The 140,170-nt window shown below is 51.9% G+C and overlaps 3 protein-coding genes across 16 annotated transcripts in view; 2 read left to right on the forward strand and 1 right to left on the reverse strand.

The window, feature by feature from the left end:
• The first annotated feature begins 15,346 nt into the window (after positions 1-15,346).
• Positions 15,347-70,323, forward strand: TMEM184B (transmembrane protein 184B). 7 transcript variants are annotated; one of them, XR_652843.3, is made up of 10 exons: positions 15,347-15,496; positions 42,316-42,565; positions 44,194-44,359; positions 59,237-59,327; positions 59,821-59,896; positions 63,078-63,169; positions 64,359-64,528; positions 64,976-65,170; positions 65,389-66,978; positions 67,906-68,000. XR_652843.3 is itself a non-coding variant. In XM_021921551.2 (10 exons), the coding sequence occupies exons 2-10, from the start codon at positions 42,374-42,376 to the stop codon at positions 68,145-68,147; spliced, it is 1,245 nt and encodes a 414-aa protein (XP_021777243.1). In that variant the 5' UTR covers positions 15,347-15,496; positions 42,316-42,373; the 3' UTR covers positions 68,148-70,323. The 7 variants fall into 7 exon arrangements, 6 of the variants coding, with proteins under 6 accessions (XP_021777243.1, XP_003905580.1, XP_009215537.1 ...); XM_021921551.2 differs by having other exon boundaries at positions 66,958-66,978; positions 67,906-70,323; XM_009217274.4 differs by lacking the exon at positions 67,906-68,000 and adding an exon at positions 43,442-43,542 and having other exon boundaries at positions 15,353-15,496; positions 66,958-67,894.
• Positions 70,324-72,869: 2,546 nt separating this feature from the next.
• On the reverse strand, positions 72,870-87,398 carry MAFF (MAF bZIP transcription factor F). Of its 3 annotated transcripts, none has more exons than XM_009217270.3 (3): positions 87,072-87,342; positions 75,496-75,562; positions 72,870-74,969 (listed from the first exon to the last, which is right to left on the reverse strand). In XM_009217270.3, exons 2-3 carry the CDS (start codon positions 75,529-75,531, stop codon positions 74,511-74,513), a joined length of 495 nt encoding a protein of 164 aa, XP_009215534.1. In that variant the 5' UTR covers positions 75,532-75,562; positions 87,072-87,342; the 3' UTR covers positions 72,870-74,510. The 3 variants fall into 3 exon arrangements, with proteins under 3 accessions (XP_009215534.1, XP_017800799.1, XP_003905583.1); XM_017945310.3 differs by lacking the exon at positions 87,072-87,342 and adding an exon at positions 75,681-76,177; XM_003905534.3 differs by having other exon boundaries at positions 72,873-74,969; positions 87,068-87,398.
• A 21,884-nt stretch (positions 87,399-109,282) lies between these two features.
• PLA2G6 (phospholipase A2 group VI) overlaps positions 109,283-140,170 on the forward strand; it is a 73,113-nt gene continuing 42,225 nt past the window's right edge. For 3 of the 6 annotated variants that reach the window (XM_021921544.2, XM_021921546.2, XM_021921548.1), the window contains exons 1-2: positions 109,283-109,456; positions 122,062-122,315. In XM_021921544.2, the coding sequence (XP_021777236.1) occupies positions 122,107-122,315 (209 nt within the window). In that variant the 5' untranslated portion in view covers positions 109,283-109,456; positions 122,062-122,106. Of the gene's footprint in view, positions 109,575-115,962; positions 116,080-122,061; positions 122,316-140,170 lie in introns of those variants that run through there. The other 3 variants (XM_021921545.2, XM_021921547.2, XM_003905530.5) reach the window with 2 other exon arrangements.

Below are 140,170 nucleotides of genomic sequence, written 5' to 3' on the forward strand. Positions count from 1 at the left end.
ACCATGCCTGGCTAATTTTTGTATTTTTTTGTAGAGATGAGGTCTCACTATGTTGCCCAGGCTGGTCTTGAACTCCTGGGCTCAAGCAATCCTCCCACCTCAGTCTCTGAAAGTGCTGGGTTTACAGGCATAAGCCATTGTGCCTACCCTATTTCATCAATTGTAATAATAAGCTAATGCTTCTCCTCCTCCTCTTTTTTGGTTTACTTTTTGGATATGAAGGTGTTTACATACATGAAAGTCAAGCTGTCTAAAAAGCTATAATTGGGCCAGGCGCGGTGGCTCCAGCCTGTAATCCCAGCACTTTGGGAGGCCGAGGCGGGCGGATCACGAGGTCAGGAGATCGAGACCATCATAGCTAACACGGTGAAACCCCGTCTCTACTAAAAAATACAAAAAACTAGCCGGGCGAGGTGGCGGGCGCCTGTAGTCCCAGCTACTCGGGAGGCTGAGGCAGGAGAATGGTGTAAACCCGGGAGGCGGAGCTTGCAATGAGCTGAGATCTGGCCACTGCACTCCAGCCTGGGCGGCAGAGCGAGACTCCGTCTCAAAAAAAAAAAAAAAAAAAAAAGCTATTATCTGAGAATCCCTCCCGCCCTGCTGCTCTGCCCCATTTCTACCCATCATGCTTCTTCCTGCACTTCTTACTCAGAGGGTTAATGTTTGGGAGTGGGCAGTGGCTGACAGCCTCTAAGGAAGTGACATTAATGTATCAACCATACAGTTTATTAAGTACGCCAAATAATCACAAGGAAATTTTGCCCCTACCAGAGGGGCAAACAGGCACCTGCTGAGTTCTTTTCATTCGTGCCACAAAAAACATTTGCTAACTGGGCTTGTGCCAGGTACTAGGCTGGAGGTGGTGCAGGCGTGGAGGGTTGGGAGCACAGGATTGACATCCTGGGGGCTTTGGGCAGATCTCAGTTTCCTCCTCTGTAATGTTGGGGTGATGATGCCTGTTTCTGAGGGTTGCCAGAATTCAGCGAGACCTCAGATGAACACAAGGGCTGAGTTCATTGAGGGCTCACCTGTGCCAGGCCATTTCCAACCCTTTGCTCCCAACAAGTCTGTGAGGTTAGTGTATTATGTTCCTTATTTTATTTTATTTTATTTTTTGAGATGGAGTTTCGCTCTTGTTGCCCAGACTGGAGTGCAGTGGCACAATCTCGGCTCACTGCAACCTCTGCCTCCCGGATTCAAGCGATTCTCCTGTCTCAGCCTCCCGAGTAGCTGGGATTACAGGCATGCGCCACCATGCCCGGCTAATTTTGTACTTTTAGTAGAGACGGGGTTTCTCCATGTTGGTCAGGCTGGTCTCGAACCCCTGACCTCAGGTGATCCACCCACCTCAGCCTCCCAAAGTGCTGGGATTATAGGTGTGAGCCACCGCACCTGGCCACGTGATCCCTATTTTATAGATGAGGACCCTGAGGCACAGAAAAGATGTCCGGCTCCGCAGCCCACGCTGCTAACATTGACTCCATAGTCCCAGGTACCTTGTAAGCGCTCTGTTACGATAACTCCTTGTTTCAAACATGAAGTGTGAATCTTAGCTTCCAGGGACTCATGGGCTAGTCAGGGGAAGGACTCAGAGTAGCAAGTGGTTCACCCCAATCTAGAATCCAGTGTGAGAGGCCTAGTGTGAACTAAGGGCAAAGGAGGGCGGGAATGTGTCTGATACCATCAAGGAAGGTGTTTCAAAGGTACTCAGCCTGAGCCTTGAGATATGAGTGGGATTTTGCTGGGGAAAGTCATTCCCAGCAGAGGCAACAGCATGTGCAAAGGCCAAAAGAGGTAGGAACTAGCATGAGATACTCAGGGAGGTTCAAACAGGGAGTGGGAGGGAGACAAGTCACAGTGGCTGAGGCTGGAGAAGTCTAATCCTGCAGAAGCAGACTTGCATCCAGAAAACTCCCACTCCCTAGCTGCAAGCTCTGGGCCTTCTTGAGCCCTGATTTCCTAATCTGTGAAATGGGGAGAATTGTCTGCACAGAAGCCATTATGCCCCCTTAGCCTGACCCCTTCTGGGCCCACTCGCCTGACTTCCATCGGGCAGCACCTGGACCTTGAGGAGCCTCTGCTGGGGGAGGGGCACGATGGAAGTTAACTTGGGGAATGTGAATCTGGCGACAGTGGGCAGGGAGATTGGAGAACAGAGAAAGGAGGCAGGAAGAAGGCTTAGGAAGCTGAGGTCACAACCCAGGCATGAGGTGTCCGGGAGGCCAGGATGACTGAACTGCTTCAGAATAAGATCTGTTCTTTTTTTTTTTTTAGACAGAGTCTCGCTCTGTCGCCCAGGCTGGGGTGCAGTGGCTCGATCTCGGCTCACTGCAAGCTCCGCCTCCCGGGTTCACGCCATTCTCCTGCCTCAGCCTCCTGAGTAGCTGGGACTACAGGCTCCCGCCACCGTGCCCTGCTAATTTTTTTTTTTTTTTTTTGTATTTTTAGTAGAGACTGGGTTTTACTGTGGTCTCGATCTCCTGACCTCGTGATCTGTCCGCCTTGGCCTCCCAAAGTGCTGGGATTACAGGTGTGAGCCACCACAGCCGGCATTGAGTGTACGTTTTTCTATTGTGTAGTCCTGCCTGGATGAAGATGTAGGTGCTTGTCAATATTCCAGCACATCCCCTTATGCCCCTTCCCTTCCACACTCCGCTCCCCCATACACACACAGGTATCCACTCCTCTAAGTTCTATCACAGGTTATGGGGGGAGTGAGAAGGGAAGCTTGTAGCTCAAGAGATAGAAAGAGGAAGGCCTGAACTGGGACGCTCTCATGGGCTTGGCTGGTGGGAGGAGGTTATTGTGAGGTCAAAAAGGTCTGCAAGTGTTTTGGAGGCCACAGAACCCTTGAGCAGGGGGTGTCCACGACTAGACAGCAAAAGATTCTGAAAAGGAAGGAGGGGAGGGACCAGGGAGACTTTGACCCGGGACAAAAGAAGGGGCTGGGTTTCCTCTGCGCTTGGTCTCGTCACCTCCCCTCTGTTTTTTATTCCCTTCAAAAGGTCGTGGTGGCTTCCGCCTGTAATCCCAGCACTTTGGGAGGCCAAGGCGGGCGGATCACAAGGTCAGGAGATTGAGACCATGGTGAAACCCCGTCTCTACTAAAAATACAGAAATTAGCTGGGCATGGTGGTGTGTGCCTGTAATCCCAGCTACTCAGGAGGCTGAGGCAGGAGAATCGCTTGAACCAGGGAGTTGGAGATTGCAGTGAACTGAGATCACTGCACTCCAGCCTGGCAACAGAGCAATACTCCGTCTCAAAAATAAAAAGAAGAAAATACAAGCTCCTGAAGTCACTGGCCTGCCCCCTTCTAGGGGGTAGCATCCCTTTCCATTCACTGCCTTCCCACTTCCTACCTTTGGTGCCCTCACCCCAGGGTTTCCTAAAGGAGAATGGATCAGGCAGACCCCTGAAGCAGCTCCAACGGAAGCCCCTTTAGTGCAGTATTATTTGTATTTATTTATTTGAGACAGGGTCTTGCTCTGCTGCCCAGGCTGGAGTGCAATGACAGGATCACAGCTCACTATAACCTCCACCTCCCAGGCTCCAATGATCTAGCTAGGGCCACGGGCAAGCACCACCATGCCTGGATAATCTTTTTTTTTTTTTGGTAGAGACAGAGTTCTCTCTATGTTGCCCAGGCTGGTCTCAAACTCCTGGGCTCAACCCATCCTCCAGCCTCAGCCTCCTAAAGTGTCTGGATTACAGGCGTGAGCCACTGCGCTCGGTCAGCAGTGCAAAGTGTTATAGCAAAGTGAAATATTCTCTCTCCCCTCCTCTCCTCCCTCCTCTCATCTCTGCTTTATTTCAGAAACAGCTGTGGAAACAGTTATGGCTGAGAATGCTCAGTCCCCATGGCCTCTTTCCCAGAGCCTACAGCACAAGCGCCCACAGGAACACAACCGGTCATTGGAGAAGTCCACACATTCCAAGCTCTGACCTCACTCTGCCCAATTACCAGACATCCATAATTTGTTCTCAAAGCAGCCTTCTCCAGGGTCTGCCTGTTTCCGGCCTGCATGTGGGCCAGGGAGGGAGAAACGCCAAGGTGCAGGATAAAGGTTGCCATGAAGCCACCTTTTTCTCCTTCTCCTCCCTCTGGCCCCTTCTTCTTTCACCCTAGCCTTGGGCACCAACGGCAGCTCTCTATCCTTTCAAGTGGCCCATGTGAAGCGGTGTCCCGTAGCCTACTGAGGTTCAGGGAAGGTGCACATCGAGGGCTTGACATCACCAAGGTTGCCCGTGCAGGAGAGGCTGATGGGATGAGCAGAGGGCTCAGCCCTGAAGCTGTGGGAGGAGCACTGCCCCTTTAAGAAGGCCAACCTCACACCTGTAATCCCAGCACTTTGGGAGGCCGAGGTGGGCAGATTACCTGAGGTCAGGAGTTAGACACCAGCCTGGCCAACATGGTGAAACCCTGTCTCTACTAAAAATACAAAAATTAGGTGGACGTGGTGGCACACACCTGTAGTTCCAGCTACTTAGAAGGCTGAGACAGGAGAATTGCTTGAACCCAGGAGGCAGAGGTTGCAGTGAGCTGAGATTGCGCCACTGCACTCCAGCCTGGGTGACAGAGCAAGGTTGCATCTCAAAAAAAAAAAAAAAAAAAAAAAAGGCCCACCTGGGGCAAAGGATGCCTACAGATAGTAACCTGGGCTCCTCCAGGGCCCTTGAAGAATGTCTTCTCAAGTAATTATGCCTCCCAAGGCCTTTCATCCCAGCATCTTGAAAGCACGTAGTGTAATTAACTTTGAAGTCACCCTATGCAGGTTTACCAAGGGCAGGCCTGAGACCTGATGAGTCACTGCAGCTCTGCCACTCAGGCAGAGCCTGTTGCAGCTTCCCTGAGAAAATCCAGGACCTTGCTGGGGGCGGTGGCTCACGCCAGTAATCCCAGCACTTTGGGAGACTGAGGTGGGCAGATCATGAGGTCATGAGTTTGAGACCAGCCTGGTCAACACAGTGAAATCCCGTCTCTACTGAAAATATAAAAATCAGCTGGGCATGGTGGTGCGTGCCTGTAGTCCCAGCTACTTGGGAGGCTGAGGCAAGAGAATCACTTGAACCTGGGAGGCAGAAGTTGCAGTGAGCTGGGATTGTGTCATTGCACTCCAGCCTGGGCCAGCCTCCCCAGCTCCCTGTATGCCCCTGACCCAAAGGTGGACCTCCCTTTCCTGATGGCATGTCCTGGACAGGTGACTACATCCTGGGATTTTGTAAAGAATCTGAAACATCTTCCTGGTGATTCCAGGAAAACTGATAGGAAATCCTTCTCTTTGGCCTGTTTTTGTTTGCTTGTTTGTTGGCTACGTAAGTTTGAAGTGGGACTCATCTCACCAATGATGGAGTCACAGGTCATGTGTGCAACTGAGAGAGATAGAGAAAGGAAGCTTCCTCTCTCTTGTGTCTCCTACTCAGGCTCCTTACACAGCAATCTGTGAATCACCACCAGCTGCATCCCTGATTCACTCACACACACACATCCCAGGTAGCGCACCCACTAGGAATGGCCTTGTTCTGCTTGCTGATGGCCATTGATATCCTGAATGTCACCACCCCAACAAGAAGGGCTGCATGAAGTTGGAAGCATTTTCTGTTGCTGGCTGATTTCCACCAAGGGGGTGCTGGCATGGGTTCCCATGTTCATTTAAGAAACAGGCTGCACAGGTGTGACCTTGGTCAAGTAACATTGCCTCTCTGTGCCTCAGTTTCCTCATCTGCCAGGTGGCACTCACAAGATCTTGGTTTACATTGCCTGCCACATAATGAATGCTCAATGAATAGCAGCAGTGATGAAGATGATGAAGGACACTCATCATCTTCCTGCGTGTCAGGAAGAACACTCATCCCCTGTGTGTAAGGTTCTGGGAACAAAAGGATGATTAAGATCCAGTCCCTTTTGCCCTCTGTTTGTGTGAGCACCCGTTCTCCTGACTTCCAGAAATTTCTTGTATGTTGAAAATCACACACAAGTCTGGGCCCGGTGGCTCACACCTGTAATCCCAGCACTTTGGGAGGCCAAGGTGGGTGGATCAGAAGGTCAGGAGTTCAAGACCAGCCTGACCAATACAGTGAAACCCCATCTCTACTAAAAATGCAAAAATTAGACAGGCGTGGTGGCAGGCACCTGTAGTCCCAGCTACTAGGGAAGCTGAGACAGGAGAATACCCTGAACCCAGGAGGCAGAGGTTGCGGTGAGCTGAGATCATGCCACTGCACTCCAGCCTGGGTGACAGAGCAAGACTCTGTCTCAAAAAAATAAAAATGGGCCGGGAACGGTGGCTCATGCCCATAATCCCAGCACTTTGGGAGGCCGAGATGGGCGGATCACGAGGTCAGGAGATCGAGACTATCCTGGCTAACACAGTGAAACCCGTTCTCTACTAAAAATACAAAAATTAGCCGGGCGTTGTGGCGGGCGCCTGTAGTCGCAGCTACATGGGAGGCTGAGGCAGGAGAATGGCATGAACCCAGGAGGCGGGGCTTGCAGTGAGTGGAGATCGCGCCACTGCACTCCAGCCTGGGCGACAGAGCAAGACTCTGTCTCAAAAAAAAAAAAAAAACCAAAATAAAAAAATTAAAAAATAAAAATGAAAACAAACAAATACATAAATAAAATCACATATAAATATTTGCATTAATGGCTGGGAGCGGTAGCTCATGCCTGTAATCCCAGCACTTTGGGAGGCTGGGGCAGGTAGATCACTTGAAGTCAGGAGTTCGAGACCAGCTTGGCCAACATGGTGAAACCCGTCTTTTCTAAAAAAAAAAAATTAGCTGGCTGAGTGCAGTGGCTCACGCCTGTAATCCCAGCACTTTGGAAAGTCAAGTCGGGCGGATCGCAAGGTCAAGAGTTCGAGACCAGCCTCACCAACACCTAGAAACCCTGTCTCTACTAAAAATACAAAAATTAGCTGGGTGTGGTGGCACGTGTCTGTAATCCCAGCTACTCAGGAGGCTGAGGCAGGAGAATTGCTTAAATCCGGGAGGCAGAGGTTGAAGTGAGCTGAGATCCCACCACTGCACTCCAGCCTGGGCGACAGAGTGAGACTTCATCTCAAAACAAACAAACAAACGAAAACTTAGTCAGGCATGGTGGCGCGTGCCTATAGTCCCAGCTACTTGGGAGGCTGAGGCGGGAGAATTGCTTGAACCCAGGAGGCGGAGGTTGCAGTGAGCCGAGATTGCACCACTGCACTCCAGCCTGGGCCACAGAGTGAGACTCTGTCCTCCCCCACCAAAAAAAAAAAGATGGAGTCTCACTCTGTGGTCCAGGCTGGAGTGCAGTGGTGTGATCTTGGTTCACTGCAACCTCCGCCTCCCGGGTTCAAGAAATTCTCCCACCTCAGCCTCCCGGGTAGCTGGGATTACAGGTGCCCGCCACCACGCCTGGCTAATTTTTGTATTTTTAGTAAAGACGGGTTTTACCATGTTGGTCAGGATGGTCTCGATTTCTTGACCTCGTGATCTGTCTGCCTTGGCTCCCAAAGTGCTACGATTACAGGTTGTGAGCCACTGTGCCCGGCCAAGACTCTGTCTTAAAAAAAAAAAAAGAATTGCATTAGTGAGGCATCCAGTATGCATTATTCTGCATGATATATTTTTTTTCCCACTTGGTGACAGGGAGAATGAAAGTTTATCAGGGACCTGAAGAAAGGGTAGGAATTAACTAGGAGAAAGAAAGGGATGGAGACAGCAGTGAGAAAGAGTGTGTTTTAGGTGATGGGAACAGCAGCATCAAGGCTGTGATACTAGACACCACATGGCTGTTGGAAATACAATCATTGGTGACAGTGTGAGGGGCAGATTTGCTTAAAAACTGACGCACTGGCCAGGCACAGTGGCTCATGCCTCTAATCTTAGCACTTTGAGAGGTCAAAGCAGGAGTATCACTTGAGGCCAGGAGTTTGAAAACAGCCTAGCCAACAAAGCAAGACCCTGTCTCTAAATAAATAAATAAATAAATAATAAGGAAAGAAAAGAAAAAAACTAGTTGGGCCTGGTGGTATGTACCTGTAGTCTCAGCTACTCAGGAGGCCAAGGCAGGAGGATTGTGTGTGCCCAAGAGTTCAAGGTTTCAGTGAGCCATGATCATGCCACTAAACTCCAGCCTGGGCGACAGAGAGAAAGAGAGAGACCCCGTTTCAAAAAAAAAAACAAAAAATCAACAACAACAACAGAACTGGCCTTTTGGGCCTGTTTCTATTTTCTTTTCTTTTTTTTTTTTTTGAGGCGGAGTCTTGCTCTGCCGCCCAGGCTGGAGTACAGTGGCCGGATCTCAGCTCACTGCAAGCTCCGCCTCCCGGGTTCACTCCATTCTCCTGCCTCAGCCTCCCGAGTAGCTGGGACTACAGGCGCCTGCCACCTCGCCCGGCTAGTTTTTTGTATTTTTAGTAGAGACGGGGTTTCACCGTGTTAGCCAGGATGGTCTCGATCTCCTGACCTCGTGATCCGCCCATCTCGGCCTCCCAAAGTGCTGGGATTACAGGCTTGAGCCACCGCGCCCGGCCCTGTTTCTATTTTCACTTCTACACAGCAATTTCGGATTTTTTGGCCGGGTGCAGTGACTCAAACCTGTAATCCCAGCACTTTGAGAGGCCGAGGTGGGCAGATCACGAGGTCAGGAGTTTGAGACCAGCCTGGCCAACATGGTGAAATCCCATCTCTATTAAAAACACAAAAATTAGCCGGGAGTGGTGGTGGGCGCCTGTAATCCCAGCTACTCAGGAGGCTGAGGCAGGAGAATCGCTTGAAACCGAAAGGCGGGCCGGGCGCGGTGGCTCAAGCCTGTAATCCCAGCACTTTGGGAGGCTGAGACGGGCGGATCACGAGGTCAGGAGATCGAGACCATCCTGGCTGACACGGTGAAACCCCGTCTCTACTAAAAAAATACAAAAAACTAGCCGGGCGAGGTGGCAGGCGCCTGTAGTCCCAGCTACTCGGGAGGCTGAGGCAGGAGAATGGCGTGAACCCAGGAGGCGGAGCTTGCAGTGAGCTGAGATCCGGCCACTGCATTCCAGCCTGGGCGGCAGAGCGAGACTCCGTCTCAAAAAAAAAAAAAAAAAAAAAAAAAAGAAACCGAAAGGCGGAGTTTGCAGTGAGCCAAGATCGTACCACTGCACTCCAGCCTGGGCAAAAAGAGCGAAACTCTGTCTCAAAAAAAAAAAAAAAAAAAAAGGAAAGAAAGAAATTGCGGCTTATTGAGGCTTACAAGATTTGCCCAGAATCTCACAGCCTGTCAGTGGTGGAGCTGGGATTTGACCAGGCCATTGACGATTGCACAGGCTAAAGGCCTCCAAAGAGCCACCCTATGCTGATGGCTCTGTCCTAGGTCCTTCCATCTCTGCTCTGGGTGAGGTCACATCTCAGCCCTGTCCCTGATCTTCCTTCTGGATGACCCTTGGAGAGCCACTTAAAATCCCAGAGAGGCAGAACATCTGAGTTTTTGTTGTTTTTTTTTTTCCCCCAGCACTCTTTCCCAGTTTTTCTGGTCATGGAACCTCATTTTTCTTTAGGTACTCATGCCTCCTTTCCAGTACATTTGGTTCTGAAGGGGCTGACTCCACCCACTGGCTCCAGGGTGGGGCTGTGATCCAGGCCTGGCCAATTGATGCCCTGCATTTCCTGGCTACAATGATTGGCTCAGAGATGGGACTCAAGCTGGGCCAATCAGAGGTGACTGTGGGACATATCTTGGAATTCTTGGGAAAAAGATGCTCTCTCTGCCACTGGGGAGAAAAGGCCACATGGGAATGGGGCCAACACACACACAAACACACATACACACAGCAAGAGACGGAGAGAAATAGCATCCCAGTGACACTGTGTGAGGTCTCAAATCCAGCTCTGCTTTGAATTTCTTAATTAAGTAAACCCATAAATTCCCCTTTTTTAGTTCGTTATTTTATTTTTGAGACAGCGTTTTGCTCTTGTTGCCCCGGCTGCATTGCAATGGCGCGATCTTGGCTCACTGCAACCTCTGCCTCCCGGGTTCAAGCGATTCTCCTGCCTCAGCCTCCTAAATAGCTGGGATTACAGGCATACATCACTACACCCAGCTAATTTTGTATTTTTAGTAGAGATGGGGTTTCACTGTGTTGGCCAGGCTGGTCTCAAACTCCTGACCTCAAGTGATCTGCCCACCTTGTCCTCCCAAAGTGCTGGGATTACAAGTGTGAGCCTTAAACAACATTTTTTTTTCTTTCTGAAAACATAACATGCTTTTTGAAACACTTTTTGGAAAATACAGAGAAGCAAAAATGAAAATAAAATTAAAAGAAGAAGATAGCCCAATGTTCATAATCTTACCACTTAGAACAATCTACTATTGGCATTTTGTTATATTTCCTTCCAATCTTTTCTATTATTATTTTTTAAGACCAGTCAAGTGAAACAGTGGGAGTGGAGAAGGAACAAAGCCAATCTTTCTTTCTTTTTTTTTTTTTTTTGAGACAGAGTCTTGCTGTGTCGCCCAGGCTGGAGTGCAGTGGCCGGATCTCAGCTCACTGCAAGCTCCGCCTCCCGGGTTCATGCCATTCTCCTGCCTCAGCCTCCAGAGTAGCTGGGACTACAGGCGCCCACCACCTCGCCCGGCTAGGTTTTTGTATTTTTTTAGTAGAGACGGGGTTTCACCGTGTTAGCCAGGTTGGACTCGATCTCCTGACCTCGTGATCCGCCCGTCTCGGCCTCCCAAAGTGCTGGGATTACAGGCTTGAGCCACCGCACCCGGCCCTCTTTTCTTTTTTCTATTGAGACAGAGTTTCGCTCTTATTGCCCAGGCCGGAATGAAGTGGTGTGATCTCAGCTCACTGCAACCTCTGCCTCGCAGGTTCAAGTGATTGTCCTGCTTCAGCCTCCCAAGTAGCTGGGATTACAGGCATGTGCCACCATGCCCAGCTAATTTTGTATTTTTAGTAGAGATGGGGGTTTAACCATGTTGGTCAGGCTGGTCTGGAATTCCTGACCTCAAGTGATCCACCCGCCTCGGCCTCCCAAAGTGTTGGGATTAAAGGCGTGAGCCACCCAGCCCAGCCAAAGCCAATCTTTCTCCTAAGCATTTTTTTTTTTTACAGCATTCAGAAAGGCTATCATATAAGTTTGTAACTGCGTTTTTCACTGAATAAGGAAATGATTAGTAATGTGTCGAGAGACTACATTAATATCTATACAATATGCCATTCGTGGCATGGATCTACACAATTTACTTAACCATTCTTCAATGACTTTCAGGTTATTTCCAATTTTTTGTTAGGGAGAAACTAATTAAAACAGAATTTGGAGGATAGAGAGGGAGGTGGGATCAAGAAGGAACCATGCCAGGCACGGTGGCTCACGCCTGTAATCTCAGCACTTTGGGAGGCCAAGGCAGGCGGATCATGAGTTCAAGAGATAGAGACCTTCCTGGCCAACATGGTGAAACCCCATCTCTACTAAAAATACAAAAATTAGCTGGGCCTGGTGGTGCGCGCCTGTAGTCCCAGCTATTCAGGAAGCTGGGGCAGGCAAATTGCTTGAATCTGGGAGGTGGAGGTTGCAGTGAGCCAAGATCGTGCCACTGCACTCCAGCCTGGTGACAGAGCGAGACTACATCTCAAAAAAAAAAAAAAAAAAAAAGGTGATATCTGATTTGGTCCTTGAAGGGAGAGTAGGAGTAGCTGTTTGCTGAGTTGCATTGAAAAGGGTGGATCTGGGCATTGAGAAAAGTATTCTTTCTTCATTAGCCTGTGGGCAGGGGGAAAGGTGATTCTAGGGGTCTGGGAAACCATTATAATTGTCCAGAAGTTAAGGCAGACTGAACCAGGGCAGTGGAGGGGAAAGGGGACAAATTTAAGTGGAATCTTTGAGCCTGATTAGAAAGAATAGTCCAGGCATGCTGAGCACATCTGCAATCCCAACACTTTGGAAGGCAGAGGCATAAGGATTGCTTGAGGCCAGGAGTTCAAGACCCTGTCGTTATAAAAACATTAAAAACAAAAAATTAGGCCAGGCGCGGTGGCTCACGCCTGTAATCCTAGCACTTGGGGAGACTGAGGCGGGCAGATTGCCTGAGCTCAGGAGTTCGAGAGTACCCTGGGCAACATGGTGAAACTCCGACTCTGCTAAAAAACAAACAAACAAACAAAAAACACCCCCCAAAAATTAGCTGGTCGTAGTGGCGCGTGCCTGTAATCCCAGCTACTCCGGAGGCTGAGGCAGGAGAATTGCTTGAACCTGGGAGGTTGCAGTGAGTCGAGATTGCACTACTGCATTCCAGCCTGGGCAACAGAGCAAGACTCTGTCAATAAATAAATAAATAAATAGAAAATTAGCCGAGTGTGATGGTATGCCCATGTAGCCCTAGCTACTTGGGAGGCCGAGGTGGAGGATCACTTGAGCCCAGGAGTTTGAGGCTGCAGTGAACTATGATCAAAGCACTGCACCCCAGCCTGGGTGAGAGAGCAAAACCCTGTCTCTTAAAAGAAAGAATGGGTAGTTGCCTGGAGGAGGGGTGGGAAGGAAGATAGCAAGGGAGGTGTTTATCTTCATTTTGGAAAGCCTGAATAAAGGTCTTGAGAGGGCTTTTTTCCTCCCACAGGGAGCACCCACTAGGGCCCCAAATACCACCTGCTGGCCTGCCATATCACTCAGACCAGGTGACTTTCTGTCTTTGAGCCCCTTCCTGGCAACCAAGCCTAAAAATACCCACCACCTGCCTCTGCCCCCCCACCCGCCAGCCTGGGGCCTCTGTAAGTGGAGACCCAAGAGTGCCCCTAAGCAGAAACCAAGACCCTGAAGTGAAAGCCCTGGAGGGGAAGTGTAAGGTAGATAGTGTCTGGTCTTTAAGTGTTCTGTACTAGCATTGCAGATGTGGTGGTTAGTGTGTAGGGAGGGAGAGCTGGGAAGTCATAAACGAGTCATTACAATGCAATTGATAAGCCTTGCTCTCGTTAGGACAGCCCCAGGCATGTCCTACCTGGGGCTGGGGAGGAATTGTTCTATAGGATTTTGCTATTACGGGATCTCTGGTCATGTTATACCTACTTTTTGGGGCATGTTCTCTATGCCAGACCCTGTACTAAGTATTGGGATTACATCAGAAAACAAAACGGATACTTGGGAGGCACAGGCGAGAGAATCCCTTGAACCCAGGAGGTTGAGGCTGCAGTGAGCCGAAACTGAGCCACTGCATTCCAGCCTGGGTGACAGAGTGAGACTCCATCTCAAACAACAACAATAAAAAGCCAAAAAGTATGAAAATCTTTGTCCTCAGAATTTACTGGCCAGGCAAGCGGTGGCTCACACCCATAATCTCAGCACTTTGAGTGGTCGAGACGGGTGATCGCTTTGAGCCCAGGAGTTCAAGATCAGCCCTGGCAACACAGCGAAAACCCATCTCTACGAAAAAATACAAAAATTAGCCGGGTATGGTGGCACATGCCTATTATCCCAGCTAATCAGGAGGCTGAGGTGGGAGGATCACTTGAGCCTGAGTGGCGGAGGTTACAGTAACCTGAGATTGTGCCACTGCACTCCAGCCTGGGTGAGAGTGAGACTGTCTCAAAAACAAAAACAAAAACAAAAAAACAAAAACCAAAAATCGTATGTTCTACTAGAAGAAGACACACAGGGAAATAGGCAAACTATATAATATGATAGAAATGAAGTGACAGGGAAAGTAGGGCTTGGTAACGGGAAATACAGAGTGCATGCGAGGGGTCTGGTAGTTTTACTAGGGTGCTCAGGGCAGGCCTCACTGAGTGGAGGACATTTGAGCAAGCCCTTGAAGAAGGTGATGGAGCAATCATTCTGGTGTCTGGGGAAACAGCGATCACAGCAGAGGGAACAGCTAGTGCGGGGGGCTCGGGGCTGAGTGAGCTCAGCTTGTTCTAGGAACAGCAAGGGGTCAGTGTGGAAGGAAAGGGTAAGAGATGAATGAGGTCAGGAATACCCAGGAGAGTAGAATGTCAGATTAAGCATTTGTAAGGACTTGTAAGGCTTTTACTTAAAGCGAAATAGAGAGCCAATGGACGGTTTTGAGGAAAAAAGTGCCATGTTTTGACTTAGATTTTATTTCATTTTTTGAGACAGATTCTCATTTTGTCACCCAGGTTGGAGTGCAGTGGCATGATCTTGGCTCACCACAACCCAGCCTCCACCTCCCAGGTTCAAGCAGTTGTCATGCCTCAGCCTCCCGAGTAGCTGGGACTACAGGCATGCACCACTACACCCAGCTAATTTTTGTATTTTTAGCAGAGATTAGGTTTCACCATGTTGGCCAGGCTGGTCTCTAACTCCTGGACTTAAATGATCCACCCGACCTCACAAAGTGCTGGGATTACAGGCGTGAGCCACCGTGTCTGGCAGATTTTAAAAGAATCTCCCTCAGCCCTGAATTGATAGGGTGGATCAGAGGGCCGGGTTGGAACAAGGGAGATGGGTTAGCAGAACTTTGCAATAATCCTGTGCAGATACTGGACCAGGGTGGTAGCACTGGAGGTGGAGTGGCACACGTCAGAGTCTAGATCTATTTTGCTGGCCTCCTGCCTGCCTTACTGGGTAGCGGGCAGAAGCGGGGCATTCACAGCTGACTCTGAGTTCTGGCCTGGGGACTGGAAGGATGGAATTGTCAACAGCTGATGAAGGCAAGGCTGAGAGGGAGCAGGGTTGTGTGTGTGGAAGTGCAGTTGGCTCAGCTGCAGACACGTTGACTTTGAGATGCCTGCTGGACCTCCAAGAAAGAAGTGTTGAGCAGACAGTTCAGGGGAGGAGTCTGGAGACACCAATACATTTGGGGATCTTGAGCACATCAATGCCAGAACATAATTGCATTTTATCTGGTTCAATTAACCTAGGTGATGTCTGGACCTAGCAAACAGAAATGGGCTAGGCGGCTTGAACCCTGTCTGACGACTTTTGCTAGTTCGGCAGCCTAGAGCCAGATGGGGCAAGAAAGAATCGCTGCTAAGTGGGGTAGGAAGAAAAAGCCTCTTTCAGTGCTTTGCAATTTCATCTGGCCTAATTGCACACAACACTCGGTCCACGTTCATTCCACAATTCCACACGCATCCTTCACTCAACAAATAGCCATTGTATTTCGTTTCATCTTCAAAACAGGCTCAAATGGAGGAAATTAGGGTTAAGAGAAGTGAAGCACCAGCGAGGGTCAGGGACAGAGATCGCAGCCCAGAAAGTTCTTGAGGTTGGAGGCCAGTAGTAGTTGGTTTTGTAAGTGGCAGGAGAATGCGGGTCGCGCCCCAACCCGCGGGGCGGACGGCTGGGGTTCGGGGCGCGGCCCCTTTAAGGTCCAGGCAGTGATCTCAGCCGCGTTCGCCGCCCCGCCCTCCCCGGCGGCGAGCCCAGTGCGCATGCGCGCCGCGGCAGCACACCACTGGGCCCGGGACGCGCCGGCGGTGGCGGAGACTCCAGGGCTGCGGCGCCTACCGCCCGCCCCGCTCGCAGAGCCCGGCCGCCGCGCGTCGTCCGCACACGCCGCCACCGCCATGGGCTCCTGAGGTATCCTGTCTGGCCGGTCTCGCCCGGGAGCCCCAAGGGGGAACTGCGACTCCCAAGCGCGGGGGGCTGCTTGTTTCGGAGAGGCCCGCGCGAGGGACGCCCGGCTTCGGCCGCCGGCGCCCGGGCGGGGAGGGCACTAAGGAGGCCGGCGCGGCCGCGGAGGGAGGGGGCATCTGTCTCCCAACCCGTGCCTCCCCTCCTCCCCGCGAGGTCGCCCGTGGGTGTGCCCTCTCCCTTTCCACGCCAACGTGGCGGGGGCAGCGCCTGGAGTGTAATCGGACCTGCCCGGGGGGTGGCCCCGGGAGAGGGAGGCGGATGGACAGGCGCTTTGCAAGAGGGATTGTGTGCTCCTGGGTGGGTGTGCTGGCGCCTGGCACGGCCGAGTGAGTGGGGGAGGCGTCCGTGACCTGTGCGGGTGGCAGTGACCTGGGAGGGTGGTCGGCGGGGGGCCTTCGGGGCTGCGTCGTGAGTGGAGGGTGTACACGCCCGGCACACAGATCCTCAGGTTTGGAAGGCGATCTACTGGGACCTGGGGCTCGAAAGATGTTTGCCTCCAACTGGGACCAGCCGAAGACTGGTTTTGGGTGTCTGTATCCTTCCCGTGGATTGTACATTTCCTTCCCGGGCACACCCTTGGTACCTCGCTTGGATCCACTTACCTCCAGTGCTGGGTGGCTCCAGGCCAAAGCAAGGCAGTTAGGCTGGGGGTTGGGCATGGATTCCCAATACATATCCCCTCTGGGGGTGTTGTGTAAGGCCAGATATTTTACTCCTCCCTCCCTTCCAGGGCATTTTGGGGCAAAGCAGGTGTTTGCATGCCTGATACCTGTGGTGAGGTGAAGGCCATGTATTATTTATCTGACTGCTGGTGCTTTTGTAAGGAAAGAAGCAGCAATCTGTGCCCTGGAGGCCCTGCGCTGCAGAGTCAGCCAGGCAAACAAGCTCACCTGCACCTGCAGAGGCAGCGCACGTCTCAGAGGTGTGACTTCGTTGACAGGTTATGCCTACAGTGTCCCTTTGCATCTCCTTATTCAGCTTCCTTGGTAGGATCCCTAGGCTCTGCACCTCGGAACCTTGTCTAGGGTGCTGTGCGTATCAGAGTTGGGACCTGGGACGCTGGGGTGAGAGGGCCCCAGCAGCCAGGTATGTGTGCGCACCTGGAATTGATGCCCAAGCTATCAAGGAGCTCTCAAGCGTGGGGGAATCAGACTTGGAAACAGGTGATCACAGTGATGTGAAAAATACCAAACAAAGGAGTAGAAGGAGTACAGGGGCAGGTTTAGTGCCCAGGAAGGAGGATCGTGGCCACAGGAGACTCTCTCATAAGGAGACAGACGGTTGTGCTGAAGCCTGAAGGATGACTGGCGTTCATCTGAGGCTTTTGTGCTTTCCACGTATATTTTCCTGTGTTAATTTGCACAGCAGCTGTGTGAGTAAGGAACGGTTGTTGTCACTATTTGTGGATGTGGTAAACTGAGGCCCAGAGGGAATTCATGACGCTCTTCTCCATGATCCGTGGCAAGCCTGGATCCTTGAACCAGGAACTCTCTCTTGCTGCCAGATCTTATCTTGCAACTTACTGAGCATCTATGTGCCAGGCACTGTGCTGGGGCATAGCAGTGTGATGGTCAGTGGGACCTGGTGCCTGCCTTCTAGGGGCTCCCGGTCTGCTGGGAAGATGGACACTGATTTAGTGACCCCAGTCCAGATACGAGGCTCCAGTAGCTAGTGTGGGTGGAGAAGGCGCTGTGAATTACCCCAAAAGCCTTCGTGCAGTGGATTCTGGATGTCTTATTTGTTGCACCCACGGTGGTGGTGGGTTATGCAAGGAGCCCCTTCTGAATTTCTCCAACCAAGTGGAAAGAAGAGCTTCGAGGCAGAAGGGTGAGTGAGCCACTTGTCCTAGTTCATTCCTGTTGGCCGAGTTCTGTGAGCTGGGGCTTCTGTCCGGAGGTCGTTTTCTCCCTCTCTGTCTTAGAGGTTTTGCTCCTGGTCTCTGGCTGGCCTGCCCAGTCTCTCACCCCGAGAAGGGCTCAGTGCTATTTCCAGTCCCTGCTGTGCTCATTTCTCTCTGTAAATTCCCTGGAGTGGAAACAGCCCCGGCAAGGCAGGGTACAGCCTTGTATTGTTTTGAAACCGAGTCACAGCTCTGGGCCTGTAGACTGCGGATTTGGTGTGGGAGTTCTGGGAGGCCAATAGCTGGGCCCCTGGGAGAGCTCTGTGTGGGGTCTGCCCCAGGCGCTGCAGCCCCAGGGAGTAAGCACTCACGGAGGACCATGCTGCCCTGCACTGTGCTGGGAGCAGCCCTCTAAAAGGTGGTTGGCAGAGGGAGCCCGATGTGTAACAAATATGTGCAAGACAGTGCCCTACTTGTGGTGGAAACAGAGGGCCCTAAAGGGGCCCAGAGGACAATAGGAACAACAGTCCGTTTATTGAGCACTTACTGTGTGCCAGGCACAGTTCAAAGCGCTTTCATGAATTACTGTATTTAATTTTCCTGCCACCCAATGAGATGGGGGCCGTCACTGTCTGCATTTTGTAGGGGAGGCAGCAGAGGGTGGAACAGCTGAGTTTTGAACGAGTAGGTCTGACCTCAGAGCCCATGCTCCTCCCCTGTAACCCTGGGGTGCTGGAAGTCGTCTTGGCCCTGAAGGATGAGGGGTGCTCGACCTGTGAAGGAGAAGGAGGACATTCCAGTTAGAGGGAACTCCGGGCAGATGTGGAGGTCTGAGCTGCCTCACCTCTCAGACGCGGAGGATTGAACTACTTGTGGCTGTGTTGGGTCTGTGTCTTTGGAGGCCCCGCCAAGGAGTTTGAACTCGATCCTGATGTAGTCAACAGGGAGGCCTTGAAAGTTTCTGGAGGCCGGGCGCGGTGGCTCAAGCCTGTAATCCCAGCACTTTGGGAGGCCGAGACGGGCGGATCACGAGGTCAGGAGATCGAGACCATCCTGGCCGACACGGTGAAACCCCGTCTCTACTAAAAAATACAGAAAACTAGCCGGGCGAGGTGGCGGGCGCCTGTAGTCCCAGCTACTCGGGAGACTGAGGCAGGAGAATGGCGTGAACCCGGGAGGCGGAGCTTGCAGTGAGCTGAGATCCGGCCACTGCACTCCAGCCTGGGCGGCAGAGCGAGACTCCGTCTCAAAAAAAAAAAAAAAAAAAAAAAGAAAGTTTCTGGAAGGTTGTGACATGCTCAGCCACGTGTTACGGGGCGGTATTACCATCTTTTCTCATCCCTCCTTCATTCCTGCAGAGAACTTCTGGAAGACCAGGCGTCTGTCCCGTTGGCTTTCCTACAGCCCCTGGCATCACTGTTAGACCCCGATGCCTTTCTCTTGTCTTCTAGCAGCTTCTGGTCTTGAAGACCCTGTGTGACCCAGGGCAGGCTCTGGAGCCCACTGTTGTAATGGTGTCTGCCCTACTGCTGACCTCTTGCCTGCTGGAATCTGGCTCCTTTGAGCTGGAACTTTTTTTGTTTGAGATGGAGCCTCTCTGTGTTGCCCAGGTTGGAGTGCAGTGGTGCTATCATAGCTTGCTGCAGCTTCTACCTCCTGGGCCCAGGAGATCCTCCCACCTTGGCCTTCTAAAGTGCTGAGATTATAGGTGTGAACCACCATGCTTGGTCAGCTGGAACTTTTTTTTTTTTTTTAAGACAGAGTCTTAGGCTGGGTGTGGTGGTTCACGCCTGTAATCCCAGCACTTTGGGAGGCCAAGGTGGGCGGATTGCCTGAGGTCAGGATTTTGAGAACCAGCCTGGCCAACACAGTGAAACCCTGTCTTTACTAAAAAAATTAGTCAGGCATGGTGGCACATGCCTATAGTCCCAGCTATTTGGGAGGCTAAGGCAGGAGAATCACTTGAACCTGGGAGGCGGAGGTTGCAGTGAGCCAAGATGGCACCACTACACTCCAGCCTGGTGGGTGACAGAGCGAGACTCTGTCTTTTAAAAAAAAAGAAAAGAAATGGTCCCTAGGAGCATGAGAGGAGGAGGGAGAGAGGGAGGTAATGCGCTGAGCAGTCCTGGTGACCTGGAGAGAGAATTGGGAGATGCAGTTTAAATCTGTGTTTATTAGCCCTGTGGCCTTGGGCAAGATGCTTACCAGGTTTCAAAATAGGGGACAAATGGTACACTTTCCTTCATCTGTAAGATGGGAGTAATAACAGTGTGGCCGTCATGTGGCTGGCATGACCAGTGTCTGCATGGAGCTCATGTGTACCTGGCACGCAGGACATGCTTTTATTATGACCTTATAGGCCCATTCATTTATTTGAGAAGGAGACATCGCAGGTCTGTGTGCCAGGCTGTGGGGAGCCTTCCTTAGGAGCCAAGTGCAGCTGGGGAGAGAGAAATCAGACACACAAGCCATTATGATTGTCCTGGGGGCTCTGAGGGAACATTAGGCCATTGTCACCTGGGCGGGCACTTGTCTGGTGAGGTGATGTGATGTGTGTTAAGGTGGAGGAAGAAGTGGGTTCCAGGCAGAAAGAAGAGTGCATGCAAAGCAGAGATCTGAGTTCACGTCTATGAAGTTGTTTGACACTGAGACTCAGCACCTAGTAGACCTGAAATAAATGTTTGCTGAATGTGATCTTCTCAGAGAGGAGAGAAACAGGAAGAAGTAGAGTGGGAGGGGGCCACGGAGAGACGAATTAAAGGGTCCCCCAATTTGTAGATTTCTCATTCCCTCCCCATCGCCTCCACCTCTGTGGAAAAGCACGTGGTGCAGGTACTAACAAAGCGTCTAAGTCCACCAGAATTCTTTTTTTTTTTTTTTCAGGCAGGGTCTCCCTCTGTCTCCCAGGCTGGAGTGCAATGGCGAGATCTTGGCTCACTGCAACCTCCGCCTTCTGGGCAATTCTCGTGCCTCAGCCTCCCAAGTAGTGGGGATTGCAGGCACCCACCATCACGCCTGGCTAATTTTTGTATTTTTAGTGGAGATGGGGTTTCACCATGTTAGCCAAGCTGGTCTCGAACTCCTGACCTTGTGATCCACCTACCTTGGCCTCCCAAAGTAATGGGATTACAGGCATGAACCACCGTGCCCGGCCTTCGCCAGCATTCTTACCAGGCACTCATTCCCAAACTGCTTGTCCTCAGGACTGGAGAGGATAAATCTAAATGCAGAGGCAGCTGAGAACTGGAATTAGGCCGGACACTCAGACAGCATTTGTTCACGTGTCTGTTTGTTGCTGTTTTAGCGTGGCTGAAGCCCTATGCGCGGGTACGGCGTAGAAGGATGGTGTGTGGCTTCTGGTTGGTAACTTTTCCAGTCTTAGGTTAATCATGGCTCAGTGTCTGGCGAAATGCGTAGAGTAGGTATGAAGTAGTTTTTGATTAAACAAATGAATGGTTGGATGGGTTCGTGGCACTGCCACTCAGGATAAAGCTATAATTATTCTTGAAAAATGATGGATATGGCTGGGTGTGGTGGCTCACGCCTGTAATCCCAGCACTTTGGGAGGCCGAGGTGGGCGGATCACTTGAGCTCAGGAATTGGAGACCAGCCTGGCCAACATGGTGAAACTCCATCTCTGCTAAAAATACAAAATCAGTCAGGTGTGGTGGCACATGCCTACAGTCCCAGCTACTTGGGAGGCTGAGGCAGAAGAATTGCTTGAATCTGGGAGGCGGAGGTTGCAGTGAGCTGAGACTATGCCATTGCACTTCAGCCTGGGTGACAGAGCGAGATTCCATCTAAAAAGAAAAAAGAAAAAAAAGACATATTAGGGGTGATTAGAACAAGATTGTTTATTCCAGGTGCCAGCGGTGCTCACTAAACAGCCTTGAGTCTGGCTGGCTGGTGTGGGAGGTCTTAGGCCTGTGATGGGAGACAGGAAGCTTGGTGGACACCTCCTTTTCCTTCTCTGGGGTGGAAACCACAGGGGGATGATCCACCCAGAAAGTCTTTGTGCTGAATGTGCGTCACTTCCAGCTCAACCATGTTTTACAAAGTCACATCCCACCAAGTGAATATTTGGTGAAAAGTTTGCCACATTATTCTGTGTTGTACCTTTGAAAAACAATAGGCTTCTCTGAGATTAGAAGTAGTACTTGTTGATTATAGTAAACTTGAAACACAGAAAAGATTGGGGATAAGAATAAAAATTACCCCAAATTTCCAAATCAAGAAGTAATCATGGTTCAAGTTTGGGCAGATGTTCTTTTCTTTTGTTTTGTTTTTGTTTTTTTTTTTTTGAGACGGAGTCTCGCTCTGTCGCCCAGGCTGGAGTGCAGTGGCTGGATCTCGCCTCATTGCAAGCTCCGCTTCCCAGGTTCACGCCATTCTCCTGCCTCAGCCTCCCGAGTAGCTGGGACTACAGGTGCCCGCCACCACGCCTGGCTAGTTTTTTTTGTATTTTTTAATAGAGACGGGGTTTCACCGTGTTAGCCAGGATGGTCTCCATCTCCTGACCTCGTGATCCGCTCATCTTGGCCTCCCAAAGTGCTGGGATTACAGGCGTGAGCCACCGCACCTGGCTGGGCAGATGTTCTTTCTAGGCATAAACATGCGTTATCTCATTGTTTGCTTAACACTGAGTTATAAATATTTACCCATAGCATTTGAAAGGTAGCTATAGATAGAAAAGAATCAGAGAAGTTCTAAAACAGCCCTCGTGCTTTGTTTCAGATTTTCTGCAGGAAAGATGAGGTCTTCAACCTTTTTTAGCTGGATGGCACCATTGCAGGAGTGGTGAACAGGGCACTGAATCGAGTCAGGAAACCCAGCTGTGACCTTGGGCAAGCCACTTGTCCTCTTTGAGCTTCACTCCTGCTAAGGCAAGGGGCACTGTTCGTACCCTGTCTCCTCACCTCACAGGCTCTGATGAAGTTCTCAATTAGAATGCCTTTAGCTCCCAAGGTTGTGGTTTGGAGGTAGGGCAGGTCACACGATCGTGAAGATGGAAGGAGAAACGGAAGCATGTGTGCCGGTTGCTTCTTTCCCAACCTAAAATGTTTGGTGATCTCCTGAAGACTCCAGCCTCCACGCTGGGAAGCCAGGATCCATAGGCCCTTTACTTGTGGTCACGGGCAGTCCCAGATGGTCCCCCTCCCCAACAGAGGGGGTGCAGTGAGACCTCCGGATGTTACTGCCTCTGTTACCTTCAAAGGGATTTTCAGATCAGTTAGCCCCCCTACTTCAAGGGACGTGTGTGGAGCTTGGTACCTTTATTTATCTCCTGCTCTAACCCCTGTGGACTGCCTGCACCCAGGGGGGCCCAGTCCTGCTGGCAAGTGACTGAGAACCTCCACTCCACTCAGCAGGGCTGTTCCCCAAAGCCCTTTGGGTCATCATTTACCGAAAAGCTCTGAGAGAAAATAACTAACCCCATGTCCCCACTGTAGCTACTGGCAGAGCCTCCTGGTCTCCATCTCTAGTACCTGTGGTTTTTGTTTCATCCAGAATGAGCAGTGAATCTGGGATCCCATCAGCAATCAGTTTGGGTGCCTACGAGGCACAATGATAGATATTGGTGAAGGGTATGTGTGAGGACATTAGTTAATATCAACATGCTAATCATATTTTTCTCATTGGAATTTGTGGGGCTTTGTAAATTATATTTCAAATATATGGTTTTATGTAATCCTTTTAACTGCCCTGAAACCTTGAAATTATTGCACCTATTTTATAGACGGAGAGACTGAGGCTCAGAGGGATGAATTGTCTAAGATCCTGGGGGAGGAAGCACCCAGGTTTTCTGGTTTTGAGTCCTGGGCCCTTCCTGCTGAGTAGCTGCCCCCAACACAGACCTGCAATTGGGGAGCTTGCAGCCCCATGGGAAGCCCAGTGTATTGGATTGCTACTTAGACCCGGAAAGCACGTGAATAAAACTTCAGGTTAAAACTGTGGGGTTTCCCGGAGGCAGCAGTTGGCTCTGCCTGGGGGTGAGCTGAGGAGCCAGTGCTCTCTGGAGCAAGGGCAGTTGGACTGAGGCTCAATGGACAGTGGAGGTTGGCAGGTGAAGTGCAGGAGGGCTTTGCAGGGAGTGGGACCACCTTGAGCACACACAGAGGAATGAGACAGGCAGGTAACTCAAGGAGCAGAGGTCTCGTGACCCCTTCCCAGAACACGTAGGGTCCTCGCCTCACCTCCAGGAGGAGGAAGTGCATGTATACACAAATTTATCAATGGAGTTTAAATAAATAGGATGTGGGAAAATGTAGATTTTCCAAAACAATACATACTTGCTTTGAGAAGAAAGGTAGATGCGGGATGCGTTGGTTAGAAGAATTTTAATGACAGTAACCTCAGAGCATGTAAGCATGATTTGATTTACTAGAGTGCCTGGCCGTCTCAGTCAGTGGGAGCAGGGCTTGCGCTGGGAGATGAGTTGACAAGGGTTCTTTCAAACACTGCCTTTGGTTTGCTAAGAGGTAACCCCTACTTGGCTGGAGGCAGAAGACCTTTCCTTCTATTCCCAGTTTGCAGTAGTTGGGCCAGATTTGTGGAAGTGGGAGAAAGGCCTGCCTTGCTTCTGTATAGACTCGGCTGTCCTCACTTGACACTCAGTGTGCCTTCCAGAGACCCGCCTCCATCTCCTCGACTGCCTGGCTTGATGCTTAGGTGGCGATAGCTGTTGGGCATAAGAGTTACATAACAGATCTGTGATGGACCCAGGAGCAGAGCCAGTCGAGTGAATGTCATGGAATGGGAGTGGGGTCTTGCATGGCTGTGGTGTCCCCAGCAGCTTGTGCAGGGGATGTGGCAGGAAGTGCTCACCACTCATTTGGAATGGTTACACTGGAAGCACTTGGCCCTCTTGGGCTCTGCACCCCCACCCCCTTCCGCCTGGCCTGCCTGTTCCTCCTCTGGTAGGGCACCTGGGGAAGTCAATTATGGCTGCTTGTCATAGTGGCTCAGGTCACCGTTCACACTTCCACCTGCCCTGGGACCAGGACATCAGAGCCCTGAGAAAGGATCAAGGGACCAAGTGGGCCTAGCCTTTTACTGACAGCTGGGAAGTGCAAGCATGTGGACCAGAGCACCAAGTGAGTTGGGGCTGGTGTGGGTTCAGCACTATCTCCCTACCCAGAGCTCCATTTGTTGAAAACAGCCTTTCTCTACCGTTTCTTCACATGGACAACTTTAAACTATGTGTTGGCTGGTCACGGTGGCTCACGCCTGTAATCCCAGCACTTTGGGAGGCCGAGGTGAGCAGGTAACTTGAGGTCAGGAGTTCGAGACTAGCCTGGCCAACATGGTGAAACCTCGTCTCTACTAAAAATACAAAAATTAGCCCAGTGTGGGGACATGCGCCTGTAATCCCAGCTACTTGGGAGGCTGAGGCAGAAGAATCGCTTGAACTTGGGAGGCAAAGGTTGCAGTGAGCTGAGATTGCATCACTGCACTTCAGCCTGGGAGACAGAGCCAGACTCCATCTCAAAAAACAAACAGAAACCTACATATTGTCTATGTTTCCCCCAACATTGAGGCTCATTCACAGAACAATTTAAATGTACTGTGCCTCCCTGGCAATATTTTCCAAAATTACAGATGTTTCTACACTTTCACCAGCAGCTCTGCCTCTCAGAATTTATATTACAGATGCGTTAACACATGTGCAAAATTATTTATTTGTGAGATTAGTCATTGTTGCCTTATTTGTAATAGCAAAAGATTGGCGGCAGCTTAAATGTTCATTCACGGGGAGCCATGAACAAACTGTGGCCCATCCAAACTTGGGATACCGTGTGGCCATGATGAATAAGATGGAGGCTCCACGCACTGTGCCAGATGGATCACCAAGGTGGATTGCCGAGGGAAGAAGCAGGTCTGGGCAGTGTGTCTCGGAGCTGCCATCAGTGTAAAAGGGAAGGGAATCAAAAGTGTCTTTACTTGTCTATGCCCAGGGGGTCTCTGGGCAGACACAGGAAGTCAGTGATTGTGATGCCTCTGGAGGGGCGGCTGGTGCCAGGAGGTTGCTTATTTGCTGGAGATCCCATGTACCTTTTGATTGCTGAAGCAGGTGAATGTAGGCCTTTCCAAGAAATTAAAATAGGCCAGGTGCGGTGGCTCACACCTGTAATCCCAGCACTTTGGGAGGCCAATGTTGGAGGATCACTTGAGGTCAGGGGTTCAAGACGAGCCTGGCCAATATGATGAAGCCCCATCTCCACTAAAAATACACAAATTAGCCAGACATGATGGTACACGCCTGTAATCCCAGCTGCTCCAGAGGCTGAGGCAGGAGAATCAGGTGAACTCCAGAGGCCGAGTTTACAGTGAGCCAAGATTATGCCATTGTAGTCCAGCCTGGGCTACAGAGCGAGACTCTGTCTCAAAATAAAATAAATAAAAACATAAGGACTGTAACCTTGCCTCCTGCCCAGCGTAGGAAGGTCAAGGCTCTGACTACTTCTCAAGGACAGGAGCCTCACTCAGGCCCCAGACCACAAATCAAAAAATATATGCTTGCTTCTCACAAAGGGGCTGAGTGTTAGGGCTTAGGTGTTGCTTGGTGAATACGACCCCCAGTCCCAGCCTTGGAGAGACGGAGCCACTCTCTGGGCCCCTTGGACACACTGCCGTTGGCTGACTTTGTCATTTTCTTTCTTTTTTTTTTTTTTTTTTAATGGAGTCTTGCTCTGTTGCCCAGGCTGGAGTGCAGTGGTGTGATCTCGGCTCACTGCAAGCTCCACCTCCCGGGTTCACGCCGTTCTCCTGCCTCAGCCTCCCTAGCAGCTGGGACTACTGGCGCACGCTGCCACGCCTGGCTAATTTTTTATATTGTTAGTAGAGAAGAGATTTCACCTTGTTAGCCATGATGGTCTTGATCTGATCTTGTGATCTACCCACCTCGGCCTCCCGAAGTGCTGGGATTACAGGCATGAGCTACTGCGCCCGGCCTCGTTTTCAACCCTTGCTCTGATCGGCTCACATGATGATTTCTGAAACCTTTGGGGACTTCCCCACTGACAGCAAAATACAGTTTAACTCAGTCTTAGACGTCCCGGCCCCCCTTTACTGGGCCTCTTCTTGAGCTGTACTTGGCCTGTCACCCTTTCCTCTGTCTGCCCCCTTATCTCCCTGCCGCTGTGCCTTTCCTCACGCAGTTTCCTCTGGCTGCCTTTCCCTCCAAAGCAGTTTCCACGTGCGCAGTTCCTGTGTGACTTTCAAGGACCAGCTTAGTTTCCACCTCTGTACTGCCCTCTGACCTCCCTGGCTTCTGTGTCTGTTTCTCTCTGCTGGCACTTGGGCATTTTTATTGTGTCTTAGGTATCTGATTCCTCACTGGGCTCTGGGCTCCTTTTGGGCAAAGTCTTGTAATGCTCATAGGCCCTGATTTGCTAGATGTATGCTGAGTGAGTGAATGTGTAGCCACCCTCTTCGTGGTGGGATTGGAAGTTTGGGGGTCAGGGCCTGTTTGACATCTGTGAATGTACCCCAGTGCCTGGCGCCAGGCAGGCCCAGTCTCGAAGCAGGAATGCAATAGTCACGTGTCTTGAGGCCAAGGCCCTGGGCTGTGTGCTGTGTGCAATTCCTTCCTTGCATCCTGACAAGGAAGAACCCTTGTCAAGGAGAACCCTTGACACACGGCAACTCTGATTCCGTCTTACAGATCAGGAAGCAGAGCAAATACTTTGTCTAGGTCATACCTCCAGCAGTGGAATCTGGACACAGGTAAAGGTGTGCCTGTAACTCCTGTATTTAATCAATTTATTCTGCCACCTGCCCCAAATCACAAGTAATACCAATACCCTTGACCTATTCCTATTACCTGTCCCACTGGCCATGGACAACTTTGTGTTGTTATTTGCATGTATTTTTCTTCCCCTCTAGACTGTAAGTTCTTAAAGGATCAGAGTCTTTGAGATACCCTTTGGACTTAGCACATAAAAGGTGCTCAAAGGTATTTCTATATGTTTTAAAACTTTTTAGCGGAGGTTTAACTGACTATAGTAAAGTATACAAATCTTGGATGTACAGCTTGATGGATTTTCACATCTGTAAATACCTGTGTAAACTGCCCAGATCAAGCCACACAATGGTTCCTGCACCCGAGGAAGCTCCCTGGGGCCCCCTCCTGGCCACCCGCCCTCCCTCGGTAGTCACCACTCACACCTCGGCACTTTTGCGTGGTGCCGCTGCCTGTTTGGGCCTCCCACACACGGAGTGTACAGAACGGACTCCTCGGTGTCTGGCTGCCTTCCCTCAGCACTGTCAGATCATCCAGGTTGCCTGTAGTGACCCTTTGGTTTTTTTCTCTGCTGTGTAGGAGTTCACCAAATATACCACTATTTATTCGTTCTCCTGCGGACAGGCATTGGGTTATGTCCAGCCTGTTCGGTGAAATTAATTCTTGTCTTTGGGGGCATGTGCGCTCATTGCTGGGTATACACCCAGGGTGGGTTGAAGGCTTACCTGACTCCATATGTATTTGCATGAATGAAATTCAGGTTGGGATGAGAAATCCAGGGTGTCCTGACTGGAGCCGGGCTTCTTGCTTACAGGGACAGAGCAGGTGCAGGGGTCCTGGCTTAGCCTGCTCCCATGGGGTGGTAGGACTGTTGGGGCTCAGGATGCTGAATCTGCAGGGGACCCATCTGCTCAGTGCCCAGTGGGATTTTAGCTGGCTGGGAAGGTGGTCACATGTAGAGGGGCTCAAAAGTCCAGCTAAAGAGGCTGAGCGTTGGTCTGTTGTTCTCAATTTGAGAGAAAACTGACATCATCAAAATTAGGACTGGTATGTACTAAAGAAAAGGACCTAATTACAAGGCTGAATTGAGTAAGCCCTTGCCGAGGGACTTTGGATTTCTTTGTTGTTCCCCTTTATTTCTGCACCCCCACGCAAGTGACAGATGCGTACATGATTGGATGATTTTTCTTTCCTGGTTGAGAGATTCCTGGGAACTTGGCCCCAGGAGAAGGGGGAGAAATGTGGAACTGCTAGAGTGGCCTCAGCTTGTTTGTGTTGATTGAAGGGGAGACGGAAGGAGAGCTGTGGACCCCTGACCCCTTGTGAGGGCATGTGATCCTTTTCAAAAGGCTCACCAGGCAGAACTGCCAGGCCAGTGGCCGCTCTTTCCCTCTAATCCCCTCTGGAGAAGGGCCAGAGTGTGGGTTGCTGACCTGCTCTGATGTGGATCAGCCTTCCCCCCACAAGGCAGCCGCCCAGAAGCCCAGAGAGCCCAGGCAACCCCCAAAGGCAGGAGGGCCGGCTCTCAGTCCCGTTGTCATTCCCAGGCGGCTGGAGTAGGAGCAGAGTGGTCAGTTCAGATGAACAGCACTCAAGACCGACTCCAACCAGCGAGTTATGGTAAGATGGAAGTTTCTCCATCTATTTTAAATAAGAACAAAGGCCCTCCTAGGCTGCATGAATATTCCAGGGATGTATATGTGAATGCATTGCCAGTTTAGCTTGGTCCGTGGGTGGCAGCTGCCTGAGTGAGCACTTCGTGGCTGCAGCTCTAAAGGATTTGGATCTGAAACTAATGAATGAAAAATATGACCTCAGAAGATTTAAAGAGAGCAAATACCCAGTGACAGGACCTGGGTCCCAGAGACTGTTGGGAGCATGAAATCCCAGGCTGGCCGAAGGAGGAAGTGGGAGGACGATAGCAGCTGACGCCACATGGTGCCAGACCTTGTCAGTGCTGCCTGCATTCACTCATTATTCCGTCCCGCGCTCTCAGAGGCAGGTATGGCTGCATCCCCATTTTATAGATGAGGAAGCTGAGGCAAGGAGAGGTTGTGTAACTTGCCCGTGGACACAAAGCTAGCCAGTGGCAGAGCTGAAGATCAGGTCTAGGTGGTCTGGCTCTAGAGTTCTGCGGATTTCATAGCATGGCAACGCAGTCGGAAGAACCATTTGTCAGGTGATTGTGGGCAAATGACTTCAGCCTTTCAAACCTCTGTTTTGCATCTGCAAGCTGCTTGCTGCTGCAACAAATTACCAGAAACTTAGTGACTTAAAACACAAATTAGGCTGGGTGTGGTGGCTCACATCTGTAATCCCAGCATTTTGGGAGGCTGAGGTGGGTGGATCACTTGAGGTCAGGAGTTCGAGACCAGCCTGGCCAACATAATGAAACCCTGTCTGTACCAAAAATATAAAAAATTAGCCAGGTGTTTGGCCGGGTATGGTGGCTCACGCCTGTAATCCCAGCACTTTGGGAGGCTGAGGTGGGCAAATCACGAGGTCAAGAGTTCAAGATCAGCCTGACTAATATGGTGAAACCCTGTCTCTACTAAGAATACAAAAATTAGCGGGGCGTGGTGGCACACGCCTGTAGTCCCAGTTACTCGGGAGGCTCAGGCAGGAGAATCTCTTGAACCTGGGAGGTGGAGGTTGCAGTGAGCCAAGATCGTGCCACTGCACTGCAGCCTGGGTGACAGAGTGAGATTCTGTCTCAAAAAACAAAGAAAAAAAAATTAGGCGTAGTGGCAGGCGCCTGTAACCCCAGCTACTCTGGAGGCTGAGGCGGGAGAATCGCTTAAACCTGGGAGGCGGAGGTTGCAGTGAGCCGAGATTGCATCACTGCACTCCAGCCTGGGCCACAGAGTGAGACTCCCTCTCAAAAACGAAACAAAACAAACACAGATTATAGATTACTTACAATAAGAAAAACCAATAAAACGCACATACACACATACATTAATTATGTTACAGTTTTAGAGGTCAGAGGTCCAGAATGTGTTTCACTGGGCTAAAATCGAGGTGTCGGCAGGGCTGTGCTCCTTCTGGAGGCTCTGGGGGAGAATTATTTCCCTGCCTTTTCCAGCTCCTAGAAGCCACCTGCATCTGTGGCTTGTGGTCCCTTCTGCCATCTGCAAGGGCAGCAGCGTAGCAGCCTCCACTCTCTTCTCTCTGCTTCCTGTGTCACACTGCCCTCTTCTCGCTCGCTGTCTCCTGTGTTCCTCCTACGAGGACCCTTGTGATGACATGGGCCCACCCAGATTATTCAGGATAATCTCTTATTTCAGGACCCTTAACTCAGTCACTTCTGCAAAGTCCCTTTTGCCATGTAAGGTAGCATGTTCACAGGCTCTGGGGGTTAGGATGTCAGCATCTTTGGGGGATTATTCTGCAGCCCACCACACAGCGCATAATAAAATCCATGGGCGGAGGGGATAGCAGCAGTAAGGTGTCCCTCAAACATGAGTTAAAGTGACTCTGACGATAGAATCTGGGTGAGATGGTGCGATGCTCCTGAAATAAACTCCAAGGCAGGTGGCCAAGTTCAGTGATGACATAGCTGCGTAGCTTATCTGAGAAAGGAGGATGTCTCTGATGGGGGGCCAGCGGAAGACGTCTTTCCTGGAAGAGGAGGGAGGTGGGGCAGTCTTGGGAGAAGTGAGACTTTGGGTCCCACGGCCAGCTCCTGCCCCATTCTCAGTGGATTTCAGCTTGGGAGGAGGGATATCATTACAGTTGAAAATAAGCATAAAAATAAACCACACTCGATGTCTGCTTCCTCATCAGCCTCCCTACAGTTCTGGAGGACGGTCCAGGCCCACATCCCCTTCTTTGCTGTTCTAGAATCCAGAACGCTCAGAAGTCCCAAAGGTTCTTCCTAAGTCTGCAGCAGACTAATTTCTGCTGCAAAAATCTGACCTGAATTGATGTGATACTAATTATGGCCTTTAAAAATATCTTACCTAGGGTGACTAACAGTATGTTTTCCTATGAAAGTACTGTATGTTTGCTTTTGGGGTGCTGCAGCCACCCTTCCAGTAGTGTCACTGTGTCTAGCAGCATAATCCTTTCTAAAATCTGAAAAATTTGGCCAGACACGGTGGCTCATGCCTATAATCCCAGCACTTTGGGAGACTGAGGTGGGTGGATCACTTGAGGTCAGGAGTTCAAGACTAGCCCTGCCAACATGGTGAAACCCCCCATCTCTACTAAAAATACAAAAATTAGCCAGGCATGGTGGCTCATGCCTGTAATCCCAGCTACTAGGAAGGCTGAGGCAGGAGAATCGCTTGAATCTGGGAGGTGGAGGTTGCAGTGAGCCGAGATTGTTCCTCTGCACTCCAGCCTGGGTGACAGAGCGAGACTTAGTCTAAAAAAAAAAAAAAAAAGGAAAAATTGTAAATTTTTAAATCCATTTAGTCCGAAAGCCTTAGCTACAGGACAGTGCATCTGGACTCTTCTCCCCAAGAAAGATAGTCAGAGAGGTCCAGTCACCTGTCTGAGGCCCAGCTCAGGTGACAGCGCTGAGGTTCCAACTCAGTTCCCTATCTCAGAGCCTGGGACAAAGTGCAGACTACGTGGCTTGGCCTCTTTGCCGCCTGCTGGGTGGCGTGTGAATGAGAGACAGGTGTGGAGACTGCCTTCGCTGGCAGGTAGGCTGTATGTGGGGGAGGAAGCGGTCCTTGACTTTATTTTCTGTCTGATCTGCAGCCTGGAACTGAGCCAGGGGGCCTTGTCTGGGGAAGGGCGGAGATTGCAGAGGAGAGGGGAATAGCAGCAGCCATTAGGAAGCCTTGGACCTTCGCCCATCACTACAGCACTGCTCTCCAAACTTCCTTGGGATCACACAGCCCTGTCAGTGAAAAAACCAGAACAAAACCTCTTGAGCATGCATCCCAATATGTGGATATTGGTGTAATTATAAGTGTATGTTACAATAAGTATACATATGTATTACTTTACTGTTTCACTGTGTACGTGATAAAACCTACACCAAAAACAGAAACCAAAGGCCAAGCTAAAGATGTAATAAAGAAAATTTTTACTTTGTTGATGGTACAAAAACCTCCTGAGTTCATACACAGGGTCATTTTTTGGGGTGCGCACTTTTGTGCTCAGTGAGAGAGCGTTTGGAAGGTCTGGCTTCACGTTCAGCTTGTTTAGAGACTGGGTTTTAGTGGCTGCTTTCCCTGCAAAAGATCCTGTCTGGGACAGGAAACTGCACACGGAACAGACACATCCTTGGCTTTCTTTCTAAATCGGGTTACTCATTTTTCCATCCCGTCCACTGAGTATGCAAAGGATTTGTTGAAATTTGGCCAGTACATTTCCATCCTCCCTGATGCCAATCACATGTTTTTGTAAACGAAATGGAAGGTATTTTATTTTAAAATTCTTAACAAGCGAGTCCAAAACCCACTGAAATGCTTTGGATAATTTTTAATGGACTAGAAAATTGTTACGTAGTTTTTTAGGAGTTCAGCTATGAGACAATTTTTTTTTCTTTTTAAAATCAGTGACAGACATGTTGTTTTGGTGCATGCCAGTAATCCCAGCTACTCGGGAGGCTGAGGCAGAAGAATCGCTTGAATCTCAGAGGTGGAGGTCGCCGTGAGCCAAGATTGCGCCATTGCACTCCAGCCTGGGCAACAAGAGCGAAACTCCATCTCAAAAAAAAAAAAAAAAAAACTATTAATGTCCACTTCCGGGCTTTGGTACTGTACTACAGCTAGACTAGACGTCACCCTTTGAGGAAGCTGGGTGAAGGGCATACAGGACCCTAGATTCTATTTCTGCAATTTCCTGTGAGCCTACGATTATTTCAAAATAGTTTAAAAAGTCTTTGTCAAGTACAGATGCATACTGAAGTATTTAACATTACATCTGGGGGACAGGGAAAGATACAACAAGATTGTGCAATGTTGCTAACCGTTAAAGCTCGGTCACAGAGAAGTGGAAAAATTCATTACACTATTTGTTCCAGCATTGTATGTTTGAAATTTTCCATAATAAAAAACTTTAGACAATAGAGCAACAGATTTTTCTATGAAATCTGTAGTAAGATGGGGAGGGACTCAGTCTGTATCAGAGATTTATTGGTTATCTTGTAGAAAAGCGATCAATAAGATTTGTTGGCTGGGCATGGTGGCTCACGCCTGTAATCCCAGCACTTTGGGAGGCTGAGGTGGGAGGATCATGAGGTCAGGAGTTTGAGACCACCCTGTCCAAGGGACCAGCCTGGCCAATAAGGTGAAACCCCATCTCTACTAAAAATACAAAAATTAGCCGGGCATGGTGGCGGGTGCCTGTAGTCCCAGCTACTTGGGAGGCTGAGGCAGGAGAATTGCTTGAACCCAGGAGGTGGAGGTTGCAGCGAGTTGAAAATCGTGCCACTGCACTCCAGTCTGGGTGACAGAGTGGGACCCCAAATCCAAAAAACAAAACAAAACAAAACAAAAAGGTCCCCTGGGCAAATTTTTGTATTTTTAGTAGAGACGGGGTTTCTCCATGTTGGTCAAGCTGGTCTCAAACTCCCCACCTCAGATGATCCACCCACCTTGGCCTCCCAAAATGCTGGGATTACAGGCGTGAGCCACCATACCCAGCCCAACAGTATTATTAACTGAAGTACAGACCTTATTCATTCAGTTTTCTGTGTTTTTCATGTAGGGTGTGTGTGTAGTTCTATTCAGTTTTATCACATGCAGATTCATGTAACCACCACCACTATCAAGATACAAACTATTTCATCACCTGGAAGGAACTCCCTTGTCACCCCTTTAAATTCGCATATCCCCCACCCATCATCGTCACTGTCCTCTGCCAACTACTACACCATGCTCCATCTTTATAGCTTTGTCATTTTGAGAATGTTACGTAAATGGATCATGCAGTGTGCGACCTTTTGAGATTGGCTGGTTTCACAAAATGTAATGCCCTGAGATCCATCTAGATCACTTGCGTGTGTCAGTCATTTGTTCTTTTTTTCTTGCTGGGTACTGTTCCGTGCTCTGGATGTACCAGAGTTTGTTTAACCTTTGCCTGTTGAAGGACATGGGTTCTTTCCAGGTTTTGATGATTCCAAATATGGCTGCCGTGAACATTTGTGTACAGGTTTTTGTGTGAATATACGTTTTCATTCCTATAGAATAAATGTCCACAGTGATTACTGGGTTGTGTCGTAAATGCATGTTAGTTTTATAAGAAACTGCCGGGGTCGGGTGTGGTGGCTCACGCCTGTAATCCCAGCACTTTGGGTGGCTGAGGCGGATGGATCACAAGGTCAGGAGTTCAAGACCAGCCTGGCCAAGATGGTGAAACCCCATCACTACTAAAAATACAAAAAAAATCAGCTGGCCGTGGTGGCGGGCACCTGTAATCCCAGCTACTCAGGAGACTGAGGCAGAGAAGTGCTTGAACCTGGGAAGTAGAGGTTGCAGTGAGCCGAGATGGCGCCACTGCACTCTAGCCTGGGCGACAGAGCAAGGCTGTGTCTCAAAAAAAAAAAAAAAAAGAAACTGCCAAACTACTTGTTTTCCATGGTGGCTGTACCATTTTATCTTCCCACCAGCAGTGTTTGGGAGATCAGGTTTCTCTGCGTCCTTGTCAGCATTTGATATTGTCAGTATTTTTTCTTTTATAGGTATATGATATATATTTTTTGGTACCCAGGTATGGGATGTGAGGTGTTTTCAGTTTGCATTTCCTTAATGGCTAATGATGTTTAACTCTCTTTTTTTTGCGATGGGAGTCTCGCTCTGTCGCCCAGGCTGGAGTGCAGTGGCGCCATCTCCACTCACTGCAAGCTCTGCCTCCCGGGTTCACGCCATTCTCCTGCCTCAGCCTCCCAAGTAGCTGGGACTACAGGCGCCTGCCACCGCACCCGGCTAATTTCTTTTCGTATTTTTAGTAGAGACGGGGTTTCACTATGTTAGCCAGGATAGTCTCCATCTCCTGACCTCGTGATTCACCCGCCTCGGCCTCCCAAAGTGCTGGGATTACAGGCGTGAGCCACTGTGCCCGGCCTTTTTTTTTTTTTTTTGAGATGGAGTCTCGCTCTGTCGCCCAGGCTGGATTGCAGTGGCGCAATCTCAGCTCACTGCAACATCCACCTCCCAGGTTCAAGCAATTATTCTGCCTCAGCTTCCCGAGTAGCTGGGATTACAGACGTGTACCACCATACCCAGCTAATTCTTTTATTTTTAGTAGAGACAGGGTTTTGCCATGTTGGCCAGACTGGTCTTGAACTCCTGGCCTCAATTGATCCACTTGTCTCAGCCCCTCAAAGTTTTGGGATTACAGGTGTGAGCCACTGCACCCGGCCTCATGTGCTGATTTACTGTGTATCTCTTCTTTACTGAGATGTCTGTCTGTCTGCATCTTTTGACTGTTTTCAAGTGGGATTGTTTGGTTTTCTTTTTACCATGGTGCTTCTTTGTTTTGTTTTTTTTTTTGAGACAGAGTCTCGCTCTGTCCCCTAGGGGCTGGAGTGCAATGGCATGATCTCGGCTCACCGCAACCTCTGCCTCCCCAGTTCAAGCGATTCTGCTGCCTCAGCCTCCTGAGTAGCTGGGATTACAGACGCCCGCCACCATGCCTAGCTAATTTTTTAATTTTTAGTAGAGACAGGGTTTCGCCATGTTGGCCAGGCTGTTCTCGATCTCCTGAGCTCTGGTAATCTGTCCACCTTGGCCTTCCAAAGTGCTGGGATTACAGGTGTGAACCACCGTGCCTGGCCCGTGGAGCTTTTTGAGCATTCTTTTTTTTTTTTTTTTTTTTTTTGAGACGGAGTCTTGCTTTGTCGCCCAGGCTGGGGTGCAGTGGCCGGATCTCAGCTCACTGCAAGCTCCGCCTCCCGGGTTTGTGCCATTCTCCTGCCTCAGCCTCCTGAGTAGCTGGAACTACAGGCGCCCGCCACCTCGCCCGGCTAGTTTTTTGTATTTTTTAGTAGAGATGGGGTTTCACCGTGTTAGCCAGGATGGTCTCGATCTCCTGACCTCGTGATCCACCCGTCTCAGCCTCCCAAAGTGCTGGGATTACAGGCTTGAGCCACCGCGCCCGGCCTTGAGCATTCTTGATACATTTCCAACGCTAGTCATTTACCAGATCTGTGACTTGCAAATATATTCTTCCACTCTGAGCCTTGTTTATTCATAGTGCAAAAGTTTTTACTTTTCTTATATTCCAGTTTATCGATTTTTTTCGTTTTATGGATCATGCTTTTGGTGTCAAGTCTAAGAACACTTGGCCATCTCTAGGTTTCAAATAGTTTCTCCTGTCTTCTAAAAGGTTTAGAGTTTTACATTTTGCATTTAAATCTGTGATTTATTTTGAGTTAATTTTTGTATATGTGTAAGGGTTTAGGTTAAGATTTATTATTTATTTATTTATTTTTGAGATAGAGTCATGCTCTGTTGCTCAGGCTGGAGTGCAGTGGTGCGATCTTGGCTCACTGCAACCTCCACCTCCCAGGTTCAAGTGATTCTCCCGTCTCAGCCTCCCAAGTAGCTGGGGATTACAGGCACGTGCCACTATGTCTGGCTAATTTTTATATGTTTAGTAGAGACGGGGTTTTGCTATGTTGCCCTGGCTGATCTCGAACTCCTGGCCTCAAGTGATCCACCCACCTTGGCCTCCCAAAGTGCTGAGATTACAGGTGTTTGCCACCGCACCCAACCAATGTTTTATTTTTATTATTATTATTTTTATTTACTTATTTTTGAGACGGAGTCTGGCTCTGTCACCTAGGCTGGAGTGCAGCGACGCCATCTCGGCTCACTGCAAGCTCTGCCTCCCGGGTTCACGCGATTCTCCTGCCTCAGCCTCCCCAGTAGCTGGGACTACAGGCACCCGCCACCACACCCGGCCAATTTTTTGTATTAGCAGAGATGGGGTTTCACCGTGTTAGCCAAGTTGGTCTTGATCTCCTGACCTCATGATCCACTGGCCTCGGCCTCCCAAAGTGCTGGGATTACAGGTGTGAGGCACCTTGCTGGGCACTGTCTCCATTTATTAATGGGACTTCTGTAACCTAAAACTGTCCCTTGTCAATTATGTAGTTCCCCTGAAATGTTATAATGGAGAAACTGAGGCTCAGAGAGAAGTAACCACGCAGGTTGCACGTGGTGGAATCTAGTGGGAGTCCTGTTGGGTGACTCAAAGCATAAGCGTGGTTATGTCCCCACCAGGTGGAAGCCTTCCCTGACCCCCTCCCCAGCCTGGCCAAGCCCGATGCTTGCTCTAGGCTCCTGTAGTGCTGGGCACTCACCTCTCAGCAGTGCAAGGGGAAGAGGCCTCCAGGTCACTCCTGCCTGTGGCGTAGAGCAGGCACAAAGAGCAGCTTGGAGCACCTTAAAGGCTGGGGCTGGGTGTGTCGGTGCCTGGCATGGAGTCCAGAGGCCTCAGGACTTGTTAAAAAGATGATTTCAGGCCGGGCGCGGTGGCTCAAGCCTGTAATCCCAGCACTTTGGGAGGCCGAGACGGGCGGATCACGAGGTCAGGAGATCGAGACCATCCTGGCGAACACGGTGAAACCCCGTCTCTACTAAAAATACAAAAAACTAGCCGGGCGAGGTGGCGGGCGCCTGTAGTCCCAGCTACTCGGGAGGCTGAGGCAGGAGAATGGCGTAAACCCAGGAGGCGGAGCTTGCAGTGAGCTGAGATCTGGCCACTGCACTCCAGCCTGGGTGACAGAGCGAGACTCCGTCTCAAAAAAAAAAAAAAAAAAAAAAAGATGATTTCAGCATCTTCCCTTAGGGCCCTCTGTCATGTTCCTGGCAGAAGTTTAACACTTGGTCAATTAGGGAAATAATGGGAGACAGTTGTGGTGGCTCATGCCTGTAATCCCAGCACTTTGGGAGGCCAAGAGGGCAGGATCATTTGAGCCCAGGAGCTCGAGATCAGCATGAGTAATGTCGTAAAACCCCATCTCTACAAAAAAATAACAAAAATTAGCCGGGCATGGTGGCTCACACCTGTAGTCCCAGCTACTTGGGAGGCTGAGGTGGGAGGATGGCTTGACCCCAGGAGGCAGAGGTTGCAGTGAGCTAACATCACACCACTGCACTCCAGCCTGGGCAACAGAGCGAAGCCCTGTCTCAAAAAAAAAAAAAAAAAAAAATGTTGGGCATGGTGGCACATGCCTGTGGTCCCAGCTGCTTGGGAGACTGGGGTGGGAGGATCACTTGGGCCTAGGGAGGTCAAGGCTGCAGTTAGCTGTGATCATGCCATTGCACTCCAGCCTGAGCAACAGAGCAAGACTGTCTCAAAAAAACAAAACAAAACAAAACAATAAAAACAAGATAATGGGGTCCTGTCAGAGCAGCTGAAATTCTGAGACTCATCTGTTTGCATGGACTGCATTGGAAAAGGGGAGACATGGATGGAGTCATTCCCCACCCCTTTGCCCACGAGAGTAAAGAGGCTGCACCAGACAGCATTGTGCGTGCTTCCCCAAGGTCCACAGGCTATGCCAGGTGAACGTCCTGCTTGCCTGTGGGATCTGGGCAGGCAGCCTCCCAGTCAGTGCCTATACAAAGTATGAAAGGGTCAGATCCCAGTGCCCACCCTGCCCCAGCCCCAACACACTGAACAGTTTGCAGAGTCTGGCCTTGTGGTCACTGGCTGGGGAGTACATTTGACAGCCTCCGTCTGCTGCCTTGGGTCCAGGGAACAAGGTGAGCTCTGGGCCTTCAAGCAGCTGCCTGCACCTGCTGTCTTGGGTGTTGGGGACCATGTGTCTATAAGCCAGAATATTGCTTTAAGTATTTTGGGGAATTATGAAAACCCTTGAATCGTTGCCACCCTGGGTGGCTATAAAACCAAGTTCTGCATTGTTTTCCTCATCTCTAAGATGGAGATAATGTTACTTACTTCAAAGTTGCCTTGAGAAAATACATGAGATAATGTTTGGGGAAATGCTTTGTAAACCTCTGGGGTTGCCCAAGAGTAAAATACGTTGTTGATGAATTGGCCCCGGTGCAGAAACGTGGCCAGCATGAGTTGGGCTGCGGAAACACTCCCAGCCATGGTGGCTTCTCCTCCGCCCTGGGGGACCTGCCTGCCTCCTGCTAGAAGAGTCTGGAGGCTGTGGGAGGATGGGCATGGCCATGTCTTGTTAGGAGGCTCTGGAGCAGGAGGGGTGGCTCAGCTAGGTCCCCCCACTTTGTAGGAGGTGGGGAGACAATGTGTTGATAGGACCTGGCTTTGAGTCCCGGCTCTGATTTGGGGGTAAGTCACCCACATCTCTGGGTGCATTTCCTCTTGTGAAATAAACAACCTACATGAAGAACATGAAGGGGCCCTGAACGCCAGGCGGACATGTGCATGTGAGTGAGCAGAGCCGCAGGAGGAAGCTGGCCTGCAGCCTTCACCCAGATCCCAGCCCTGGCTCGGGTCTGCTCCCTGGGGTTGCCCCTCTGCCTGGGAGTCCAAGCTGGGGGCTTCTCAACACTGCCCTTAGTCATGAACAAAACAGCCTTCGACATCCCCCCGCACCTTGCTTGGAAGGTGAAGATTTAGGCGTATTTGTACTTCCTCTGGTCCCCCCACAATTCCCCATGTCTATTCATTTAATTTGAGATGATAGACAAAGATGATGGTTTACAACCCAAGTCTTTTTCAAGAAATATTTCTGGCGCTGGTTTTCAGTTTTGCAACCATACTTACAGGAGCTATTCTTGGACTTGTCACTGTGTCTCTTTTTCAAAGCTTGCCACCAGTCTTTATATATAGATACCTTCTCCATTTTTGAATTTCTTTATATAGACGCCTTCTCCAGTTTTGAGTTTTAATCTGGATTCGTGTCTCGATTGGTGTGTTAAGAGATCATGTATGTGTGGGAAAATAGAAATGTAAAGGGCTCTCCTAGAGTGCACACTTACAGCTAAGAGCCAACATGGTGGTGGAGATGCTGCGGCCGTTGGCGAGGAGCCTGGGGTGCAGGCGGGCAGTGCAGACAGACAGCAGGCGCAAGATCCTCTGCATCTCGGGGCCGGGCTGCTGGCTGCTGCACCTGGGAAGGCCCAGGGAAACCTCCATTGGTGTCAGGATATTCTGACTTGAATACCAGCTTGCGGATTTGAAAGGGACCATGAGATCATCTAGAGTGACCTCTGTTCAGACCGAGATGGTCGGGGTTGGGGTTGGCTCATTTTCTGAGCTCGTTTTTGGAGCAGGGAACCCACATGGCTGGTTGGCGGGGAAGCCGGTGTTCACGCTCCAGCCAGGCTCTTTCCGCAGTGCCCATACACGGCACTTTGCATCTTTTAAAATTGTCGGGTGTTCCTCTGGTGGCATTGCAGGTTATTGCCATAGTTGGTGATTTGGGCAGAGGTGTTTGTTGGATGGCATTGACCAGCCTTTCAGCAGGTGGCTGTACTGAAAGGGACACCCCATCAGGGCTGTGGGTAGAGGATGCGGCCAGGCTCCTGCCTTAGTCTTCTTGAGCCGCTATGACAAAATCCCATAAATCGACTGCCTCCTTCCTCGCAGTTCTGGAGGCTGGGAAGTCCAAGATCGAGGTGCTGGCAGATTCAGTGTGTGGAGAGGGCTCACTTTTTGGTTCATAGACGGTGCCTTCTCCCTGTGTCCTCTTGTGGTAGAAGGGGCGTGGCAGCTCCCTGAGGTTCCTTTTATGAGGACACTAATCTCATTCATGAGGGCTCCACCCAGTATTCTTTGTTTCACTGTGAGGCACCTCACATTTTTGGAAACAAGCAGTGAAAATCAGTAGATAGGCCAGGCACGGTGGCTCACGCCTATAATCCCAGCATTTTGGGAAGATGAGGCAGGAGGATTGCTTGAGGCCAGAAATTCAAGACCAACCTGGGCAACATAGGGAGACCCCATCTCTACAAAAAAATTAGAAAATTAACCAGGTGTGGTGGTGCACGCTTGTAATCCCAGCTACTCAGAAGGCTAAGGCAGGAGGATTACTTGAGCTCAGGAGGCGGAAGCTGCAGGGAGCCGAGATTGTACCATTGCACTCCAGCCTGGGCCACAGAGTGAGACCCTGTCTCAAAATAATAATAATAATAATAATAATAAAGTTAAGTATTATAAGTGGGCTGGGGGTGTGGGATCTTGCCTCAAAGAGTAGGCAGGAGGATGAACACGTGAGCGGTGACAGACCCGCATGTTCGAGGATGCGGAATGGCTAGAAGTCTCAGAACTGGAGAAGGTGTGCAGGCAGACTTTCAGGAGGGGTGGCACATGGGCTGGCTTAAAAGATGAGAGTTTAGAGTGCACGGATTGGGGAGGAGCCACAGAGTCTCCAAAACAGCACAGCCGGATGGTGGGGGAGTGGGTCAGCCGTTAAGGGGGAGAAATGGCGAAGAACGCACACAAGCCCTCGGAGGAGGCCTCAGCAGTAAGTGGTTTTACTGGCTCCAGGATATAAAGATGTTCAGGCCCAGCAGGAAGTTCCCAAATGTCTGTTGTGTGCCCACGGTTCCCAGTGCTGCCTGTATAGTCCCAAACAGAGCTGCTGTCCCCAAGGAGCCTGTGTTCTAGGTGGGGTAGGGGGAACAGTTAATAAATACATGAGTGAATTGAGTTAGTCGGGTGGTGTCGATGTAATGCGTGCTCTGGAGGAAAAGAAAGAAAAGCCAGGGAGTCAGGCATGTCCGGCCTGGGAGAGGCTGACATGTTTTCATGGTGGCCGAGGTAGAGACCTAAAGGAATGGTGGGAGGGAGCTGTGTGGCTGAGCAGAGACAGCTAGTGCAAAGGCCCTGTGGCAGAAGCAGGCTTAGTATGTTCAAGGAACAGCAAAGAGGCCAGCGTGGCTGCAGCTGAGGATGGAAGTGGGAACTGTAGGAGCTGAGATCATAGAGGCCAGGAGGCCTTATCGAGTCCTTGGGGCTCTTGCGAGGACTATAGTTTTTACTCCAGGGGAGCTGGGAGGTATTGGAGAGTTTTGAGCAGGGGCAGCCTGGTCTGGCTAATCCTTGGAAGACTCACAAGCCTGCTGAGTGGGGACTGGTCATTAGAGGCAAGGGCAGAAGCAGAGAAACTGGTCAGTGGCCTGTTGCATCAATCCAGGGGAGAGGCTGGCTGGGACAGGGTGATGGTTGGGGTCAATACAGACGTGGTCAGGAGGTGGGTGGAGAGACCTGGAAGATTCTTTGCAACACTGCCACTTGCCCTGGGAGGAGACTCACATTGCAATTTCTTCTCTCTAGGCTAGCTTGTCACTTACTGCAAGGGTTTCCCTCAGGGAGCCTCCTGCTGCTGGGCACCATGACAGTGAGGGGGGCTGTGCTGGCCCCAGATCCAGCATCGCCCACGACCGCAGCAGCCTCGCCCAGCGTCTCCGTGATCCCCGAGGGCAGCCCCACTGCTATGGAGCAGCCTGTGTTCCTGATGACAACTGCCGCTCAGGCCATCTCTGGCTTCTTCGTGTGGACGGCCCTGCTCATCACATGCCACCAGGTACCCAAGCCTGGCAGGGGGCCTCTAGAAGGGTCCAAAAGGTTCCTGGCCCAACAGAGTGTGAGTTAGGCTAGGCCAGGCTGTGCTGCAGTAGTAGGTAAGCCCTGTGTTATCAGAGGCTTCCCTTGATAGAAGTCTACTTGTTTTTTGTTTTTTGTTTTGAGGCAGAGTCTCACTCTGTCACCCAGGCTGGAGTGCAGTGGTGCAATCTTTGCTCACTGCAACCTCTGCCTCCTGGGTTGGAACAATTCTCCTGCCTCAGCCTCCCGAGTAGCTGAGACTACAGGCATGCGCCAAGAAGTCGCCTTCTTGCCCACGTCCCAGGGCCCAGTATGCAGCACAGGTTCCGACATGTGACTCTGGCATCAAGCATCGCCCATCTGACAGCTGGCAGCAGGGAGTGTGTGAAGGCACTCTGGATATTTAACCACCTCCATCCAGAGGCGACACTCGTCACTGTTCACCTTCCATTGGCTGGAACTAGTCTCGTGTCGAACCTAAGTGACAGAGAGCCTAGAACCGCAGGAGCACAGGGACAGGGGCCGCTTTGCAGATGAGAAAATGGAGAGCCAGAAGGGGAGGGGAAGAGGAACTAGCCCAGTCACTTGGAAGTTGGTGGCAGACTGGGATAGAAGTCAAGTCTCCTGTCTGCCTGTACTTGTGGCCCCAGAGGAGGCTGATGTGGGCGGGGACTGGCCTTGGCAGCCTGCAGAGGTTTGAGGGTGGTCCAGTGGAGAGGGGCAGGGTGAGTCCGCTCGTGTTCCCCAGTCAACCCCTTGCCAGATGCCCTGCGTCCCCATCCCTTTTAGAACCCATTTGCGTCCAAGGCTTTTGGCTGATAGCAGATGGAGAATATTTTGTTCTTTTCCTCCCCAGCCCAGGTCTCAGCTGGGCCAAGTGTGATGTCATGAGAGCTGGGACGAGACACCCAGGGGCTGCCGGGACTGAGGACCGTGGTAGAGCAGCTCTTGGCATTTGTGTGTAGCTTTTACTTTTTTCCTCTGCTTCCTAAAAGTAGCATTCATTCTTCTAACTTCCTGGTGAGGTAGGCAGTGCTGCCTCTGTTTACCAGATGGGAGGAGGAGGCACAGCCTGAGGACATCCCTGCAGCCACTCAGCCAGGAAGTGTGTCCACCTGCCATAGAGTGAGGGCCCGGTCTGTCTTGCCATAAGTTAAGGGACGGGGCAGGGCTGCAACCCAGATGGCAGTGATTTAGCTCAGTGCTGCCACAGTCACAGCTGGAGTGAGGCAGAGGGAAAGGGCACACACTGATGGCCCAGAGCTGCCTGTGCGTGAGGTCCCCTGGGGAGCTTGTGGAAACTGGATTTCCATCCTCGTCCCTGGCCCTCCTGTGGTCTGGGGTGTGGGCTCACCGCCACCTGCACCTGCAAGACCGTCCCGCGAGCACTGCTGCATGCACTCCACGAGCCTTGTGCACGCCCACTGGTCTGAGTCTCACAATGGCCTTGGGAGGCAAGTCTTGTCATCCCCTTTTTGCAGAGCAGGGCTCTGAGGCTTAGGTAGGTCCCGTGCATCAGGTCACAGGGTGGCAGAGCTGGAAGCCCACCTGTCCTCCTGTTCCTGCGGACAGGAGGGTCCCCTGCTGACCCCGCACCTCTGCCCCCAGATCTACATGCACCTGCGCTGCTACAGCTGCCCCAACGAGCAGCGCTACATTGTACGCATCCTCTTCATCGTGCCCATCTACGCCTTTGACTCCTGGCTCAGCCTCCTCTTCTTCACCAACGACCAATACTACGTGTACTTCGGCACCGTCCGCGACTGCTACGAGGGTGAGGATGGGGGTGGAGTGGGGAGGGCCGGCTGGGGGCCGGGAGGCTGGGAGCCCCTCTCCCCACATTCCTCCCTGAGGGGCCTCACGAGGACTGTCTTGACACATCCCTGGCTTCTTTACCTGCTACAGGGTTTCTGTCCCAAATTGACAGGTAACAGCACATGCAGCCACAGTCTCACCTCACAGGTGCCGGAAGCAGGGACCCTCCACCTGGGTCTGGTTTCTCAGTGCCGGCATCTCAGGCAGGGTGGAGGCAGTAAGCAAGTGGTCTGTTTGTAGAGACCCCAGGTGGCCCCAGGTGCAGTTGGGTAGGGAGCAATCCAGGGATCCCTGGCATGTCAGTGGCAGGGCTGGGCATCTGTCCCCATGGGTCTTAATTCTGAGGGCTTTGTCCCATGAGTGGGTGCCCTACTGCGCCACCCAGGAAGAAGACTCAATTCCTTTCGGGGACTTGGTTCTGAATGTGGAGTGGAGACATCACCTGCTCCTGTCCTGAGCTCTGACCACAGGCCAGGAGCTGGAAAGAGGAAAAGCCAGCCTCACCCCTGCTGCCCTGAGGGAGTCTGTGGCCCCTAAACAGTCACCACAAGGAGACCAGGATGCTGCTGTCACGGGAGCTGGCCTCTGACCTGTCTTGGGCAGGTCCCAGGCATTCCTCCTCCATCAGAGGCCAGCGATGCCCAGGTCTGCCCTGGACAGGCCAGCAGGAATGGAGAGGAGGGGTTCCTCAATTCAAGACCCCTACACTGGGCCGGGTGCAGTGGCTCACACCTGTAATCCATTACTTTGGGAGGCCGAGGCGGGCAGATCACCTGAGGTTGGGAGTTTGAGACCAGCCTAACATGGAGAAACCCTGTCTCTACTAAAAATGCAAAATTATCCGGGCATGGTGGTGCACGCCTGTAATTCCAGCTACTCGGGAGGCTGAGGCAGGAGAATTGCTGGAACCCAGGAGTCTGAAGTTGTGGTGAGCCGAGATTGCGCCATTTCATTCCAGCCTGGGCAACAAGAGCAAAACTCCATCTCAAAAAAAAAAAAAAAAAAAAGACTCCTACATTGATACCCATGCCATTCTCGGAGTGTGAGGTTTCCTGTCTCCTACCCACACCTGTGCTGCTGGTTTTAGATAAAGTGACTGGATGTGGTTTTCCTCATCTCAGCCTGAGCAGCTCTGGCCGTGCCCGGAAGTTGTCTGTTTCCCTGACCTGGGAGGTGCTGCCCCAGGCCTGTACTCTGGATATTGGGGTGAGGCATGCTCATCCCCCAAGCGCTGGAGTCTCTCTTCTTGTCTACGTTGAACCTTGTGTATCCCTGAGAACTCATAGGGCACAGGAGATGCCTTTAGGTTTGGCAAGAAAGTGAAGTTGCTGAACAGGAGGATATTGCACCCCAGGCTGTCATATTTCTGCCTGCCCACCCCCAACTGCGGCCACATCAGGCAGGTGCTTCCCAGCCTCAAGGGCTTGATGTGTGCCATGTCCCTGGCCTGCGAAGCTCTTCTGCTCTGCGTGGGGTCCCTCCTTTCCATCCGTCTGTTCCCCGCCACTCACTCCCAGCAACTCAGTAACTTCCCATGTTCCCTCCTCGCAGGCTGGCGTTCCGTCCTGTCCTTCCAGGTGAGAATACTGAGGCCAGGTGGGGACCTGCTCAGGGCTTAACTGGGGCTCTCGTGTCTGATGTTCCTGGAAGCAGCCAAGTCTCCAGGGAAACCTCTGGGTCCCTGGGGCACCATAAAGGCTGGAATTGGCGGAGGGTGGGGCCGAGAATCCTCTTCCATTCAGCTGCCAGCCTCGCATGGGTACCCAGGGGCAGCCTCTGTCCACCTGTTCCTTCAGAAGCACAAAGCTGTTCCCCGCCAAGGCGGCCTCTCCTGTGTGGTCGGGGGACAAGTGTGGGCTCTCTTCTCAGCAGGACCCCGAAGATGGGCGCATGGCAGAAGGCGGGGCACACAGCCAGGGGAGCCTCCGCTTCACCCTCACTCCGTGCCCCAGAGGCGGCAGCAGATGGCTGGCGGGCACCCCTCGCTCCAGAAGCCTCTTTGTTCAGGCCCTGCCTGCCCTGACCTGCCTCCCAGCCCAGGGAGAGAGGTCCTCCAGGAAGTCGGCTGCCCTGTGAAGCACATCTCCTAGCAACGCGATTATCCCTTTGGCCTGGCCTCTCCCAGGGAGTTTACAAACAGCACAGCAGCTGCGGTGAAGTTCAGGCTGCCCCCGAGTTCACCAGCTTTTTTTTTTTTTTTTTTTTGAGACCGTTGCCAGGCTGGAGTGCCGTGGTACGATCTCAGCTCACTGCAACCTCCACCTCCGAGGTTCAAGTGATTCTCCTGCCTCAGCCTCCCGAGTGGCTGGGACTACAGGCGTGCACTACCACACCCAGCTAATTTTTGTATTTTTAGTAGAGACGGCGTTTCACCATGTTGGCCAGGATGGTTGACCTCGTGATCTGCCCACCTCGGCCTCCCAAAGTCGTGGGGATTATAGATGTGAGCCACCATGCCTGGCCGAGTTCACCAGCTTTCAGCATCAGAGGCAGTGGGGCCTGCTCCTCGCCTTGTCCCTGCACCACTGCTCTGGGTCCTAGCCCCTCTCTTGCAGCTGCTTCTGTAGAGTCAGTGATGGGGCAGTCCTTTAAAATTCAAAGAGGTCCGCCCATGTATTCCCCCTCCCACCCTTCCTTCTAAGTGCCCAAGAGGGGCCAGGAGGACCCAGGAGGAGCGGGATTCGCCTGGGCTAGAGAACTCTGCAGGTCCAGCCAGCCTCTCCTGAGGGCCCACTCAGAGCTGGGCACTGCAGTCATTTGCTTTCTTTCTTTCTTCTTTTTTTTGTTTTTTTGAGATGGAGTCTCGCTCTGTCACCCAGGCTGGAGTGCAGTGATGCGATCTTGGCTCACTGCAACCTCCGCCTCCCGGGTTCAAGCTATTCTCCTGCCTCAGCATCCCAAGTAGTTGGGACTACAGGCGCACGCCGCCACACCCGGCTAATTTTATTTTTGTATTTTAATAGAGACAGGGTTTCACCGTGTTGCCCAGGCTGGTCTCAAACTCCTGAGCTCAGGCAATCTGCCCACCACCTCGGCTTCCCAAACTGCTGGGATTACAGGTGTGAGCCAGCAAGCCCGGCCTTGCTTTTTTTCTTTTTCTTTTTTTTTTTTTGAGACGGAGTCTTACTCTGTCGCCCAGGCTAGAGTGCAGTGGCAGGATCTCGGCTCACTGCCAGCTCCGCCTCCCGGGTTTATGCCATTCTCCTGCCTCAGCCTCCTAAGTAGCTGGGACTACAGGTGCCCGCCACCACGCCCGACTAAGTTTTTGTATTTTTTAATAGAGACAGGATTTCCACCATGTTTGCCAGGATGGTCTCGATCTCCTGACCTCGTGATCCACCCGCCTCGGCCTCCCAAAGTGCTGGGATTACAGGCATGAGCCACTGCACCCAGCCACTTTTTTTCTTTGTTAACAAAATTCTGCTTTTAAAAAACACTGAAAAAATTTACGTTTATTAAAGTAATATAGGCATATGGTTGAAACACAAAACTCCTCTAACTCCTCACTCCGAAGTTCACTGTACTTTCAACTCTTTCAGCTGTTTTCTTCCTAGAATGACCTAAAAATATGCTTATACTGGTTGTTGTTGTTGTTTTTCAGTTTTATATACGTGGTGACTTCCTATTGTGGAAGGGCTTTGTTTGAGAGACAGGTCTTGTTCTGACACACACAGGTGTGTGCCGCCACCATGCTCCAGTAATTTTTCTTTTTTTTTTTTGTAGAGATGAGGTCTCACTGTGTTGCCTAGGGTGGTCTCAAACTCCTAGGCTCAAATGATTCTTCTGCCTTGGCCTCCCAGAGTGCCGGGATTATAGGCATGAGCCACCGCATCCTATCCGTTTCCTTTTCCTGTGTAACTTTTTGTTTTTTGCTTCAGTGACTACTTGCCTTCTTTTAGTTTGCTCAGTTTTATACATACCTATCATTAGTTTATTCCTAAATACTTCAATTGAATTTAAAAACAAAACATAACAAAAACCAAACCAGCCCTGCTCTCAGTAAAGCCAGGCCAATCCAGGAATCCATGAGCTCTGCCGTTTTCCCCATGGCGTTTCTCCTGGAACCTTCTCTCTGTGGTGCAGTCAGGAATGCCTGCTTTCCAGGCTCCCGCTGCTCAGCTGTTGCCCTGGCTCTTTCATTCACCATCAGCCTGGAAACTGCTTCTCCTGTGCTGAGTCACCTGTTCCGTGGAGGCTGTTTCCTCCTTGTTCATGGTTTGCTCTCTCTGCCTGGTTGGAGCACATCTTCCAGCAGCTTCCTGAGAAAGAGAATGCATGGGAGGTCTATTTTGTAGAATCCGAAAATATCTTTAGTATATTGTTCTATTTGACTGGTATTCAAGGGAAATACAATCCTAAGTTGGAAATCCTTCTCTCTTTGAATTTCGAAGGCATGTCTTCACTGTCTTAGATTCTGATGTAATTTCTGGAAAGTCTGCTGTATTCGATCCCTAGTGCCTGTGTGTGTGTATGACCTGCTTCACTCTTTTTTTTTTTTTTTTTTTTGGCTTTTTTTCCCCCTCTCCTCTTTGTATTTAGGATCTTGTCTTAATCCCCAGAGTCCTGAAATCTCACAGGAGGTGGGATAGTCATTGTGCTCAGCAACCTGGCGGGCCCTTCCAGCGTGGATGCTCCTGCCTTAAGGTTCTGGGAAGTCTTTCTGTATGTTTCTTTGATCATTTCTTCCCCTCCACTTTCTTCCAATCTCCCTTTCTGGAATTCCTGTTAGTAGGACCTCATGCCTCTGGATTGAGCCTCAAATTTTCTTTCTTTTTTTTTTTTTTGAGACGGAGTCTCACTCTGTCGCCCAGGCTGGAGTGCAGTGGCCGGATCTCAGCTCACTGCAAGCTCCGCCTCCCGGGTTTACACCATTCTCCTGCTCAGCCTCCCGAGGAGCTGGGACTACAGGCGCCCGCCACATCGCCCGGCTAGTTTTTTGTATTTTTTAGTAGAGACGGGGTTTCACTGTGTTAGCCAGGATGGTCTCGATCTCCTGACCTCGTGATCCGCCCGCCTCGGCCTCCCAAAGTGCTGGGATTACAGGCTTGAGCCACCGCGCCCGGCCGAGCCTCAAATTTTCTTTATAATTTTCTGGCTCTTTTTTGGTACTGTTTTCCAGGAATTTTGTTTTGTTTTCTGTTTTCTTTTTTTTTTTTTTTTAATCTTACCTTTGAGCTTTTCTATTGAATGTTTTATTTCCTTTATCATGTTTTAAAATGTCAGTAGCTCTCTCTGTTCTTGTTCTTTATGATGCCTTGTTCTTGATACGGGAGAAAGTATTGTTCTTTGGTCGCTGGGGATGTTCATTGCAGTTTTCTTCTGTTCCCTACATTGTCTCTATCTCTTGAGTTCCTTTCATCTATTTGTTCGCTTTGGTCTTTGACCTTCTTGTTAGAAGCGCTCCTCAAATATCAGTGTCCTTGGCTATTTTTTATATTTAAGAACGGGGCTGAAAATACCAGCAACTCAGGAGGCCGAGGCAGGAGAATGGCTGGAGCCCAGGAGTTTGAGGCTGCACTGAGCCATGATCGTGCCACTGCACTCAAGCCTGGCAACAGAGCAAGACCTTTCTCTCCCTGCTCCAGAAAAAAAAGAAAATTGCTGGGTCTCCTGATTGGGTGATGGAGTGTGGGGTGTTTCCGTGGCTATTTGTATGCAGCATGGGGGCAGGTACCAAATGAAGGCTTTTTAAATTCTGGGACCTCTTTCTTTTTTTTTTTTTTTTTTTTTTTTTGAGACGGAGTCTTGCTCTGTCACCCAGGCTGGAGTGCAGTGGCCGGATCTCAGCTCACTGCATGCTCCTCCTCTCGGGTTCACGCCATTCTCCTGCCTCAGCCTCCCGAGTAGCTGGGACTACAGGCACCCGCCACTTCGCCCGGCTAGTTTTTTGTATTTTTTTAGTAGAGACGGGGTTTCACCGTGTTAACCAGGATGGTCTCGATCTCCCGACCTCGTGATCCGCCCGTCTCGGCCTCCCAAAGTGCTGGGATTACAGGCTTGAGCCACCGCGCCCGGCCTGGGACCTCTTTCTATAAAGAGTAGTTTCTCATCTCCTGCCTCAAAACAGGCTGAGTGACTGGTGCAGAGTGGCAGAGACCTGAGAGGACCTCTTGCCCTTCATATTCAGGCTTAGTCTTTGGATTTTCTCCAAGTCGTCCCATTACAGCCCTCAGCTGGACCGTGTTCTGGGGATGGAGCTGTCTCAGCCTTTGTTGAAACTTATAATCCAGTGGTTCCACGTGGAGACTTAACCAGCTTCTGCATCTGTATCCTCACCCACAGCCTCCAGAGCTGCCTGGCATGTGCAGTGCTGAGGTTTCCTAGGGCTCTGGCTCCATCCCCACCCCGCTAACCGTCCGCCACTCGGTGACCGTGTAGCGGTGAGCATGTGGCGTTCAGAGCTTTGTTGATGTCAGTTGGCTGTTGCCATTCCCCTTGTCCTTGAAGGTTTGCTCCCCGCGCCACCTTCATTCCTTCTCATTTCAGTGGCGTTAGGAGGGCGAGGAGGGGGATAATGGAGATAAGTGTATGTTTAGCCTGTGAACTTGTGACTGGTGCTTCCTGTTCTCAGAGAGAGGGCTGAGTCTTGGAAGAGAGCTTGGTGCCACGTACCGTCTGCAAGGGCTGGAATTCATAGCACTGGCATGCGTCACCAGAGGTTGTACAGTGGCAGGCAGATGGGGGCAGGGTGGGAACCACCCCCCATGTGCGTTTAGTGTTTGATTGTGGGGTTGGGGGTGGGCCGTAAAGACAGCTCTGAGGCAGCGCTGGGGAGTTCTGTGATCAGGGGCATGGGGCCTTGGGGTTCAGAGGCAGGAGACAGTGTCCGTATGTCGCTTTATGCGGTTGCTGTTTGTTAAGAATGTTTGCGTGGCATTTCACAGTTTTCCCACGTGTTTTTCATCACTGTTAGCTCATTCTCACCTCCCAAGTACCTGGCAGAGTATATATATTATCATCCCCATTTTACAAATGTGAAAAAATTTCGAATAGTCTCTGAATCTTGTCCAGAGTGACCCAGATCGTAATGGCCAAAGGCCAGACTCGCACCTGGATCTCTGAATCCTGGGGCTCTTTGCCAGCGTGGTGAAGGAGAGGACAGGACAAGTTTCTCCCCTGGAAAAGTGTGAACTCCTGTTAGGGAAAGAGATTTGAATGCATGAAAGCAACAGAGAATGATGCTTCATTCACTGTCCAACTGGGGTGAGCACAGCCAAGGGCCACACGAGGGCCACAGGCCAGTTTGCTGCCAGAAGGACTCCCTGGCTGGCCGTGGCACGGGCTGGCCGGGGCTCTTACAGATAGAGCCAAGGATTATGAGACCCCAGTAGTGGCCGGGCATGGTGACTCAAGCCTGTAATCCCAGCACTTTGGGAGGCCGAGGCGGGTGGATCATGAGGTCAAGAGATTGAGACCATCCTGGCCAACATGGTAAAACCCCATCTCTACTAAAAATACAAAAATTAGCTGGGCATGGTGGTGCGCACCTGTAGTCCCAGCTACTCAGGAGGCTGAGGCAGGAGAATCACTTGAACCCAGAAGACAGAGGTTGCAGTGAGCCGAGATCACACCACTGCTCTCCAGCCTGGCGACAGTGAGAGACTGTCTCAAAAAAACAAAGAAAAGAAAAGAAAAAAAAAAGAACTCGATAGATCCGAGTGCAGAAAGACATTCAGAAGAAGCCGGTAGAAGAGAAGTCAGAAACAGCATTCGGGGCGCCGAGAAGCAGGAATAAGCAGGATCAGCAGAGGACAAAAAAGCCACGAGGGGGCCAGGTGCAGTGGCTCACACCTGTAATCCCAGCACTTTGGGAGGCCAAGGCAGGTGAATCACCTGAGGTCGGGAGTTCGAGCCCAGCCTGGCCAACATGGAGAAACCCTGTCTCTACTAAAAATACAAAATCAGCCCGGCGTGGTGGCACATGCCTGTAATCCCAGCTACTCGGGAGGCTGAGGTAGGAGAATTGCTTGAACCCAGGAGGTGGAGGTTGTGGTGAGCTGAGATTGTGCCATTACACTCCAGCCTGGGCAACAAGAGCAAAACTCTGTCTCAAAAAAAAAAAAAAACCAATAGGGAGGAGAAGAGGAGCCATTTGGCACAACTTGAAGTCTGGGGTCACTTGTACCATGCAGACCCCTGCCCCCTTGGTTGCAACACACTGTGCCCATTCTTGTCCAGGATGATCACCCATCACTGAAAAGGGGCAGAAGAACATTCTAAGGCCCCTATTTTCTTTTTTTTGAGATGGAGTCTCGCTCTGTCGCCCAGGCTGGAGTGCCGTGGCGTGGTCTCAGCTCACTGCAAGCTCCGCCTCCCGGGTTCACGCCATTCTCCTGCCTCAGCCTCCCAAGTAGCTGGGACTACAGGCGCCTGCCACCATGCCTGGCTAATTTTTTGTATTTTTAGTAGAGACGGGGTTTCACTGAGTTAGCCAGGATGGTCTCGATCTCCAGTTATCTGAAATACAGAATGTCCCAGTCTTTCCAAGTAATCAGAGTGTTTCTCTGCAGCAGAGGGCTGGGCCATGAGGCCAGCTTTAGGCGCTGAAGGTGTGCACAGGAGATGAGCTTAGAATGGCCCAGTGTGCCCAGGGCCATTGAGGTTCTGCACACAGTGTGTGGCACACAGTAGGCGCACAGCGAGTGTGCATTGAAGTTATAGTGAGTTATATGAGTGTGTCTGCCTCCTGACCCTGGGAGCTGCACGCAGAAACGTGGGAGGGCAAGTATGAGTCTTTTCTCAAAGCCCAGGGGCTCTTGGGGCAAGTGTCTTAGGTGCTCCGTGCCTGAATTTCCTTATCTGTAAGTGGGGATAACTCCATCCTTGTGGGGGAATGGGGTGGCGGTTGTTGGAGGGGTGTGTGAACATGTAAAGCCTTACAACTGCTGGATTCTGTAGCAGTTACTAGGTCATGGGCCAGCTGAGAGGCTGGGTCAGGAGTAGTCTCTTGGACTACAGCTTCCTACCCAGACTCAAGGAGCTGCCGATAGGAAAGAAGCCCATTCAAAAGAAGCCAGTAGAGGAGAGGTCAGAAGCAGCATTTGGGGTGGCGAGAAACAGGAATAAACAGGATCCGCAAGGGACAGGAAAGTCACGAGGGAGAAGCCTGGAGCCTCGGGTTTGGAAGGGACCCCTTTACAAAGTCTGCTGAGGGGTTGCCCAGCCTGATTGCTTCTGTTGGCAGCAAGCTCACGACTTCCATCTCTGGACTCTGCCCGTTAGAAATGGTTTCTTATAGGCCCGGCGCAGTGACTCATGCCCTTAATCCCAGCACTTTGGGAGGCTGAGACCAGCAGATCACTTGAGCCCAGGGGTTCAAGACCAGCCTGGACAACATGGTGAAACCCTGTCTCTACAAAAAAAACAAAAAGCAAAAATTAGCCAGGCATGGTGGCACATACCTATAGTCCCAGCTACTCAGGAGGCTGAGGTGGGAGGATCGATTGAGCTTGGGAGGTCAAGGCTACAGCGAGCCATGATCGCATCTGTGCACTCCAGCCTGGGCAACAGACTGAGACCCTGCATCAAAGGAAAAAAAAAAAAAAAAGGAAATAGTTTTTTATATTGAGTATATTGAGCTGCAGTCCTGGGATCTGCCCCTGGGAGTCCCATCTGACCCTGGGAACAAGGTGCTTGTCATGTCTATTAAGAGAGTGACCCCTGATGTCTTCTCATCCCCAGCACAGTCCTTGTTTTGTGTTCATCCTGGTCCTTCTCTCCTGATAGTGTACATTTGTCTGTAGTTTAAGATTTGGTGTCTAGAGTGGGGCAGAAGGTTCCAGGAGGGGGCTTGGGGGTGGGGGATGGACAGCCTACTCTCTTTCCAATGCTGGAGGAGTTCCTCCCAGACGCTGGCCCCAAGGCCATCAACTCTTCAGTCTCCAAAGACAAAACCCTCCAGAGAAGCCACAGCCTGATTGTCCAGGCCAGGAGAGAGGCTGTCTGGTCCTTCATGCTGGTTGCTGCCCTCTGGACTTGGCCTGAGGGCTCCTTGATCATTTAGGAGTCCCCAGGGCTTCGCACAGAGCCTGGCACACCAGCTGTGGTGGATATTTAGGGAGGTGTAGAGTCATTGTGTGTCTCCGAGGCCTCCTCAGGGGTCTGGTACTGGAGCCGTGGTGGGAAGGGCGGTGGGCAGTGAGCTTCCCGGCCAAGCACCCTCCCTCCAGCCCCGCCTCAGCTTCTCCGCTCTTCTTACATCCAGGGCACACATCTTTGTGTTTGTTTCCAGGGGATGTGTTGAGTTTTCCATTTAAACACTTTTGCTGGGATGTTGGAGGTGGTGTTTCACATGGTTCTGTACTTTCCAGGAGGGAAACTGATGTGTCTAGTTGGTCAGTGGGGCCGGGCTTGGGCCGGTTGCGTCACGTCTAAGGAGATTCTGTCTCATCTTCTCCAAGAATTAGGGAGTCAATTATCGACTCACTAATGATTCTTTAAAGGGAGCTGTCAGTAAATTGGTATTTTATAGACTGGCTGGCCCCAGAGCACCTCCAAAAGGTCAAGAATCTTGAACTGAGAGAGACGATGACATTTGACAATTCTGATCAGTTGTATGCAGAGCCGGTTACGGATGGACCCCGGCCACATCATTCAAAAGTGTGCTGACTGCTAACGTGTGTTTTGATGCAGGAAAGGACATGAGCCCAGGTGCCAGGCCTTTCTCAGGAGAGGACTGCAGGGATGGGCTCGCCCGGGAGGGAGCTTCCAGATAGTGGGGGCTCATGGGCCTGGGACCCCTGTGGCTTCCCTGGAGGGTTTTGTTATTAGAGACTGGAAAGCTGATGATCTTGGAGCCAGCCTCTGAGAGAAGCTCCTCCAGTGTTGGAATAAGAGTTGGGTGTCCCCTCCTGCCCTGCCTGAGCCTGTTGTCATGGCAGGCTCCCCTGGGGAGATGGCCCATGTACGTCTGTCCGTTCCTTCCTTCAGTGTTGATTGCGTTTGTAGCTGCCAGGCCCTCCAGTAGTCTTTGGAGGTAGGACTGCATTCTACCTGCAAGGAGTTTACGGTCTGGAAAAAGCAGTAGGCAACACACCGTGGACTCTTGCCTGTGCGCTCAGCTCATCTAAGGCTCTGCACGTTCACAGCCCCTCACCCCACCAAGGAAGGAGTTATCCCGCTTACAGATGAGGAAATTCAGGCACGGAGTGCTTAAGACACTTGCCTAAGGCCACACAGCTCCTAAGGGGTGGGACCACAGTCCACACCAAGACAGGCTGGCTCCAGGGCCCATGGCTCTTTACCTTACTTGATGCTGCTTTTGTGCCAGAAGGATCAGGCAGAGCCCAGAGAGGGGTGGTAGTGAAGTCAGCGGGCTGCAGGACAGAGCCGGCAGCATCTCAGCAGGGTCTGCCTCTGGGGTGAGCAGAGGGACTAGAATGTACCATTGCATGCAGGTGTGAGCGGTCACTGCACGACCCAGGAGCTTCAGTTGTGGTTTTATCTGTATTTCACTTACCATGGCTGTGCAGATACCTACTGCCAAAACACACAAGTGTAAAACAACCATCCAATTTCTTCACGGATGTTATAGGTCAAGAATTTGGACTGGGCGTGGGGGAGGTAGTTCGTCCCTGCTCCGTGACCTCTGGGCTTTGGCAGGAGAGTGTGAAGGCCGGGGCAGACCACCTGAAGGCTCGCTCCCTTGTGTGCCTGGCAGTTGATGCTGGCTGTCAGCTGAAGGCCTCAGTTCCCTCACATGAGCCTCTCTGTGCAGTGTCTCCAAAGGCTAGCTCGTGCTTCCCCCCTGCATGGTGGTTGGGTGCAAGGACAGGCACTCAAGGAAGAGCCAGAGGAAAGAGGCCTTTTCTAACCCCTACATCAGATGTCATGAAACATCACTTTGGCTTTAGTCACTCAGGTCCACCAAATGCAAAGGGAGGGTACAGGACCCCACCTCTCAGAGGTGGAGTGTCAGCATCACGGGGTGTGGCAATCTTTAGAAAATGCAACCGTCGGCCGGGCACCGGCCGGGCACGGTGACTCACACCTGTAATCCCAGCGCTTTGGGAGGCTGAGGTGGGCAGATCACCTGAGGTCGGAAGTTCGAGACCACCCTGGCCAACATGGTGAAACCCTGTCTCTACTAAAAATACAAAATTAGCTGCGTGTGGTGGCGCATGCCTGTAATCCCAGTTACTTGGGAGGCTGAGGCAGGAGAATCGCTTGAACCCTGGAGGTGGAGGTTGCAGTGAGCCAAGGTCGCGCCACTGCACTCCAGCCTGGGCAACAGAGCGAGACTCTCTCAAAAAAATAAAAAACAAAACCCAGACAAACAAAAAAGAAAATACAACTGTCATGATATAGCTGGACCCGGCTTAGAATGGACACTGTCATTGTGCTTGGCCTTGTGAGGTTTTGAACAGAGGTTACTGACAGGTTGATACCACATTTGGCTTAATGCCCACCCCTTTCCCTTCGCTCCGTAGTTCTTGCTAGTGAAGAGTCATCTGGAGATTGGTGGAGACTCGTCTGTCCTGAGACATCCTGAGCTGCCTCCAGCACAGGCAGGCAGTACACACGGCCCTCAGCCCTGTCCAGGGGCTCCTGGCCCTGCAGGCAGGACATAGACAGTAATGGTCGTGACAGCCAACACCCAGCACAGCGCGCCCCGGACACGCTTCTGAGCACTTTGATGCTCACGCTTCACAGCCACCTGCCAAGTTGGTGCTCCTGTGATCCCCTTTGATAGATGAGGAAACTGAACCCAAAGAGGCTCACACACATCGCATACCTCTGCTGTATGTATGTGAAGGGCAAAGGGACAGTCACAACAAGGCGTAGTCAGCGCTGGGGGACAGACATATAGGGAGGAGCTTCAGTCATGGTTTTATCTGTATTCTACTTACCATGGCTGTGCAAATAATTACTACTAAAACACACTAGTGTAAAATAACCATCTGTTTCTTCATGGATATTATATGTGGATGTCACCTGGAGATGGGAGCGCTTAATGGGTTAGGGCAACTGTGAGTCGTGTGAAATGCCGCAAATATGTTCCTTTCCAAATTGCTGAAGGCCAACTTTGCCTAAAAAGCATCACCAGGGCTTTCCATGCCCCAGTTCAGTCAGTGAAACAGTTGTGGTGTGCCCCGTGTGTGCCACCAGTGGCGCCTGTGTCCTGAGGAAAGAGAGGAGGAGACAGTCATTATGACACAGGGTGGGAAGCGCTGGGAAGTGTCTGCAAATCAGGTTCCATGGGTAGGAGGGCACTCAATTCCACGATGGTCACCGGGGACTTGTCACACTGGGTGCTGTCCAGCGGGGGTTAATGGATCCTGAGAGCACAGCGGGAAGGGCTCTGGAGCCTCTGGGATCTGGGAGTGCAGAAGCACCGAAGGGTAGAGAACCTGCTCTGGGGAGAAGCGCAGCATTAGTGCTGCTCGGGAGTGGCAGGAGCATGGGCAGGGACCAGGTCACCCATTGAAAGACCAAGTGCCAAGCTGGGCAGCACCAGGGAGCCTTAAAGGACTTTATGCTGCAGGGGCTGGCGGGATGGGATGAGAAGGAGCCCTCTGGCTGCAGGGCCACTGTGGCTCCCTCGACCTGTTCCCCTCACCCTGTTCTGCCCCTCCCCTTGGCTTTGTGCCTTTGCTGGATGCCCATCCTCATTCCCATGTCCTCGCTCTGGCTCTTCCTCTTGCGTTCGTTCCTTTTGGGTACCCTCTGCTGCACCCCTCTTCCTCTTCTCCATGCTCTCCTCCATCCTGGTATATCCATTTGCCTCTAGCACCCTGCAGGCAGCAGCCTTCATTTTGCTGACCCAGCAGAAATCCGCTGACCAGGAGACCCGTTACAGTGTGTTGCTGTATTTATAGCATCCACATTTACAGCAGACGTGCTGTGCCATCACTCCCTGTGGCAAATTTTGGGTCTTTGTGGAGATGTTGAGCCGAGTCCCAATTTAGAATGAGCAGCCTAAGCTTCCCGAGGTTTCTGCACTGTGTTCTGTGCTGCTTGTGTGCTTTGTTGTAGCTCATAGTGCTGTGTGTATTCCGGATACCGCTACAGGTTGTTGACTGGATGAAGGTTCTGCGCTCTCATTCCTGCTTGCAATTTCTCCCAAGATGTTCATAGAGACTGTTTTGTTGTTATCTTATAAAATTGTGATCTGTAACACACAAGTATGTAAGACAAATATTTACTTATAAATACATTAGAGATGAGGTCTCGCTATGTTGCCCAGGCTGGAGTGCAGTGGCCATTCAGAGGTGCGATCCCACTCTGGAGTTGCACTTGCTCTGTTTCCAGCCTGGGCTGGTTCACCCTTCCTTAGGCAACTTGGTGATCCCCCACTCCCAGGAGATCACCATACTACTACCAGTCTCGGTGCAGACACCAGATCAACATAGCACACTACAGCCCAGAACGCCCAGACTCAAGCCGTCCTCCTGCCTCAGCAGTAGCTGGGACCACAGGCACGTGCCACTGCGCCTGGAAAAACTAATAAAGCCAATACCACTTCCCCCCAGGGTCAACACTGCCAGCCCTCCCAAACCTCCTGAGTGCCCACCCTTATCTCAGCCTTCTCCGGCCTCCCCACATAACCCTGAACTCACGGCAGTCCCTTCTTTGCTTCCCTTTGTAGTATTACGCCAGTGTAGGGGTGCATCCCTGGGTAAGATAATTTAGGTGTGCTGGGATTTGAACTTAGGAGCGGTAGGTCAGCTGTGTGCGTTCTTGACAGACTCCTTTTGCACAACCTTATGTCCCCCAGGCTCCTCCCTGTTGCCACGCATGGCTGTGGCTCTTTCACCTCCATTGCCGTTTAGAATCCCAGCATCTGTGGACCCATTCTGCTGATTTGACTGGTTTCCCCTGGACACTGTTTTCGCAGCCTTGGTCATCTATAATTTCCTGAGCCTGTGCTATGAGTACCTAGGAGGAGAAAGTTCCATCATGTCGGAGATCAGAGGAAAACCCATTGAGTGAGTATGGAGTCTTCCTGGAGCCCTAAACCACCCCGTTTCCTGGGCCTTGTGTACCTGGAGCTGTCCTGGCACCAGCTGGACACAGACCATCTCTGCCCGTGACCTTGACCTGCTGTGCCTCGCCACATTTCCTGAGCCATTCATTCTTCTTGGCGTTGAGGAGGGCCTCTGCGGCTCATTCTCTCTCTCTCTCTTCCTGTCTCAGTCTTGGTGCTTTCCTGTCTGTTTCTGCCTCCTGCAGTTTTTACATTCAGAGCTTTCCAAGTTGGTTTGTCACCTCAGGGCCAGTGCAGCCCTGTGTCCCTCCGCCTATGTCACATGCAGCTGCCCTGCCATACCTCTCCCTGTGCTTGGCCTCGGGTTCAAAGTCTGCCCGGGATGTGTGCCCCAGCTCCTCTGGGTGGATGGGAGGGCGGCCTTCCCCACCCCACCGTTCCTAAGTCCTGGCTCTTCACTCACTGCTGCTGCCTCCCATGCGTGTCTCCTCCAGGTCCAGCTGTGTGTATGGCACCTGCTGCCTCTGGGGAAAGACTTACTCCATCGGGTTCCTGCGGTTCTGCAAACAGGTGTGTGCCCCCAGCAGCTGCCTAGCTCAGGAGGAGCAGGGTGGGGACTGGGAAACCCTGCCCTGGGCTGCCCTGGGCCCCACCTGAAGAGGTTCCCTTTCCTATGAGGCCCCCCAGGCCCCCAGCACCCAGCCCCCGAAGCTGATAGGCGGGCACCACATTAGCAGGGTGTGCTTGGAGGGGCAGCGACCGGCATCCTGGGAGTGTCTGCTGCACTGTGGGCAAGAGCTGAGCCCAGACTCTTGCTCGTGTGACCAAGTCTTGGTGTGTGTGAGAATCAGAAGTGGTGCATGGGGATTCTAGAACCTCCATTTGAAAACTTCTCATCAGCTGCAGCTAGGGGGCAGGAGGGTTTTGGCATTAAAGACACACGCTAGAACAGGCCTGTGCCATCTCTCCCTGCATTTCCTGGTTGGCAGTCCAGCCGCTCTAGCTTCCTGGGCTGACCTCCGTGTGGTCTAGAGTAACCTGGGCGGAGGCAGTGTGGTGGGGTCACTCAGTGTGTGGGCCTGGGTGTCTGACCATCCAAGCCTGATTTCCAGCTTTTCTTCTGACTGTGTGACCTTGGATAATTGGCTCACCCTCTCTGAGCTTTAGTTTCCTCCACTGTAAAATGAGTGTAATGATACTCCTCTCGAGAGATGGTTGTGAGGATCAGATGAGGTCATGGATGTAGAGCTTTCAGCCCGGCGTGGCGGAGCCCACGGCCTCCTGTTCAGGGAGGCAGAGTCGGAGGGGATCACGCCCAGTCTTCATGACCTCGTCTCCTCTGGGGCTCTGTAGGGGCTCTGTCATGTCAGCCTCTCCAGCTTCACCAAGAGTAGTCACGAAAGGATACGAAACCCACAGCCAAGTCACTGTGGCTTGGGCAGGGAGGGCAGGGCCTGCTGCTCCCTTCTGTGCAGGGCCCAGGCCACAAGGCGGGCACACCCACAAAGCCTCTGCCTGGCCATGCCAAGTCTCCAGTTCTGCTTCCAGACCTTCCTTCCTTAGCATGTTCCTAAATTCAGAATCTCACCACCGGACCTGCAGGGAAAGAGTTAAAACTATCCTGGGTTCAGGGTGGGGCATTGAGAGCCATTGTTTACCAGTTGGTGCAGCCACCCAGGTTCCGGCCAGCTGTGACTCACCGCCTTGTTTGACGATTATATTGTCTACAAAGTTTTGATTTCATGATTGTTAGCTAGGGTGGCCTTGTTAGAAATGATTCCCCAGCCCTGTGGGCTCAGATGTTCTGCTCTTGTTCTTGGCGGTGGCAGGGAGAGATACAAGAAGTAAGAGAACAAAAGAGGCCTCTTCCTTTCTTTACCAAGGCGAGAGAGCACACCCCACAGCTTTGTCCTGGGGGCACAGAGACAGGCCTTTGACTCCTCAGGGCCAGCGCTCAATATCCAGATCTTCTGGAGAGATTCCCTGCTTAAAGCAGAGATTCCCGATCACCACTCACTGCCCTAGCCCGCAGGAGAAGCTCTGGAATGGAGCCCTGGAACCTGGCACGTGTCTAAAACTCCCCGGGGGGTTCTGATGTCCAGCCCAGCCTGGGAACTGCTGACTGGTCCAGGGTATGGTGAGGTGATGATTCTGGGGCCTACTGGCCTGGGCTCTGCTTCTGCTGCTTCAGCTTCTCTGTGCCTCAGTTTCCTCATCTGTACCATGAGGATAATGATAGCACCCACGTCAGGGGGCTGTCATGAGTACTAGGTGAACTGACCCAGGGAAGCACCAGCCTGCTGCCAGGCTCATAACTAGAATTCACTCAGACTGCCGCTCTTCCCTTTTCCCCAGAAGGTGCCAGTCCCACTTCTTCTAGGCGGGATGACAGGGCCAGGGACATTCTTTGGGGCTTTCTGAGGGTGAGACTACACGTCTGCCCCATCACACACGCCTCTCCGTATGGCAGCCCCATGGTGCGGGCTGCCTGGGGCTCCCCTGCAAGCCTGGCTCAGATCCCCGGTTGGGGCAGGAGCTGCAGGTTCCACAGGTCACTGTTCCTGCTCCAGGCTCCTCGTCCTTTTTGCAGCTACACTAGCTGAGCCTTTTGGATTGGATTTAACCACCCCCCAGCTCCTCAGGAGGGGCCTTAGGGCTTAGATTTATTTGCTTTCAAGATAATGGTGATACTAGTGATGTTATGGGCACCACGGGTCCTCCCGTAGGGAATCGGGAAAACCTGGCTGAGGAATTCTTTCCGTGGCTCAGCCAACTAGCAGGCGCCGTTAGTGCATGCACAGAGGCGGGACACTCCCGAGAAGACACTGCGCTTCCTGGCTGTGGCACCCTGCAGCAGTGGCCCTGTGGTGTGGGGAGTCACTACATCCTTTTCACCAGGGAGTCTGTGCTCAGAGGCCAAGTGACTGCCCAAGCTGTCCCCAGAGTTCAAACTCAGATTTCGAGACTGTGGAGCCCACGTGCTCTGGGGCTACATTTCCTGAGTCACCTCCATCCCCAGAGTGACCTGTGCTCACCAGAAACCCTGGACCCAGACCCAGAGAGTGGGGCCAGGAACCGGACAGGGGGTGGACCTGGAGGATGGGAGGAGGCCCTCACCTGTGCCGGCTCCGCGGTGGCTGCTTCCTTGAGCGGGGCCCCAGCCTTGCTCCAGGCACCAAGGTCTCTAGGACCTGGCCCTGTCCATTTCCTTGGCCATCTCTCCAGTGCGCAGCCCCTTGCACTTGTCCACCCTCTACCTCGGGGCCTTGGTGCAAGCTGCCCCCTCTGCCTGTCGAACCTTTCGTCTCCGGCACCCTCCTGATGGTCCTGGCTCGAGAAGCTTCCTTGTGTGCATCTCCTGTCCCCCACCTCCATCATACCCTGCCACACTGTTCCTTCCTTCCTCCACATGCTCATCTCACACACGGCATTGCGTGGGCTGCATCTCCTATATGTTCTGCCCTCTGCCCCGTGCAGACAGCAGTCCCCTGGGAGCAGGACACAGCCATCCCCCCATCCCCCCCATCTCCTCTATCCTTCCATCCCCTCCATCCCTCCGTCCCCTCCATCCCTTCGTCCCTCCAACCCCTCCGTCCCTCCATCCCTCCGTCCCCTCCGTCCCCTCCGTCCTCTCCGTCCCCTTCGTCCTCTCTGTCCCTCCATCCGGCACAGTTCTGGCTGCCAGAAGCAGAGCTTGCTTCATGCCTTCTGCGCTCCTCCTCCACACTCAACCTCCTTTTCCCCCCGACAGGCCACCCTGCAGTTCTGTGTGGTGAAGCCACTCATGGCGGTCAGCACTGTGGTCCTCCAGGCCTTCGGCAAGTACCGGGATGGGGACTTTGAGTAAGCAGCGGGTGCTCCCCGGGGTGTGTGGGAGGAGTGTTGGCACAGGCTGGTGCCTTGGCTCAGGGAAGGGGCGGCCAGAGTGGCCGCACAGCCGTGACCTTCCTGGGTGCCTGGTGCTCACAGCCCCCTGAAGTCCGAGCCCAGCAGTGGACACCCTTGCAGTTGGCCCCACTGCCGGCCCAGGAGTGAACCATTGGCAGCAGTCACATTCACGTCCAGGCTGCAGAGTGGTACCGCGAAGGGATGGGCCACAAAGGGACAGTGATCACTGCTGAGGCAGGGAGCGAGAGGGTCAGAGCCCCAAGAGGTCGGCTCAAGTCCACAGGTACATAAGCCCCTGCTGTGTAAATTGACCACACGCATTTCATTCTGGGCTTAGTGAAAATGACCATGTGGCTGGGCACGGTGCCTCACGCCTGTAATCCCAGCACTTTGGGAGGCCAGTGCTGGTGGATCACCTGAGGTCAGGAGTTCAAGACCAGCCTGGCCAACATGGTGAAACCCCATCACTACTAAAATTACAAAAAATTAACCGGGCATGGTGACGGGTGCCTGTAATCCCAGCTACTCGGGAGGCTGAGGCAGGAGAATCACTTGAACCCAGGAGCCAGAGGTTGTGGTGAGCCGAGATCACGCCATTGCACTCCAGCTTGGGTGACAAGAACAAAACTCCGTCTCTCAAAAAAAAAATAAAATAAAATAAAAGTGACCATGTGTCTAGCCCTGTGCTTTGAAGCACTTGGCACACACTGTCTGTGAACTGCACAACAGCCCTACCAGGGCAGGTGAGCAAAGGGAGGTCCGGGGGATGCAGCCAACCAAGTGAAAAGGCAGCAGAGCTAAGCAGCGTCACCCACTTTGACGCCTGTCATCTGCCTGTCAGGCTATGGCCTCCAGCTCAGCCCTGGCTTCCACACTGGTGTCCGGCGTTAGGAGTGTGGGCACCAGGGCATAGACAAGTCCATGAGTCACGCAGAGGCAGCAGAGCTGGTCTGGCCTGCAGACACACCCCGTACACCCCCACCCCCGTCTGTCGCTTTGATCACCCCCTCTGACCCCTTCAGTGGCTCTTTGAGCTCTGCTGGACATGTGGGGCTAAGAGCCATGGGGACTGTGTGGTGCAGTCGAGGAGAACCCCTTCCCTCCAAGGGTCTGTCCCAGCCAGAAAATGCTCCCCGTCCTGCAGCGTCACCAGCGGCTACCTGTACGTGACCATCATCTACAACATCTCCGTCAGCCTGGCCCTCTACGCCCTCTTCCTCTTCTACTTTGCCACCCGGGAGCTGCTCAGCCCCTACAGCCCCGTCCTCAAGTTCTTCATGGTCAAGTCTGTCATCTTTCTCTCCTTCTGGCAAGGTGAGCCCCCTCCCAGCGCCTCGAGGCTGCCCATGCTGCCCTGTCCTCTGTGCTTCCTGCTGCCCCTTCTGCTTATGGTCCCTGGTGCCCGTGGGGCCTGTTCAGAGGGGCCTCAGCCCACTGGGCACTTGCTGGGGGTGAAATCTGAGCCCTCAAGGGCCTTTCCCAGGGGGTGGGGGAGATTTGTTGGGGCCACTACATGGATGGGAGGGCCTAGGAGACCCTGCGAAATCGCTGACATCTCAGTTTTGTTGGCTGGCAAAGAGCTGGGAGAGCGGGGTTTCCGGAGTCTGTGGCCTTGTGTCGCTACTCCTGCCCTACAGGAGCAGCTGTGGCCCTGCTTACATCCTTACTGGGGCGTGTGGGTAGCTGAGTGGGGCATTGTGGAAGATGGGGGACCAGGAAGGGGACCAGTCTGGGTCCAGACACCCATGCCTCCTCATCCAGGCATGCTCCTGGCCATCCTGGAGAAGTGTGGGGCCATCCCCAAAATCCACTCGGCCCGCGTGTCGGTGGGCGAGGGCACTGTGGCTGCTGGCTACCAGGACTTCATCATCTGTGTGGAGATGTTCTTTGCAGCCCTGGCCCTGCGGCACGCCTTCACCTACAAGGTCTATGCTGACAAGAGACTGGACGCACAAGGTATGAGCCAGGGTCCTAGGTGACCCCCACTGGGAGAAGCAGGGAGCCCCAAACATCCCAGGGCCCTCCCACCTCCCAGCATCCTACAGGTGCGGCTGGGTCAGGACATGGGATCCCGACTCTATGTGCAGAAATGGGGCCACAGAGGTCGGGGAAGAGCAGGTGCCACCAGCACTACGGATTCGGTCCTGGAAGCTCAGGCCACCTGTCTCTTGCAGCAGGTCCAAGTGTGGAGACCCAGGGATGATACAGACAGAGACTGAAATGAATAGACAAATTCCCTCGGGCTTCTGACACCCAACACTGTGGTTACCATTTTGTCCTGTAATTCCCTCATCTCATATACTATGTTTTAAAAAAAGAATACTTCTGAGAAACAGACTCGGATGGTAATAGGTTTTAACAGCTTTCTTTTACACCTGCGAATCTTCCTCCTTGCTAGAACAGTGGTAAGTGGCCCCAGTTGTACTGGAAAATGCCCTGGAGAGCTTTTGAAAGGGCTGATACCAGCCCCACCCTCGGAGATGCCGCTGTAATGGGTCTGGGCTGGCAGGCTGTGTGCTCTGAGAGTTCTGTGCTTTAAGCACTCCCAGGGTGATGTGAATGTGCTGCTGCCGAGACGCTCCAGTGGGCCGGAAGGGCTGCCTCTGGCCGCTGGGCAAAGGGGCTTGTCCTTGGAGGATGGGGAAGAGGAGGCTGGGAAGGCCTGAGAATGACTGAGCCAGTGAAGGGGCAGGAGGAACTGGGGAGAGGGGAGCCTCCTTCTCTGACACATCTACCCAGGAGCCTGGCTGCTGCCAGCTGTCTGCCTGAGTGGCTGGAGGCAAGAAACCCACTTCCCCAGGGCCTACCTGCAGGCCCACACAGGCTCCGTGGTGGGTAGTGTGAGTGTAGAACTGTCTACCTGCAGCGGGGCTCCCCTTCCTTCCCATCCCCCTTCCTCTGTGCCTTCCCTGGTCGGGGAAGACCTACTCTATGGCCCAAAGAGCAGGCGCACAAAGGCCAGGGCTTGCCAGCTGATGGCCCAGTTGGAAGGACCTAGCAAACACCCACCCAGCATTGAGGGCGATGTCCCTTAGACCTGGTCTGGCATACCCTGTGCCCGTAGGAACATCGTCCTGGGGCCTGGGGCCACCCCAAGGGGCAAGGGGGGGCACGGCAAAGAACCATTCCTGCCCCATTGGGTCTCTGCCGCCCAGCCTGAGCTGTCCCTCCACACACTGCCCCTAGACATACCCGCATCCGGCCAGGGAAGCCGCTTGCCCTTCTCTGCCTCTGCACTGGTCCTGAGCCCCCTGCTACCCTCTAACCCAGGCCCAGACCCTTAGCCCTCAGGATAGGCTTGGGTGCAGAGCTGGCTCAGCTGTGCGATCGTAACCCCTCCCTCCGAGCCTCCATGTCCTGGTCTGGGAAGTGTTGTGAGGTTTGTAAAATACGAGGTGCAGATGTGGCCCCAGGCTAGCCTGGGAAGAAGTGGGGATGGGACGTCCTGACCTAGACGTGGAGGCGGAACTCAGCCGCCAGGCGGATGTTTCCTGTTGGCGTGAACACCAGGGGAGGAGTCATCCCTAGGTGGATATCCCCCCTGCCAAGCCCCAGGAGGCACCTGGAGCTTCCTGGGTGCGCTATGGGGGCCGGGGGGGGGCAGGGTGTGTGGTGTGTCGTGCTGGTGGGCCTCGGTGGTGGGCACACATTGTTCACTCAGCTGTCTCTTGTCTTCTCTATTTCTTCGGCTTCTCTCCCCACCCCCCTTGCCCTGCTTTTGCCCGGGGTTTGGCCGTGGGCAGTGCCAACATACGGCCCTTACGGTAGGTCCCGCTCTTGGTCTGCATGTCTGTCCTGTACGTCAGTTCTGGTCACTGTCACTGGCATGCCTCTCTCTGTAGCTCCTCTGTGTTCTCATCTCCTCCCCACTGGCACCCCTGGGTGGGAATGCCCAGAGCACCTGCCAAGGGCCACCCTCTGTAGAGCTTGCCTGCTTCCGTCCTGGTCTCTCGTTCTGGAATATGCCCCGCCCTCTTCTGGGGTCACCGTGCTCTTCATGGGATATCGGGGCATTTCACGATGTTTCCAAGAGTTCACAAGCTGAGTCAGGAATCCTGGGTTCTGGAGTTAGGCTTGCCTCTTACATCCAGGTTTTGTTTCCTGGGCTGCTTTTCCCCTCTGAGCCCGCGAGGACCAGACGATTGATTAGAGGAGATGAGGAGGAAGCCCTCTTAGAGGGAGCCAGTGAGTCGCATCTGCTGCCCTGGGGGTGCAGGCCAGCCTGGTCCTGATGGGGCCAGCCCCTGGCACACTCTCCAGAGTGGAGGGAGCACAGCACTTCCCCAGGTGGTGGGGGACGCGTCTGGCGCCTGTGGAACAGGGCACCCCGGCTTCCAGGCCCTCTGGCCCCACATGCCCCGACTTCAGTCGGTTGAGCCTGCCCTGGCCTCTCTGGGGCATTCCAGGCTCACTGCCCATAGCTCGCCAGTCTCTAGCCTCGGTCCCTCCCCCAGCCGGCGTGGCTCCAGTGGGGGGTTACATCTGCTCCTCTTCACAGTTGAGCCTCCCCTTGGGGCTCCTCAGCCAAAGGAGTCCATTTTTTCCTGTCCCTTTTCATATCCTGGACCCCATTCTCTGTCCCAGAAGGGGTGGTGGAAGGGCACAGCTTTGGGCTAGGGGAGTCTGTCCCAGGATCACAGGCAGGGGCTGAGCAGCCTCCTCACCCGCCCCTCCCGCCCCCTGCCCGGCAGGCCGCTGCGCCCCCATGAAGAGCATCTCCAGCAGCCTCAAGGAGACCATGAGCCCGCACGACATCGTGCAGGACGCCATCCACAACTTCTCACCCGCCTACCAGCAGTACACGCAGCACTCCACCCTGGAGCCTGGGCCCGCCTGGCGTGGTGGCGCCCATGGCCTCTCCCGCTCCCACAGCCTCAGTGGCGCCCGCGACAACGAGAAGACTCTCCTGCTCAGCTCTGATGATGAGTTCTAGGTGCGGGCTGTGGTGGCAGAAGTGCTGGCGCCGTAGCCATGGTCAGGCTGTGCCCCACCTCCAGCCACACCACCAGGCCAGGAGGCAGCTGGCACAGCACTCACGCCACCATTTATTTATTGGACCAGAAACACTCACATGTCACTTCCAGAGGAACCGGGGACAGCCAGGCTCGCCCATGGGCCTTCAGGAATATTTATACACGGCCCAGCCTGCACTGCCCGGGCGAGGGCAGAGGACACTGGGAGCAAGGCTCATGCCCCTGCTGCCCATCCTGTGCTGGGGGCATGCTGGGACCAGCCGCGCCCAGGCCCCAATGCTTGTGTGTGGACCAGCGGCTGCAGCCTTCTAGCCCCTTCTCCCCGCGAGACTCTCAGGCTGAGGTCGGCAAGCCGTGGCCCCCACACACACCGTGCAATACCCTGTCTGACCTGGGCTCTTCCCGCCTGCATCCCTCCCTTGTCCACCTTTGTCCAGTGCTAGATTCACCTCACCCCGGGCAGGAGCGGGGATGTGGGCACTGTGTGGTCCTCCCCTCCTGACCTCCCTGGCATGCTGCAAGGATCAGAGCCAGACACCAGGAGTCACAGGCCCCACCCAGAAAGGGCATTCAGGGGCCTCTGGGCACCACTTCTGTTGAAGCAGGGGCTTCTGGCCCCTGGGTGTCCCCGCCCGTCATGGCCACACCTCTGCCTGCCTCATGCCCCTTCCCCCTGGCCTACCAAGGACAGCCCACAGCCCGCACTGCCGGCTCACCTGGGTCCTTCCTCGATAGCTTTGGGCAGAGCCCTTGCTTCCTGGCTGCTCCAGGGTTCAGGGGCTCCCAGCCCTCCCTCCCAGGCTGATGCTGGGTCCTCTCTCTCTCTGGGGCTTCTCCCTCCCATTTCAGGGGAAAGGTCTGAGTCTCCATGTTTCAGACCAGCTTCCGGGGGAAGGCAGTCTGGCAGGGAGGCTGGGAGGGGTGGCCACACAGTGGGGAGCTGAGAGGTGGGGGAATGGTCCCAGACTCCTCTCGGGGCCCCCATCTACACAGGGCCTGGTGTTCTGCCCCATCCGGCCCCTGGCCCATCTCTTCTGTGCCTTAGTCACATATGAAAGCGCCCCTCTCTGGCTCCCTGTCTGTCCCACATGCTCCCTGGGGCTCTTCGTTCAGCTGCTGGCGCTCACAGGATCCTGCAGTGCTGGGCCCAGAGCCCTCAGACAGGCCTCAGGAGTGTTCAGGACCACCAAGCCCCTCCTCTCCCGCTCCACACCTCTAGACCTGGGGCCTCCGGAGCCGGAGCCCCCAGCAGGCTGGGCTTATACCAGCTCCTGACTTAGGAAGAGCCTCGTGTCACAACACATGTCCCTACAGGCAAAGTGTCCTGGCATCTAAAACCCAGACTATCCCTGGGTTTGGGCTGCAGTCGCCTCGAGAAGCTGGTAGGGTAAGGGAGAGGGACCCTGCCGGTGTTCACTGGGGATTCTTTCTTTTGGTCCTTCCTGGAATGAACAGGTTCCCTCCCTGCCACCTGTGAGGAGAGTCGGGGCCTGGCTGTCTTCCTGGCCTCCTTCCCTCCCTTGTGGCAGAGGCCTGCATGTGGGTGCCAGAGGCCAGCTCTCCCCCTCCGTCTTGGGGGGCCTGACCCGGGAAGGTGGGTGCAGACACAGGCTGAGGACCAGCCCTGGCCCTGCCCCTGCCGTCTGCTTTCACCAAGCTGTCTCCGACGTAGCTTCCCTTCTCCCTCCAGGCCAAAGTGTGCTGCTGACTCCCACCCCCTTGGTCATCACCTGCCCCAGCATTGCTGTTTGCGTGGAGGGTGGGGGTGGGGGGAGCTCAGTGGCAGGGAATCAGCGGTCCCTGGGGTCATGGGGATGGGAACACGTGCCCAACCGCTCCATCCCCTCCTCCTCCTTAGGATGCATAACCTACCTTGTCTTTTTTTTTTTTTTTTTTTTAAATTTTCTTTCCAGATAGAGTAGCTCTTTGTACATAAAGAATACTTGAAAAATTAATTGTATGATGTATGAGAAGACAGAGTCTCCTAGTTTTGTATCTTGTTGTATGACTGCCATGAGTTCCACCAGAAAGCCACTCTATTTTGGTCTCTGTGACATTTTAAATGCGTGACAGAAGTGAGCAAATAAAGTGAGGAAGAATATGTATATGAGATAATATAGATTGTATTGAAATCTCTGCATGTGGGTGAGGTTTTTCCTTCCTCCTCCCTGCCCCCTGTGTTGGGTTTGGAGTGGGTGTAGTGGCTGTGGGCAGGGGCGGCTTAGGAAACCCTCTCCTTCCTGTGTGTAACCTTTAAGTGATGGGGGTTCAGATTGACCGGGACCAAGGTCAAGGCCCAGGCCCCCCTCGGACAAAGGGTCTCCCCAGCCCCCAGGAAGCTCCTACCCCAGGACAGACAGCCGGGCTGCAGGTGGTCAATGCTCCTTCCCTGTTTGGTCAACCAGGTCGATGGGGCCCACATGCTGGCAGCCCCGCTCCTGCAGGCTTCTCCCAGGATTTCCTGGGATCCCCTTTCCAGACAAGCTTCCTGCATCTCTGGGCCCATCCTCCACCCTGGGACCCTCAGGGCCAGGGACCCTGGGGCAGGGGGCCTCTGGCCGTGGGCACAGTGCCTGGCCTCTCTGGTACCGCATGCCTTCTCAGGGCCTGGCTTGCTGCTGACGGGAGCACTCAGGAATGCAGCGTGGGTGGGGGAATTCCCGCCAGCCTCCCGAGGCGGGTCCTGCGTCCTCCCGCAGCTTCCTGCTGCCCTTCCCGCAGGACTGAACTCAGTATTTCAGGGTCATGGTCTTGGCAGGGAAAGCACCGAGCCCCAACCTGAAAAGGGGAGAAAGCCCCGTGGACGTGGCCGACCTATGCGATTTGGCCCTTTCCAGGACTCAAATCCTGCACCTTTGCCCAGCTGGTGCCTTACCCCACCGGCCCCATACCCAGCCCCACAGTTGACCTCACCTCAGTCTGTGCCACTGTACATGTGTGTTCTGAGTGTTAAAACTTGCAGCCCGGCCGGGCGCGGTGGCTCAAGCCTGTAATCCCAGCACTTTGGGAGGCCGAGACGGGCGGATCACGAGGTCAGGAGATCGAGACTATCCTGGCTAACACGGTGAAACTCTGTCTCTACTAAAAAATACGAAAAACTAGCCGGGCAAAGTGGTGGGCGCCTGTAGTCCCAGCTACTCGGGAGGCTGAGGCAGGAGAATGGCGTAAACCTGGGAGGTGGAGCTTGCAGTGAGCTGAGATCCGGCCACTGCACTCCAGCCTGGGCGACAGAGCGAGACTCCCTCTCAAAAAAAAAAAAAAAACAACCTGTAGCACAGGGTCCCCAGGGTTTTTCACGCCTCATGCCCCATAGCATGTTCATTTTACAGATGGGTAAACTGAGGCTGTGAGAAATCAAATAAGTACCAAAGATCCCACAGCTAAGAACAGACACCTAGATTCAAACCCCAGTTGCCATGACCCACAGACCACAGTACACTCCACTAGCTCCTTCAGGGTGCCTCAGAAGGGCTGGCAGATTGGGTTGAAATTAGTGAGTTTGAGGCCTAGGACAAGACACAGGGTTATGGTTTAGGTCTGCAGACGGGCTGGGAAAGCCACTCTGCCTCCGTGGGCCTTCTGAAACATAGGGAAGATTGTTTCTACTTGGCTGTAGAAAATCAGACCTCAGTGTGAAAGTGCTGGAAAAATGACTCCGAAATCTGGGTTTTTTCCTCTCTGGGTGGGAGTGTCTGTTCACTAAAGGGATGCCCGGGAATTTAACCCTAAATTTCTTTTGAGACAGGGTCTCTGTCACCTAGATTGTGCAGTGGTACAATCATAGCTCACTGCAGCCTTGAACTCCTGGGCTCAACCACACCACTATAGCTAATTTTTTTTTTTTTTTTTTTTTGAGATGGAGTCTCGCTCTGTCACCCAGGCTGGAGTGCAGTGGCGCGATCTCAGCTCACTGCAACCTCCGCTTCCTGGGTTTAAGCAATTCTGCTGTCTCAACCTCCCGAGTAGCCGGGACTACAGACGTGCACCACCACACTCGAGTGTTTTTTTTTTTTTTTTTGTATGTTTAGTAGAGATGGGGTTTCACCATGTTGGTCAGGCTGGTCTTGAACTCCTAACCTCAAATGATCCACCCGCCTCGGCCTCCCAGAGTGCTGGGATTATAGGTGTGAGCCACCGTGCCCAGCCTGTTTTCTTATTTTTAAATTTCTTGTAGAGATGGGGGTCTTGCTATGTTGCCCAGACTGGTCTCAAACTCCTGGCCTCAAGTGATCCTCCCACCCCAGCCTCTCCAGTAGCTGGAACAATAGGCATGTGTACCACCATACGTGGCTAATTATTTTTTATTTGTTGTAGAGATGGGGTCTCAACTGTGTTGCCCGGGTTCATCTTGGACTCCTAGTCTCAAATGATCCTCTTGCTTCAGCCTCCCAAAGTGCTGGGATTACAGGTGTGAGCCACCATGCTCCGCCAGAATGTAGCTCTAAATTTCACTGTGTTCATGGCTTTGTTTTCCCCAGGAGCTCCTGTGCTCTAAGCAACCAAAAGGAAGCATCGAAGTTTCAGCACCGCTGGTCTCTGTAGCCGTCTCCACCCCACCTCATACCCTGTGCAACAGCTGGTGATGTGCACTAGCCCTCCCCACCACCAGAGGCCCCAAGGGGTTCAAAGCAGAAACCCATTCTAGACACCCCTCCCCAACAAAGATAGTCCAGGATACACACTTATTCTCTGTGGAAAAAGAACTTGACTTTATTTGGAAAGTCTACAAAATACAGAAGGCGATAACTCGCTTGCTGTAAGTCAGGAAATAAATAAATTCTAGGAGCCGGGCAATATTTTTAAACTTTTTTTTTTTTGAGACAGGGTTTTGCTGTGTTGCCCAGGCTGGAGTGCAGTGGTGCGATCTCAACTCACTACAGCCTCTGCCTTCTGGGCTTAAGTGATCCTCCTGCCTCAGCCTCCCAAGTAGCTGGGACTACAGGCATGATGAGCCACCAAGCATGGCTAATTTTTGTATTTTTTGTAGAGACGGGGTTTCACCATGTTGTCCAGGCTGGTCTCAAACTCTTGGACTCAAGCGATCCCCCTCCTTGGCCTCCCAAAGTGCTGGGATTACAGGTGTGAGCCACCGTGCCTGGCTTAAACATTTTTTGTTGTTGCTATCCGGCTTTCCCTAAATATAAGATAAAATGTGATTTATTTGCAGATATAAAATATAAAGTCCAGCTCAGGGCCATACGCCACTTTCCCCAGGGAACAGGAGCTCAGGCTCTGGCTGGGGAGAATAACTTAGATCCGTGCAATAAATAAACAGTGGGGAGGGGCAGTGTGGACAGTGTTGGGGGAGGGACTTGAGGCTGGGCTTCCCAGGAGAATGACAATCAAAGGCAGGGGTCAGCCCCCACCACACAGTGGACACTGACAGGGGTCAAGGTGGTACCCTTCTTCTTAGGACCCCACTCCAGGCTGTAGTAGGACTGCAGGGTCTGTCTCCTTGTCTCCCTATTTGCTACAGCAGTCCATGGCCCCGTGTCTCTGACTGGCCAGCCCCTGGACACCCTGGCTGCAGGGACAGCCTAGGGCTGAACCAGGCCAGCTCCTTCCCACTCTTCCATCCATGTCACCTTCTCTCTCCCTCTGCTTCTCTCCCCCTCCCTTGCAGCGAGTGGTCTCCCAGGCCAGGGATGCCCTCCCACCACCTTTCTGAGTCCCTGTCCACTGTCCCCCTGAAAACCATGGCTGGAATGAATCTTAGGGCAGCAGTGAGGAAACCCAGGTTTTGGTCCCAGCACAACCACTAAGTGAAATGTGACCTCGGGCCTGTTTCCCCATCTGTGAACTGGGTTTCACTAGTCTTCCTACCCACTCTTTTAGTTTCGGAAGGTCAGGCACCCCCAGGCCTAAACCAGAGGTGGAGGCATCTCTTCAGTGCAATTTCTCAGCAGGACGGCCCGTAAGTCACAGCCAGCCAAACCTAGCTCTGAATCCTGGGAGGGTTTGGAGGACATATTGGCACAATCAGAGCAGTTTCCAAGATGAGGGGTGCCCTCTTCTCCCCCAACAGCTGTTCTCTAAGCCGGCTCTGTATCTCTCAATCTAAAAAGGCTAAACTTTCAGCCAAGGGCGATCCCAGATCCAGACCTCTGTCCCATCCCCAACCTACCAAAGTTCCCCTTCCCAGGGCCATGCGGTCCCAGTTTTGGGGGCTGCAAGAGGAAGACAGGGCCCATGGAGGGAGTGTGTGTGCACCAAGGGGCCAGTGCTGCAGAGAAATGGGGCCTGGGCACAGAGGCGGCGCTCAGGCACTTTGGGGAGGGAGCTGGAGCCGGAGGGGCGTGGCTGGGGCATGGCGGGGGCGGGCACTAGGAGCAGGAGGCCGGGCCGTGGGCGGGGTCCGCTCCGGGGGCGGGGCCAGACCCCGAGCCCGGGGTGGACTTGACGATGGTGATGACGCTGGCTGGCGCCACGAGCGTGGTGGGCCCGCGGGCTGCGGCCACAGAGCGCGCGAAGCCCTGCAGTGCCTCGCACTTGCCGCGCAGCGCGTCGAGCTCCAGGCGCATGGCGGCGTTCTCGCGCGCCAGCTTGTCCACCTCGCGCTCCAGCTCCGACTTCTGCTTCTGCAGCTCCTCCTTTTGGCACACGCGCTTCACGCGGCAGCTGGCGGCGTAGCCGCGGTTTTTGAGTGTGCGGCGCCGCTGCTTGAGCCGTGTCACCTCCTCGGCCGAGAGCCCGCGCAGGTGCCGGTTCAGCTCGCGCACCGACAGCCCCATCAGCGCCTCGTCCGACAGGTGCGGCGTGTTCTCGCTCAGCTCTCGCTTGATCTGCGGGCATGGGGAAACTGAGGCCCAGGGACTGGGGACGGTGCCCCCCTCCACACCTCGGTGTTCCTCTTTCACCGCCTTAGCCACCGAGGTGGTGGTTGGACTTGATCCAAAACCCTGAAGGGTAGCAGGAATCCGGGAAGGGGAAACCAGGCCAAACTAGGATCCGGACACAAAAGGAGGCCACCCGGGGCTCAACCTGAATTCTAACCTAGCGCCAAGCCCTGGACTCAGCCAGAGAAACCCAGCCCGGAAAGCACCTTTGAATGCCCCAGGGGGCATTGACTCGATGGGGAAGGAGGATGGAGAGGGAAGTGACCTACCCCAGGGACATGCAGCCTGTGACCAGAGCCGAGGCCTCCTGGTCCCAGCCTGTGGCTGTGGCCCTTCCCTTCGGCATCATGAAGGCCTGGTGCCTGCTGAGCCACCCAGGGGATTCCAGGAAAGAAGGGGAAGTTGGGATGACGAGGCTCTACATGGGCAGGGAGGGAGGGCTTCACTGGGTTAACAGAGGCTGCCTCCTCACCTTTAGAGCTTTGCTGGATAGGGGATCCACAGACATGTTTGCAGAAGGTGCCCTCTGGGCCGCAGACCTAGGGTAGAAAGGAGGGCAAAGTCACCTTGTTTTGTTTTTGTTTTCCCATTTAGAATAAAATCCAAACTCACTACCTTGCCATTCAAGGCCTCTGCTATCTTAGAACTGATTCATACCTGCCACCTTCCTCTCTCCACATTGCTCCACAGGCCTCCTTGAATGGCTCCTTCCAGCCTCCGGAGCTGTGCACATGCTGTTCTCTTTACTGTTCTAGCTCCCCATGATGACTCCTCATCATTTAGGTGTTTGCCCAATGTCACCGCCTCAAGAGATCTTCTTTGACCATTCCGGCTGAACGCCTCTTTGTGTCACATCACATAACCCCGCCTATTAACCCTTGTAACAGTCACCTCTTCTGCATTTCTTGTGCTTGGTTCCTCATCTATGATTTGTTTCTCCTTCCCACTCCTCCTCCACCAAAACGGAAGCCCATGAAGGCAGAGGCCTTGCCTGTCTCACCATGGCATCAATATGCCTAAATAAGTGCTTGGTATATAGTAGATGGCCCAGTAAGTGTGCACCAAATGAATAGATGTCCCTCTCCTGACCATTCTTCCACATGGGGCTTGGACATGTGCCTTTGATTTGATTTTTCAGGACTTTTTTTTTTTTTTTTTTTGAGACAGAGTCTCGCTCTGTCGCCCAGGCTGGAGTGCAGTGGCCGGATCTCGGCTCACTGCAAGTTCTGCCTCCCGGGTTTACACCATTCTCCTGCCTTAGCCTCCCAAGTAGCTGGGACTACAGGCGCCCGCCACCTTGCCCGGCTAGTTTTTTTGTATTTTTTTAGTAGAGACGGGGTTTCACCGCGTTAGCCAGGATGATCTCGATCTCCTGACCTCGTGATCCGCTCGTCTCGGCCTCCCAAAGTGCTGGGATTACAGGCTTGAGCCACCGTGCTCTGCCAGTAAATGCCTTTTTACAAAGCCCATCCGGCACCCCATAAGATACAATATCAGCCAGTCCCCTCTCTCCCCAGGCCTCCTTCATCTAGACCTCTGTTTTGGAAAAGCTTTCCCAGCTGCCTGGGGACTGCCCCACACTAACTCAGCATGCCCTAGGCAGATGAGGCAGCCATCCCTAGACCACTGAGGGCCTCTCATCTCCTAATCCCCCCTCCCACACGCCTGACAGCCGCATGCTCCTTCAACAACTATTTATTGAGAAGCTACTCTTTGCCAAACATGTAGTTGGTAATGGGGAGACAAAGGTGAATAAAACTCGTGGAGGGTCAGTGGTCATTGCTCTAGGCTGGAGAAGGGGACCAACTCCCAAAGGCCCCTATAAAGCAGCAGTCCGCTCTGTCCCAAGCTGATAGGATCTACTCCGCCATTCCTTGTGAACGTGAGTTTTCTCATCTGTCTCCAAGGGGAGGGGGCAGTAATAAGAAGCCAAGGAAAATGAAGGAAGATAGGCTGGGTGCAGTGGCTCACACCTGTAATCCCAGCACTTAGGAGGCTGAGGCAGGCAGATCACCAGAGTTCAGGAGTTCGAGACCAGCCTGGCCAACATGGCGAAACTCCATCTCTACCAAAAATACAAAAATTAGCCAGGTGTGGTGGTGCACACCTGTAGTCCCAGCTATTCGAGAGGCTGAGGCAGGAGAATTGCTTGAACCTGGGAAGTGGAGGTTACAGTGAGCTGAGACTGCGCCACTGCACTCCGGCCTGGGTGACAGAGTGAGACTTTATCTCAAAAAAAAAAAAAAAAAGTAAAAAGAAAACAAAGGAAGATGTTTTGTGATCTGAGCTGTAGCATCCTATAAACACATGCCATATCGGAAAGAGCATTACCCAGTTTGGTGGACAGCAGAGGGCAAGAGGCCAGGTCCAAGCCCTGATTCCTTGAGCTGTCTGCAGGGCTGACCTCACAGGTCAGCTCAGCCTCTGACACATTCTGGCAGGACCGAGGTGTCTCCCAGGGACAAGGTGGAGAAATGAAAACTACATGGACCTCGGTGCCAGACACACCTGGGGCCTTTTGGGGGTGGTCTCGCTCACTAGTTGTGGGGTTCCGGTAGGTTAGCCACTCTCTCTGTGCCTCACTTTCCCCCTGGGTGACACAGGTAGCTGTGTTAAGTCAGCTCATGTCACGCCTCTCTCAGGACCTTCCCACGGTTCACTGGAGTAAAGCCAGAGTCATCACCATGGCCCACAATGTGCTGCAGAAAGTGATCCCCAGTGGCCGGGCACGGTGGCTCACACCTGTAATCCCAGCATTCTGGGGAGGCCAAGGTGGGTGGATCACAAGGTCAGGAGATCGAGACCAGCCTGGCCAACATGGTGAAACCCCGTCTCTACTAAAAATACAAAAATTAGCCAGGCGTGGTGACGGGCGCCCGTAGTCCCAGCTACTCAGGAGGCTGAGGCAGAAGAATCACTTGACCCCGGGAGGTGGAGGTTGCAGTGAGCCGAGATCACACCACTGCATTCCAGCCTGGACGACACAGTGAGACTCCATCTCAAAAAAGAAAAGAAAGTGCTCCCCAGCATGTCCTCTCCGACCTCAGTCCTGCCTGGCTCCCCTTTGCTTCCCCTGCCTCAGCCACACCTGCTGTTCCTCAACACAGGATGCATGCTCCTCTCCAGGGCCCTCGTACTTGCTGGTCCCTCTGCTGGCATTTTTTTGTTTGTTTGTTTGTTTGTTTGTTTTTTATACAGGGTCTCACTCATTCTGTTATAGGCAGGAGTGCAGTGACATGGTCAAAACTCATTGCAACCTCAAACTCCCAGGCTCAAGTGGTCCTCCTACCTCGGCCTCCCTAGTAGCTGGAACTACAGGTGCATGCCACCAAGCCTGGCCAATTTTTGTACTTTTTATACAGACAGAGTTTCACCATGTTGCCCAGGCTGGTCTTGAACTCCTGGGCTCAAGCGATCCTCCTGCCTCTGCCTCCCAAAGTATTGGGATTATAGGCATGAGCCACCGCTCATGGCCTCTGCTGGCATCTTTGTTCCCTAGATAGCCACAAAGTTTGCTCTGTCGCCTCCTCAGGTCTCTTCAGACCTCATGTTCACTCAATTTAGAATTTGCAACCCCTGATACACACACAGACACGCGTGCGCACACACACACACACACACACACACAGACTCCCCATGTTCCTTCCCCACTTCAGGTTTTCTCATGTATAATTATCATGACTCACATATATGGTGGGTATTTGTTCAGTGTCTGTCCCTCCCAGCCCTCCGATTAGAATGCCAGCTCCATGAGGGCAGAGCTTATACCTCATTCACCGTGGCCTCCCTTGTGCCTAGAAGAGCGCCTAGTACCTCGTAGATGCTCAAGGAATCCTTGCTGAGTTCTCAGTGTGACTCAGGCCGAGGTGGGGACAGTCCAGGGCTTCTCAGGAAACTCCCCAGCCCCTCCCGGCCCACACAGTCAGGGGGTCTGGCAGCTCGGAGGGAAGGAAGGAGTGGGACAGAAGGAAGTTGATGCTTGCAGAGATCCTCTGATGGGGCAGCCACTGTGGCCCTTAAGCAGGAGAGTCTTAGGAGTCACACAGGTTGCGCTGAGGGTAGCTGGGTGGACCCAGAGTGCCAGGTCAGGACCTAGGCAGCTCTAGACCCCTGTGTGGATCCATGGTGAAGACCAGTGCCTTCATGGGGTGAACCGTGAGCTGCAACCCCCACTGCTGAACATGCCGGCTTAGCCTGGGCTCTGGCCTCAGTTTCCCTGCCTAGCACTTCAAATCCTAGGGGGCTCAGGCAGGCCCTGGCTGCCCACCTAGGTCTCCTTGGGGGCCTCTGTGCACTCCCATCCTACCTGGAAAAGTCGTATGAGATCTGTGGGCTACCTGACCTTTCAAACACTATCTGGAGATGTTTACATGTCAACCTCACTGATCCAGGCCTTTTTTTTTTTTTTTTTTTTTTTTGAGATGGAGTCTGGCTCTGTCACCTAGGCTGGAGTGCAGTGGCAGGATCTCAGCTCACTGCAACGCCCGCCTCCTGGGTTCAAGAGATTCATTCTGCCTCAGCCTCCTGAATAGCTGGGACTACAGGCGCCTGCCACCATGCCCAGCTAATTTTTGTATTTTTAGTAGAGACAGGGTTTCACCATATTGGTCAGGCTGGTCTCGAACTCCTAACCTCAGGTGATCCACCTGCCTCGGCCTCCCGAAGTGCTGGGATTATAGGTGAGAGCCACTGCGCCCGACCCAATGCAGGCCTCTTAAGTGGCCACACTCACTGCCCTACACACACCTGGGGAGGTCCCAGCACGCCTCCCTGCTGCCCTCAGCTCATCCCCACACAGCAGCCGGACAATCGTTGCACCACGTGAATCTGACCATGCCACCAACCAGATTAAAACTTTCCATGGTTCAGCTGGGCAGGGTGGCTTATGCCTGTAATCCCAGCACTTTGGGAGACCAAGGCGGGCAGATCACGAGGTCAGGAGATTTGAGACTATCCTGGCTAACACGGTGAAACCCTGTCTCTATGAAAAAATACAAAAAAAGTTAGCTGGGCGTGGTGGTGGGCACCTGTAGTCCCAGCTACTCAGGAGGCTGAGGCAGGAGAACAATGTGAACCCGGGAGGCGGAGCTCGCAGTGAGCCGAGATCGCGCCACTGCACTCTAGCCTGGGCGACAGAGTGATACTCCGTCTCAAAACAAACAAAACAAAACAAAACCAAAACCTTCCATAGATAGTTCCATAGATAGATAGTTCCCTACTATCCTAAGGACAGAGTCCAGACCTACCCTCACAGCACCCCAGGCCCTGTGTGTCCAGCCCCACGCCCATTTGCCACCACTGCCACCTCCACTCTGCTCCAGCCACACAGAATTTCTTTCACTTCCTCCCAACCGCACTTTCTTGCCTCTGAGCCACCTCCCACCCCATGACATCTCTCTCCCCTTACTCCCCCCTACATTGGCAGACACCTACTCATCCTTTTGCCCTGGGTGTAAACATCTCCTCCTCCAGGAAGCCCTCCCTGATCCTTAGGACTTGTTAGGCACCCCTACCCCTGTGTGTAATGGGTTGTGTTTCCTTGCTGTCTCTCCACCAGACAGGGAGAGGCTGAATCAGCTCTGGGTGCTTGAGGCCACCCATCTCAAGACCTGGCAGGGAGCAGGCACTGGGGAAGGGTGGATGGGCGGAGTGTCTGACGCCATCACCCAGCTCGTCAGTCCAAACCAAGTTCCAAGCTGAAACGTCGTTCAGTACCTCCTGGCCCTGTCTCTAATTCTTCCTCCTCTCCAGATGCTTCCTTGCGCCTGTTGGCAGAGCCAGTACAGATGCTAGGAGAATGGGAAGAGAACAGAGGGGATCCCATCCCCGTGACTTTGGGCCCAAAGGTGGGGTGTGGGAAACAGGGAAAGGAGCACTGGATTGGGAGTCAAGCTTGGGTTTAAGTCCCATCTCTGTTTTCTCAGGCTGTGTGACCTGGGGTGAGCCACTCCATCTCTGTGGGTCTCCACTTTCCCATTTAAAGGATCAGAATAATACCTGCCTCGCAGGGTTTTGGTGCAATCAAGTGGTATACACTGTAGAGGTCAGTGAGCACCTGGGAGGTTAGAATTGCTGTCTGTCCAGGAGGGGTCAGGCCTGTAGCCAGCACTGGGGTTTCACTCTGATTCAGCATCTCCCAGCTGGCGGCAGTCACACAGGGAACTGCAGGAAAGGCCCTTCGAGGCCATCAGGTCCTGCCTCCTCACTTGACCCAAGGGGAAGTAGAGACCCAGAGACGGGCATCACTTGCTTAAAGTCACACAACAGGTGTGAATGAATATCTGCAAAGGCCCAGGACTGAAACCTGGTCCCTTCACACCGTCATCTCCCTGGTTCGCCCAATCCTGAGGTAATGCCCAGAGATGGCAATAGAGTAGTCCAGGCTCATACAGCCAGCATGGGGTAGAATTCAGGCCTGAGAGTTCAAGACCAACCTGGGCAAGATGGCTAGACTTCATCTCCAAAAAATAAAAAGATTAGCCGGGTGCAGTGGTGCATATCTGTGGTCCCAGCTACTTAGGAGGCTGAGGCAGGAGGACCCCTTGAGCCCAGGAATTCAAGGAGGGAATGAGCTGTGATCCTGCCACTGCACTCCCTGGGTGACAAAGCAAGACCCCGCCTCTTAAAAAAAAAAATTAGCCAGGCATGGTGGCAGGCACCTGTAGTCCCAGCTACTCGGGAGGCTGAGGCAGGAGAATGGCATGAACCCGGAGGTGAAGGTTGCAGTGAGCTGAAATCGTGCCACTGCACTCCATCCTGGGCGACAGAGTGAAACTCCATCTCAAAAAAAAAAAAAAAAGATAGCCAGGCAAGGTGGCTCATGCCTGTAATCCCAGCACTTTTGGAGGCCAAGGTGGGCGGATCATGAGGTCAGGCAATTGAGACCATCCTGACTAACACGGTGAAACTCCGTCTCTACTAAAAATACAAAAAATGAGCTGGGCCTGGTGGCACACGCCTCTAGTCCCAGCTACTCAGGAGGCTGAGGCAGGAGAATCGCTTAGAACCTGAGAGGTGGGGGTTGCAATAAGCCGAGATTACGCCACTGCACTCTAGCCTGGGCAACAGAGTAAGACTCCATCTTAATAATAATAATAATAATAATAATAATAGAATTCAGGCCTGAGGCCACATGGAGCCACTCACCTCTTCCCTGTGTGGCCCTGGCAGGGCAACCTCCCTGGGCCCTGTTTCCCTAGCCCTGTGAAGATAAAGCTGGATTTGCCGGTTTCCACGCCACCCCAGCTCTGATTCTCCGCGATTTGTGTTGGGCCCCCTAGGGATATGATTTGCAAGTGACAGCTACGTGTCCAGGCCCCCTTGCCAGCCGTTTGGGGAGCTGGCACGTGCAGTGATGCCTGGGCCACCTGAGCTACACAGACCCAATGGGAGAAGGGAGGCCTCTCCCCACGCAAGTTAATCAACTGCCCGTTGGGTGCTGCGGCTGATACAGAACCGCAGAGGCACAGCCTGGCCTCATGCACAAGTCATTTTTCCTGTGTCCTGGATTCTTTGCTAAGTGGTAATGATCATAATAATCTTAGTGTGTAAAATGTAAGAGGCTTAGGCAAGGCTGGGCACGGTGGCGCACGCCTGTAATCCCAGCACTTTGGGAGGCCAAGGTGGGCAGATCATCTGAGGCCAGGAGTTCAAGAACAGCCTGGCCAACATGGTGAAATCCTGTCTCTACTAAAAAAAAAAAAAAAAAAATGCAAAAATTAGCTGGGTGTGGTGGCGCACACCTCTAGTCCCAGCTACTTGAGAGGCTGAGGCAGGAGAATTGCTTGAGTCTGGGAGGTGGTTTCAGTGAGCCAAGAACAAGCCACTGGACTCCAGCCTGGGCAACAGAGCGAGACTCCGTCTTAAAAAAAAAAAAAAAAAAAAAGAGGCATAGGCAAGAAAGATCACCTCGTCTCGCCATCATCCCACTATCCACAAGCAACAGAGACATCACTAACCACACACAGCACCAGTTCCCAGTGAGGCAGGACACAGCCCCTGAGTCTTTCTCAGCACAGAACTGTTTTCTCCTGGGCTTGGACACAGCCTCAGAATCCTCAACAGTGCCTCCAGACCAGGCCCGAGAGATGGAACGGAGAGATGGAACCATCAGCCGTTCCCTACCCTTGATAATAGTGGAAGCTGGCTGTGTTTGTAAATACCCTCAGGCGCTAGGAAGGTTTCGAACCTGCTCTTCCCCCACTCCTCCATGCCCTCCTGTCCCAGCCTCAGCCCCCTCAACTGCATCCTGGATGTCAGCTGAGGCACCCACGTTTGCCCAGGAATGTCCTAGCTCAGCAAAGTCAGGCAATCACAGAGGGAAAGTCACAAGAAGGGGGAACTTTCTGGTGACCTCAGGCTTTCCGCAGGCAACCCCAGGCCAGGGGCTGCCAAGGGGCCTGGGTCCTCTGCCTTTGCCAGGCTGGCTGACCCTGGGCCTGAGAAATAGTAGCTGATCCAATCCCCTGTTAGGCACCGGAGGCAACCAAGCCACTGTTTGGTAGCAGTGGTGGAGTGGAACCCAGGGGTCCTCTCTCTTCTATTCCGGCCACCACCGCCTCTCCCTGGCTTCTTCCCTTGGAAGCCAGCAGAGCTGACCTCCAGGGTCTGCAGGTCCATGGCGTCTTCTGGAGGCATAAGGAGAGAGGTGACTCTTGAGGGACTGACAGCTGCCTTGTCCAGTCAGCAGCCACAACCCTCCAATGTCCCCCTCCCTGGCCCCAGCAGTCCACTCCAGAGACATCCTGTAGAAGGCCCACCCGCTGGCATGGGCTCCTCTCTGGCTGCTGAGCCATTTTGCTTGCTCTGTGAGGACAGAGGGAAAAAATGTGTTTTCCTAGGTCTTGGCAGCCAGCTCTGCTGGAGCCGCCTCCCTGCTGGAAGGGGAGCAAGGCTGGGAGAACCCAGCACCACGGAGAAGCAACGGCCTGGGGTTCCAGCCCTAGTTCTGGCACCCTCTCACACTCGCTGTGTGGCTTCAGGGACAGCACTCCCTCTCTCTGGGCCTCAGTTTTCCCAATATGCCAAACCTCCTCCAAGTCTAAGGTACCTTCCAACAATGACTATCTCCGAGTTTAGAGTTTCAGATTCTGGCTCAGAGCTCCAAGACCACCAGCAGAATGGAGGTAGGGAAAGGAAAGTGGTGAAGGCTTCCTGAAGGTGGGGGCATGAGATGCAAACTATCAGACTATCAGACTAGCCCTCTTCTCCACCTGCACAGCCACAGACCACTTCCTCTTTCATCTGGACCATGACCACAGCTGCCTGCTCACCAGCCTCTTGCCTTGCCGTCTGTCTCCAATCCCCACCATTGATCCTCCTGCAAGAGCTGTCAGAGGAATCGCTACTGACACAAACCCACGAGCCTGTCCGTGCTTGGCCCACTTCCAAACCCTGCAATGCCAGCCTCCCCGCAAGCCCACACAGTAGGGTCCTCAGGCCTCAACCGTGTTCCTGTCCACTCTCTCCCAGGATCATATGCTAACAAATGAATGAACAGATAGCAAATTCTACTATCCCTGAATGTTTCCCAAAGGGACAAGCGGGCAGTGCATGCCAGTGTGTGTGAGGGAGGAAGTTGCCTGAGCCCTGAAGGATCTGCTCGCTTTTGGGAGACTGCTTCAAGATTCCTCCAGCCTCTGCCCTGGCTTCCTGTTTCTCTGGGGTTCCCAGGCCTTTTTCTGCATATGTTGTGGAGCTCTTCGAGGACAGGGATCCAGGGCTCATTCATTCAATCAGCAAACATCCGAGAAGCACCCATTGTGTTCCAGGCTCTGTGCTGGGCCCTGGAGACCCTGAAGTGAATCACAGTTCCTGCCTTCAAGGGCTTTGCAGACAACCACCACTCTATCAGACTCAGTGCACTAGTCACCTCCCCAGGGAAGCCTTCCTTGATTGCCCTGGCTAAGTCAGAGCACTGTTATGTACTTTCAAACCACAGTGGCTTCTCCCTCACATCACCCATCTCAGCCGTGTTTTGCATTTACTTCTGTGGATATTTCTTCAACTCTGTGTCCACTGCTCAGCTGTAAGCTCCCAGAGGTCAGTCTCTGGATCTGGTCTGTTCATCTCATCCCCGGCGTCTGGTCCAGGGCAGGGGCCCAATGGCAATGCAGGGCCCAGGGGTGATTCAATGGGAAGTTAAACCTCTCAATGCTAACTTTTCATCTGGGACTGAGTCAACCAGCCACTTCCCCTCATCCCCTGACCCCAGGCCCTACTTTGGAATGTTTCCTGCCCAGCTTTCAGGGTGGGCCTGTCTGGTTCCTGTGCTCCTGGCCCCAACACCCCTGACTCAAACCCCACCTACTCTTGGGTACCCCCAGCTCCTGGCATGGGGCAGTTGGCTCTTTCTCTTCCACAATTCACCTGGAAAATATGCTGTCTGCAGTCTGAGACTTCCAGAGCTTCCCCCTTCTACCCACCATCCTGCCATCCTGGCTGTTATCTAGTTCCAGTGGCAGATGGGAACACTGAGGGTCTCAGCTGCTGCAGCAGAGCTCACCCAGGGTTCAAAGATCCAAAGTCAAAAGATCATTGGTTCCTCACACTAGGAAGTTCCATTGCTCCCCTCCCATGATTCCCTAGCCTGTGGGTGGGTGGAGGGGGAAGGTGGATTAAGACCAAGGAATCTCTAGCCCCCAGCCCATCCTGCAGGCTGCTACAACAAACAGGTGCTTTCTGCAGGGCTATTGGGTGAGTGGGTAGGTGGTGGCTAGGTCAGGCCCCACCCCTCGCTCATTAACCCTTCGTGCAGAGGCCTATCCCCACTGCCTGCTGACCCTGCCTGGCCCAGGGTGAGGACTCGGGGTCTGCCGGCTGGCTCAGAGCCTCAGCTAGCTTCCGGCGTCCAGCTGTAGGTCAGTCTGGTCTCACTAGTCCCACTTGTGAACTGAAACTACCAGGAGGGCGGAAACCGGCTCCACCCCATCCTCCAAGACCTAGCAGGTACAGCCTCCAGAACCCGGACTAGCGAGAAAGCCTGTGGTCCTCTCCCTGCCCCGCACCTTTGCGGTCAAGGTTTTCTGGCCCTTCCTGTTCTCACGGGACTGAGGGGATGGGCAACCCTGGGAAGAACGAGAGTACGTTGGGTTTTCCCTCCCTAGGGAGCCCCAAAATCTGGGGACAAGAACCTGGGCTCCAACTCACTTTGTTACCAGATCCACCAGGGTGCCAAGCGGGGGTGGCTCACACCCCTCGCTCCTAGCTTAGCTGGGTGGGGTCTTTGATACCTTGCCCCACCCTGTGGCTGCGGGCACCGGCTCTGGGCGGGGGACAAACACTGGGGTCACGTGGCGGAGGCCCTGGGAAACTCCGGGGAGAGCGGGGACCTGACAGCCCTGGGTAGTAGGACTGGGGAGGCCCGGGCCAGAATTCCCAGACCCCGTGTGAAGACGCATGGGTCCGCTTCCTTCGCTCGGGTCCTTGTTCCGCGTTTACTCCGGTGGCCAGCCCAGGGCACGCCCTCTCCGAGGTACACACCGCTGGTGTACAGGCCCCAGGGAGCGCGCGCGCGGACACACACACACAAGCACACACGCGCACACACAGCACAACAGACACACGCCCCCCGAGGTACACTGCGCACGCACGCACCGGGCAGGATACCCAGGCCGCCCGCCAGGGAACACACGCCCGACCGCCCGCCCTCAGACGTAAACAAACCGCGCACGCACCGCCCGCCGGCGCCGGGCCAGGGCCTGTTCCCACCGAAGTCACGTAGGAGCACAGCGCCCCCGCCCCCGCCGGGCGGACGCTGAGATCGCCAGCCTGCGCTGCCCCTTCCTCCCCGGCGCCGCCGCCTCCCCGCCCGCGCCCCGGGAAGGGGCCCCGTCTCCACCCCCACTCCACCGAGTTGGCCTCGGCCCCGTCCTCGGCGTCCCCGGGACGGCCGCTCCCTTCTCCCCGCCCCGAGCCGTCGGGCGATGGAGCCCCGGGAGCCCCGACGGATCGGGTCCCGGCGCCCACCCTAGGCGCGTCCTGGGGCGGGAAACCCTGCCGCCTCGGGGTCCCGCGCACCGCCCTCCTGGCCCCGCGTTCCTCACCCGCCTCTGGGCCCTCTTGGCCCGGCGCACTCGCACGCGCGCGTCTCGCCGCTGTCCCGGCCGCTGTCCCGGCCCGCGCTCTGGTCCGTCTCCCCTCCGCTCTGAGCCGCAGGTCGCTCTGAACCGGGCGCTCTGGAGCGCCGCGCTGAGTTTTGTTGTGGGGAGGGCGGCGCAGGGGGCCGAGGCCGCGCGGAGTTGTAAGGCGAGCTTCCCGGAATTACTCACTCACAGGATTCCTTTCATTCATAAAAACCCAGTCATGCGGTGACGTCACCGTCCCGGCCGCCCTCCGGCCAGCAGCGGCCGCCTGGTCCCTCGGCCCCGCCCCCGTCTGACCCCGCCCCCTGGTAGCCCCGCCCCCGGGGCCGCTCTGGTTCCAGTGCTCGTTGGGTGCGTTCACGTGACACGTCGCGAGAGCCCCGTGGGTGTAGGTGTCATTGGCTCATTTTGCAGTCAGTGGTCCTGGCCCTCTTCTTTCGACCTACACCTTCTGCCTTAATGATCTCATCCAGTCCCGTGGCTTTAAATGACATCTATATGACCATGAGCCCCAGGTGTGTATTTCCAGAGCGAACAGCTTCTCTGAGTTCCAGCCTCATAGCCAGCTGCCCACTCTGCACCTCCAGTGGGTGTCAGATGGGGACTGCAGAGGACTCGGCCCAAAGACCGCTCCTGATGTCAGCCCTACCTCCACTCCCCTGCCATCCCATCTCAGCTGCTCAAGCCAAAACCTGGGAGCCTGGCTCCACCCCTCACTCTCCCTTCCTTCCCACCTCAGGACTCAAGCTAGCGGTGTCTCCAGGTCTCCTGCATAGGACCACTTCTCACCACTTCCAGTCATGGCACCTGGTCTCAGCACCATCAGCTTACCCGGACAATGGCAGCAGCCTCCGGATAGATAGGATCCATACTTTGCCTCCAAAGTCTTTCTTTCTACACCAGCCAATGTTCTTCTCAAAACAAAGCTCAGGTTGTTTACACACCTCCTTTGGCCACTTTCTCTCCATCCACTGCTCTTCGGCCACAGTGCCCTTCTTTCTGTCCCCCAAACATACTGAGCTCATTCCTGCAACAGGCCTTTGGCACTGGCTGTCTCGCCTTCTGTTCACTTGCCTGGCTTTTTCTCATCTTTCACGTCAGCCCAGATGTCACTGCCTCAGAGAGACCTTTCCTGACCACCCTGGTTAAAGCAATCTTCACCTCTGAATTTTTATTTTTATTTATTATTATTGCTTTTTTTGAGACAGGGTCTCACCCTGTCACCCAGGCTGGAGTGCAGTGACACAACCTCCTTCTCCCGGACTCCAGCCATTCTCCTACCTCAGCCTCCCAAGTAACTAGGAGGCTGAGGTGCACGCACCACCACGCCAGGTTCTTTTCTGTTTTTTTTTTTTTTTTTTTTTTTTAGAGACAGGGTTTTGCCATGTTGCCCAGACTGGTCTCAAACTCCTGGACTTAGGCAATCCACCCACATTGGGCTCCCAAAATGATGGGATTACAGGTGCAAGCCACCACACCTAGCCTTGAAATTTGTTCTTATATTACCTTAATACTTCTGTAGGGTGTTTCATCATTTATGTATGTGAGCGCTGGTTATTGTCTGTCTTCCCCAACCAGAATGTATGTTTTACGAAGGCAGGCCTTGTCTCTTTTTCTTTTTTTTTCTTTTTTTTTTTTGAGACAGATTCTCACTCTGTTGCCCAGGCTGGAGTGCAGTGGCATAATCTTGGCTTAGTGCAACCTCTGCCTCCCAGGTTCAAGCAATTCTTTTTTTTTTTTTTTTTTTTTTTTTTTTTTGAGACGGAGTCTCGCTCTGCTGCCCAGGCTGGAGTGCAGTGGCCGGATCTCAGCTCACTGCAAGCTCCGCCTCCCGGGTTCACGCCATTCTCCTGTCTCAGCCTCCCGATTAGTTGGGACTACAGGCGCCCGCCACCGCGCCCGGCTAGTTTTTTGTATTTTTTTAGTAGAGACGGGGTTTCACCGTGTTAGCCAGGATGGTCTCGATCTCCTGACCTCGTGATCCGCCCGTCTCGGCCTCCCAAAGTGCTGGGATTACAGGCTTGAGCCACCGCGCCCTCAAGCAATTCTTGTGTTTCAGCCCCCCATTAGCTGGACTACAGGTGCGTCACCATGCCTGGCCAGGCTGGTCTTGAACCCCTGACCTCAGGCCACCCACCTCGGCCTCCCAAAGTGCTGGGATTACAGATGTGAGCCACTGCGCCTGGCCAGGCTTATCTTGTTCACACTGCCTGCCCAGTGCCTGGAAAAGTGCTTGGCACGTAGTAGGCCCACAGGAAATACATGTTGAAGGAATACATGACTGGAGGCTCAGAGAGGTGAAAGTGACTTTCTAATTTCACTTGGCTAGGAAGTACCAGCACTGGAATTGGAATCCAAGTCTGAATGATTCCTGGCCCAGATGTTTGAGGGTACATCGCAGGGGAGGAGGGCCACATAAACATGAGGGCTGTGTGCCGTGGTGGGAAGCCCCACCCAAAAGAGATGCCTTCAGAGGCCACATAGGGGGTGGGTGTTGCTGTTCATCCCCCGCTTTCCTTTGCTCATGATGTCCCCACTGCCTGAAATTCCATCGCTCCCACAGTCTCTCCTGTGAAGCCGACATCATGGTACTTCCTCCACTGTGGAGGGCATAGGACCTCTCCAAATGGGGAGGCCTCTGTGTGGCACCGTGATCACCAGCAAGGATCCCCGCTTTTCTTGATGTAGCGAATTCTATTTCAGCGCCCTTGTCTTGCTTTCCTGCCTCTGTGCCTTGGTCCACCAGACACTATGACTTCTTTCCCTTCCCTCCCACAGGCCGTGGGTTTGGTATGCAAATTGGCCCACTAGTTTCCCAGATGACCAAATGTTGAGGCAGCTCTGTCTAGCACTCAAAAAACCAATTGCTCACTCCTCTCCATGTGCATAGCTAAAAGAGCCACCTAGGTTAACTTTTGTAATCTTTGGGGTACAAAAGTTCTTAATTTTAGAAACTGCACAATGGGGTCTATTTTCTCTACTCCCCACCCCCTTTAAAAATAAAAACAAAACAAAACAGGGTCTTGCCCTGTTGCCCAGGCTGGAGTGCAGTGGCATGATCATAGCTCACTGCAGCCTTGAACTTCTGGGCTCAAGCGATCCTCTCACCTCAGCCTCCCGAGTAGTTGGGTCTACGAGTGTGCATCACTGTGCCTGGATAATTTTTCTATTTTTTGCAGAGATGGGGGTCTCACCATATTGCACAGGTTGATCTTGAACCCTTGGCCTCAAGCCTTCCTTCTGCCTCAGCCTCCCAATCTACTCCCTTTTTTATTAGTTTCTCAGGAGCTGGGGCCACGCCTGGAACACTGTAGGTGCTCAACTAGTGAGTGAATTCCCAGTGGACCTGAACAACACTTCTGGACACCATGCTGCCTATATCCTTTACTCCCATCCCCAGCCCGCCAGAACAAGGGGTCAGTGCCTCACTATCCACCCTGCAGGGACTGCTTCCCATAGGCATAGCTCCCTTTCTGGTCAAGATCAAGGGCCATGGTGCAATGTCCTACTTAAAAGTGGGGGCTCAGGCCGGGCATGGTGGCTCACACCTGTAATCTCAGCACTTTGGGAGACTGAGGCAGGAGGATCATTGAGCCCAGGAGTTCGAGACCAGCCTGGGCAATATGGTAAAATCTTATCTCTATTAAAAAAAAAAAAAAAAAAAGAAAGAAAAAAAAAGAAAGAAAATGACCATCAGGCAGCCACCATAGTAATCATGAGTTGCAGCAAGAATCACCAATGGATATGAAAGCTTGATGAGAAAGTATTTACATAGTTTCAGCTTATTTCCCCACAAGATGATAATTAATTATGGAAGGACAAATCATAACTCGGCAGTGGAGAAATTTGGCAGACACAACCTTCGCTAAGTGATCAAAGTTAATATCACCAGTGAGGGGCAAATTGCCTCGGACTTCGCAGATGAGATAATAGTATCGTATCGATGCCCAACTTCCTGACTTCAGTGCTTGTCCTGTGGTCGTAGAAGAGAATGTGTCCTTGATTTTAGGAAATGTACACTGGAGTATTTATTTATTTATTTATTTATTTATTTATTTATTTATTTGAGACGGAGTCTTGCTGTCTCACCCAGGCTGGAATGCAATGGCACAACCTTGGCTCACTGCAACCTCCGCCTCCCAGGTTCAAGTGATTCTCCTGCCTCAGCTTCCTGAGTAGCTGGGATTACAGGCACCCACCATCATACCCGGCTAATTTTTGTATTTTTGTAGAGACGGGGTTTCACCATGTTGGCCAGGCTGGTCTCATGGTGATCCGCCCACCTCGGCCTCCTGAAGAGCTGGGATTACAGGTGTGAGCCACCGCGCCTGGCCCACTGGAGTATTTAGAGGTAAAGGGCCTCATGTTTGCAGTTTACTCTGACATGGTTCTGAAAATAATACATGTAGATAGATAGCGTTATGGGTAGAATTTCATAATATTAAAATGTATATTTTTAAGTCCTAATGCCTAAAAATCTCAGAGTGTGATTGTATTTGGAGACAAAGTTGTAAAAGGCGTAAGTAAATTAAAGTATTTACGGTAGGCCCTAATCCAACCTGACCGGTGTCCTTATAAGAAGAGAAAATGTGGCCAGGTGCAATAACTCACGCCTGTAATCCCAGTACTTTGGGACGCCAAGGCAGGCAGATCACTTGAGGTCAGGAGTTTGAGACCAGCCTGGCCAACATGCAAAACCCTGTCTCCACACACAAAAAAAATTTAGTCGGGCGTTGTGGCACATGCCTATAATCCCAGCTACACAGGAGGCTGAGGCAGGAGAATGGCTCGAACCCGAGAGGCAGAGGTTGCAGTGAGCCGAGATCGCACTACTGCACTCCAGCCTGGGCGACAGAGCGGGACTCTGTCTCAAAAAAAAAAAAAAAAAAAATTGTTTTTTGAAAGTAGGGACTCTCAAGTCAGCCTGTCGGGTTCAGATCCTGGCCCCACGCCTCACCAGGTGACCTCATCTCCACCATCTATAAACCGGGTTTACTAATAGTGCCTCCTTTTAGGCTGTGAAACAAGGTAATGTGTTTGCACTTACAAGCCTCTGGCACAGCGCTTAGTATGTAATACAGGTCAATAATATCAGGTTAGAGACAGGAGTCCTCTAGAGCAGGGGTCCCCAGACCGCAGGCGGAGGATCGGCGCCGGTCTGTTCGTGGCCTGTTAGGAACCAGCGGGGTGAGTGAGCATTACAGCTTGAGCTCCGCCTCCTGTCTGATCAGCAGTGGCATTAGAGAGTCTCAGATAGGAGCGCGAACCCTGTTGTGAACTGCGCGTGTGAGGGATCCAGGTTGTGCGCTCCTTATGAGAATTTAACTACTGCCTGGTATGCCTGATGACCTGAGGTGGAACAGTTTCTTCTTTTTCCTTTTTTTTTTTTTTTTTTTTTTTTTTTGGAGAGTCTCGCTCTATCCCCCAGGCTAGAGTGCAGTGGCGCCATCTTGGCTCCCTGCAACCTCCGCCCCTTGGGGTCAACTGATTCTCAGGCCTCATCCTCCTCCGAGTAGCTGGGATTACAGGCACGCGCCACCAGGCCCGTCTAATTTTTGTATTTTTAGTAGAGTCGGGGTTTCCCCATGTTGACCAGGCTGGTCTCAAACTCCGTACCTCAGGTGATCCGCCCCCCTCAGCCTCCCAAAGTGCTGGGATTACAGGCGAGAGCCACGGCACCCGGCCACTGGAACAGTTTCATCCCGAAACCATTCCCCACCCACACTCCCCACTCTCCACCTCCACCCCCCATCCCCCATCTGTGGAAAAGTTGTCTTCTACCAAACGGTCCCTGGTGTCAAAAGCAGAGGTAATGGACAGAGTGATCAGTTCCCCAAATGCCCAGGGAGCACGCCCTGGGTACTGGGTGTGGCGCTCCTGTGTATCAGGTCGCCTTCAATCCTCTCCACGTCTTAGCACTTAGGTGTTATCATGGCCACGTTGCAGATGAGGAAATCGAGACCGTGGCAGGTGAGGAACCTTGCCCAGTATTGCACAGTTAGTCCCTGGCAGAGAAGGACTTGAACTCAGGCTGGTCTGACTCGAGGGCTGTGCTTTCTCCTGCTGCCCCTGCCAGAATGACTTGCTGGGTTTTTTATGGAGAGAGTCGATATTTCACGTGGGCCACTTCAGAGTCTGACCATAATTAGAACACATGCCATTTCTGCACGTGGGCATCCCTGGGTGGGATCCTGGAGGACACTTGTGCCCTCCTCCCCCTCTTCTTCCTCTTCCTTTTCCTCTACTTTGTCAATCCTAAGGCAAACCAGGCAGGGCCTGGTGGAGGGAGTCTCTGACCAGGGCCACTGTCTGCAAATACAAGGGTCCTGAGTCTGGGCTGGAGATGTGATTGTTCAGCAGAGAGAAAAACGGTTTGAGTAAACCCAAACAACCGGGCCGGACACAGTGGCTCACGCCTGTAATCCCAGCATGTTGGGAGGCCAAAGCAGATCACTTGAGGCCAGGAGTTCGAGACCAGCCTGGCCAACATGGTGAAACCCTCGTTTCTACTAAAAATACAATTAGCCCAGTGTGGTGGCAGGCGCCTGTTGCCCCAGCTACTCAGGAGGTTGAGGCAGGAGAGTCGCTTGAACCCAGGAGGCGGAGGTTGCAGCGAGCTGAGATCTTGCCACTGCACTCTAGCCTGGGCAACAGAGCAAGACTGTCTCAAAAAAAAAAAAAAAAAAAAAATTCCAAACAACCCCAGTACCTACTGTTATTATTTTTTTGTTTTGTTTTATTTTTGAGATGGAGTCTTGCTCTGTCGTCCAGGCTGGAGTGCAGTGGTGCGATCTCAGCTCACTGCAAGCTCCGCCTCCCGGGTTCCCGCCATTCTCCTGCCTCAGCCTCCCGAGTAGCTGGGACTACAGGTGTATTATTGTTTATGAATCACATTTATGTGCTTAAGAGCTGTCATCTCACAAAATTCTATGAAGTATCTGTACCACCCCCACTTTATAGATGAGGAAACTGAGGCTAAGTGGGCTGAAGCCATTTGCTAAGGGCCCTTCCCACCCACATGTGAGTATGAACCTTTCTCCACTTCACCAGCACTGGGAGTTTTCATTGTCTAACCTCTGCTAATTTCCTAGGCAAATGACGTTATAGTATTTAAATTTGCATTTCTGTGAATAGGAATGAGCTTGAACACATTCCCATTTGCTTGTTAACCAGTTGGGTTTTTTCTTCTTTTGTTCGTGTGCTTTGCCTATTTTAGAGAATACATTTTTATGTTTGCAAACTGATATTTTAGGAAGCTGAAACAGTACTGCACATATTCCATTTTTCCCCAGCCCTCCATCATTTTCCCTCTAAAACCTCCCCCCTCCCCACCCCCAGCAGCTTCAATATACCTGGAGATGTGCCAGCCCTGGTCTGAGTCCTTTTGTGCCAAGTCTGCAAAACCATCACTGGGGCACTGCTGCTCCATCCACCTCACTCCTGCACGCCAGCTGCTCTGGCTTCTGGAGAGAATCCAGCATCGCGACCACAACCACCACCGCAACGACAGCTGCAGTCACGACAAGGTCATCTTCACCAGCCATAGCCAGATCCTCAGAGCTTCCAGGAATCCCTGGAGTACTCGCCTCTCTCCTTCATCCGCAGGCCTTCATCCTCATCTCCATTGAACCCACTCTCCTGCCACTTCCAGAGGAAGCAGAGGCCGTGTGATAGGCACTGCCTCCACCCTCTGCACCTGCCCTTCCCTCTCCCTCACTGTCCCCTCAGAGGCTGTCCTTTGTCTTGCCCCAAACCCACCTCTCCTCCTTCCAGAATCCCCATGCCCACACCCCAGTCTCTATCCCCTCCCTCTGAAGCAAATGGCTTCAGCCCTCCTAGCCTCGGTTTCCTTATCTATAAAGTGAGGGTGATACAGATACTTCATAGAATTTTGTGAGATGACAGCTCTTAGGCACATCAACGTGATTCACAAACAATAATAGCCGGGCGCGGTGGCTCACACCTGTAATCCCAGCACTTTGGGAGGCCGAGGTGGGTGGATCACAAGGTCAGGAGTTCAAGACCAGCCTGACCAACATGGTGAAACCCCGTCTCTACTAAAGATACAAAAATCAGCCTGGTGTGGTGGCATGCGCCTGTAATCCCAGCTACTAGGGAGGCTGAGGCAGGAGAATCATTTGAAACCTGGAGGCGGAGGTTGCGGTGAGCCAAGATCGCGCCATTGCATTCCAGCCTGGGTGACAGGGTGAGACTCCATCTCAAGACAAAACAAAACAAAACAAAACAAACAAAAACAATAATAACAGTGGGTACTGGGGTTGTCTGGATTTTTTTTTTTTGTCTTGAGGTGAGTGAGGCATTCTTTTTTCTGTGCCCAGGCTGTGGAGTTGGCAGAAGTTCTCAGCCCACTGCAACCTCTGCCTCCTGGGTTCAAGTGATTCTCCTGCCTCAGCCTCCCAAGTAGCTGGGGCTACAGACACCTGCCACCTCACTGGGGATGGGACTGAAATATCTCCAAGTGGCTGTCATCTTTAGCAGCCACCCCTGAACCCCACCCTCACCCTAACACCCGCTCTTGTTTTTTCTTCCCTTTATGGGCAAACCTCAAGTCATCCCCACTCACTGCCTCTGGATTCTCTTTTTTTTTTTTTTTTTGAGACGGAGTCTCGCTCTGTCGCCCAGGCTGGAGTGCAGTGGCCGGATCTCAGCTCACTGCAAGCTCCGCCTCCCGGGTTCCCGCCATTCTCCTGCCTCAGCCTCCCGAGTAGCTGGGACTACAGGCGCCCGCCACCGCGCCCGGCTAATTTTTTGTATTTTTAGTAGAGACGAGGTTTCACCGTGGTCTCGATCTCCTGACCTTGTGATCCGCCCGCCTCGGCCTCCCAAAGTGCTGGGATTACAGGCGTGAGCCACCGCGCCCGGCCATTGCCTCTGGATTCTCACTGCCCCTCATTCCCAATCCCTCACAGGCTGAGGGCTGCCCTCAAGAAACCTCTGCAGGGAATCTGGCCGGGATCCCAGTGACCTCTTTGTTACTAAATCCAGGTCCAATTTTAGCCCTAATCTGTCTTGACCTTTGACAGCATGCAATGGTGTTGCAATCTCCCTTCCTTTTAATTTTTCTCTTTTTTTTGAACTGGAGTCTTGCTTTGTCATCAGGGTGGAGTGCAGTGGCACCATCTCGGCTCACTACAATCTCTGCATCCTGTGTTCAAGCGATTCTCCTGCCTCAGCCTCCTGAATAGCTGGAATTATAGGCGCCCACCACCACAACCAGATAATTTTTTTTTTTTTTTCCAGACAGAGTCTTGCTCTGTTGCCCAGGGTGGAGTGCAGTGGCACGATCTTGGCAAGCTCAGCCTCCCGGGGTTCACGCCATTCTCCTGCCTCAGGCTCCTGAGTAGCTGGGACTACAGGTGCCCACCACCGCGCCCGGCTAATTTTTTTGTATTTTTAGTAGAGACAGGGTTTCACTGTGTTAGCCAGGATGGTCTCGATCTCCTGACCTCATAATCTGCCCGCCTCCGCCTCCCAAAGTGCTGGGATTACAGGCGTGAACCACTGCACCTGGCATTTTTGTATTTTTAGTAGAGACAGGGTTTTGCCATTTGGACAGGCTGGTCTCGAACTCCTGACCTCAGGTGATCCGCCCACCTCGGCCTCCCAAAGTGCTGGGATTACAGGCATGAGCCACTGTGCCAGGCCTATTTTCCCCCTCTTTTTGGAAATACTGTTTTCTCCTTGGTGTTTTTGTTTTTGTATTTGTTTTGAGACAGGGTCTCTCTCTGTTGTCCAGGCTGGAGTACAGTGGCACCATCATAGCTCACTGTAACCTTGAACTCCTGGGCTCAAGCCATCCTGCCGTCTCAGCCTCCCAAATAGCTGGGATTACGGGCATGCAGCCACGTGCCTACCTCCCCTTGCCTTCTAAAGCTTGGATTTCCCTCCTATCTTTTCAGTTTTCATCTCTGGCCCTCCATCTTGGCCTCTTAATTCTTAGCGAGGCTCAGAACTTTGGCCTTTGCCCTCTTTTCTTATTGCTGGGGAACCTTATCCCTGCCTCAGGATTTCAGGTGCCACCTGATGCTGAGGACTCCCAAATCTCTATTTTGGGCTCCCAGCTGTCTCTCATGGAACAGATCTGCTTAAGCAACTGCATGGATGACATGGATTTTCCCATGCCCTTCCCTGGCATGTCTAACTCCACATTGTCTCAGTGGGGCTCAGCACCACCCTCCCCACCTAATTTCTCCAAAAGGTTGATGATGCCATCTCCTCCCCAGTCATCCTGGAGAGAAACCAGGCCATCATGCTCACCTCACCCTCTCTCTCCCTCCCACAGCGAACAAGTCACCAGGCTTCAGTGAGCTCATCTCCTTAACTTCTCCCTCTCTCTTCCCTCAGCCATGGCCTCCGTTCAAGCCACAGCATCTGGCTCCAGGACAATTGCAGCAGCCTTCCGCCTGGTCTCCCTGCCTCCAGCCTCCATGCAGAGGATAGAGAGAGCTTTCTAAAACCTAAACTTGGCCAGCCTACTGCTCTGCTCACAACCCTTCCACGGCTCCCCAGTGCTGTCAGGACAAAGTGTAAGCTCTTTCTGTAAGCCTCCTCAATCTGGCCTCTGCCTGCTTTCGCCACCTCCTCTCGGCTGCAGCCACAGTGAACTCTGTTCTCATGCCCATCTACTGCCTCGTGCTTTCAGTCTTGCCAGTACTTCTCCCTGGAACTCCCTCCCCCTCTTGTGCTTCAGTCCCCAGCTCAGATGTCACTTTGTTCAGCAGTCTTCCCAGATCATCCCCAGGCTGACTCAGGTTCCTGTGTTCAAGGTAGGAAACTTACCAGTGTATCCCTCATGATAGCACTTTCCTCTCTGAGTTGGTGCTCTGTGTCTTCATGGCTGTCTTCTCTTAAAGCACATGCTTTTTGAGGACCAGGATTACATCTTTTCATTTTTGTGTCTCCAGAGCTTAGCCCGGGCCATGCATATAGCAGAGCACGATCAATGTTTTTCTTTCTTCTTCTTTTTTTTTTTTTTTTTGGAGACAGAGTCCTGCACTGTCACCCAGGCTGGAGTGCAGTGGCGTGATCTCAGCTCACAGCAATCTCTGCCTCCCGAGTTCACGCGACTCTCTTTTCTTTCTTTCTTTCTTTCTTTTTTTTGAGACAGAGTTTCGCTCTTGTTGCCCAGGCTGGAGTGCAGTGGCCTGATCTCAGCTCACTGCAAATTCCACCTCCTGGGTTCAAGCGATTCTCTTGCATCAGCCTCCCAGGTAGCTTGGATTACAGGCATGCGCCACCACGCCTGGCTATCACGCGACTCTCATGTCTCAGCCTCCCAAGTAGCTGGGATTACAGGTGTGCATCACCATGCCTGGCTAATTTTTTTTTTTTTTTTGTATTTTGTATTTTACTAGAGATGGGGTTTTACCCTGTCGGCTAGGCTGGCCGCGAACTCCTGGCCTCAATGATTTGCCCACCTCAGCTTCCCAAAGTACTGCGATTACAGGCGTGAGCCACTGTGCCCTGCCTAGGCCACGGTGCCTATGCTAGGAGCATGATGAATGTTAATGGGATGAAGGGAGGGATTGTCCTTGTTCCACTAGGCCTTGTCCTAGGCTCAAGCAAGAGGGTCAGGCTGTGGCGGGAAATGGAGGAAGGAAGAGGGTATCATTAGTTTCTTAGAACAGGGATCCCCAACCCCTGGGTCTGGGTCGATGGCGTATGAGAACTGGGCTGCATGGCAGGAGGTGAGTGGCGGGCGGGTAAGCAAGTGAAGCTTCATCGATATTTACAGCCGCTGCCCATTGCTCGCTCACATTGCCACCTGAGCTTCACTTTCTGTCAGATCAGTGGCGGCATTAGATTCTCATAGGAGCTCAAACCCTATTGTGACTTCACATGCAAAGGATCTAGGTTTTGCATTCCTTATGAGAATTTGATGATCTGTCCAGACGCCTGATGATCTGTCACTGTTTCCCATCATCCCCAGATAGGACCATCTAGTTGCAGGAAAACCAGCTCAGGGCTCCCACTGATTCTGTGTTGTGATGAGTTGTATAATTATTTCATTATGTATTACAATGTAATAATAATAGAAGTAAAGTGCACAATCAACGTAATGGACTTGAGTCATTCCCAAACCATCCCCCAGCTCCGTGGAAAAATTGTCTTTCACAAAACCAGTTCCTGGTGCCAAAAAGGTTGGGGACCTCGATCCTACAAGGTCCTTTGGCTCCCTGACAGTGGGGACTGTGTTTATATCACTGATTGCCCTCATACCCTGCATAACGCTATGGCAGGGCAGCCAAACATGGATTGATTCTCTGGAGACCACTGCAATTCCCCTTTATTACCATTGCATCCCAGGGGCACAGTGATTCAGCCTACTCATGAATGTGTGATTTGCAGTAGAATTTCAGGAACCCCTGGGACATAAAAGAGGATCATCAGGGCTGGGCGTGGTGGCTCACACCTGTAATATCAGGACTTTGGGAGGCCAAGGCAGGAGGATTGCTTGAGCCCAGGAATTCAAGACCAGCTGGGACAACATAGCAAGACCAAGACCCACCTCTACAAAAATTGTTTTAAAAATTAGCCAGGTGTGGTGCTGTTCTTCCGTGGTTCCAGCTACTTGAGAGGCTGAGGCGGGAGGATTGCTTGGGCCCAGGAAATCGAGGGTGCAGTGAGCCATGTTTGAGCCACTGCAATACAGCCTGGGTGACAGAGCGAGACTCTGTCTCAAAAAAAAAAAAGAAAAAAGAAAAAAGATAGGGGCTGGGCACAGTGGCTCACCCCTGTAATCCCAGCACTTTGGGAGGCTGAGGTAAGCAGATGGCTCGAGGTCAGGTGTTCGAGACCAGCCTTGCCAACATGGTGAATACCCATCTTTACTAAAAATACAAAAATTAGTTGGGCACGGTGGCGGGCACCTGTAATTCCAGCTACTCGGGGAGGCTGAGGCAGGAGAATCATTTGATCCCAGGAGGCGGAGGTTTCAGTAAGCCAAGATCACGCCACTGTACTCCAGCCTCAGTGATGGAGCAAGACTCTATCTCAAAAATAAATAAATAAAAAGTATTTTGGGGTGATACACACATTCAGACCATAGAATATGTGATGATATGGAAAAATATATTTGCCTTTATATTCCAGTGCTTTTTCACAATAAACTATTATCTGTATATTTGAGACAAGCTTTTATTAAATTGTGAGCCCTGAGGACAAGAATAGAGATGTTTTAGTGTCCCCACCATACTAAGAGTAAGGCCAGCCAGACGCAGTGGCTCACGCCTGTAATCCCAGCACTTCTTGGGAGGCTGAGGCAGGTAGGATTGAGACCATCCTGGCCAACACAGTGAAACCCCGTGTCTACTAAAAATACAAAAATTAGCCAGATGTGGTGGCACGCACCTGTAGTCCCAGCTACTCTGGAGGCTGAGGCAGGAGAATCTCTTGAACCCGGGAGGAAGAGGTTGCAATGAACCGAGATTGTGCCACTGCACTCCAGCCTGGCGACAGAGCGAGGCTTTGAGTCAAAAAAAAAAAAGAAAAAAAAAAGAGTAAGGTCATGCACATAGCAGGTATTTCATAATTAATGGCTGATAAAACAGAAATGAGGAAGAGAAGCACAAGAGAAGGGACAAAGGGATTAACAGCTTGCATACTCTGACCCTCAAGAACTCCACATTAGATGCCCCCATCCTGGGAGGCTTGGCACACACCCTGCATCTTTACCTGAAATACTCCTGCTCAGCCTCTCCAATCATCACCGTCCCTTCACCATCCCTCACCATCCCTCACCATCCCTCACCATCCCTCACCATCCCTCCCATCCCCCACCATCCCTCTCCATCCCCCACCATCCCTCACCATCCCTCTGCTGATGTCTTTGATCTCGTGATGATCGCGTTTGATCTGGATGTTCTTTGATCTCGATCTGTCTGTTCGATCTTTGATGTTGATCTTGATTATCTTGATGTCTGGCGATCTCGGATGATCTGTCTTTGATGATGTTGATCTCGTGATGATCTGCGCCTTTGATCTGCCCTGATCTGATTGATCTGGCGACGGATCTGTTATTGATCTGATGTCTTGTCTGATCTTGATGTCTGTTGATCCTGATTTATCTTCTTGATGTTCTGATGTCTTTTGATCTGATCCTGATTGATCTCGATCTGATCTCTTGATGATCTGATTGATTCTTTGATGATCTGATGATCTGCCGATGTCTTGATGATCTTTAAAGATCGTGCTGATCTTTGATGTCTGCTGATCTTGATTGATCTGATCTTGATTTTGCTGATCTTGATGATCTGATCTGATTCTTGATGATCCTGATTCGCTGATCTCGATCTTTATGTCTTTGATCTGTCTTGATCTTGATCTTGATTGATCTGATCTCGTGTTGATCTCGTGTTGATGATCTGGATGTCTCGATCTTGATTGATCTGCTGATCTCGTGGATGATCTGATCTGATGATCGTGATGTTCGCCAGCGATCTGCAGATGATCTGCTGATCTCGCAGGATGTCTGGATTCAGCGATCTCGCGCTGTCTGCCGATCTGCTGCGGATTGATCTCGTTGTCTGATATCTCGTTGATCCCCTTCCATCCCCACGATCCCCATCCCCTGATCCCTCACCATCCCTCCATCCTCACCATCCCTCCTCCATCCCCCATCCCTCATCCTCCCCATGCTTCTCCATCCTTCACCATCCTCCCCACACCAGGCCTGCCAGCCTCCTTGCAAGCCCCTGATCTCTGTTCCCTGAGGAACCAGCCTCAGCCCACAGTCTGTCCCCAGCCCCAGCTGAGGTTCCCTCCCAGATCCCGCCTCCTGACCTGGCCCTGGCTTTGCCCTTGACGTGGAAACACACATGGCTGCTGCCTCACAGCTCAGGTCACCTCCTGAGGAGTCCACTTCCCTCCTGTGGAGGGCACAAGCCCTGATGTCCCGCTCACCAAGTCAGAAGCCATGTAATTAGCATAATCATGCACAGCTGCCTTGTGGGCTCCGCACCCTCCCATCACCTCTCCCATGGCAGCAGCAGGATTTTTCCACATTGCTTCCTGGCCCCAACCTTCCAGGGCACCCACTGCTTGTGGGACAAGGTCTGCCTCCTTGGCCTGGCACTCAAAACTCTTTCTTTTCTTTTTTTTTTTTCTTTTATATATATTTTTTGAGACGGAGTCTCGCTCTGTCGCCCAGGCTGGAGTGCAGTGGTGTGATGTCAGCTCATAGTAACCTCTGCCCCTGGGTTCAGGTGATTCTCGTGCCTCAGCTTCCCAAGTAGAGTAGCTGGGACTACAGGCACCTGCCACCACACCCAGCTAATTTTTTGTAGCTTTAGTAGATATGGGGGTTTCATCATGTTGTCCAGGCCAGTCTTGAACTCCTGACCTCAAGTGATCTGCCTGGTTTACCTCCCAAAGTGCTGGGATTACAGGCGTGAGCCACTGCACCAGCCCTTTTTTTCTTATTTTGAGACAGGGTCTCACTAAGTCACCCAGGCTGGAGTGCAGTAGCGCAATCATAGCTCACTACAACCTCCCTTCCCTTGGGAGGCTGGGGCTCAAGCAATCCTCCTGTCCCAGCCTTCTGAAGTAGCTGGGACTACAGGCATGCACCACCACGCCTGGCTAATTTTTAAAATTTTTGTAGAGATGAGAGTCTCGCTACGTTGCCCAGGCTGGGTTCGAACTCCTGGGCTCAAGCGAGCCATCCGCCTTGTGCTCCCAAAGTGCTGGGATTACGGGGAGACTCTTTCTAGATGGCCTCTGGGGACTGTTCTCCTGCTCACACACCAGGTTTCAGCAGTACTCAATCCCTTGCAGGTCCCCAAACAATCCACACAATCTCATGGTATTGACTTTTGCTCACACAGTTCCTTCCACCTAGAATGTTCTCTTTCCTAATCCAGCTGGCAAACTCCTATTTAATCTTTGACATCCAATTTAAGATCAGAGGTGGGTAAATTTTTTTTCTGTAAAGGGCCAGAGAGAAATATTCCAGGCTTTGTGGGCCATGAGGTATCTGTCATGATTACTCAACTCTCCCACTGCAGAAAGCAGAAACGTGTGTAAACAAATGGTGTGGCTGTGTTCCAATAACACTTGTTTACAGAAACAGGTGGCAGGCAGGATAGTTTGCCCACTCCTGCTCAAGAATAATCTCAAAAGCTTCCCACAGGAAGGAGTTTAACAATGCCTTCTAGCAATGGCTTACGTATTTTATCGTAACGCAAACCTGGACTGTAATGAACCTATAGCTGTGATGATTACATGTGCTGCTGGGCAGACCATTATCTCTCAGCTGGATTTCTTTTTTCTTTCTTTTTCTTTTCTTTTCTTTTCTTTTTTCTTTTTTTTTGAGATGAAGTCTCACTCTGTTGCCCAGGCTGGCAGGTGGAGTGCAGTGGTACTATCTCAGCTCACTACAGTCTCTGCCTCCCGGGTTCAAGCAATTCTCTGCCTCAGCCTCCCGAGTAGCTGGGATTACAGGCGCCTGCCACCATGCCTAGGTAATTTTTGTAGTTTTAGTAGAGATGGGGGCTTTCACCATCATGGCCAGGTTGGTCTTGAACTCCTGACCTTGTGATCTGCCTGTCTCGGCCTCCCAAAGTGCTGGGATTACAGGCATGAGCCACCCTGCCCGGCCATGGATTTCTACGATAGCCTTCTCACTGGTCCCCCAGCCTCTGCCTTCCCTTACACTCTATTCTCACTGAACAGACATAAGCTGTTAAAGTGTAAATTCATTCTGGTCACTCCTCTGCTCAAAAACCTCTCATGGTTCCCTATTGCCCTGAGATTGAAAGCCAAAGTCTTAAAATGGTTTCCAATGTCTTACAAGTTCTACTCCCAATATCCTTTTAACCTCAACGTTATTGCCTACTACACCCACACGGGCTCTCTGTACTCCAATACAAAGCTATGATAGCCTCCTTGCTTTTCCTCTTAAAACAAGCCAGGCGGGCTCCTGCCTCAGGGCCTTTGTTCTCGCTCCATCTGGAACACTCTTTTCCTGGTTGTCCACATAGCTCACTCCTTCGCCTCCATCAGGTCTTTATTTAATTATCTTCCTTCTAACGTTTTTCCTGGCCAGTCTAGTTAAAACTGCAACGCTCCTGGGTCTCTCCTTCCTGTGTTTACTCCCCAGCACTCCTCACCCTCTAACTCACTACGTATTCCCCCAACTTTTTGTTTTGTTTTGTTTTGAGGCAGAGTCTCCTTCTGTCGCCCAGGCTGGAGTGCAGTGGCAAGATCTTGGCTCATTGCAACCTCCGCCTTCCGGGTTCAAGCTATTCTCCTGCCTCAGCCTCCCGCGTAGCTGGGATTACAGGTGCCAGCTGCCATGCCCAGCTAATTTTTATATTTTTAGTAGAGATGGGGTTTCACCATGTTGGCCAGGCTGGTCTTGAACTCCTGACCTCAAGTGATCCACCTGCCTCAGCCTCCCAAAGTGCTGAGATTATAGGCATGAGCCACCGTGCCCAGCCTCCTCCAACTTTTTAATTATAAAAATGTTCAGGCAGTCTGGGCATGGTGGCTCACGCCTGTAATCCCAGCACTCTGGGAGGCCGAGGTGGGCAGATCACGAGGTCAGAAGATCGAGACCATCCTGGCTAACACAATGAAATCCCGTCTCCACCAAAAAATAAAAAAAAAAAAAAAGTCATAGTGTCCTGAACCTGTAGTCCCAGCTACTCAGGACATTGAGATGGGAGGATCACTTGAGCCCAGGAGGCGGAGGTTGCAGTCAGCCCCAAGATCACCCCATTGCACTCCAGCTTGGGTGACAGAGCCAGACCCAGTCTCAAAAGAAAAAAGTTCACACAGATAATGGAGGGACTATTGCAAGTGCAAAGGTATTAAAATACACAAGCACAGATCCCACAGTTAAGGTGCTTTGAATGTAACATGCTGACATGATGACACCTCACTCAAAGACATTAGCAAAACACACTCTCTGTTTCCTTCTCTATCTAGTTCATTCTGTGTCTTTCCCCACCAGGATGTGAGCAGCACAAAGGCAGGGATTTTTGTCTATTTTGTTCAGTGCAGTTTCCTCAGCACCAAGAACATTGCCTGGCACATAATGAGTGCGCCTAGAGTTTGCAGAGAGAAAAGACAAGACAGGTGCTGATGCTGGTTCTGCCTCTCATCGACACCGGCCACTGGCACTGCCTCTCATTGGCAACTCTGGGGATAATTTGCCCTTGTGGAACCTCATTCTCTTCAACTACAAAGTGGGGATGACAGTACTACATCACAGGGCTGTTGCAAGGATCAAAAAGTAAGAGGTCGGCTGGGGGCGGTGGCTCACACCTGTAATCCCAGCACTTTGGGAGGCCGAGGCAGGTGGATCCCCTGAGGTCAGGAGTTTGAGACCAGCCTGGCCAACATGCTGAAACTCCGTCTTTACTAGAAATACAAAAATCAGCCAGGCGTGGGGGCGCACGCCTGTAATTCCAGCTACTTGGGAGGCTGAGGCAGGAGAATTGGTTAGAACCCGAGAGGTGGAGGTTGCAGTGAACCGAGATCACGCCACTGCGCTCCAGCCTGGGGGACAGAGCGAGACTGTTTAAAAAAAAAAAAAAAAAAGTAAAAGGTGTAACATTGCACCCTTAGCATGTTAGTTAGATTTCCATGTAGCTCCTTGAAGGAAGGGACTAGTCTAGTCTGACCCTCTGTGCTCTGGGCTTAGAGGGCAGACGCCCTCCCTGATGCATGGGAGGAGCCTAGCGCAGCACCTCAGGAGAAGTTACTTTGACTTTAACTGCTAGCAGCTCCATTCGCTAGCTCTACAGAACCCACTCCCTCGTGCTTACTTGCCTCATCCCTTTACTTGCTCATTCAGTGCTATCTAATAATTCCCTCCATTCCATCTTTTGATTTATCTACTCATTAAATAGTTTCCACCAGAAATACCTAGGGAAGGGATACTTAACTTCATCAGGTACTAAGATTCTATTTTGTGAATGTCTTCTGTGGATCTTTGTTTCCAACAATTGATCCAGCCTCCCTTGGCCTTTTCTGAATTTTATTATTTATTTATTTATTTATTTATTGAGACGGGGTCTTGCTCTGTCGCCCAGGCTGGAGTGCAGTGGCGCGATCTCGGCTCACTGCAACCTCCGCCTCCTGGGTTCAAGTGATTCTCCTGCCTCAGCCTCCTAAGTGGCTGGGATTACAGGCGCATGCCACCGTGCCTGGCTAATTTTTTGTATTTTTAGTAGAGGCAGGGTTTCACCATGTTAGCCAGGATGGTCTTGATCTCCTGACCCCATGATCCACGTGTCTCGGCCTCCCAAAGTGTTGGGATTACAGGTGTAAGTCACCGCGCCTGGTCTATTTATTTTTTGAGACGGAGTGTCACTCTGTCACCCAGGCTGGAGTGCAGTGGTGTGATCTTGGTTCACTGCAATCTCCACCTCCTGGATTCAAGCGATTCTCCTGCCTCAGCCTCTCCAGTAGCTGGAATTACAGGTGGCTGCCACCACGCCCGGCTAATTTTTTTGTATTTTTTGTAGAGAGGGGGTTTCACCATGTTGGTCAGGATGGTCTCGAACTCCTGACCTCAGGTAATCCATCCGCCTCAGCCTCCCAAAGTGTTGGGATTATAGGCATGAGCCACCGCGCCCGGCCCTTTTCTGCATTTCAGATTCACCTGTGTGTCTGCATTTCCAAATGTGCTTTGCAAAATCCTGAATGCAAAGGTGGGTGTTTGTTGAAGAATGGGACACCGCATGTTGCCCCTGTGGTTTTTCTCAGGAAAGATTGCTTGGCAGTGGGTGGAATGCATGGCCTTTTTTGCAAGCTCCTTGATAACCATCACTCTAACTTTGCTTGTTTGGGGTGTGGAGGGCAAGATATTTTCATTGAGAATTCTGAGTCTTTATCCTTTTCTCTCCACTTCAAGCTGAAACTCTTTTTTCTTTTCTTTTTTTTTTTAGACATGGTCTCGCTCTGTCGCCCAGGCTGAAGTGCAAGCGATCTTGGCTCACTACATCCTCGACCCCCCGGCCTCCCCTGCACACTAGCTGGGAACAGAGCCAGGCACCACCACACCTGGATAATTTTTGTATTTTTTGTAAAGACGAGGTTTCTCCATGTTGCACAAGCTGGTCTTGAACTCTTGAGCTCAAGTGATCCACTCACCTTGGCCCCCTGTGCAGATTACAGGCGCGGAGCCACTTCAGCGCAGTCAAGCTGAAACTCTTTTTTTTTTTTTGAGATGGAGTCCCCGTGCCTCCCAGGTTGGAGTGCAGTGGCGATCTCTGCTCACTGCAGCTCCGCCTCCTGGCGGTTCACGCCATTCTCCCGCTTCAGCTCCTGGCACTACAGGCGCCTGGGCCACCACGCCTGCCGACTCAGGATCCACCCGCCTCGCCTCCCAGTAAGCTGCTGGGATTACAGGCTTGAGCCACCGCCCCAGCCTGCTTTCACAAGGAAACTCTAAGCAAATTTTAAATCTTACTTTAAGTAACACTTTCCTCACCTGTAAAATGGGGACAGGAGGAGATGATGGAAGTGAAGTCACTTTGTAACTGGTGAAGCTCTGTACAGATATTAGTTAAGATGGTTAATTTCATTAACCTGTGAAGATTCTTAACTAAATCTTGAGCAATTTGCATTGGCTGCCCTACCTAGGCACTAATATCTTTAGATGGACTGAGGAGGAAACACACTTTTATTTTGTTTTGGAGACAGGCTGGAGTACAGTGGTGCGATCTTGGCTCACTGCAACTTCTTCCTCCCGGGTTCAAGCGATTCTCCTGCCTCAGCCTCCGGAGCAGCTGGGATTACAGACTATGGCCAGCACACCCAGCTAATTATGGGGTTTCACCATGTTGGTTAGGCTGGTCTCAAACTCCTGACCTCAAGTGATCCACCCGCCTCAGCCTCCTAAACTGCTGGGATTATAGGTGTGATCCACCGCACCTGGCCTACACACTTCTTTTCACAAGAATAATACCAGCAACTATACTTCCCACGTAAATGGAGAGCAGTCTGGCAGATTCCTCTAGACCTAGGGTTGGGTGATTATTAGGGAAAGAAAAGGTCCAGCCAAACCGGTGGGCTGAAGAGAGGAGACATGACCTGCTCAGTCCAAAGCAGATGTGTGACTGAAGTCTAGTCTCCTGGCTTCTCTGCAACATACCTCATTATCGGCATTATTAACCCTAACAACTGCTATTTATTGAAATCCCACTATGTGCACGAATGGGAACTAATTCACTTCTAGATGTCACAACAACCTTGTATTACTGTGCCCACTTCTTGGATGATGGGTCTGAGGTTCACAGAGATCATTTGCCCAAGTTCCTACTGAAAGTGCTAAGGTATTTCCTGAGACTGGCTCAGGGCGTGTTACCAGACAACAATGCATAAATTTTTAGCACGATACTTAGCTTAGTATGTTTTACTTACGTTAAAAATTTAGGAGCCGGGGGTGGTGGTTCACGCCTGTAATCCCAGCACTTTGGGAGAATGAGGTGGGCGGATCACTTGAGATCAGGAGTTCGAGACCAGCCTGGGCAACATGGTGAAACCCCTTCTCTACTAAAAATACAAAAAATTAGCTGGGCATAGTGGCGGGCGCCTGTAATCCCAGCTACGCGGGAGGCTGAGGCAGGAGAACTGCTTGAATCCGGGAGGCTGAGGTTGCAGTGAGCCGAGATCGTGCCACTGCACTCCAACCTGGAAGACACAGCGAGACTCTGTCTCAAAAAAAAAAAAAAAAAGACATATGTGGTAATTCCCCTAGGGAGTTTGGCCTTAGTTGTGAAAAATAAAAAAGCCATGCTCAATTTTTGTTCTATCGGAAAAAAAAGTATTGGCCGTTTAGCTGAAATTCAAATGTACCTGAACATCCCGTATTTTTTATATGCTACATCTGCCAACCCTGGCTTGAGGCTACCTGGCAAAAATCAAAACAGGTTCCTCCTTGTTATGCCCTATGCCTCTGTTGCCTTTATTTTTATCTTTACGAGCAATCATTAACAGTAACTTCAGACTCCAGGCTCTGGCCGCTTTAGGAGGCGGAGAGCGGACTAGGGTGAGACTCCTGGCCCTCATCAACTTGACTGCCAAGGGGCCGTCACGTGTACCTTCCGCCCCGCACAGACATGGCCGCGTCTCGCCGCCGAGGATTGGCTCCCGCCGAAAGCTCGTCCTCCCTCGGCTAAGGGAGCCGCTTCCATTGGGCAGTTAAAAAAAAAGGCGGACCCCCGCCTCCCGCCGTCCTCGGGCGTGGGGGCGGAGCCTAGAGGAGGCCTGGGGCAGGGCCACCAGTGATTGGTGGAGAGCGGTGGTCAGGCCATCACGTGGCCCGAGGCCGGTTTGTTTGCGGAAGTGGGAGGAAGTAGAAGTGCTGAGTAAGCCGAGGTGAGTGACCTCGCAGGTGGGCGGGGCCTGGGGTACCTTCCCTAACTTCCTCCGCTCCACGGACTGCTACATCTCCGCCGGACCCCCTGTGGATCTTCCTCGTGTCTCCGATTCTGAGGCATGTCCTACATTGACCCTTATGTGACTCCCTGAGTGCCCCCACCTTCCATCTTTTCATCCCCCAGCGTCCCCAACTCCCATCCCGAGACCGCCCGTGTCTCATCTCGAACTTGTGGACTCCAGGGACCCCAGCTTCGACCCTGAGTTCCTCCCCTGTACTCCAGTCTCCTCCGTGTGTCTCCCTCGATATTCCTAACTTCCCGAGTCATTCCATCTCTCCTCTTTCCCCGACTCTCAGTGCCTCTTTAGGCCCCATTGGCCGTCCTCATTTTCCTTTCTGTGCTCCTCGAAGTGCTCCCCACTTCACTTGATTCCCCGCTTCACCTCGGTCTCCACCTTTCGTGGTGCATCTACCCATTTCTCACTCCCTGCTTCTCCTGCCTTTCCTCCCTGCCTTTCCTCTCTCGCGTGCCTGCAGACCTGCCCCCGACATGCTCCCTCCTTCCCCTCAGCCTGGCCACCCCAGAGTCTCCCACCCCCAATCCTGTGTCCACCTCCTGCTCCCACAGATGACTTGGAAGCTGGTGACAGGGAGCATGTGACCCGGGTGATCATGGGACTGGACCAGGAGCAAGCCCGTGGGTGTGGGACAGGGAAGGCACAGGGCAAGGGGACCTGTGGCCATATTTTTAATGGGCTACCCACATGACCCCAACATATACCTCCCCCTAGCTTCTGGGTCTTTCCCTCACCTGCCTCTTACCCGCCCAACAGGATGTCAGGCAGGTTTGGTTTGGCAACGTTGAGGCTCCACCCTTGGGCCGAATGCATTGTTTTTGAATGCATTGCTTTTGTTACAGTCTCTGCCTGGAGTTTAGCCTGTCCAAGTCTCAGTTTCCTCATCTGTGACGGGGGATTGTACTTCCTGCCCTCATAAGGCTGCCATTAGTTTCAAAATTTGAATGAGAAAATGTAGAAGGTAAAGCTTTATAACCAGTATGACTCTGTACAAATACATGACTTTACTGTTGTGTCGTAGGCAGGGTTGAAAGGAATGGAAAGGGAAAAGGATAGAATGAGAAGACAAGGAGAGAAGGATGAGCAGAAGGTCCCTTGTCTTTCATTGTATCATTTGGCAATGTTTGTTGATCACCCCTTGTGAGTCAGGCTCTTCTGTGTATGTTCTCTTCACCGTTCATTCAGTCATCATTTATCTAACAAATATTTATGAACTGTCTGATGTTCTAGGCTACCCTTGGTGTAGCCAATGATATTCTCACTTCACATGAGAAAAAGAGGGCGAATGAGTTGCTTGAGATCACACCGATGAGGTTGAAGCTGGAATCTGACACCAGAGCCTGTGTGGTTGCCCTGATGTGTAAGGTTTTTGCCACTGTTGTCTCAGTGCTTAGGACACTTTTTCTCCCTTCCATGGGTTGCTTTCTTGTTACATGACAGACTCCCCCAAAGGGAGTTTCCCTCTTACTCAGCAGATTGACATCACTAAGAGATACAGAAAGGAGAAATTTAAATACTGTGTGTGTGTGTGTGTGTGTCTGCACACATCTGTTGGGTGTGTGTTGGGGGAAGTAGGTAGGCAACAGGTAAGGGGCCGTAGTGAAGAGTGTATTACAAGCTTCACTTTGTAGAGGGTGGCTCCCTGGGAGAATATGTTCTGTGTCTTTCATAGTGGATTTTGATAGGGTCATGTCTTAAATGTCTCTTCTCATTTTCGGATGGTGATCTCATCCAGTCTTATTTCTTTAAGTGCCATCTCTATTCTGTCAACCCGCAAATTTATATCCCCAGTCCAGTCCAGACCTTTCCGTGGAATGACAGACTCAAATATCTAGTTGCTTACTCAGCACCTCAAACTTAGGCTTTTCAAACTTGAAGTATTTATTTATTTATTTGTATTATTTTTTATTTTTTTGAGACAAAATCTCACTCTGTCACCCAGGCTGGAATGCAATGGCGCGATCTCGGCTCACTGCAACTCCCACCTGCTGATTCTCCTGCCTCAGCCTCCTGAGTAGATGGGATTGCAAGCATGTGCCATCATCATGCCCAACTAATTTTTGTATTTTTTTTTTTTTTTTTTTTTTTTGAGACGGAGTCTCGCTGTGTCGCCCAGGCTGGAGTGCAGTGGCCGGATCTCAGCTCATTGCAAGCTCCGCCTCCCGGGTTTTTACACCATTCTCCTGCCTCAGCCTCCCGAGTAGCTGGGACTACAGGCGCCCACCACCTCGCCCGGCTAGTTTTTTGTATTTTTTAGTAGAGACGGGGTTTCACCGTGTTAGCCAGGATGGTCTCGAACTCCTGACCTCGTGATCCGCCCGTCTCGGCCTCCCAAAGTGCTGGGATTACAGGCTTGAGCCACTGCGCCCGGCCTAATTTTTGTATTTTTGTAGAGACAGGGTTTCACCATGTTGGCAGGCTGGTCTAGAACTCCTGACCTTAAGTGATCCGCCTGCCTTGGGCTCCCAAAGTCCTGGGATTACAGGAGTGAGCCACCGTGCCAGGCCTCAAACTTGGAGTTTAGAATTGAGCTCCTGTTAGTTCTGCTGTCCATCCCTGACCCTACCCTTCACCAAAACCTGTCCCTCCCACTGTCTTTCTCATCTTAGGAAATGGGAGTATTATTCATTCAGTTGCTCAGGTCAAAGCTGTGAGATTATCCTTGATGCCTCTCTGTTTCTTACCCCACACCCAGCCAGAGCGATCTTGTTAAAATGTCTCTTTCAGTGGCCTCTCCTCTCATGGCACACGCCTGGCCCCCTGTTGCTTCTCTGATCTCACTGGCTTCCTTGCTTTTCCTGGAACTTGCTAAACATGTTCCAGCCCTAGGCCTTTTGCATGTGCTCTCTTTGCCTAGATATTCATATGACTTTCATCTCTCTCCATGAGGTATTGATTTAAGATCAATTTCTTGGTGAAGACTTCCCTCCTCGCCCTATCTAAAATTTCACTCTCCACCTCAGCACTTCCTATCGCCATTCTCTGTTTTTTCTCTTCAGTAGTTAATTGGCATCTAAAACCTTTGTATATATTTTACCTGTTAATCTTCTTTATTATTAGTAGCTCTGTCTAAAATATAAGTTCCAGGATGTCAGGGATTTTGTGGGGGGTTTTTGGTTGATTGTTTGTTTTGGTTTTGAGACAGAGTCTCACTCTGTCACCCAGGCTGGAGTGCAGTGGTGTGATCTCGGCTCACTGCAGCCTCTGCCTCCTGGGTTCAAGTGATTCTCCCACCTCAGTCTCCCAGGAAGCTGGAATTACAGGCGCACGCCACCACACCCAGCTAATTTTTGTGTTTTTTGGTAGAGATGGGGTTTCACTATGTTGGCCAGGCTGGTCTTGAACTCCTGACCTCAAGTGATCCACCCTCCTCAGCCTCCCAAACTTCTGGGATTACAGATGTGAGCCACTACACCTGGCCGTGTTCTGTTTTAAGACAGGGTCTCGCTGTCACCCAGGCTGGATTGCAGTGACACAATCACAGCTCACTGTAGCCTTGACCTCCTGGACTTAAGCAGTCCTCCCACCTCGGCCACCTTAGTAGCTGGAACTTACAGGCATGAGAGACACCATGCCTGGGTAATTTTTAAATTTTTGTAGAGATGAGGTCTCGCTCTATTACCCAGACTGGTCTCAAAGTCTTGAGCTTAAGTGATCCTTCTTCCTCAGCCTCCTAAAGTGCTGGGATTATAGGAGTGAACTACCGTGCCAGACCAGTCTGTTTTGTTTACGGTTGTATCCTCAGCGGTTAGAACAATGCCTGCCACAATCCATCTCAGTAAATATTTGTGGAGTGAGTCATAACATGGGCCACACTGTACCGTGCCACCAGCCCAAAGATCTCTTAAAGTCACCCCTGTCTCATGTGCTTGGGAGCTCCAGTGACAGTTTTGGGGCAGTTTGCTCCCAGCTGTGGTGCAGCCAAGCTGAGTGAATGAAAGAGATGCTTTTTCCTTTTGTGAGAGGACACTTTGCTCTGGCTCACGTGAGCAGCAGTGCATTTGAGACAAGCCTTTTGGAATCCAAGAGCCTGTAGAGCAAGCCTCGCTCAGCCACTTTCTTTCAGCTTTCTCCTGAAGGCAGTTTGAGGATTAAGAGCCTGATGCTCCGGATTCCGGCTAATTGGGTTCAGATCCTGGCAGATTGTGTAACCTGTGTCCCAGTTTCCTGTGTAATGTGGAGAGACCTGGACCTTTTCTTACAGGTGTTTGGAGGGTTAAATGTAGCAATTCGGCCGGGTGCAGTGGCTCACACCTGTAATCCCAGCACTTTGGGAGGTGGAGGTGGGTGGATCACCTGAGGTCAAGAGTTCAAGACCAGCCTGGTTAACATGGTGAAACTCTGTTTCTACTAAAAATACAAAAAAATTAGCCAGGCATGGTGGCGCGCGCCTATAATCCCAGCTACTCTGGAGGCTGAGGCAGGAGAATTGCTTGAACCCGGGAGGCAGAGGTTGCACTGAGCCAGGATCGTGCCATTGCACTCCAACTTGGGCAACAAGAGCGAAACTCCGTCTCAGAAAAAAAAAAGTGGCAATTCACCTGAACCAGTGCTGAGGCATCTAGTGCCCTGTGGGTGCTGGGCAACCAGTGCTGATGGGGTGTGAGGGGATGGGATCAAGCCCTTTTCCACTCGCCACTAACTGAGGGAAGAGGTTGGAGTGAGCTGGGGTCAGAGGGAACATTTGCGGGGATATTTGCTGGGAGGCTGCCTTGAATGTCCAGAGGCTCAGATGGGAGCTGACATGACCCGTGTGTTCCTTCAGTGTTTTCCCACCCACGGATTGAGCACCTGGTGTGTGGCCAGCCCTTTGCCTAGTGCTGTTCAAGAGTCAGAGGACACAGGCAGGCACCCGGCCCCCGCCACCTGCCACCCCATTTCCTCTCTCGGGGCCTCGATTTCCCCACATGCCAAACAGGGAGAATGATCGCACCTTCCTTGTTTCTTTTTTTCTCTTTTTTTGAGATGGAGTCTCACTCTGTCATCCAAGCTTTAGTGCAGTGGCGTGATCTCGGCTCACTGCAGCCTCTGCCTCTCAGGTTCAAGGATTCTCCTGTTTCAGCCTCCCGAATAGCTGTGATTATAGGCACCCATCACCACGCGAGGCTAATTTTTTTTTATTTTTTTTATTTTTAGTAGAGACGGGGTTTCTTTCTCACCACATTGGCCAGGCTGGTCTTGAACTCCTGACCTCAGGTGATCTGCCCATCTCGCCCTCCCAAATTGTTGGGATTACAGGTGTGCACCCGGCTGCACCTTCCCTGTTTCTTTGTGAGCTTGGAGGTAGATAACAAGCGTGAAACCCTTTGCCAACCATGAAGCATGGTGGTCTTGTGAGAGGCCAGAGGCTAGTGTGTGATGGCATGCCCACGTGCCGGGTGGCACAGATGGTGGGAGCTGCAGGAAGGAAGTCAGGGCAGCTTGGCACTCTGAGCAGACCCTGAGTTTTCGGCCTGCTCTGTCTTGACTGGGTGGGAGGAGGGTGCTCAGGAGGGTGTCACTGCTGCCAGGTTCTGCTGCCAGGACCATCCAGCAGTTGTTCCAATCATGGGACATCCTGTCGTCAGCAGCTGGGGCTCGTGAGGCCTGATTTCCACCTTGGGCAGTTGTGTGTGTGCTCCCGGAATCCCCCACGTGGCCAAGCCGTGAGGTCTGCTTCCTGGCCTGCTGCCTGTGGGTTCCTGTCACGCACCTCTCGGGCAGCTGTCCGGCTCCTTTGCTCTCAGCTTAGTCAAGAAGGAAGCAGAACGCTTGGAGTCTTTCCTGCTTGGACTAGGAGTGAGCTCAGCCTAAGCACCCTGACTATATATAAAGCTGAACTTTCCAGACTGAAGCCTGGGGAGGGATTAGTCCGATCACTTAGGGCCACTCCTGAAGCAGTGCAGGTGCTGGATACAGGTTCTCCCAGTGGAGGAGCGAACCCCTTGGGGGCCTGTAGCCACTGATGGGATTTGAGCACGATATTTCCATATCCATTGTGGAGAGGAGCCTGGCAGCTCAGAGTGGGTGGGAACAGTGTGTGATCCCTGTTATCACCTTCAAGGGAATAAAGTGTGTCCAGGGGCTTCAGAGGTGCTGGCCCCGTGGGCTTGTAATTGGGACCTTCATTCATTCTCATTCATTCATTCACCAAACATTTATTAAACACCCACTGTGGGGAACATCATGCTAGGTGCTTAGGGAAACAAATCAAAGCGGGTGGGGTGGGCAGCCCAAGCCAACAGATGCACCCCCATTCTCACATGGTGTATGTTCCTGTGGGCTGGGCCCTGGGTGGTGTGGGGTGCTGGGGAGAAGGGGCAGGCACACCAGGCTGCAGGGCAGAGGGGCAGGTATGAATTTTCAGAGGAGATGGCACCTGAGCTGAATTTTGATGGACAAGAACAGATTTATTCATTTGTCCTTTATAGAGCACACACTCAGGTTAAGAAAGCGGGGAGGACGGACTAAGCCGATGGAGCGTATGTGCGGTATCCCCCGGTGCACTGAGACGTGAGTTTGACGTGTTCTGGGAGGATCGATGGTGTGGCGTGGCTGGAGTAGAGGTGAGGGATGAGCTGGAGGGGTGAGTTGGGCCAGCTCTCATGGATACTGGAGTCTGGGCTTTCCCTGGGAGGTCATGGGGCGCCACTGGCCAGGGTCAGCAGGGAGACCTGCAGCGGGATTTGCATCGTACAGTGGGCATGGAGGGGTGTCAGGCTGGGTCAGGTACCATGCAGGCTGGAAGGGAGCTCTGGTGCTCTGAGCATTCAGAGCGGGCAACTGGGCCTTAAAGGATGAGCAGGGGCTCCAGCAGGAACGGGAGAGAGCCTTCCAGGGAGGACGCAAGCGCAGGCCCCTTTCCCTCCAGAAAAGCAGTTTTCACACAGACCTTCCAAAGGGGAGGAGAGGGGACTGCCCAGGCCTGGCGGCTGCAGAAGACAGCAACCACCAGAGGGCAGGGGCCGCTCCTCTCGTGCCTGAGACCTGCCCAGGGTCCTTCAGGGAATTCGTGGCTGAGGAGGAACCAGATTTTTGGGACTGACTTCTCCCTCACCACCCGCTGTGAGCAACCCTCTTGGTCCCTGTCCTCTACTGCACCTCTTCCGGGGCTTGGCTCCTCATCGTAAGAGGAGCTTCCCTGGGCATGACTAGGGGCATGACTGACATAGCACCCGCTGGACAAGTGACTCCGGGTGACCTGTATTCACACTGATCACAGCACTAACCGCGGCCCCTCCTCTCGGCACGTTCCCCTCTCCAGCCATCCAGTCCCCATGAAAATACTCACTGTTCACGGGTGGGCCAAGCAAGCCCCCGATCTCTGCCTTCCCCCGTGTTCTGATCTGCTTCATCCACTGTGAAGGCCTCTCGCCATTTCCCCCGCTGGCAAACTCCTATTCTTCCTGGAAAATTCAGCTCAAAAGTCATCTCCTGTAGCGGTCCTTCCCCCAGGGGACTATGCACTCAGCGAAACAGGGACTGGGCTTGGGTCTCTACAGTGACTATTTGTTTTATGAACCCAGGTAGTCACTTCCAGGGAACTCATCAGAGATTCTCCCATTGCCTCTAATCTCCCTCTGTTCCCACTCAAGGTTTTTTGTTTCTTTGTTTGTTTTTCTTTTTTGGTGGACATCAGCTTTAATTTGTCCTTTGTTTTGTTTTGTTTTTGAGACAAGGTCTTGCTCTGTTGCCCAGGCTGGAGTGCAGTGGTACAATCTTGGCTCACTGTAGTCTCGACCTCCTGGGCTCAAGTGATCCTCTCGCCTTAGCCTCCCGAGTAGCTGGGACCACAGGTGCCCACCACCATGCCCAGCTAATTTTATTTTATATTTTGTAGAGACAGGGTCTCGCCATGTGGCCCAGGCCAATCTCAAACTCCTGGACTCAAGTGATCCGCCTGCCTCAGCCTCCCAAATTGCTGGGATTACAGACGTGAGCCACTGTGCCCTACCTTGATTTGCCCTTTGAACATGTACAATTGGGGGCCTCTCTGGGCCTCAGTTTCTTGATCTCTGAGATGGGATAATAATACTTGTTCCTCCCGCCCTTCAGCTCCTCCAGGGGAGCCTCACACCAGCACACTCTCTGTCAGTCTTCCCTGAATGAACCCAGCAGGCGAGCTTGGTTTTGACAGGGGATGGGTGAGCAGAGATAAGGAAAAAGGCCAGAAATATCTGACTTCCCTTGATGGGGGGACCAAAATTGGTACCTGGAAATTGCCTGGCTTGGACAGGCAGAATTGTCACTGTCAACCCCCACCACCAAAGGTCTTGGATCTTTGTCTTTCTGCTTGTGGTGTTTGGGAGAGCTGCGTGACGCAGCCGAGGTGGGGTCTGTGTCAGGTGACCCGGGCATCCTGGGGGTGCAGGGAGAAGCCCAGGTGAGGAGCAGGAGGGGCCGGTCATCAGTAGGAAAAAGTGATTGTCTACCCCACGGGAAGGTCAAGGGTAGGAGGCTGTGAGAAGCCGGGGGAGAGACGAAGTGAGGCATGATTGGGGGGGGGCCCTCACCCAGCATCCCCCTCTTGCAGCTGTGCTGGGAAGAGCCTGGGCTCCGGGGTCCGGGTGGCGGGGACAGAAGGAAGCACGTGTGAGCACTTTCTCCCTGCTGGCCGCCTTCCTGGTTGGCGATGCCGTGAGTGTTCCAGGATGTGGCCCCGTGGCTGTCATTTCCTTTCTTCCACCTAGTGATAACAATGGCCACTGTTTGTGTGCCCACGGTCGGCCTGTGTCCCAGACACCTTCCCTCCATTGCGTCATCTCATCCTCCCGCCAACCCTGAAGGCTGGATGCCAGCCAGGCCTGTCCTTTCTGTGGCCACACACTGCTGTGGGTGTGTGGGAGGCATCCCCCAGCCCCAGGCCCTGGTGGTGGGGACGCAGGCTGGGGCATTGAGGAAGGAGGCTCTCTGGGGGTGCGGAATCTTTCTTTGATTTCACTGCACCCCTGTTGGCTTTCTCCCTTAACCTGAGGCTCATGGGTGCTGGATGCTCTTGACTCTGCCTTTCCTGGGAGCACCCCTCCAGGTCTCTGCAGGCCCATCCTCGGGGGAGCCTCTCTGCCGCTCTTCCAGGCCAGGCCTGACCCCCATGGGTCCCCATCTTCCCGGCTGCAGCCCCCAGAGGCTCAGCCTACACTGTTACTTCCTTTGAAAACTATAATCGCTTTACATAGCATCTGGAAAATAAGGAAAAGAAAAAAAAAAAAAAGCCTATAAACCCAGCACCCTCATCTATTCAATGGCATGTTTTCTGTCAGTCTATCTTGGTTTGTTTTCTATCAGTCTTTGTTTTTTCTATGCATAATATTTACTCGGTTAAATTTTTGTTTTGACAAACTTTCTGTGAGCCAAGCTTGTGGACGGAGATGAAAAGACGAGCAGCTGCCTTTGAGAAACTTAGACTCTGGGCCAGCCCAGCTGGGCGCCAGCTTTCACTGCTCCACCCACTAGCTGGGTGACCCTGGGCCCGTGAGTTTACCCCTCCGTTCTTTGGTGTTCTCGTATGTAAAATGAGGATAATAATAGTAACCAGTTCATAGAGTGGTTGTGCAGACAAAATGATTAATGTACAGAAAGCTTTCAGGATGGTGCCAGAAAGATGCACCGGAGTGTTTGGTAGGAGGATGACGAAGCTTACGGTCTGGCAGGAGGGGCAGTTGTAACGTGCTGGGGTGTGATAGTACAGATGTGTTTAAAGTGAGGGAGAGCCCAGAGCAAGGAGAGAGAACCTGGCGTCTGGCGATGGTGTATCAAGAACATTTTAGGCCAGGCACGGTGACTCACACCCGTAATCCCAACACTTTGAGAGGCCGAGGCAGGCAGATTGCTTGAACCCAGGCATTCAAGACCAGCGTGAGCAACATGGTGAGACCCTGTCTTTATAAAATTTTTTCTTTTTTTTTTCTGAGACAGAGTCTTCACTCTGTCACCCAGGTTGGAGTGCAGTGTGCTATCTCAGCTCACTGCAACCTCCACCTCCTGGGCTCAAGCGATTCTCCTGCCTCAGCCTCCCAAGTAGCTGGGATTATAGGTGTCCACCACCATGCCCAGCTAATTTTTTTGCATTTTTAGTAGAGACGGAGTTTCACCATGTTGGTCAGGCTGGTCTCAAATTCCTGACCTCAAGTGATCCACCCGCCTCAGCCTCCCAAAGTGCTGGGATTACAGGCATGAGCCACCATGCCTAGCCTCTATAAAATTTTTTTTGAAGAAATTACCTAGGCATGGTGGTTGGTACACACCTGTAGTCCTAGCTACCCAAGAGGCTGAGGTGGAAGGAGGTAGAGGCTGCAGTGAGCCATGATTGAGCCACTGTACTCCAGCCTGGGCAACAGAGCCAGACCCTGTTTCAGAACAACAACAAAAACTTTTTTTTTTTTTTTTGAGATGAAGTCTTGCTCTGTCGCCCAGGCTGGAGTGCAGTGGCCGGATCTCAGCTCACGGCAAGCTCCGCCTTCCGGGTTCCCGCCATTCTCCTGCCTCAGCCTCCCAAGTAGCTGGGACTACAGGCGCCCGCCACCACGCCCGGCTAGTTTTTTGTATTTTTTTTGTAGAGACGGGGTTTCACCGTGTTAGCCAGGATGGTCTTGATCTCCTGACCTCGTGATCCGCCCGTCTCAGCCTCCCAAAGTGCTGGGATTACAGGCTTGAGCCACCACGCCTGGCCAACAAAAACATTTTTAAGAAGGAGGTGAGAACCATGAGAACCAAGCTTGGATTTGAAGAAGGATCAGGGCTTTCTCAGACAGAAAAGGAGAGGAAGAACATTCCAGATAGACATCATTGAGAGATGTCACTGAGCCTTGTGACAGGACACTGCGAACTTTTCTTGAGTTGTTATAATCTTTTATTATTTTATTTTATTTTATTTTGAGACGGACTTTCGCTCTTGTTGCCCAGGCTGGAGTGCAATGGTACGATCTTGGCTCATCGCACTCTCCGCCTCCCAGGTTCAAGTGATTCTCCTGCCTCAGCCTCCTGAGTAGCTGGGATTACAGGCATGCACTACCATGCCTGGCTAATTTTTTGTATTTTTAGTAGAGACAAGGTTTCTCCATGTTGGTCAGGCTGGTCTCAAACTCCTGACCTCAGATGATCCTCCTGAGTCGGCCTCCCAAAGTGCTGGGATTACAGGCGTGAGCCACCGTGCCTGGCAGTATAATTATTCTTACTGATCTTTTTTCCTTTTCGTGTGCCTCTTAGTGGACCCCTTGCTTTTGTCTTCCTTCTGTCCCCAGGGTTGATCCTGTGCTCAGCACATAGGCCAGGGAAGAATGTGGCTGTGACCCAGTGTTCACTCAGATGTCCTCTCTCCCCCAGGGCACCCATACTGTGTCCTTAGTGTCTTTTGTCTGGTAACATCTTGGCAGAGAGGCAGAGGGCGGCGTCCGTCTGATTGGCGCCTGGCTTCGGTGACAGTACCTTAGGAAGGCAGTGTATTTTCTGGGAACCTAGGAAATAACAAGGTATCTAATTTCATCATCAACACTGGGGTCAATTTCCGTGGCAGAAACTATGAGTCTGAGTATACAACATAAAGTTACCACCCAGACACTGCTACTCCTGAGTCTTCAATGGCATCTTCTGCAGGGCTCCCCGACCTGCCGCCGCAGAAGGCGCAGTGCGTTCATTTCCAAGGAGCTTGCTTTTGTGTGCTGCCTCTCGGAGTTCTTTGAGAAACCTGTGGTAGCAGGAAACAAAGGATTTAGACCGATGCCGATGATCCCCTTGCTCCGATAGAGTGTGACATGATGCTGGTCACCTTTTGGTGTCTAGGAGAGGGGACGCTGATTTTGCTTGCTGGCTTTTTTTTTTTTTTTTTTTTTGAGACAGAGTCTCACCCTATCGCCCAGGCTGGAGTGCAGTGGCGCAATCTCAGCTCACTGCAACCTCTGCCTCCCAGGTTCAAGCAATTCTCCTGCCTCAGCCTTCCGAGCAGCTGGGACTACAGGCGCCTGCCATCACGTCTGGCTAATTTTTGTATTTTTAGTAGAAGCGGGGCTTCACCAGCCAGGCTGGTCTCAAACTCCTGACCTCAAATGATCCGCCTGCCTCAGCCTCCCAAAGTGCTGGGATTACAGGCGTGAGCCACTGTGCCTGGTCCCTGTTGGCCTCTTTGAGGGCTGAAAGTTTCTCTATAGAAGTTATATAGTGAGAACCCTCCATTTGCCGAGGGCATTACTGCCTATAGTGTATGTTCACATGTGCTGTCTCTTGGGTCAGTATCACACACTACAGGTGAGGAAACTGAGTCTCTGCTGGGACATTGGGTCAGGAAGCAGGCAGTTAAGGTCACTTGTGCACAGTGGCAGCACAAGGGGACAGCCTTCTAGGTCCCCAGCCTGGCCTGAGGGTTTTGTCACTATTACCTCCCATTCAGTGTTGTTTCTCTTTCGTTCCCCTCCTTTTCAGGTCCCTCTAGGCCCAGGATCTGGGGACAAGGCTGGTGGGGAGCGATCTGGGTGTCTGTGCAGGAAACCGCTACACTGGGTGAGGTTGGCATGGGAGACCGCGCCTGGCTGACCAGAGGCCTTGTTTTCTTTCAGACTGAGGGGGAAGGCGGTGGGGCCTCCCCACCTGCCCCGCAGAAGATGCAGTTCTTCGGCCGCCTGGTCAATACCCTCAGTGGCGTCACCAACTTGTTCTCTAACCCATTCCGGGTGAAGGAGGTGGCTGTGGCCGACTACACCTCGAGTGACCGAGTTCGGGAGGAGGGGCAGCTGATTCTGTTCCAGAACACTCCTAACCGCACCTGGGACTGCGTCCTGGTCAACCCCAGGAGCCCACAGAGTGGATTCCGGTGGGTGATGCTCAGCGGGAACATACTTCTCTCCTTTGACTGCCCCACATCTCAGATTGTTGGCCTTGTTGGCCAAGAAGCAGCTTCTCTGGGTCTCTATCTGAGGGGTCTGGAGAGGGGTGGGAGAGAGGGGAGACTGTACTCTTAGACCAGAGGGAAGGGCTTCCAAGACTCCACACTTCTGGCCCGTCAGTGTCCAGCAGCATGAGGCTGGGGTGGAAGCCTGGAGGCTCGACCTATATGGACAAAGGGAAGGAGGAAGGACAGGGAGACTGACAGGGGCCACGTCAGATAAGGCCCATGGGGAGAACCTTTAGCCCTGGCTCTTTATTTTTGGTTTTTGTTTTTTGAGAGAGTCTTGCTCTGTTGCCCAGGCTGGAGTGCAGTGGTAGGATCTCGGCTCACTGCAACTTCTGCCTCCCAGGTTCAAGCGATTCTCTTGCCTCAGCCTCCTGAGTAGCTGGGATTATAGGCACTCACCACCACGTCCAGCTGATTTTTGTATTTTTAGTGGAGATTGGGTTTCATCACGTTGGCCAGGGTGGTCTCGAACTCCTGACCTCAGGTGATCTGCCCACCGTGGCCTCCCAAAGTGCTGGGATTACAGGCGTGAGCCATCGCACCCTGCCTAGCCCTGGCTCTTTAAGGGCATGGCCATTCTCATAGGGGCTGCCCAAGGTTTACTCAAGAGGGCCGAACAGAGCTGTCGCCTCTTGGGGCATGCTGGGACTCCTCCGGGCCCGAAGGGAAGGCTCGAAAGCCAGGACAGGGCTGAGGGAACCGGGCCGATGGCAGAGCTGGTTGGGAAAAGGGGAGAAGCAGCCAAGGTTCCAAATGCAGGCCCCAGCAGCGCTTGGCAGACTGGCATCTAGTTGGGCTCAGACAGATATCCCTGTTTCCGCTCACCCATCCATCTGGCTGTCCTGTCAGCCATCCATTCAGCATGCACCAAGCACCTCCAGTGTCTCCAGAGTCCTGGGCTCCAGGCCAGTCCTGGCTGGCCCTGTGAGATGACAAACATGCCCTGTGTCTTTAAGGAATGTACAGTCTGATGGGGGAGGCCCAGTGCAAACAGGCATCATAGCACTCCTTGAGGGGTGCTCTGACAGAGGGAGAGCCTAGGAAACGGCGTGGATCACAAGGAGGGGATTGAGAGCTACTCTGCATCTGGAAGAGTGAGGAGAAGCCTCTGTGGCAAAACAGAATGGATAAGGTCATTCCAGCCATGCAGAGGTGTGGAGGTGTGAGCCTGCAGGCAGGTGGCTCTGGCTGGATCCCAGGTGCATGCAGGGCTTTGGTGAGAGTGAGACTGAAGGGAGCAGCTGGGGACTCATTCTGACTGAAGCGGCATGGCAGGAGGGGTCTCTGAAAGTCTCAGGCTGGGGGCCAGGGGCTGCCACCAACAGAAGAGCAAGGCAGGTATCAGGGCCCCATCCAATCAGGTGAGAATTCAGAGCCTGACTCCACAAGGAACCTGAGGCAGAGGCACCCATAGCAGTTGTTTGGGCTAAATGCAGCTCAGTGGCCAGTCCAGGCACCAGTTTTAACACAGCGGGCCATTCCAGATTCTGAGTGCAAATGGGGCTGAGCGGACCGCCCTCCAGCCGGACTCGATCAGGACTGACCCTGGACGGGGCAGGCTTGCACTTGCAACTCCAGAGCCCCACTGCAGACACAGCTGACCAGGGCGTGGGTCCACTCCTTGGAGAGCTGCACAGCCCCACTTTTGAGATACACGGGCCTGGGGATACCACCAACCTCCACGCACCAAGAATCACCAAGTTCTGTCAGTTGTAAAATCCCTTGACAGGATTCCAGATTTGTCTCAGCCAGCTTAAGCCCCAGTGTGGGCAGACCTCCTTCCCAGTGGGATTCAGTCCTTTGCCAGCAGCTTCTTAGCTACACCTGAGCTATTCGGTGGTACTTTATAGTTTACAGGATTTTTTTTTTTTTTTTTTTTTTTTGAGACGGAGTCTGGCTCTGTTGCCCAGGCTGGAGTGCAGTCTCGGCTCACTGCAAGCTCTGCCTCCTGGGTTCATGCCATTCTCCTGCCTCAGACTCCCGAGTAACTGGGACTACAGGCGCCTGACACCACGCCCGGCTAATATTTTGTATTTTTAGTAGAGATGGGGTTTCACCGTGTTAGCCAGGATGGTCTGGATCTCCTGACCTTGTGATCTGCCCGCCTCGGACTCCCAAAGTGCTGGGATTACAATTTTACAGGATGTTTTTAAGTATGTTGGGTTAGCACATTCTCTGCTAACCCATGGAGGTGGGCAAGGAAGGCAGTATCCCATTTTATATGTGAGAAAACAGGCTTGGGATGACAAGTGATTTGTCCTAGATTGTACAGGAAGCAGTGAAGAAATAGAATCGATGTCTTCTGTTTCCCAATCCGTTTCTCTGTCTGTGCTGCTGTGTTGTTTCCATGTATGTATGTATGTATTTATTTGAGACGGAGTCTTGCTCTGTTGCCCAGGCTGGAGTGCAGTGGCATGGTCTTAGCTCACTGCAACCTCTGCCTCCTGGGTTCAAGCGATTTTCCTGCCTCAGTCTGCCCAGTAGCTGGGATCAGCCCGCCACCACGCCCGGCTAATTTTTATATTTTTAGTAGAGATGGGGTTTCACCAGGTTGGCCAGGTTGGTCTTGAATTCCTGACCTCAGGTGATCCACCCATCTCAACCTCCCAAAGTGCTGGGATTACGGGCCTGAGCCACTGTGCCCGGCCATTTCCATGTATTTAGACAGACTGAGGAGCATTGGGTGGAATTTCAAGCTAAGCACATTCTCTTCTCTCAGAATTCCTGACATCCCTAACTTGACTCTAGAGGGTTGTTTTTTTTTTTTTTTTTTTGAGATGGAGTCTCACTTGGTTGCCCAGGCTGGAGTACAGTGGCACGATCTTGGCTCACTGCAACTTCCGCCTCCTGGGTTCAAGCAATTCTCCTGCCTCAGCCTCCCGAGTAGCTGGAACTACAGGTGCATGCCACCACACCTGGCTACTTTTTGTAGTTTTAGTAGAGACAGGGTTTCACCATGTTAGCCAGGATGGTCTTGAACTCCTGACCTTGTGATCTGCCCGCCTCGGCCTCCCAAAGTGCTGGGATACAGGCATGAATCACTGCACCCGGCCTTGTTTGTCTTATTTCTAAATTTTATTGATTTATTGATTTTCACAGTCATAGCTCTGGAGTCTTTTTTATCTTCTCCTCTCTAACCTGCTCCCACCAGAGCCTTTCCATTTCAGCAGATAGCATCATCCCAGCTGGCTGTGCCAGATCCAGCCATCACATCCACCTTTCCAGCCAGAGGGAGGGTGGAAGGGCAAGGTGCAGAAGGTCAATCTCCCCCTCCTCAGGGACACTTCATGGAAGTTGCACGCTTGCCTTCCACCTACATCCCATTGGCCAGAACCCGGTCACATGGCCACAGCTAACTGCAAGGGAGGCTGGGAACTGTTGCCTGTGTTGCAGACAGCCACGTGCCAGTGGAAAACCAGAGGTTCTTTCCCCCTCGGTCTTGCTGCTGGCTCACTTCTCTAGACCACAATCGTTGTGCACGTGTCTTCTGCTGCTCTGGCTGTGGCCTGTACTCCTTTAATCCTCTTCCAAGCTGCTGTCACAGTGCTCTTTCCAGAGGGCAAATCTGATTGGTCACTCCCCTGCTTTAACTCCTCAAGGGCTTCCTGTTTTTTTTTATTTTGATTTATTTATTTTTTTTGAGACGGAGTCTCACTCTGTCGCCTAGGCTGGAGTGTAGTGGCATGATCTCAGCTCACTGCAAGCTCTGCCTCCTGGGTTCATGCCATTCTCATGCCTCAGCCTCCCGAGTAGCTGGGACCACAGGCGCCCGCCACCATGCCCGGCTAATTTTTTTTGTATTTTTAGTAGAGACGGGGTTTCACCATGTTAGCCAGGATGGTCTCGATCTCCTGACCTCGTGATCCGCCCACCTCGGCCTCCCAAAGTGCCGGGATTAGAGGCGTGAGTCACCGCGCCTGGCCAGCTTCCTGTTTTCTTAACACATCAGGTGCTTAATGGCTTAAGGAGGGCCCTGTGTGATCAAGTGTCTGCCTCTGTGTTCTCAGCTCATGCCACCTTGTGCTCCTGGCCTTTGCCCAGGCTCTTACTGTGGCCTGGAATAATTCCCTTTCTTTGCCTGCCTCCCTTCTTCTTGCCCTCCCCTGACCTGCAGGCTGGATTAGGAGTTTCTGCTGGGCATCCCATGGCACCCATCCCTGCACTGGGGAGCCTGCCTTCCTGGTAGGCCGCAGACCTTGTGAGGGGAGGGACTATGTCTGTCGGGTTCATGACAGTGTGCCCAGCCCCCAGCAGGTGCCTGGCATAGGTCAGGTTTGTGGAATAAATGAATGTGATATATTAATTCAGCTTTACAGTATTCATTGAGGGCTGCTGTGTGCCAGGCCCTCTGTGCCACCTGGGTGGAGGGTGGAGGACTGTTGCATTCAGGGCAGTTGAAGGAGCGAGCTGGGAAGTGGGAGGTGGAGGATGGGGACTGGGATGCAGGGGTTGAGGTTACCAAGGGTCCCAGAAGTGGTAATGCCAAGGCCTAGGGTGTGACCTGGAGTGAGGGCTGCGATGGGGTGGGGTGGGGTCGAGGCCGTGGAGGAGGGTCATGGCACTGCCAGAGTCCTGGGGTTTTCCAGGGCCAGGGGTGGTCATTGCAGTGTTCTCCCAGCTCCTCTCAGCACCCTGCAGTTTGTGGAGAGCAGGCCTGGCGCACTGGACTTCCTCTGGCTGGGGGCTGAGGTTCTGCCTTCTAAACGGTCTTCCTCCTATGTTGCCCTGGAGGCCTTTGGACTGTCCTGAGTGCTTGACGCGTGTTAGAGTGAGCGTGGGCTGCTGGCCTTGCGCTCCAGGTGGAGGAATTTCTGTTGTCCTTTTGCTGCTGCTGTTGCAGTGAGCTGCCAGGCTGAGCTTCTGGATGGACCTGGGGGATGGAATCAGGAGCTTCCGAATTCTTGGGTTGTATAACCTAAGGCCAGAGTCCCACAGCACTGCTGCTGGGCGGAGAGACTGGACCCTGCTGCTACAGACGGTGACAGTAGCATCTGCAGTTTCCCAGCGGGTCCTGCATGCCTGGGCTTGGCACTAGTCTAAGCAGTAACTCATGTTACCCTCACGACAGTCCCACGAGGTGGGGTCTTTACTGACCTCCTATTACAGATGAGGAAACAGAGGCTCGCAGAATTTAAGGAACTTGCTTAAGGTTCCATAGCTGGTCAGTGTAGTGATTATTCAGACCCTGTCACCTGTCTCCAGAACCCACTCGTTTATCTTTCTTACGTCAGGGCCGCTTTGTAGGGTGGTGAGCTGAGTGGAGCTTCACCGCTCTGGGCTGATCCTGGCCCTTCCTGCCTGACCTATGGTGCGGGGGCCCTGGCTCTCCCCGTGTGAGCCCCCAAGGGTCACTTGTAATATGCCTGTGTACATTATGATAGCATAGATACTTCTGTTCCTGGTACAAATTAATCATTTATGGCTGGCATTGACTTGTAACAGATGACATTTGATGAAATTGGCTAGCCTCTCACTGGTATCTCAGCAGAAACAGGGCTGTACCTCCCAGGCATCCTGGGAAGGATGACAGAAGTGTGATCTGTGCTTCCCTACCAGGAGCCGGCTTTGGAGGCTCTCTGGACTGGGACTTCGCCATAAAACTGCTTATCAGGAACCTCAGATAAGTGGAGTGCCCTGTGTCTCGGCCACGTACTCTGGGGCCAGCTCCTCCATCCATTCAATCTGCCCACATCCCATCCTCACCAAGCAGAGTGGAAAGCGGCAGGTCTCTGCCAGGAAAGGAGGCTCTGTCCCCATCCTTCAGTGAGATAATGTTAGAGTGGGACCTTGTGTTCCCTACACAGCCTTGTCCCCGACACAGCTTCTTTGCCCTTGCTTCTCCTTCTGCTACGAATGCTCCTCCCCGACTCCTTGGCTGGACACACGGCTCCCTGTTCTGTGGGTCTGTCCCGTTCCCACTCAGAGCCTCAGCACCGCCCATGTGGCCAAGACACAGCCCCTCTTGCCTGAGGTTGCTGTGGGTCTGTTTCCACATCTCTTTCCCCTCCAGACTGCAGGGCTCCTGAGAGACAGGGCCTGGGGCCAAGTCTCCTCTGCGTTCCTGATGCCCGGTGTTGTGCCGGGCTCTCTGTGGGTGCACGGTAAATATCTGCTGAGTGGCTAGATGTATCCATGGTTGCTGCAGGCCAAGTGTGTTGACCAGAGGGAGTGGGACAGGCTCCCCTGGGGTGGCTGGGGTAGAGATGGACCTGAAGAGGTCCAGAAGACTCCACCAGCTGGAGGGAAAGGCCCTGCAGAGACAAGGCACCAGGAAAGGCCCAGAGGACAGAGGAGGGCCCTGTGGGGAGCCTGTGGGCAGGAAGGGCCTGTGCTGGGCTTTGAAACTGGGGACCCAGGTACCGCTCTAGTGTGAGGATCCTTGGCATTTTTTTGGTCCGGGACCCTCTGAGGCCCCCGGGGAATGAGAACAGGCTCACACAGCCACTTTCAAGAGGTTCACAGATCCCCTGAGGATTAGCCGCAGACCCCTCCCACCCAAGCAGAGGCAGAGCAGAGGCTTCTCAGAGTGGAGGCCAGGTGGCTTCAGTCTGGGGTTCTGGAAGGGAGGGAAGAGACGCACCCTGCTGCATCCTCCGGAGCCTCAGCCTTCTTCCTGAACCCCCCTTTACCTCCTCACTGTGACCCACACCTGGCTCTCCTTGAAGGACCCCACTTTCTTCCTGAATCCTCCCTTTACCTCCTCACTGTAACTCACACCTGGCTTTCTTCGAAGGACCCCACTTTCTTCCTGAATCCCCCCTTTACCTCCTCACTGTGACCCACACCTGGCTGTCCTCGAAGGACCCCTTTTCCCCCACAGCCCCTTGAGAGTTTTCTCTCCCCGTCCCTCTCCCAGTGGGCCTGGAGGTGGGGTAGGGTCCTCCTTGCTCCCAGCCTTGAATCTTCTGTCACCTGCAATACTGCTTACTGTCACCCCTGGTGATAAGAATCTACGAGCCTGGGGTGCTCCCCAACATCCTCAAAGATGTGAGCCCCCGACTCAGTGTTGCCTGTGCTTCCTGACCCCTCCACATTTGCATGACCACGCGCTGGCCTTTTTCATTGCCAGTGACAGCAGCTCTCCCATAAATACAACTTTCAACCACCCCACTTTCCAGTCTCTGCATTCCGTCTTTCCAGCTCGTTCCCTCTAGTTCTCCACGCGCACAGTGCTTCTGCCCATCGACAGTGAATTGCTCTTGGCTGCTTTTCCCAGCCCCATCCCGTTCATGTGCCTCGCTTTGTACCCAGCGTGGACTCCATGGCCTGTCACTGTCACTCCTTCGCCTACACTTCCTGCCTCCTTGCTTCTCTCTCTCTTCTTTGTCCTGGCATCATCAACCCCAGAACTGCTTGATTCCAGTTCTCCACCATGGCTTTGTGCTGACTGCTCTCAGTTTCTTTTTTTGTTTTTTTTCCGACATGGAATCTTGCTCTGTTGTCCAGGCTGGAGTGCAGTGGCGTGATCTCTGCAACCTCCGCCTCCTGGGTTCAAGCAATTCTCCCTGTTTCAGCCTCCTGAGTAGCTGGTATTACAGGTGCCCGCCACTATGCTCAGCTAATTTTTGTATTTTTTTGTAGTAGAGGCAGGGTTTCGCCATGTTGGCCAGGCTGTTCTTGAACTCCTTACCTCAGGTGATGTGCCCACCTCGGCCTCCCAAAGTGCTGGGATTACAGGCGTGAGCCACCCTGCCCTGCCCTATTTGCTCTCACTTTGAAATCACAACGTGAGCCACAGTGAGCCTATGATGTGGTTTGACATCTTTCTACATTTCTGTGTTCACCCCTCTCCCAATCTCCCAGAAGGCATGCCTCCCTCCCTCCCCTCAGCCTGCAGCCCCTTCCCCTCCACGCTTACTCTCAGCCGATAGCCCTGCTGCTGTCTCGCTGAGAAAATAGACTCGCTAAGAAAACAGAAACAGCCAGAGGAGAATTCGCTCCACCCCATGCACACACCTCTGTCCCTGCTTACTCCACATTCCCTGTTGTCAGCACCAATGTGTCTAGCTGAGGCTGGTCCCCCCATTCAAGGCCATCATCCCCTGTCATTTACTTCTTGACACCATTTGAACAATTATTTCCCCTCTTTCCTACATAAGACTTTCCCCTTTTCTACTATATATTTTCTGCTATGGATTGAACGTATCCCCCCAAAATCATACGTTGAAGCCCCAATTCCTCATGTGATGGTGTTAGGAGGTAGGGCACTATGGGGTGATTAGGTCATGAGGGTGGAGCCCTCATGAATGGGATTAGTGCCCTTATAAGAAGAGGCATCAAAGAGATGATCTGTCTCTGCCATGTGAGGGCACAACAGGAAGGTAGCCATCTGCAAACCAGGAAGTGAACCCTCACCAGGAACTCAATCAGCCAGCACCTTGATCGCAGGCTTCCTAGCCTCTAGAACTGTGAGAAATAAAGGTTGTTTAAGCCTCCCAGTCTATAGTTTTCTGTTATAATGGCCTGACCTAAGTTATTTTCCATCACTATACAATGGGTTATGTTTTTCTTTGAAAAAAAATTCTTTCTTGACTCTACTTTTTCCTCCAGGCACTGCTTATATTCAAGTGTCTTCATTTCTCTCCACCTATTTTCTCTCTTTAAACTTTGCAAAAATAGCAAAATATCACACATATAGAGAAAATGATATACAGCTCAGTGATTTATCACAAACATCTGTGTAACCACCACTTGAATCAAGAGATAGGACATTACAGCACCCCGGAAGCCCTCCTTTTGTCCCCTCTTCCCAAAGAAGGGTAACCAATATCTTGCCTTTTATGATAAAGGCTTTTTTATTTTTTTTTGAGGCGGAGTCTTGCTCTGTTGCCCAGGTTGGAGTACGGTGGCACAATCTCCGCTCACTGCAAGCTCCACCTCCCGGGTTCCCGCCATTCTCCTGCCTCAGCCTCCTGAGTAGCTGGGACTACAGGCGCCGGCCACCACGCCCGGCTAATTTTTTGTATTTTAGTAGAGACGGGGTTTCAACACGTTAGCCAGGATGGTCTCGATCTCCTGACCTCGTGATCTGCCTGCCTCGGCCTCCCAAAGTGCTGGGATTACAGGTATGAGCCACCGCGCCCGGCCAAGATAAAGGTTTTTGTATCTGGCTTCTTTGTTCAGCATTTTGTTGGCGAGATTGATATGTTTTGTGTGTGCAGTTGTCATTTTCATTGCAGTAGAATTCCATTGTCTACTGTATCACAGTTTTAGTTACTCATTCTACTACTGATGAAAATTTGGGTGTTTTCTAGTTTTTCTGGTGCATACGTGCATACATTTCTGGTAGACATATACCTAAGAGTGAACCGGCTGCATTTTTGGCCGTAACTTGTCTTCAACATTAGTAAATAATACCGCCCATCTGTTTTCCAAGCAGCAGTGAATGACACTTTCTGTTACTTCATATCTTCTGTTACTTGGTACTGTTAGGTTTTTAAATTTTAGTCATTCTGTCTGGTGTCTAGTAGTATGTTATTGTGGTTTTATTTTGCATTTGCCTGATTGCAAATGAAGTTGAGTACTTTTTGATACATTGAATAACCATTTGAATATCCCCTTCAGTGAAGCATCAGCTGAATTCTCTTGACTATTTAAAAAATAAAGTTGTTTATCTTTTTCTTATAGAGTTTTAGGATTTTTTTTGGTACACGTGTAGTCTAAATATACACCCTTTGTTGGTGATACACGTTCAGCTGTACACACAGTGTTTTGCCTTTTTATTCTTTTAATGGTATCTATTGATAAACATGAGTTGTTAGTTTTAAAGAAGTCAGATTTGTTCATCTTCTTTACGGTGTGCTTTTTGTGTCTTGTTTAAGGAAGTCCTTCACTATCTTAAAGCTTTGAGAAACATTCCTTTATCCTATTTTCTGAAAATTGTTGAAGATCTTTCTCTCTTTCTCTCTTCTTTCTCTTTTTTTTTCTCTCTCTCTTTCTTTCTCTCTCTCTTTCTTTCTTTCTTCTTTTTTTCTTTCTTGTCTCCCTCTCTCATCTAGGCCAGACTTCAGTGGCATGATCACGGCTCACTGCAACCTCAACTTCCCAGGCTCAAGTGATCCTCCAGCCTTAGCCTCTCAAGTAGCCGGGACTACAGGCACGCACCTCCATGCCAGGCTAATTTTTAAAATTTTTTGTAGAGACAGAGTCTCACCAAGTTACCCAGGCTGGTCTTGAACTCCTGGGCTCAAACGGTCCTCCCACCTCAGCCTCCCAAAGTGCTGGGATTACAGGCATGAGCCACATGTCCAGCCTGTATTCTTTCTTTGTTAAATGTTTGGAAGAATTCATGGGTAAAACCATGTGAGCCTGGAGTTTATTTGTAGGAACCTTTTAAAACATGGATTCAATTTCTTTAACAAATATAGGACTATGAGATTTTCTTCTCCTGTCGGTTTAGGTATGTTGTGTTTTCAAGGGATTTTTCCATTTTATCTAAGTTGTCAAATTTATCTGCAGATCTTATTTTCTTTTTAATATATGGAGGATCTGAAGGATTGGTACTTTGTGTTTTTTCTGTTTCTTGTTTGGTTTTGCTAGGGATTTGCCAATTTTAAAAATCTTTCCAAAGAACCAACTTCTGGCTTCGTTTATTTTTTGAATCCCTGAGTAGCTGAGATTACAGGCGCCCACCACCACGCCCGGCTAATTTTTTGTATTTTTAGTAGAGATGGGGTTTCACCATGTTGCCCAGGCTGGTCTCGAACTCCTGACCTCGTGATCCGCCTGCCTCGGCCTCCCAAAGTGCTGGGATTACAGGTGTGAGCCACCGTGCCCTGCAAGCCTCTTTTTAAATGGCACCAATCCCATTCATGAGGGCAGAACCCTGATGATCGAATCACCTCCTAATGGCCTCATTTCTTAATCCTGTCACACTGAGAATTAAATTTTAACATAAGAATTTTAGGAAGACACAAGCATTCAGACCACAGAACATATATAAAACAGTTATTCTACCAACTAACAGAATATACATTCTTTTCAAGCACACCTATATAAAAATTATAGACACTGACCTATGCGAGACATAAAGCAAATACGAACAAATTTCAGATACCTGAAAAGATTTAGACTATGTTCTCCAACTACAGTGCAATTAAGCTAGAAATCAATAGCAAAAAATGTAACTATAAATAAGCCCATATGTTTGAATTTTAAGCAAGATACATGTAAATTATCTATGGTTTAAAAAAGAAAAGAAATCACAGTGAAATTTAGAAAATATCTTGACCCAACTGGGCTTGGTGGCTCATGCCTATAATCCCAGCACTTTGGGAGGCCAAGGCAGGTGGATCCCCTGAGGTAAGGAATTCGAGACCAGCCTGGCCAACATGGTGAAACCCTGTCTCTACTAAAAATACCAAAAATTAGCTGGGTGTGGTGGTGGGCGCCTGTAATCCCAGCTACTTGGGAGGCTGAGGCAGGAGAATCGCTTGAACCTGGAGGTAGAGGTTGCAGTGAGCCAAGATTGTGCCACTGCACTCCAGCCTGGGCAACATGACCAAAACTCCAAAAACAGGAAAGGAAAGGAGAAGAGAGAGGACAGGAGAGGGGAGGGGAGGGGAAGGGAAGAGAAGGGGAAGGGAAGGGGGAGGGGAGGGGAGGGGAAGAGGGAGGGGAGGAGAGGGGAGGGGAGGCTGCCTATCAAATTTATGGGATGAACTTCCACTTCTGGCCATGACAGAATATCCTGTATCACACTAGCCTTCCTATTTATGTATTTATTTTTGAGATGGAGTCTTGCTCTGTCGCCCAGGCTGGAGTGCAGTGGTGCAATCTCAGCTCACTGCAACCTCTGCCTCCTGGGTTCAAGCGATTCTCCTGTCTCAGCCTTACAAGTAGCTGGGACTGCAGGCGACCGCCACCACACCTAGCTAGTTTTTTATATTTTTAGTGGAGACAGGGTTTCACCATGTTGGCCAGGCTGGTCTTGACACCTGACCTCAGGTGATCCACTCGTCCCTGCCTCCCAGGAGACTTTTCATTACAGCTTTGATCTCATTACTTGTTATTGGTTTATTTAGGTTTTGGATTTCTTCACTGTTCACTCTTGGTAGGTTGTGTATGCCTAGGAATTTATCCATTTCTTCTAGGGTTTTCAATTTATTGGCATATAGTTGTTCATGGTAGCCTCTAATAATCCTTTGAATTTCTGTGATATTAGTTGTAATGTCTCTTTTTTCATTTCTGGTTTTTTTATTTGGGTTTTCTCTTTTTGTTAGTCTAGCTAAAAGTTTGTTGATTTTGTTTATCTTTTCAAAAAACTTTATTTTGTTGATCTTTCAATTTTTGTTTTGTTTCAATTTCATTTATTTCTGCTATGATCTTTATTATTTCTTCTACTAATTTTAGGTTTGGTTTGCTCTTACTTTTCTAGTTCTTTAAGAGATATCATAGATTATTTTGAAGTTTTTCTACTTATTTGATGTAGGCACTTATAGCTATAAACTTTCCTCTTAGTACTTCTTTCACTGTATCTCATAGGTTTTGGTATGTTGTGTTTCCATTATCATTTGTTTCAGGACATTTTTAAATTTCCTTCTTAATTTCTTCATTGACCATTCAGGAGCATATTATTTAATTTCCATGTGTTTGTATGGTTTGCAGAATACCTTGTTTTTGATTTCTAGTTTTATTGCATTGTGATCAGAGAAGATACTTGATATGATTTCAAATTTAAAAAATAATTTGGCCGGGCGCAGTGGCTCATGCTTGTAATCCCAGCACTTTGGGAGGCCGAGGCAGGTGGATCACGAGGTCAGGAGATCAAGACCATCCTGGCTAATGCGGTGAAACCCTGTCTCTACTAAAAATACAAAAAATGAGCCAGGCATTGTGGCAGGTGCCTGTAGTCCCAGCTATTCGGGAGGCTGAGGCAGGAAAATGGCATGAACCCAGGAGGCAGAGCTTGCAGCGAGCCGAGATCGCGCCATTGCACTCCAGCCTGGGCAACAGAGCGAGACTCTGTCTCAAAAAAAAAATAGTAACAATAATAATAATTTAAGACTTGTTTTGTGGCCTACCATATGTTCTATCCTTGAGAATGATCTATATGCTGAGGAGAAGAATGTGTATTCTGCAGCTGTTGGATGAAATGCTCTGTAAATATCTAATAGGTTCATCTGCTCTATACTGCAGACTAAGGCTGGTGTTTCTTGGTTGATTTTCTGTCTGGATAATCTGTCTAATGCTGAAAGTGGAGTATTGAAGTCTCCAGCTACTATTGTATTGAGGTCTATCTCTCTCTTTATTTTTTTTTTTTTTGAGACAGTCTCGCTCTGTCGCCCAGGCTGGAGTGCAGTGGCGCCATCTCAGCTCACTGCAAGCTCCGCCTCCTGGGTTCACGCCATCCTCCTGCCTCAGCCTCCCATGTAGCTGGGACTACAGGTGCCCGCCACCACGCCTGGCTAATTTTTTGTATTTTTAGTAGAGACGGGGTTTCACCATGTTAGCCAGGATGGTCTCAATCTCCTGACCTCGTGATCCACCTGCCTCGGCCTCCTGAAGTGCTGGGATTACAGGCGTGAGCCACTGTGCCCCGCTGAGGTCTATCTCTCTCTTTAGCTCTAAGAATACTTCCTTTATATATCTGGGTGTTCCAGTGTTGGGTGCATATATATTTAAAATTGTTACATTATCTTGCTGAATTGACCCTTTTATATAATGACCTTCTTTGTCTCTTTTTATAGTTTTTGTCTTAAAGTCTGTTTTGCCTGATAGAAGCATAGCTATTCCTGCTCTTGTTTGGTTTCCATTTGCATGGAATATTTTTCTCCATCCCTTTATTTTCAGTCTATGTGTGTCTTTATAGGTGAAGTGTATTTCGTGTAGGCAACAGATCACTGGGTCTTGTTTTTCTATACATTCTGCCACTCTGTGTCTTTTGATTGGAGAGTTTAGTCCATTTATGTTCAATGTTATTATTGACAAGTAAGGACTTATTCCTACCACTTTATTAATTTTTTTCTGGTTGTTTTGTGATCTTCTTTCTTTCCTTCCTGTTTTCCTTTTAGTAAAAGTGATTTTCTCTGGTGGTATGTTTTCATTTCTTACTTTTTATTTTTTTGTGTATTGGCTGTATGTTTTTTGATTTGAGGTTAACATGAGGCTTGCAAACAATATCTTATAACCTAATATTTTAAATTGATGACAACTTAACACTGATTGCATAAACAGATAAACAAGCAAAGATAAAACTAATAAAAACTCTACATTTTAACTTTGTCCCTAACTTTTTAACTTATTGTACTGTTTAAGTCTTGAAAAGTTGTAGTTATTATTTTTGGTTGGTTCCTCTTTTAGTCTTTCTACTCAAGATATGAATGGCCTACATACAAGAGTGTTATAATATTCTGTATTTTTCTGTGTACTTGTTATTACCAGTAAGTTCTGTACTTTCAGGTGATTTCTTATTGTTCATTAATGTCCTTTTCTTTCAGATTGAAAAACTCCCTTTAGCATTTAGCAGTATGTGAACTGTGTTTTTCAACTCCAGAATTTCTGCTTGATTCTTTTAAATTATTTCAATCTCTTTGTTAAGTCAGTTATCTGATAGGATTCTGAATTCCTTCTCTGTGTTATCTTGAATTTCATTGAGTTTCCTCAAAACGGCTATATTGAATTCTCTGTCTGAAAGGTCACATATCTCTGTCTCTCCAGAATTGGCCACTGGTACCTTATTTAGTTCATTTGGTGAGGTCATGTTTTCCTGTATGATCTTGATGCTTGTGATGTTCGTCACTGTCTGGGCATTGAAGTTAGGTATTTATTGTAGTCTTTGCTGTCTGGGCTTGTTTGTACCTGTTCTTCTTAGGAAGACTTTCTAGGTAATAAAAGGGACTTGGGTATTGTGACCTAAGTTTTTGGTCACTGCAGCCATATCTGCATTAGGGGGTACCCCAAGCCTACTAATACTGTGGCTCTTGCAGACTCGTGAAAGTACCACTTGGGTGGTCTTAGATAAGCTCTGAAAGAATTCTCTGGATTACCAGGCAGAGACTCTTGTTCTCTTCCCTTACTTTCTCCCCGCAAAATGGAGTCTCTCTCTCTGTGCCTGGAACTAGGGGAGGGGTGACACAAGCACCTCTGTGGCCACTATCACTAGGACTGTGCTGGGTCAGACCTGAAGCTAGCACAGCACTGGGTCTCACCCAAGGCCTACAATCACCACTGCCTGGCTACTGCCTATGTTTGCTTAAGGCCCTGGGGCTCTACAGTCAGCAGGCAGTGAAGCCAGCGAGGTTATGTCCTTCCCTTCAAAGCAGCAAGTTCCCCCGACCCCTATCCTGGGAAGGTCTTTAGATGCCATCTGGGAGGCAGGGCCTGGAGTCAGAAACCTTAGTAATCTCGCTAGTGCTCTATTCTATTACAGCCTGGCTGACACCCAACCTGTAAGACAAGTCCTTCCCACTCTTCCCTCCTCTTTCCACAAGCAGAGAAGTCTCTTTCCATGGCCACCACTGCCCCAGCCCTGTGGCAAGTACTGCCTGGCCACCGCTAATGTTCATTCAGGGCCTAAGGGCTCTTGAGTCAGCTTGTGGTGAATGCAGCCAGACCTGGGACTCTCACTTCAGGGCAATGGGCTCCCCTCTGGCCCAGGGCAGGTCCAGAAATGCCATCCCAGAGCCAATACTTAGAATCTGGGACCCCAAGAGCCCTCTTGGTGCTCTACTGCACTGTAGCTGAGCTGGTACCTAGGCTGATTTATGCTTTTTATGAAGGTACTTTGTGTGTGTGTAGTTGTTCAACTTGGTGTTCCTCCAGGGAGGACAATTGATGGAGGTTTCTATTTGGATATCTTTTTTTTTTAAATTTTTTTTTGAGATGGAGTTTTGCTCTTTCACCCAGGCTGGAATGCAATGGCACGATCTCAGCTCGCTGCGACCTCTGCCTCCTGGGTTCAAGCGATTCTCCAGCCTCAGCCTCCCGAGTAGCTGGGATTACAGGTGCCCGCCACCATGCCTGGCTAATTTTTTTTTTTTTAATTAAAAAGTAAACTTTAGGGCCGGGCGCGGTGGCTCAAGCCTGTAATCCCAGCACTTTGGGAGGCCGAGACGGGCGGATCACGAGGTCAGGAGATCGAGACCATCCTGGCTAACCCGGTGAAACCCTGTCTCTACTAAAAAAATACAAAAAACTAGCCGGGCGAGGTGGTGGGCGCCTGTAGTCCCAGCTACTCGGGAGGCTGAGGCAGGAGAATGGCGTAAACGCGGGAGGCGGAGCTTGCAGTGAGCTGAGATCCGGCCACTACACTCAAGCCTGGGCGACAGAGCGAGACTCCGTCTCAAAAAAAAAAAAAAAAAAAAAAAAGTAAACTTTAATGTTGAAAATGCAAACTTGGGGAAGGCAGAAAGATCACATACAAGGCTGTCACTTCACACTTGGAAGACTGCATGGCAACCAGGCAGAGGCGCTCCTTACTTCCCAGACAGGGCGGTGGCCCGGCAGAGGCACTCCTCACTTCCCAGACGGGGCGGCAGCCAGAGAAAGCTGCTCCTCACTTGACAAATGGGGCGGCAGCCACGTGCCTGGCTAATTTTTGTATTTTTAGTAGAGACAGGGTTTTGCCATGTTGGCCAGGCTGGTCTCAAACTCCTGACCTCAGGTGATCCACCCACCTCGGCCTCCCAAAGTGCTGGGATTATAGGCGTGAGCCACCGCGCCTGGCCCTATTTGGCCATCTCGCTTTGCCTCCACCTTCATTTGATGGATTTTGATAACAGAACACCCCCATGTAACCACCACCACAATCAAGATAGGAGACATTTCTGTTATTCCCCAAATTTCTTTTATGCTCCTTTGTAGTCCATGGCACCCACCCCACCCCTGGGCAAACACCTATGTGCTTCCTTTTTTTTTTTTCCCTGCAGGAGGACGTCTTCCTGCTTTCCATCACTGCTGCTTTTAATCATATAGCATGTAGTCTTATGAGTCTGACTTTTCACTTAGCATAATGCTTTTGCAATTTGTGATTGAGTGTTTTCATACGATTCTGTTTTTTCTCTGTGTTAGCTTGGAAGTTATACACTTTTTAGTAGTAACTGTTGGGAGATTGTTCTCCAAGAGTCTCTCTCATGTTTCTATACATCCTGCTAGTGGAGACATTGACTACCTGTTTTTGTCTGTTTAGTGTTGTTATAAAGGAATACCTAAGTCTGAGTATTATACATAGAAGAGGTTTTATTTGTCTCGGTGGGGCGTGGTGGCTCACGCCTGTAATCCCCAGCACTTTGGGAGGCCAAGGCGGGTGGATCATGAGGTCAGGAGATCAAGACCATCCTGGCTAAATGGTGAAACCCCATGTCTACTAAAAATACAAAAAAAAATTAGCCGGGCGTGGTGGCGGGCGCCTGCAGTCCCAGCTACTGGGGAGGCTGAGGCGGGAGAATGGCATGAACCCAGGAGGCAGAGCTTGCAGTGAGCCGAGATCGTGCCACTGCACTCCAGCGTGGGTGACAGAGCAAGACTCCGTTTCAAAAAAAAAAAGGTTTTATTTGTCTCGTGACTCTTCAGGCCTTACAAGAAACATGGTGCCAGCATCTTACCAGCGTCACATGGCAAGAAAGGAAGTGAAGAAGAGAAAAGAAGTTGTTAACTGTTGTTAAAAAGTGCAAGGCTCGGGCCGGGCACTGTGGCTTGTGCCTGTAATCCCAGCACTTTTGGAGGCCAAGGCGGGTGGATCACCTGAGGTCGGGAGTTTGAGACCAGCCTGACCAACATGGAGAAACCCTGTCTCTACTAAAAAAATACAAAAAAATTAGCTGGGCGTGGTCGTC

This window comes from Papio anubis, chromosome 16 (genome assembly GCF_008728515.1).
Source record: "Papio anubis isolate 15944 chromosome 16, Panubis1.0, whole genome shotgun sequence".
Classification (NCBI taxonomy): Eukaryota; Metazoa; Chordata; class Mammalia; order Primates; family Cercopithecidae; genus Papio; species Papio anubis.

What these genes read in the sequence shown, in the direction of transcription:
- TMEM184B (XM_009217272.4), top strand. Translation starts at nt 42,374, where the DNA reads ATGACAGTGAGGGGGGCTGTGCTGGCCCCAGATCCAGCATCGCCCACG. An exon ending in ATCAGAGGAAAACCCATTGA is followed by an intron (nt 59,328 to 59,820) that starts GTGAGTATGGAG and finishes TGTCTCCTCCAG; the next exon opens with GTCCAGCTGTGTGTATGGCA. An exon ending in CAAGAGACTGGACGCACAAG is followed by an intron (nt 65,171 to 66,957) that starts GTATGAGCCAGG and finishes GGCCGTGGGCAG; the next exon opens with TGCCAACATACGGCCCTTAC.
- MAFF (XM_017945310.3), bottom strand. Translation starts at nt 75,703, where the DNA reads ATGTGGAGAGAGGAAGGTGGCAG. An exon ending in TGGAGAGAGGAAGGTGGCAG is followed by an intron (nt 75,563 to 75,680) that starts GTATGAATCAGT and finishes TTTCTACCCTAG; the next exon opens with GTCTGCGGCCCAGAGGGCAC. An exon ending in TATCCAGCAAAGCTCTAAAG is followed by an intron (nt 74,970 to 75,495) that starts GTGAGGAGGCAG and finishes CCATGCCCGCAG; the next exon opens with ATCAAGCGAGAGCTGAGCGA.